The following is a 144,179-nucleotide window of genomic DNA, read 5'->3' as shown; positions in this document are numbered from 1 at the left end:
ACACATGACAAAAAGAGAATAAAAAATACACAGCAGAAAAAATTAGAGGGGAGAAGGGGCAAAGACTGGAAAGGACAGGAGAGACAAGGAAGGAGACAGAAAAATAGTGAGACAGTGGCAAAACCACCAAGGCATGGGGCAAGAGGAGAAGTGGTTGGGGCACCAATTTATCACGGAGGCCTGGAGAGAAAGAGGTGGCAGGAGATAGGCTTGAACTTGGACACCCAAGCTGAACCCTCTTAAAGCTTTGATACAGTCTGGATCCTGATCACTCAGCTTGAGCTCTTCGCTGTTGGGAATTGGTCTTTCTATAGCTGTATTCTGCGACAGATGTAGCTATGTAACAGAAGAGATACTCTCATGATTTTTTATGTGTCCTCCACCTTTGAATGTAGGAGGAGCCTTCTTCTTATGGTTTGTGAAAATGCTGCACATATTGTATAACTTTTTAAATGGCTTTTTACAGATGTGGACAATAAGGCCAGCTCTATACTACAGACCTATATTGGCATAACTACGTCGCTTGGGGTGTGAAAAGTCCACACCCCTGAGTGACAGTTATACTGACCTAACCGCCCATGCAGACAGAAAGCAGGAGAGCGTCTCCCACCAACATAGCTATCACCCGTTAGGGAGGCTATCACACCGATGGGAGCAGTGCTGCTGCACTGGTAAGAGTCTTTCCTTTGCTATAGATTGGCACAAGTGAAGGCTTTATAGGGAGATTAAATGAGTGTATGGCATAAATTGTTTTTAATACTCCTTCACCCTGAAGCTAGAGTAGGTGCGGCGTTCTGGTTGTTATTTTATGAAAACACTTGTCTTCATTTGCACTTCCCCGTGTGGAACTCTAGTCTCGTTTGTTTGATAAATGCATCTGCTAGAAGAAGCTAATTTTAGGTTAACAGCAATGGGAAAACTGAACAAAGTGCAGACTTCTGGAAAATCTTGCAGGGCAACAGCAGCAGCACCACATCCAGTGAAAAGGAATCCAGACTGAATACCAAAGCAATACAGAGTAAAGGGAGACTAAGAAAATAAAGGAGGGTTAAATTCATCCACAAAAACATTCCCTAGAGGTGCCTTAAGGAATGAGACTTAGGCATCCCAAATGTCTTAAGTATCAAGAGATGAACCACCTTGGCACCCCCATGAATGAGGAAGTCATGAGAGAGGTATAATTAACTAGTGTTACAGTTCACCCCGCTAGAAAGAGCTTTTGTAATAAAATGTGTTTTCTCCCAGCAAAAATGTTTATATAGATTGTTCAAGTCAGTCTGTAGAAAAATAGTATCAAGGAAAGATTTTCAGGGCCTTAGCAAAACTGCTGCCTTACCCATGTAGACAGGATAGCAGATTATGAAGTTGTATCATATCCCTTTAAAGAACAGGGATATTTCGCTATTTGGTATCCTGGCTACCACACAGAGAAGACCAAACTGTGTTGTAACATGGTCACAAGCCTATAATACAATCACTAGTGCAGTCATTTGGCTAGTGTAGATTAATCCCTAGGCAAGGAAGTTTTAAGATATTGTGAGAAATGTCAAAAGAACAAAGGGGAAAAAAATCCTGATCCATGTTGAAATTTTATTCATTCACAGCCAGTAACATTGGCACATTTAATTGACCAGCACATACTGCAGTGCTGACTGTGTGAAATAGGGCAGGAGGAGGAGGATTGGAAACCTGTATAAGAGCTTCTCTCTGTTCTTTCCTTTCCTTAATGTAGCAACTTTCCAAGTTCAGGGTTTTATTGTGTAACCTCTCCAAGACAGCACAGAGCAGGGCAATCCAGGAAACAGTTGCCTTTTTGTTTTTTAGCAAAAGGAAACATCAGTCAATGTAAGTTACTACATTAATTTTTTGTCTTGGGTATTGGCTTTTCCTGATGCATTTCCAGCAAAGACACATATGGTGCATTGTGCTGCTTTTACTATTCTAAATTATATTAATTATTGCAGAAAATTATTTAGCTAGTACAGGTTGAAATAAAACTTCCATTACAACCTTCCCTAAATACTACTCCTTTCAGATAGTTACAGGTTTGGTAAATAAACTACAAGTAAGGAAAAATGTTCCATGCCTGATCTCAGCCTGGTTGTGAATGTTCTGCGGAAGGTTGGGCAAAATCTGCTTAGCCATTTTCTGAGTTTCTGCTACAAAATTGGTGGTTCTTCATTTGGAAGCAAGAGAGGAGGAGAAAGACTGGGGCATGTGGGTGAATCACAGGAAGACTGTGAGCCCTCAATGGGAAGGAATTTTCCTCCAGGGAAGATTGGCAGTGGCCCTGGAGGTTTTTTGCCTTCCTCCGAAGCATGGGGCAGGGGTCGCTTGCTAAAGGAGTGGGTGGATCGGCTTATGTGGCCTGCATCTAGCAGGAGGTCAGACTAGATGATCATAATGGTCCCTTCTGATCTTGAATTCTATGATTCTATGATTCTATGATGCAGCCATGCAAAAGGCAAATTAAATCCAAGACTGTATTAGTAGAGAGAGAAGGGTTAATGCCATTGCACAAGGCATTGGTAAGACCTGATCTGGAATGCTGTGCACAGTTCTGGGCAACCATATTCCAGAAAGATTAGTTTTAACTGGAACAGATGCAGAGAGGAGCTATTAGGGGAATGGAGAGCCTAATCTTACGAGATTGGAGCTTGCTTGTTCAGGCTAGCAAAAAGAGAGCTGTGAGGGGATGTGATTGCTCTCTATAAATGCATTATCAGGAGAGTGAAGAGCTGTTTGACCTAAAGGACAATATTGGCACAAGAACAAATGGATCTAAACTGGCCACAAACAAATTCAAGCTGGAAATTAGAAAAAGGTTTCTAATCAGGGCTGGCTCCAGGCAGCAGCGCAGCAAGCAGGTGCTTGGGGCGGCCAACGGAAAGGGGCAGCACGTCCGGGTCTTCGGTGGTGGGTCCCTCAGTCCTCCTCGGAGGGAAGGACCTGCCGCCGAAGAATGAAGTGACGGTGGTAGAGCGGCCGCTGAAGTGCCACCAATCGCAGCTTTCCCGCCCCCCCTCCGCCACTTGGGGCGGCAAAGATGCTGGAGCCAGCCCTGTTTCTAATCATCAGCTGGGTGAGGTTCTGGAACAGCCTCCCAATATGAATTGTGGGGACAAGCAATGTAATTTGTTTTAAGAGGGAGCTGGACAAATTTATGAGTTGATTTTATGGCAAAGTTGCATCTGATGGTAGGGCACAGGGCTCAATTGCCCTGGGGTTCACTTCTGGTTTATGTCTTATCTTCCTAAAGCCCATGCTTTAGGATTTCAGATGGCCACCTGCAGGCACCAGGAAATGATTTCCTCACTCCTCCCAATCTATTCTGGGAGGTGTTTTTTAATTTCCTTCCTCTGAAGCATCAGGGATGGCCACAGCTTGAGATGGGACACTGGATGTGGTAGGCCAGAGCTCTGAGGTGACACTGAGCATTTTCTCTCTCAAGTGCTTGGCTGGCTGGTTCTTGCTCACATTCTCAGGGTCTAACTGATCAGCAAATGTGGGGTCCGGAAGGAATTTTCCCCCAGGTCAGTTTGGCAGTGACCCTGGGGTTTTTCCTCCTTCCTCTGCAGCATGTAGGTGCGGGTCCCTTGCAGGGTTATCTGGGTATAGCTCATTTAATCATTTCCCTGCCATTGCAGGGGCCTAAAGCATTGGTGCACCTCAGTCCCTCCTATTCTCTGCCTGTGGCACATAGTAGTCCAGTGTCTCCTGTGGGTGTCATTTGCTTTGGTCTAATTAAAGTTGTTGAGTTTAGTATGCAGGTACTGGGTGGTGTTGGTGGCCAGTGCTATACAGGAGATCAGACTGGATCATCCAGTGGTCCCTTCTGGCCTTAATCTCTATGAATCTGCGTTTGTAAATAACACAACTATTTCATTCAGAAATTTTGGAAATCCTTAACTGAAAAACCAATTTTGAGATCCAGGGAACAGACCAAGCTTGAAGGAAATTGTTTCAGTGGTTTTTGAAGTTATGTGAGTTCGCAGGTTTTCATGCACATGCATTTGGATCTTCAGTCTGGTTTCTTTGTTCACTCTCATGCTGGGGTTGCAGATGGCCAATAGACTTCTTCAGGATTTCTGCGTAGAATAAAGGAGATGTGGATGATGGGGCACTGCAGCTTAATATGAACTTGCAAGGGTTTTAGAAGTCCAAAAATCTTACAAGGATTTTGAGAAGTTCATAGCACATAATATCATGAAGGCAGAAAATTAGACTAACAGGATAGGCTGGGAGCCCAGAATGCCTGAATTCTCTCCCCTCTTCTACGACAATAGCACTCTGCTGATTTAGTTATGCCTTACACCACCTCTAATAAAGTGAGTAGATAACACTATGCCCATTTTATAGATGGGAAAACAGAGGCTCAGAGAGTTTAAGTGAATTGTTCAAGTTCACACAGCAAGATGGTATCAGAATCTCAGGTTTACAACCCAGGTCTCCTGCCTAATCAGGCCCATCCACACATAATGTACTAGACTAGAGTACCCCTCCCCTTCTCTTCTACTTACCTCCTCTGTTTCACTGTCTGTAGAACAGGGATACTACTCCTTAGAAAGTGACTCACATCACAGATAATTGTGTTAGCAGCTTTTCTAGCTGCTGTCCCAATGATCCATGCACGTCTAGTGAGCTGGTTCCCCACCTTTTGTGATATTCTGGAGGAGCAGAATTCAAAGGAAGCCCTGTAGCTTTACAAGTTAGTGTATGCATATGTTGACAGGCTGCAGATGATTCTTTTTCTTCAGTATGTTTGTGTGTGGGGGGTCTCCTCCACCCACCACCACTTGTACAGCAAGGCATGGAAGAGCAGGGGAAAGGGTTTGAGGATCACAGTGGACAAAGATTTGACAAGGAGTCAATATGGTGAGCAAGCCCTTCCCCACTTTTGCTGCCAATGATGCCTGGCAGTTGGGAGTTTTCGCTATTGAAACCACAGTACTAGAACCAAGAGCTAGTGTCCTGGGGTCTATCACAGATAAATGGAACTGAATACTTATGACTTCAGATGGATACCCACTCCATAGCACTGAATTGGAATAGACCTAAAAATGCATTCAGATCTTGGGCCTCCACTTCTTTAAAATCAGGCCCTCTGGGAGAGCATAACTACTGGATCAGCTTTGGGAAAGAAAATCAGGAGCAGGAGATGGGAAATCAGGACTACAGCAGCATCCATCCATTACTATGTTCAATTTCCAGTTCTGCAAGAAAAGCTCCATTCATCACTCACTCATCAACATAACTTCCTGCCACTTCTATCTATATGGAGGTCTCCCATGCAAACACCGTCAACATCCATGGAGATCTCAAATGTTTACTGATATAAACTGGAGTCTAAGCTATGGGAACAAACTGAAAGGCTTGGATCTGCTTGAACATGTATGGTTTAGTTTTGTATGGTTTGTAACTTTGAAATACAGTGCTAAAGAATACCATATATACTTCATTATGTCTATTGACAGGTTCTTTCAGTTCCACTCATTCAGAGCAAAGACAGCTATTGTACACTGACAGTTTTGTGCAGTTTGAGGAAGAGAAGTGACAGATGTAGGGAAAAAAAATAACCCCAAAGAAATCCCCAAACTGGATGACTCAACAGTGGGAATTAAGTCTGTGTCAGCTCTGGGAAGAGGAAAGGGAGAGAGAGAGAGAGAGAGAGAGAGAGAGAGAGTCAGAGTCAGCAAGGGTTTGAGTTACCTGTTTTCTCCTACTATAGTTAAAGCTGACTTTAAAGCATACAGCATGAAACATGCAGCTCTTCTCTTGAATTTGTTGGCACTTGATCATTTTCCATCTGAAAAGAGAACACAGCCTCTATGTATTTCTCCAGTAAGGCCTTAAGAGTTATGGATGGGTCCACAGAGAAATACAGTGGGCCTATTATTTCTGATTCAATAAACAGGTCAAATATTTCAACTGCCTGCTTTGTGTACTGTACCTGGAAGATAAATTATTAGGTTACACAGCCTGGCCTGACCTGGATTCTAAAATACCAACCCCACCTCTGAAGTTCCAAAAACTGGGACACCCGGGATGATTCTGAGCCCCTAAATTTCCCAGGACAGCTACCTCAAAAAAAGGGAGAATCCTGCAAAAACCTGGATAAGTGGCAATCTTAATCTATTGCAGCCGGAGTAAATGAATACTCCAGAGAGTAATAAGTTATGTGAAAGTAACCACTGCCTCCCCATCCTGTGCAAAAAATGTCCAAGACTTTTACTGCCCATACTGTATCCTTTGAGTAAGAGGAATCATATAGCTACCATCCTGTACAGCTCTTTGAAAATACAGAGATTAGCATCTGAAGACAGTAGAGAAATGGAAAGTTTTCATAATGCCTAAGCCATCTCTTGTACATGAAAGAATGGAAAGTTTGCTCACTACAGCCTTTGTACTATATTATAAACATAGGTATATATGTATATATATATATACACACACACAGTTATATATATATTAGATGGAATGATGCCAGAAAGCTACTGGTTTGTCCATCTTGAGAACTAGAGAGGGAACAAAACCAAAAGCCTCAAATCAGACACCCCTCTCCACCCCCAAAGTTTGGTGGTGAGACACCGATTCTGCCAATCCAAATCTGAACTGTCCCTTGTGCTTTTGACTAGTCTTCTGATTCTTAGTCAACAAGAACCTCATGTTATTAAGTTTTTCTTGAGAGAGAAAAGAAGGAAGGGAGAGGAGGAAGAAAGAAAGTTATCTTTTTTCCATTGCACAGGGGATCATTCAGAGAGATACTGGTCCTCAAATTTACACAGGGAAACCAATTCCTGTAATGAGCCATAGAATCTGTTATACAAAGAATTTCCCAAGTACTCGTGGATACTGGGTGTCATTCAGTTCAGTTGCCACTTCAGCACCATCACCCCTCTGGCATTTACCTCTTTCTGAGTTATGGTTCAGCAGTGTCTACAGACCTAGCTTTTGTTCCTTTCTTTCCAGCTGCAATTAATTCACACATTTCATCTTATATTGTTCCTTGAACTGCATGATTAAATCATCAATCTACTTCTAAGAAGTTCCATTCTCTTTCATATAGTACCTGTTGGAGGCAGCTTGGGGGCTTTCATTGCTTCCTATAGTCCAGGAGTAGGCAACCTATGGCTTGGGTGCCGAAGGTGGCACTCAAGCTGATTTTCAGTGGCACTCTCACTTCCCAGGTCCTGGTCACCGGTCTGGGGGGCTCTGCATTTTAATTTAATGTTAAATGAAGCTTCTTAAACATTTTAAAAACCTTATTTACTTTACATACAACAATTATATATTATATACATAGAAAGAGACCTTCTAAAAACATTAAAATGTATGACTGGCACACAAAACCTTAAATTAGAGTGAATAAATGAAGGCTCAGCACACCACTTCTGAAAGGTTGCTGACCCCTGCTATAGTCCATGAATGCAAAAAACAATGCCTCTTTCCTCCCTTCCCCCCAATAAAACCCAAACAAGAACGAAAACCAGGATTCATTTTGTTTTCAGCTACAAAACTAAAATGTCATGCACTGAGTTTTTGCCAAAACCCAAACTCTTTTGGGTTTATGCCATTTCTAACTAAAACATAGTGAGACTCTGAATAAGTGGAGTTCTTAAATGAACTGCACAGTGTATGAGCAAATACACCTCTACCCCGATATAACGTGACCTGATATAACGCGGTAAAGCGGTGCTCCAAGGGGGCAGGGCTGCGCACTCCGGCGGATCAAATCAAGTTCGATATAATGCGGTTTCACCTATAACGCGGTAAGATTTTTTGGCTCCCAAGGACAGCGTTATATGGGGGTAGAGGTGTATATATATGATTCTATGTTTTTTACCTCAAACTGCCAGAGGTAATTTTATTCATCAGAACAGTATGTCATCAGCATGGAAACATGTCATCTCAATGGGGCTGAATGTTATGAATGTTGTTTGTGCAGGTACCAGGGTGAGAGAAATTGTGTTTTATAACAAACCTTTGTTGAAACTGGGCATGTTTACAGCTGTGGATAGCATAAATATAAAATGTCTATAGCATTCTACAAGACTGAGAACAAGGGCGCGTATATGTGGATAAATATGGGTTGTTTTTATTTTTTTAATGTACGTGTACATTAGTGGCCTGATTTTCAGAGGTACTGACCACTTGCCACTCCCATTGGTTTAAGTGGAAGTTGTGGGTTCTCAACAGCTCTGCAAATCAGGCCCTTACTTCGGATTAGCAACCTTGCAGACTGAAGTCCTATTAGGTACATCACACCTAGTAGTGACAGTGCAAATTTCCTCAAACTGTTCTGCCACCTTAACCTGGAGGGATCACCATAAGGGATTTGGTCATGTGACAAAAGAATGCATTCTTTCTGTATACTCGTGTCTCTTGGTCTTTTCTCAATTAATATCAGTTGGAGGTGGCTTTGTGATATGGACACCAGTATCCCAGAAACTGGGTGGAGACCACAGAACTCATTTCTTCTTGCCATCATATCATAGCTGCTCAGGTTAGTAGTGACCAAAAGTTGGATTTGAACCAGTGACCTAGAACATAAAGATTTATGTTCCATTATCTATCCCTTGGTCCAGTCAACCCTAAGGGTTTTTACTATTTAATACATTAGAAGGGGAAAATATTGCAAAAGCAAGTTGTAAAATCAGACTGTCGTCTGGCTGTATGAGCTGAGCTCTAAGGGCTAAGATCCTGCAGCCTTTATTCAGGCAGGTAATCTCATTAAAACAAATGAGACCATTTGCCTGAATAAGGTCTTCTGGATGTAGATCTTACTTGCCTCTGACAATCCAGTTTTGCAAGTTTCCATTACAGTTTTTCACATCGTGTGGTGATGGCCTGAAGCAAGTTGCTATATGATTCCTGATTTTTCTTATCCTGCTGGGTTTCATCAGATAGCATACAAGCAGCTAAAGGTTTTACTTTTTTAATGTATCTTTTGCACATTGGGCGTGTATAGGTTTGACTCATTAGAAGACTGTGCAGTAACATGTCAAATAAGTTGTATTGAACTAGGAAGAATGTCTAAAGATGCCAATTATTTGGTATAATTCTATAGAAGAAAAACGCTTCATAGACGTTATCGCTTTGAAGAATTTGGCCTATAGACCAAGTTTTTGAAAAGCTATTAATGCTGTAACCAAAATCACTGAAAAAAATCAGTCTAGTAGATTTTTTCTGTATTATATTTCATTTCACTTCCCACTTTTATTGCTATGCTCATTTGCATGTAAAGAGTTTTTTTTTCATTTTTAAGTTCATTAGTGCTTGCTTAGTCCTGATAATCCCTTGTTAATATGACTGTGATGCCATTCAGAATGAGAGGATTAGGGGGACTTCAGGAGGAAACAAGCAACATCCCCAGCAGATGAATTCTTAAATATTTTTTTTTTTAAAAACATCAGCATCCTTAAGTAATAAGCAGTGGGGGAAACAAAAATGCAGAACATATGGCACCTCTATAGAACTGCAAGAAAGCTTCTCAGCAGCCCTTCAAAAGGAAAGGCCAAGTTGTTAAATTTGGATTCATACAAATACATCTAAACTTTTGTAAAATATTTGAAATTTGTTTGCAGCCTTCCAGCTCCCAGATTTTTTTCTGGTTCAAGCTGGTTCAGTTCAGGAGAAGCAGTAACACACACTCATTCTCTCGCCTGCAAATTCATTTGAGATACAACGGTGTGATGTTTCATTCAAGCAACAGCTAATAACTGGCAGCCTAGTCCATTATGTAACCTTGGGCATCACCTTAAGCCCTTGAATTACCTGGTGCAATCAGCTATTGATGATTGCTTTTGACTGGTTTAAATATTTATCATCAATTGTTTAATGTTTTGTGCTAAAAACATGAAGGCTACAACTATTTTGGCTTCTTCACTGAATACAGTGAGGGCTTTGACTGTCTCCTTAAGGGGAAGAGGCATACACTTAGTAGGGGTGTCAAATCCACAGGATTCCCCACACAACCTCCTAATCAACAGCAGCTCAAATTAGATGGGTGGTGTTTTCATCAACAGGAATGATATTGATCAGTAAAGTGAGAAAAGCCAACTAAAATCCAAGCAAATTGGCAAAATCCCTCTAAAGTATCATCTGCCAAATGGTATGCTTGTTTGGGGATGTGAACTAGTGTCCACTGTACCATTGACAGGCTGATTGCTTGAAACACCTTTGAACTGCAGAAGCAAGTTCCACCCTCTCTTTCCAGGGATCTGCTCTGTTGTCAGAAGTAGGCCGACATTCAGGAAAAATGGGCCAGAAGGTGCATGTGTCTCAGCTAGAGCTGCCTGCTGTTAGCTCAGTCAACTGGGGGAGAGGATGCTGGGAGAGAAGGTGAATACTAAAATTTCCTCTTCCAATTGAACATCTCCTGTCTGTGGTGGGATAATGAGGGAGGAACACTACTCATCAGTACAAATCGTAGGGTAGATCTACTTGAGACCCTAGGTGCACACTCATGGCAGCTAGCCCCTCCTGCTGCTTGCTCTGCTGTGGCTTCACTTCTATTTTTAGCAGGGTGGCACGGATCAGAGCTAGTGTGGATATGTCTACCGAGTTGGAAATGAACCTTTCAGCTCCAGTGCGGACACGCCCTTAGAGAGGATACTGTGATATACATATTTTATTAGCATGATTTTGGAATGGGCAAAGTGGTAAAACCACCTAAAATAAATTATAGAAAAACCTTTCATCTGCTATCAAGGATTTAGAGCATTGGCTATGCACATGTTAGCCCCTGAACTTAAAAGTGAAGCTGACTCATTAACACTGGAGTATAATCCCCAGACAGTGAAAGATCCTGGGTTTAAGTTCTGGGCCTGCCTTCTAAGGAGTATGTCTTCCCAGCAATTGGAAGAGGGATTGCAAGAAGGAGGCAATACCTCAGCTAGTTTTCATTGAGCTGGCTCTCTAGTCATAGCAGCAAAGCCACAGTTTAGGCTAGCTGCCTAAGTATATATCCAGGGTCCAGAGTGGATTTGTACTCAGCTGGCTAGCCTGTGTCACTACCCGTGCTGCTGCAGCTTCACTATTTATAGCAAGCTAGCTCAGGTATGCCTGCATGTGCTGCAATCCCACGTCCTGATGGCTGTGTAGACATACTCTACCAGAGCAGGCCATCCGGTAATTTGGAGACTCATGTGTAATTAGCATCAAGTAAGTACCGCACGAAGGCCAAAGTAAGATCTTGGTGAAATAAAGACGGCATTCCCTGAATCAAAACAGCTTCATTTTGCTCTAGGAGTGGCTGGGCAGAGGACACTTGTCTGAAGGTTTGTCTACACTACAAGACTATTTCGAATCAACTTAAGTCGAATTTGTGGAATCGACCTTATGAAGTCGAATTTGTGTATCCACACTAAATACACTAATTCGACTGTGTGAGTCCACAATGTGGGCAAGCGTCGACTTTGGAAGCGGTGCACTGTGGGAAGCTATCCCACAGTTCCCGCACTCCCCACTGCCCATTGGAATTCTGGGATTTCCCCCCAATGCATGCTGGGGGAAAAAATGTGTCGAGGGTGGTTTTGGGTAACTGTCATCATTGAACCGTCAATCACGCCCTCCCTCCCTCCCCGAAAGCGCCTGCGGGCAATCTGTTCATGCACTTTTCTGCTCAGTGACAGCGCAGACGCCACAGCACTGCGAGCACGGAGCCCGCTGCAGTTATGGCCGTTGTCAACTCCTCGCACCTTATCGTCCACCTCTTCCACAGTCAGCTGCTGAGAAATAGGGCTACTTTTCAATGGTGCTGCAAGCACTGGTGGACCATGGGGGACGTTTTACCAGCATCAACGTCAGGTGGCCAGGCAAAGTTCATGACGTGCGTGTTCTCAGGAACTCTGATCTGTTTAGACACCTGCAGGAAGGTAGTTTCTTCCCGGACCACAAAATAACTCTTGGGGATGTGCAGATGCCTATAGTGATCCTCGGGGACCCAGCCTACCCGCTAATGCCCTGGCTCGTGAAGCCCTATGCAGGCGCCTTGCACAGCGACAAGGAACTCTTCAAGTACCAGTGAGCAGCGAGCAGCGTGACCTGTGACTGTTCAGTTTCTTTACAGAGAAGCTGAACCTGCCCCTGTTTCTTTACCAAGTTACTGTTGACTAGCATCTGCAGTTACATACCCCATCCACCCCGCTTCCAACACACATTTAAAAATAAAATACATCTTCCACTGTAACTTTACAAAGGTTTCTTTATTGATGACTTTGCATTAAAGGGTTGAAACTGGGACGCAGACTGTGCTGGGTAGGGTGTGCGGTGATGTAAAGACCGCCTCTAAACTCAAGGAATGACAGGCTCCTACTCCCAGAGCGTTCTGCAGTGCCGGACTAGTTGTTTCAACGGGGCCTGCCATCCCTCCTTTTTGGGACTCTGTGTGCGGGGGCTATGTGGCCTTGTGGTGGGGGAGGACGGATACAGATTCCTCTGCTGCGTGGCTCTGTGGTCCAGGACAGGGACCGTTGCATGAGATCTGTAACCCTCCTCCCCCGCTACAAAGTCACGTACCCCCCCCCACCCCCCCAGAACCTGCAAACCACGTCCCATACCGACCAGGGTGCCTACTGACTGCACTGTGTGTGTGACCTGCTGCTGATCCTGCCCCCGTCTCTGTACCCTGCTAAAGGTGACTGTCCTATGCAATACCCTACCCCCTTCCCCACCCACCCACCCCTTCAAACACAGCATTGTGTAAAAAAGCATGACGGAAACAGTAATTAACAGCAAAGTATTTTTAATTAACCAGACAGTCAGGGGATGAAACTGGGATTGGGGCTTGGGTGAGTCAGGAAGGGAAGGAATTCTCAAAACTTAGGGTATGAGAGCTTTTGGGTACTTGAGCACTCTGCTGGGGTGCAGTGACAGTTTTCATGGCCCCTGGCGCCACTCCTTCTGGTTACTTTGGGTGACGGGAGGTATGGGACTTTGTGGCAGGGGAGGGCGGTTGCAGATACACTGCAGGGGGGCTCTGTCCTCCTGGCTGCGGTCCTGCAGAACATCCACAAGGCGCCGGAGCATGTCCGTTTGCTCCCTCATTAGTCCAAGCAGCGTTTGAGTCGCCTGCTTGTCTTCCTCACGCCACCTCTCCTCCCGTTCGCTGTGAGCGCGCTGGTACAGAGAAAGGGTCTCCCTCCACTGGCTCTGCTGGTCCGCCTCGGCTCGGGAGCACCCCATAACTTCAGAGATCATCTCGTCCCGTGTCTTTTTCTTTCGCCGCCTAATCTTTGCCAGCCTCTGTGAGGGGGATGCTGTGGCAGGTCTGGAGACAGTCGAAGCTGTGTGATGGGAAAAAGGGAGTGAATTCCTTGCAAAGATACATTTTTGCGAACAATGAACACAGTCTAGTCTGTGTCTGTGAATTCTGGGTTTAGATCCCAGTGCCTGATGGGGCAAAAACCATTTTCGCGGGTGGTTCTGGGTAAATGTCGTCAGTCATCCCTTCCTCAGGGAAAGCAATGGCAGACAATCATTTCGAGCCTGTTTTCCCTGGATTGCCCTGGCAGACGCCACAGCGTGGCAACCAGGGAGCCTGTTTTGCCTTTTGTGCCTGTCACCGTATGTGTACTAGATACCGCTGACAGAGGCGGTCCAGCAGCGCTACACAGCAGCATGCTTTTGCTTTTGCATGACAGCAGAGATGGTTACCAGCCATACTGTGCCATCTACCATACCATAAATTGGTAATAAGATGATCATGGCTACCAGTCCTTTTGCACTGCACCATTTGCTGCTGTCATAAGTGCCCCTGGCTGAGATCAGCCAGGGGCGCAAAAGCCAAAATTGGGAATGACTCCCTGAGTCAATCCCTCCTTTTTGGTATCTAAAAATAGAATCAGTCCTGCCTAGAATATGGGCAAGTGTACTAGAGAACCACTGTATCATAGAACCAGAGAGCACAGCTGCTCTGTGTCAGATCCTGCAGAAATTATGAGCTGTATGCTATTCACAGGGGGTGCTCCTGCAACAACCCCACCTGTTCATTCCGTTCTTCCCCCAGCCTTCCTGGGCTACCATAGCATTGTCCCCCCACTTGTGTGATGAAGTAATAAAGAATGCAGGAATAAGACACAGTGACTTGTTAGTGAGAAATGAGTAGAAGGCAGCCTCCAGCTGCTAGGATAGTCCAGACAGGACATTAAGGAGTGTGTAGGAGAGGAGCCCAGCATCCCTCTGCTAGTCCAGGGGCAATTGAATCTTTTCTTTACACATGAAGGGTGGGGGCTGATGGAGCTCAGCCCCCTGTTGCTATGATGAGGACGGTTACCAGCCATACTGCACCATCTACCAGGAAAAATTAGGAGCAGGCGCCCTTGATCGACCTCACTGATGCTAGTCGGCATGGTTACCAGTCCTTTTGCACTGCCCCATGTGCCAATAGGCTGATGATGACGATGGATATCAGTCATATTGTACCGTCAGCCACCCATGGCGGGGGGGGGGGGGGAGGAAGGATATTGGTGTTGAGTGCTGCAGCATCGCATCTATCTGCAGCATTCAGTAAAGATAGGGTGACATGTAAAAGAGTCAACAGAGGATTGTTTTCCCTTTCACTTCTGGGAGTGGGTGGGGGGGTGCGTAAATTGCCGAGCTATGCCCTGACCCACCGCGGACACTGTGTTTGACCCTAGAAGCATTTGGAGCTCAGCCAAGAATGCAAATGCTTTTCGGAGACAGCAGGAACGGTGGGATACCTTGCATCCTGAGTCCCCCCTCCCTCCATGAGCGTCCATTTGATTCTTTGGCTTTCCGTTACGCTTGTCACGCAGCAGCGTGCTGAGTCTCTGCTACGCCGTCTGTCTGGAGATTTTTTAAAAATACTTTGGACCAGGCGTAACATTACAGTAATTCCCCTAATTAGATGCAGGAGTCTCCGAGCGAGATCACCCTGAGGACGGTCAATGAAGGAGATAGAGAGCGCATGCTGCGTGAAAGCCAGCACAAACCAGGGGCCTATGCAGCCGTGCTCGGGGAGGCAATGCTCCCTGAGTACCTCATGAAAGCCTGGGGCGGAAAGGTGTGCTACCACGGAGCACCCAGTAAGGCAGCTCTCCCCAGGAACCTCCTGTGGAGGCTTTTCGATTCCCTCCTGGAGAGCTTCGTGGAGATCTCCCAGGATGATTTCTGTTCTATCCCCATATATATAGAGACCTCCTTTTCACATACTTCAGATTCCTGTAATATTAAGAATAAAAGTTTACATGTTTAAAGCACTTACCGACTGCTCCTTCCCCTGATTCAGGGTCCGGGTTAACGGCCGGGGAGGGTTGGTAGGGGATCTCCGTGAGGGTGATGAAGAGATCCTGGCTGTCGGGGAAACCAGCGTTGTAAGTGCTGTCGCCTGCCTCGTCCTCCACAAACCCTTCCTCATCTTCCCCGTCCATGAACATCGCCGAGGAACTGGCCGTCGACACTGTCCCATCGTCAGAGTCCACGGTCACTGGTGGGGCAGTGGTGGCAGGCTCCATAGCGTCCGTTTGCCGCTTTGATTTTTTGGTAGCCTTGTCTGGGGTCCTTGATTTTCACGCGGCGCTGCGTTGCATCCCGCCTGTATCCTCTCTCTCTCATGTCTTTGGAGATCTTCTCGTAGGTCTTTGCATTCCGTTTTTTGGAGCGCAGCTCCGAAAGCACAGACTCCTCGCCCCACACACCGATCAGATCCAAGACTTCCCGGTCAGTCTATGCTGGGTCCCTCTTTCTATTCAGAGATTACATGAACTCCTCTACTGGAGAGCTCTGCATTGCTGCCGGTGCTGCTGAGCTCACCCCGATGTCCAACCACGAAATGAGATTCAAACTGTCCGGAAAGGAAAAGGAATTCAAATTTTCCTGGGGCTTTTCCTGTGTGGCTGGTCAGAACATCTAAGCTCGGACTGCTGTCCAGAGCGTCAACAGAGTGGTGCACTGTGGGATAGCTCCCGGAGCTACTAAGTTCGATTTGCATCCACACCTAGCCTAATTCGACATAGCCATGTCGAATTTAGCGCCTTCTCCTCGTCGGGGAGGAGTACAGAATTCGAACTAAAGAGCCCTCTATGTCGAATTAAATGGCTTCCTGGTGTGGACGGGTGCACGGTTAATTCGAATTAACGCTGCTAAATTCGAATTAAAGTCCTAGTGTAGACCAGGCCTGAATTACTGCCCAGGGTCAGAAGAATGGTTGGTCTCAAAGGAGCTAAAGAAGAGTTTTTGTGCTCTGTAGGAGTACACTGCACACTCTCCTTCCCCTGAAGAGAGGGTGAGAGAACAAACAACCCAGGATAGATGTTAGGCACGTTAAAGACTGAAAATCTCTGTCTGAGATTAAGTTTTAGTAAGTTGTTTTCTCACAGGAACTTTGTGAAATTCTAGGCTTTACAGAACTGCTGCATTGGCCACGGTTTTCTTACATCACATATTTCCATTGCCCTAATTACGGTTCAGGAAATGAATGAAGAGGCAACTAACCAGAACACATAGCAAAGTGCATCTATTTAACTCTCATCTAAGATAGACTTTGCTTCAGCTGTAGTTAATATCGCTTCCAGCAAAGAGACAGACAGGTTAACTACACACCATATTGTTGCATTGCTTTTGTAAGTTAAGAAATGAAGATATTCTAAGTTTCAGCATGCTGCACAGTGTGGTAATCTGTGTGCACAATAACAACGTCCATATAAATGATGTTATTTGGTGGATGTAATAGGTAGCCATAGAATGGTTTCCATGGTAAAGGTGGGCAGTTGCATTCATGTAGAGGCAGTATATGAGAGGCTGGCCTATGCTGAGCACCTGCAACTGCTATCAACTTTAGTAAGAACTCTGGGTACTCAGCGCCTCTGGAAAGCAGGCCTTCTGTGTTCACTAAGAAGAGAAGTGGGGTGTGCACTAAATGTCTGTATATAGCACAGAGATTTCTGAAGTAGTCAGGAAATCTCATTTCATAGCTGTGCTCACCACAAAACCTAGCAAAGTACACTTGGCAGTTTGACTCTGAATTACTCTGAGCAAGCCATCTTTATTCGCTTGAGTTGCTCATTTCTCTGCTACTAGGGTTTCCCCTTTCTATGACATTTTGCGAACAAGTGCCCACACTTCCTTCCTACAATATAAGGACAGAACAGCGTCTAGCTAGGCATCCGCTGCTCAAACCAGTGAAAAAGTAAACAAACCAAAAACACCTTGCTGAGCTAGACTCTGTGGTTTTGTGCTTGTAGCCAGAAACTGCTTTTTGAACTCCAGGGATATGGCCCGTTCCAGGGCACAGTGCTGGGGCAACAATCTTCTTCTTGCTAGTCTCTGTTATGAGGGAGGAGGTGGCAGCAGCAGCATATATGCTGCCCTCCTTCCCAGGGCACATCCTGATTGGCTGGGACAGACAGGAGCTTTGTCACACTCTGTACTACAAGGCTTCAGGTCCTGGGCCCTTAAAGGAATAGTAGCATGGCTTCCCCCAAACATTATTTCCCCAGGACCATTTCCTCTCCCCCAGTATCTACTTCTGCCACTTCTTAGGCCCATGTATATATCCCAGCTCCCAAGAACAGGGGTTGGCTGATCCCTAGTCTCTATTACCTTTAAAGGGGACAGACCACCCCATTACACCCTCTCTTCTTTTCCACGACCTATAGGATTCCTCTCTATTTTCTACTCTACCTCAGTCACATCCTTAGCATTGCTCTCCTTGGCACAATCACTGACTCTGCTCTCCAATTCTATATTTCAAAACAATTCTCTTCTTCACAAGTGTGAAAAGAAGTGCCACCTCAAACCCACAAACACTGCCCCTCACATTATCCCAGTTATTTCTTTAATGCATGGCACTTTGAGTTGCTAGAGGATTATGGTACTACTCCAATTAGATAAATGATTTGTGGAGAAAGCCATTCCTGTCATCATGTGCTTTCTGATGCACAGTGCCAAAACTTCTAATAACGTTAGCCATCTGAAGAGTGCAATTCTCTCCAAGGCCTATGCATTTTAAATATTTTATTGCTAAGACAGAATTTTTTTTAATAGAAAGGAAAACTATTTCAAAATAGCATATTCACTATGGACTGTCACAACATTTCTGAGTTCAGAGTTTTAAAACTAGCCCATAAAAGTAATTACCTGCTTCCTCCCTGGTGTGGTGTTTTGAGATTAGTATATACTGAATAGTCTATTTTATAATTTTGGTGAGTAATTTCACACTGAGACCAGGAGAAGTGAGCAGGGTCCACATGAAACACTAAAGCTACCTCTCGCCATTGTTTAAGAGCACAAGTCACTCAGTTCACTGTGCCAGCTGCCACTGCCTTCTGTGACACACAAATACAAAATGCATTTACACCTCACGGAAGGTATTTCAGGATAATTATTGCTAAAGGGTAAATTCATCATCATCTGAGTAGCTGTGTTTAGCATGGTTAACCCTTTGAAAGCTGGGCGTTAAGATTTGTCAGTCAACATTGGCTGTTACCCAGAAAGCTTTATTGCTGGAGTGATAGTATCCCTATTTACTCTTCCTCAGTGGCCTCTTCTTGAAAATCTCTTAGTACCAGCTAATTTTCCTCTATCTTGTTTTACATTTCAAAATTTCTTGAGAGAAAAAAAAAGTCAACAAGTAATTTACAGATTTTAGAAAAAACTACAAATGCCCCTCTGCCATATACATTGGCCAAACCGGACAGTCTCTATTCAAAAGAATAAATGGACACAAATCAGACATCAAGAATTGTAACATTCAAAAACCAGTAGGAGAGCACTTCAGTCTCCCTGGACACTCAATAACAGACTTAAAAGTCGCCATTCTTCAACAAAAAAACCTTCAAAAACAGACTCCAATGAGAAACTGCAGAACTGGAATTAATTTGCAAACTTGACACCATCAAATTAGGCCTGAATAAAGACTGGGAGTGTCTGGATCACTACAAAAAATAATTTCCCCTCTGTTGATACTCACCCCTTCTTGTCAACTGTTGGGAATGGGGCACATCCACCCTAATTGAATAGGTCTCGTTAGCACTGACCCCCCAATTGGAAAGGCAACGCCTATCTTTTCATGTGCTGTTTATTTATACTTGCCGATTGTATTTTTCACTCCATGCATCTGATGAAGTGGGTAATAGCCCACAAAAGCTATGTTATGCCCAAATAAATGTGTTAGTTTAAGGTGCCACAAGGACTCCTTGTTGTTTTTACTAATATCTTCGGGTCTCACAACCTTCTGACTTTCTAGCCTTCTTGTAGGTGACAATAATTGTGTTTCCTGTGGAAGTGCTTTTTCTTTACTCCTACACAATGGATTTCTTAGGGAAAAGGGATATATCAAACAGGATAGGAAGTGGTGAGTTGGGGCTGCAAACTCAAGTTCTCACCTGAAGACTCAGATGCATGTCCTGTTCACTGCGGCAGATGTACAGCCATGGATGTATCACCAGTTCTCTGCAGACTCTGATGGAGACTTTATTTTTCTGTTGCAGCTGCTGGTTCACCTGTGCTTCTTCACAAAGCAAATGAGGTATATTTGTTTGTTGCTGGAGTAGCTGACACATATTCCTCCCAGTCTGAATTAGAGGTTGCAAAATGCCTCCTTTTTATATCACTGAAAAGCAGGCCTTTGTAAAGATTATGAGCTTTAAGAAGTTAGAGCTCTTTTAACAAAGCTTCTTTTGAATTATGAATGCTCCAAAAAATTAGACAGTTCAGAAAATTAGAAATATGGCAAATATTTGCTCCCAGAAATTAAAAGTCAGCCTGGGTGATTGTATATAATATCTACCTTGAGACACGGCAGGAGAATTTTCAGGACAAAATATTTTGTTATCTGCTTTTTTGTGAAAAAGGTGGAAGGGGGTTAAGAATAGGTGTTGTGATTTTAACCAAGAAATTGGGCATTTATACGGATATCAAGAATACCCAAAGTCATCATAATTAATTATACAAATTTTGGAAGGGATATTAAACCTCATGCTTTAGGTTTTAAGTCAATCTCTTATTATCAGACACCAGAATGAGACCCAATGTGGGATGGGGCAAAGTATCACATCTGCCTACTACTACAGAAGAATCTGGTTCTAGCCACTGTCTAAGACAGGACACTGGACTAGATGAATTTTGGGTCTGATCCAGTATGACAGTTCCTATGCATGGATCCACAATCATGGTCCCTCCATCATGCTTGTACATTGCAATTAGATGGGGCAAAATACTATTAAACAAATAATTATGCATTATGCCATTATTTGTTGAATATATTATTTAAAATGTTGCATTATTCAAGCCACTGTATGCTGACTGAGTAACAGCAGTCAAGTAATATAGTCAGCAAGTGATGCATTATTCATCAAATGTTATTTGACAAACAATGTTATCTGATATTCATGTAACTGCAATATACTTTGGATCACACTGCAAAAATAGTGAAACTAAATATACCTTCTTCTGAGAATCAAGGACATGCAAAATTATTCTGCTTCATTTAGCTATACCTGCTTGTCACCTACAACACACTTTAATGTGTTTAAGTGACCATATCAAATTCACTTACTGTTGTTCCAGTGCCCAGATTATTATTGGGGGACAAAAATTAAATTTGAATTACTTCCTGCTCTGGGATGTGTGTGTCGTAGTTAGTACTTTGAGAACACCCTTATTTAACCATGCACAGCCGCTCCTCAACTGCCAAGAACTCATGGTGCAACTGCCATCTTTCTAGTCCAAGATGGCTTGACATGACTCCCTCTGAAACAAGTGCTTTGCTGAATAGGGATTTCTTCATATGTTTAAGTGCTTTGCTGAATCAGGCTCTATGGCTGCAACCAGCATCCTATTATGACTTTGATCCCATTTATAACTCAAAAACAAAACAAAAAAATCCATCTTCTTTGTGTTCTGAAGATTTTGAGTCAACTGAGCAAGTACTTTGAGATCAAGACTCTAAAATGGCTCCTTCTGAGATTTTTGCAAATTTTCATTTCTTTGTGTCCCTGTATCTGTCCAATGAAATCACATTATCACACAAAATCTGAAACATGGACAAGATGCTGACATTGAAAGAGGCAGTTTTCAAGGTCAGGAATAATAGAATGTTTAAGAAATTGCCTTTACATGAAAACTAGACACCATATTCCATTGGTGAAGCTGATTGAGAAAGTGACGTGGCAACAGAGAAGCCTCTTGTCATTGACCTCCAAACCATCTGGGGAATTTTCCAAATGTGAACGGAAACTCCAGGGTCCTGCAAAATGACCACTTCCTCCTGCAGTCCCTGCGAAAGGTCTCTTTGATTAGGGGAACAGGTACTAGTTCTGAGTTTTAGGCCCAAGTTTTCCACTGAAGAGCCTTAGTAAATATCTGAATGTGATAACTCTTGTTTAGTGAGACCTCACACCACACTGGGTTGCGGGTACAGAGGGGCAGTCTCATTACCTCCATTTTCCAGATGACAGGCATCAGGAAGTTTGTGTCAAAGCTGGGAGGAGCCCTCTGATCTCTGAAGCACTAGACTGATGTCTCAGAACAGTGCTTCAATACTTCATATTTAGGCTAACTGGCCTAAGAATGCTTACTCACCCTTCTGAAGCACTTTGATATCTACAGATGAAAAATGTGAAGCACCAGTATAGCCACATTTTTCAAATGGAGTATTAAGATAGAGTGAGTTTCAGGGACTTGAGTGGAAGGCACTAGTGAGATAGATATTTCCTATGGAACCCAGAGACCTGGCTCTGACATTTAACTCATTGCAGTTTTCTTCTCAAAAACTGTTTTTTTTAAACTAATGCTTGGAGTGAAAGCAGTTAACTTAGCTGCATAATAAATGTGCATATTTTGCCAGGTACGTCTCAGCTTGTTTATTTGGTAAGGTGCACAGTACAGGAGTTCATTACCTCCTTATGGCTGGGTGATGGAGGATGTTTTAAAAAAAATCCCTGGGAAATTCCTTAAAGAAGAATGTTTCAATAACCAGTTAATGTTGCTAAGGGACAGCAATGTACTTAACTATGACAAATTTACAAAACCCAACTGCTGAAAAAGCAAGGAAATGAATAATTACAGAAATTCATAAATCTTATACTGACCACATAAGGCACATGCACATGATTTTCATCCAGAACAAAGAAATACATATTTTATCACAACAGATTATTCTTTTATTAAAAATCTCAAAATATAAGCGTAACACAAACCTCTTATGAAAAAGCAACCAAGTTCTTCTCTCTTTACACATACAGTGATGCCAGTTCTTGCAATTGTATCACAAATCTTGGGATATTTAAGTGTTTTCCTTAAAGCTCCAGCTCTTGGAGTCATGGCATATGAGACTATTAGCCTTCATTTTTTTTTAAACTGTTTCTAGGCCCCTTATGGTTGTGGAGAAAACTTGAAAAAATGTGACAACCTATGGATTCCAAACCAAAAGGCAATTTAAAAAGTAAATAAATAGATCTCCCAATTTTTAACCTAATCCCAATTTTTAACCTAATGTTTGGGTGGCATTATTTGTAATTCTGACTGCTTGTGGGTGGTAATACTATATTCATAAACACGTTGATCAGCCTCAATCCAAGTCAACATACATAAGTAATTGTAACAGGAATCAGCTTTATGTACTTTTTCTATTAACAAACAATTTTGTCACGAAACAGCAATCACAAGTCCTATTAAAAATGCTGTTGTCAATGAATTATATTAATTTCCCATTTATTTTATCCCTAAAATAAAAAACTTAGATCCTGGAATCAAGATAATAAAATATGTCATGATGAAAGCTGTGTGTCTTTGTACAGGGAAAGAATAATGGGTTTATGTTTATTATATAGGCAGTGTAAGATTTATGAATTTCCTTAATTATTTATTTTCTTGCTTTTAAGTGACTGGGTTTCATAAACTATGTGATGGGTCCGTATGTTTTTGTCACATAGCAACCATAACAAGGCTTAGAAACAAGCCTTTTGTTTATAAAATTAAAATAGTTTTATATGGTTTTTACAGCTGCAGTTCTGACTTTATTTTGTGATACATATTACAGAGCTAAAATGTAATGCTTTCCCATTTCAAAAATGGAATGGGTCTGTCAGACAGTTTGATTTTTTTTTTAAATGGTGTTTAGATCCAGTGCTAAACAACTAAACAGTCTTAAGGACTAATTAAGAGTGAGATGACCTTGTGAAGAGACCAAGTAAAAGCAGTTCCCTCCACACCCCAGTTTAAGTAGTACCAAAAATTTCCCTTTTTCAGGCAAGCCTTAGGCTTTGATCCTTTTGGATATTTTAGTGGGGTTTTGCTGTTGCTCTCTTTCTTTCTGGGTTTTATATTAAAATATATCTAGTAATTCAGAGCCTCTCTCTTATTTCAGTCATAACTATTCCAATCCTATTACTTTGACTAAAATAAGCAGTTAACTTGGTTATTTACGTGGCGACTAGGGAACATATGACACCCCAGACACCTTCTTGAGGCGTGTGCAAATTAGTGTGTTTTATGTTTAAATATAATTCTATCTGCTGATCACCACAATAATATGCATAGAATCTTATATGACAACTGTAAAATTCTACAACAGGCTTAAGGGAAATAGAGTAAAACCTGTTTGAGAGACCACCCCCTCATTATGCAACCACCTGTTTTTACAGTCTTCTCCCAAGTGTCCGCACAAAGAGGGACTGATCCTGCTCCCACAGAAGTCAATGGCAAAATTCCGATGGGCTTCTGTGGTGCAGGATCAGGGCCATAATGAGTACAGCTGTGCTCCACTTTTATTAGAAGGCAACCTCCGCTAATATACTCTTTTTTTAGTCCTTTGAAAAATTTCTCTGTATTCTCTTCTCCCTCTATGTTTGTTTATGTAATGTATCCTGTTTTAAAAGGTATAAAGATAATATTAATGAAAACATTTAGATACATCTATCTTGAGGCAGCTTAATGTTACTTTTAAAACTTTTGAAAGATCCTTTGAAAAATCTGAAAAGTAAACCAAGACACTTTTGTACAGAGAACATTTAGATATGTAGCTTGATTTTCAAAGGTACTGATCATCCTCTACTTGTACAGATTTCCATAAATGTTGTCTATACTTAGTGACTCTAAAAATCAGGCCACTTATTTAGATGCCTACATATGGATTTTAACGCCTTAATTTAAAGCTCTGATGTTCAAAAATATTGGCCATAAGGCTCGATTCACTGGAATCTTGAACCCAGATTATGTGAAAGGTGACATCTTCAGATCGCTAAGTGTTTGCACCAAGTTGTTTGCAAAGTGTGTAGGTTTTTCCTTTTTGGATTAAGAACCAGTCACCACTTGGAAAGAGGAATTCCATTTCTCCCACTAAATGTCCATTCATTCTGTTCTTTGGATTAACAGATAGCTCCAATCACGCTTCAATCCCACCTTAGAACATTTCAGTTCCATAACTGCCTCATCCACTCTCTACCCACTAATTCTCCAACCAACTTGCCTGTCTCCCCCGTCATTCCCCCTCACCCCCCATCTCTAATCACTACTCAAATCCAAGGAGCACAATTCTCACACCACCTCCACATCTTCTGCCTTTCCTCAGGCTTATTCTTCTCCAAATTTTCATTAGAACAAAATCTCACCTTGGACATTCCCTCTTTTTTGAAACCTGCTGTGTTCCTCATCATACTGTTTGCTCTCAGAGGCTCCTGTCCCTGGATTCTATTTGCTTGGATTCAATTGGTCATATTGGTGGGAATGAAAGAATGGTACTTCATAAATACACAACTGAGAAGTATTTGATGTGTAACATGTAAGCTTAATAAAAACCATCTTGTAGTATTTCTTCCACACTTTCTGTACTGAAGTTTTTAACCCATTCATTATTTATCAATTTTGCCAGGCTTGGAGTTTCAGTAACCTTTTTTTTCTTTTTAAAGTCTATACAATAGGAGAAATCCTGGCACCACTGAGGTCAATGGCAAAATTCCCATTGACTTCAATAGGACCAGGATTTTTTTTTTTTTGATTAATCTGACCTGGGGTGAATGTGGCTTTTTAGCTCTTTGACACTCTAGGAATGGGAGCTATAGACATGCCCTCAGGTATGCTTATGCAGCAGCTGGGAGGTGTGAATCCCAACTCAGGCAGATGTACAAACACTAGGTCTACTTGAGCTAGTGCCTCAAAATCAGCATAGCTGTGGCCACATGGGTAGCAATCCCTGCTCCAGAGAGATCATGTTGGTGTCTGGGAATGCAGAAATCCAATTAATACATAAACATTCTCATTAATGCACTTCCTGTCACCAAATTTAATGTTAATAGTTGGGATCTGTCCAGCAGTCCCATAAGACTGACAACTATGTCCCACATTTCTAAAAGTGCATTTGTTTACATGCACAGATATGAATAGATGTATGTAAATCCCTGTTTAATAGGCAGCAGGTTTAAAACAAATAAAAGGAAGTTCTTCTTCACACAATGCACAGTCAACTTGTGGAACTCCTTACCTGAGGAGGTTGTGAAGGCTAGGACTATAACAATGTTTAAAAGGGAACTGGATAAATTCATGGTGGCTAAGTCCATAAATGGCTATTAGCCAGGATGGGTAAGGAATGGTATCCCTAGCCTCTGTTCGTCAGAGGATGGAGATGGATGGCAGGAGAGTGATCACTTGATCATTGCCTGTAAGGTTCACTCCCTCTGGGGCACCTGGCATTGGCCACTGTCGGTAGACAGGATACTGGGCCAGATGGACCTTTGGTCTGACCCGGTACTGCCGTTCTTATGTTCTTATTTGCTCTTGCATAGCTGGTGTTTAGAGCAATTTCTTGGGTTAAACATCAAGATCATGACACCACTCTAGATTAATGTTATCTTTATGGTACTCAGATTTTGTCTTTCCTTCTTTCTAAAAACTTTGTTCAGGAGGGCCATTAGCCCAGGCTCAAGAGGGCCTGTTAGAAAGTGCAGGAAGAGGGCATCGTCAGCAACTTACCTGCTCTAAAGAGAACAATTAATAATTGTCTCAACTCTGTGCTAGGGGCAGGAAAGAAGCAATAACTTTCTAGTATGAGGGCTCATGTGGCAGTCCTATCCTCTCTGTGTGTGGGTTAGATGATGGGGGTAGGACCAGGGGGGAACAGAAGCAAGGCTGAGGAGAGCTGGTATAGTCAGCCGATTCCTTCACAGACTGGCCTCGGCATCTGCCTTCAGAGCATATTGTCCCTTTATGTCTGTAGGGAAGGCAGAGGAAAAACTGGGAAGCACAGAAGACGGAGGAGTCCAAGCTTCAAAAGGCATCCAAAAGCAAGTGGTTGGCTCTGCTGTTTGTAGTTTTTAGGAGACGCGAACAGTAATGAATCAGTGTCTGGAAGGGCAAAATCACGTTTGCACCCCAGTGTTTTCAGCAGATCCCAAGCAGACCTATTACTGGAACAACATTCATTATAAAATTCGGGTCAAAACTCCATTTGGCAAAAAAAGGTGACATGGCATGAGAAATCAGAAATATTAAACCTGAACAATACTAGCTTTCTCTGTTATAGAAAGGGTTGATACTCAGAGTCTAACCATGACATTGTCTACAGAACACAAGTGTTTTCCTAATGTAAGTATTACTGTTATATTATTTCTGAAAAAGAAAAAGGTAAACCAGCAACTGAAAGAAAACATTTATTGAATCAAAATCAGTACTTTCCTTTTAATATCTACAAGTCAACACTGAACTGACTTTATTCAAGAATGAACACAATGTACAAAAAAAGTATGTTTGTTATAAAAATATGTCAATTTTTTTTCTGGCTACTGAGCTGAAGACATTTGACAAGTGCAAGGTAAACCTGCTCACTAAAATTAATTCATAGAGTGATGACAAAAAGTGAAAATCATTTTGTAACCCTAGAGTATTTAAAGGCTCATTGATAAAGATGCATTTGAAATGCTGACCCCAAATCACCGTGCTGTCGTGTTTATGCACTCCAGACGACGGAACATATCTCGATCGTGTGTCATCGTGAATCAGTACCTGCATCGGTGAAGACTACCCAAGTTTACCAGAACTATCCAACCAGATAATTTATGTCTACCATTGGATTACAACTTTACTACTCCTGAAGAGAGTCAATGGCCTCAACATCCAGTGTATTTGTGTGAATATGACTTTTTGTTTAGTACCAGGGAAAAAAAGCAGATGTGTATGTGTTTATACCAATCTGGGGTCTGTTTCAACACAAAATGGAAATGGAAATTAGGAGAGGGGCTAGAAAGGAGAGAACAATAATTGTTAAGTGTATCACATTTACGTTTTTATGTATATTTATTTTAGCTTTCATCTGATTAGGCTCAGTTATGCCCAGTTTGCTAGTTAAAATGTTAAATGTAGTCGAGGATGATTTTTCACATAATTTTTTGAAGTCAGTTAGAATTCAAACCATAGACTTCTGTTTCATATCACCAACAAGGAGGAAAAAAAGGAAAGGACCATTTACAGAAAAATCTGAGAACAGTGCAATATTAAAATACAATTTTCACAACATGTGAAAGAAGAACATGCTTTGGAACCTGAGCAAAAGGCTTCTTACTGACATAGTAAAAAGTCACCCTGTATGTTGTTTTCCCTGGCATCTGTTCTGCCAGATCAGTATGTTGCTCTTAGCAACTTACATGGCCCCTAAATATTTAGTACACAGAAACTGCCAACTACTTAGAGAGGTGAACTAAACTTCAGCTAATATCGCAGGCAGTTTGACATGCTGCTACTGGAAATGACCATATAACCTAAAAATTAAGCAAAATTAAAAAAGGAAAAAGAAAAGGAAAGCAGCCAAACATGATGATGCTTTTTTAAACAGACAAAAAGCTCTACCACAACACTTAGATACGGTACTACACTGGTTTACAATCTCGAGGTCAGCTCTTTCAAAATAAATATACTAAACATTTACAACAAAATGCCTTATGAATGCAAGCTCACTCTTTATTATTTCAAGACCAGTTGGATGAAAACTTAAGACATAACTCTGAAGCAGCTAAGTTACAAGTCCTTCTTCAGAGCCTGCCATGACCCAGTGCCACAGCTAAACTTTTAATCAGCAACAGTATCATCAGTCCGCAGTAACAAACATTTTTTTTTCTGGCACTAAACAGGCCACCATACAAAGCAACTTCACAAAGCATGCGGTCATCTACTCTGCTGATTTTCAAATGTATGAAATGATCATTGTGCTTGCAGGTCCCAGACCTTTCAAAAACATATATAAACAATGACAGATTAAAAACATTAATAGGAACTCACTCACTTCTAAATTACTGAGGGGGAGCAGGAAATTAAGAGACCCAGCAAAAGAAGAATGCTGCACATTAGCACTTTCAGAAAGAAAAGAAAAAGATGACCAAGCTAAAATTGGAGCATTAATTTGCTTAATATTGAAAAATGTAAAAAAGGAAAACAAAACTCCCCAAACCCTAAACAGCTATATGTCCGTGGTTTTGATAAGAGGCTGAATGTGTGCATGCCACTGAAAGGCACGGTAGGACCAATCTGACAAATGACATCATCAGAGCAGAACAGCAACTTTCACTGGAATAATCACAAGGGGTGAACAATGAGCCATCACTTCTCTCTTGTCATGAACACAGAAAGCAGTCACCAGGGCAAAAGGGGGAACACAGGAAAGAAGATGCAGAAATTCATGAGAACCTGTGACACAAAGAGAAAATGAAAGTTAAACAAAAGCAAAACTTTTGAAAATATGATCATGACAGCTTTCTAAACACTATAACATTAATCTGTTTAACAACCTTCATATTATGTTTATTTTAGTATGCAGCACTCCTGCAACATTTCTCTTAAATGTGCCATTTAATTATACCACTCACAGTTATAATGAAATTTAGTATGCAATCTGTATGTGCTGCTAAGACATCCAACATATAAAGAACCCCAACTCCCTACAGTAATATCTTGATAGATGGGTGTAAAATCAGTTTAATTAAACATTTTTGTAATCAGTACTGAATTATTAAACATATCGCTCATCACATAATACAAAATACATGGTTATATAAATACTCTCCTTGTATGGAGCCCACTATGCAGAAACATGCTTAAAATAATGCATCATAAGGGTAGAGTTATTTATAGATAATTGTTTATATTACATTGTAGGATATTCCCCTTTAGCTTCCCCTTTAGCATTCTCTGTCAGTGATAAACAGGCTATTGTAACATAACATTGGAATGTCTGTAATACTCACTGGAAATGTTTCCCCAAGGTTATCCTGCTTTTGTATCTACAAGTTGCATCTGAACATTTGCAGACATGCCACCTCCATAGCCTCCCTTGGACTGCATTTGGTTCTGAATTGAACTCACCTATAGAAACAGGAAAGGAATGACGATAGCAAATGATAAGACAGATCAAATGTGAACTGGTGCTTTTTAAAGTGCTCTCTTCCTATTACAGTGAAATTATGTTTGTTTGAGGACATTTCCGGAAGTAGGTTTGCTGGAATTTTCACATCTTGCACTTAGGCAAGCAGAAGAGATGAAGGAAGAACTGGTACTCATTGATTTATTTTTTCCTGGTCCACTAGGAAATTCGTTGATTCAGTCTTTCATCAACCAGTCTTGATTAGTCTCAAGAAAACAAATCAAATCTCTTACTGCTCTCTAATTCTAATCCAAGTGCTTCAGTATATCAAGATGAAAATTTGGCTTCAGATTAGAATTAGGCTGTGCAAGAATGAAGTTAACAATACTGTACTGTTAAAAAAAGATGTTTTTATACAGAATATTTGCACTGTAGCATAGATTCCATAGATGTAGTTGTATAAGCCTATCCAACAGTTCATTGCCTAGGGATTCCTAAACTACTAGAGACCCTTTGGAAGGATTTTTTCTTGTGATGTAGTCTGGAGCACAGATTTATTTTTCCTTCAACTGATCCTATTCCTTCAATAAACAGAGGATTTATTTAAATGAAGCTTCAACATATCAACTTCTCTGGCGAGGATTTATTTGAAGGTACTTTTTAGGCTGACACAAATAAATACGTGAAGAAAAAAAGGTTTCATAGCCTATATCCGTAAAAAGCTAGTGAGACCACAATTCTCATGTGCTCATCCAGTATAAATCAAAATAATCACATCTCTCTGAGTGCCTTAGGGCAGATCATTTCAATGTTAAGAACAGGTGGAAAAAGCTCTTTATGTACCCCTCCCCCTACCCACACCTATTTCAGTCTCCATCTTTTGAAATGGGGCTCACAGCAATAAGGTCCTGTCCCCAAGCGTGATACTTACAATCATTTCAGATGTATCCTCCCACAGACAACTCAAAAACGCCAGTAAAAAAAACCATGTTAAAACTATGTTAGTGAACCTACCCCTAAACTAAGTCAGGGCAATAGCACTTTTTTTTTCTGTTCACACAGACACATGTTTTATAATGTAGATACCCATAGTTGAAAACCACATTTAAAATGGCTCTTTCCTATGTGTAGACAATTTCCATAATCAACATGAAGAGATCCTATGCTAGAACTTAGCTCGCAACATCCATGTTTAAACAACACTTTAGACAGCATGGTTCTAATACCGGGGGGAGCAGGACAAAAATTAACATCTGAAGAAAACACGATGGCTGTTTCCCACATCAGCCCAAGGAAATAAATCGTTCAATGTCACATTTCACTGAACAGTGCTCTGAATCACAGCATCTTCTCTTGAGCCTAGGAGCAAAGGGATTGCAGGTTGTCAACTCACTTCAGAAACTTTCAGTGTATGGGCAGGAGTGACTACAAAAGACTTAAAGGATGGCACACTTCTTTCATGTCTGATGAACCTTGCCTTAACTAGCCTGGAAATAGATTATTCCACCAAACACAGGTCTTCAGTATAGGCTTCCTATGCATATCCCTGGCAGCGTGCTCACCTGGTGGCCATGTAAAACTTTCATACGTTGCTTTATTTTAAAACAGCATACAAATAACAAGTCACACCGCTGAACAAACCAAGAGTAAGTTTTCAACAGTGGCCACCTCTGAAATCTTGCCAGGTGCCGCTGTTAATAAAATAAACTGTCTCAATATTTGGGTCTCTCTGGCATAGGTGTTGCAGTTAGCAAGTGTTGGGTAGTTAGGGTATCAGTACAGATGCTGAAGTAACCATATCTATTCACCTAAGGCAAAAATCAGCAAGTTTTAAGGCTTACCACCATAACTCTACAATGGGACATCCTGTATGAAAATCTATGTAAGTGATATACAACTGTCAAGAACACTGACTGAAAATCATGTCTATTAAAATGTTGCCCTGGTAATACTCATTTGGAAGTATCATCCTTCTGAGTCTATCAAAAAATGTTAGAGTGAGTGCAGTGAAGTGCAATTAAGGCATTATTTCTTTAAGGTGCTATGTGTCCCTACGATGCTGAACACGTAAGACCAGGTTGCTCTCCTGAGGAGCTAACTGAGGCATAACACGCAGAGGGATAAAACAGGCAATTGGGGGATGGGGGGAAGAAATACTGGCGGGGGGGAGGAAGAGGAAAGAAAAAAGAGGGTGAGGATTACAGCAAATAAAGATTACATTAGCTGTTATGTTGCACATGTGTCTTGGTAATTTCTATTTAGTTTTGTAAGCATAAGGGAGCAGGGCAGATGGCACTGAAGTGGAAGATAACAGTGGAAGGCTACTCAGCAAAATGAGTTTTGAGGAGGAATTTGTAGATGTGGGAGAGTGTTTGGCACCCTCGAATAGGTGGTCATTAGGTAAAAAGGCTGGGAGTGAAATGTGGGAGTAACAGACAGAGGGACAAGGGAAAGCAGTCAGCAGAGCTTAGGGTGAAAAATAGGGATTGGGGGAAATAAGGACTCAGGTGTAGGTGAGACCAGCGTTGTGTAGCTCAGTACAAGAGAAGACAGTTTGATTTACACATAGAAAAATTAAGGGATTCATAAAGCGATTCAAGTACTAAGAAATACAAATAGGTGGTGAAGGTGTTCGAAGCACAAAAAAAAAATCCTGGGGGGCCTCACAGAGGACACAGAGATAAAGGAGGACAGAGTCAAAAGAGGAAGGAGGTAATGTGGAATGATAGGGAGCAGGGATAGAGAGCTCCAACCGAATACTCTCAATTTTATCTTTGAGAAAACAGCTAGATCCTATGCAGAGAAAGAAGAGAAAGACAATTAGACCCACAGTTCGTACTATGGGGGTGTGAATGTAAAAGTCCCTAATTTGCACTATTATACTACAAGTTCATGCCTGCAGCATCCACACAAGGGAACTACAGCACAGCACACCCAAGTAGTTCAAACTGTGGGGCAGTGCAGACATGCCCTAAAGTGACAAAGAGTTGCCAGGTACTGGGAATATAGGAATGGATAAGTATTGCTGAGTAGGCATGGGGGACAGCTGAATGAAGAAAGGAACTTATATGATGAGGTAACAGGTATTCCTTCAAAGTTGTTCAGCAGAACAAAAGCAACAGCAAAGGTAAGAGCAGGAAAGTTAGATGAATAGTTGGTGCAATGGGCAGAGTATTAAGTGTGGCAGATAGCATGGATATATAGTTGTGACCTTGTAATATACGCGGTGGAGGATGGGTAAGAAAAGGAGAAGAGGGCTGGGAGGAGAAAGAAGTCAGAGGCTAGAGAACTGAATATTACAGGAGTGAGCGGCTGAGCAAAAGAGAGAAGAATGGGCAATGTCAAATAATATAAATAGGTGCATCAAGAATGGAGAAATCAGTGTTTCTCAAAGGTCAGAGTGGGGAAAAAAAAAGACCAAAGCTGAGTGGGCGAGTCCATCCTGACCTGGGGACCAGAGGAGAGAAGAGGCAGATGAATCATATTGGTCACAGACGTGATGTTACTCAAAATAAAGGAAGGAGACTGGGGAGATAGAAAGGACAACCAGTCAATGTTCAAGACAAAGGCAGAAGCAGGTTAAGGGGTAGTAAATAATGACCATCTGGAGGGAAAGAAGAGCTGTATCATATGTAGTTTAAAGATGAAGAAATAGAGAAAGAGTCTTTGTAGACTGTCCTCACTGGAGAACTGAGTGCAATTCTGGTCTCCCATGTTTAAAATAGATGAATTCAAACTGGAACAGGTTCAGAAAAGGATTACTAGGATGAACAGAGAAATGGAGAACCTACGTCTAAACAAGCCTAACAAAAACGAAGGCTGAGGGGGAGATATAATGGCTCTCTATAAATACATCAGAAAGATAAACAGCAGGAAGGGAGAGGATTTATTTAAGTTAAGGGCCAATGTTGGCACAAAACCAAAAGGATATAAACTGGCCATCAGTAAGTTTAGGCTTGAAATTAGATGAAGGTTTCTAATCACTAAAAGAATAAAGTTCTGGAACAGCCTTCCAAGGGGAGCAGTGGGGGCAAAAAACCTAAGTTGTTTTATGACTGGGCTTGATAAGTTTATGGAGGGGATGTCATGATGAGATTGCCTACAAGGGCATATGGCCCATCTGCAACTACTATAACCAAATGTCTCAGATGGCCAGTGATGGGACACTAGATGGGGAGGGCTCTGACTTACTGCAGAAAATTTTTCACAGGCATCTGGCTGGTGGGTCTTGCCCAAATGTTCTGGGTCCAACTAATCACCATATTTGGGGTCAGGAAGGAATTTCCCCCCAGGTCAGATTAGCAGAGACCTCGGGAAGTTTTCACCTTCCTCTGGAGCATAGGGCATGGACCACTTGCTGGTATGAACTACAGTAAATAGCGGATTCTTTGTAAGAAGTCCTTTCTGGCCTTAAAGTCTATAAGTGTAAAGTCTGTAAGAAAGAGGGATGAGGGCTGAAAGTGTCAGGAAGAAAAAGGAGTCCCATGCCACCATAACCTTCTGGTCGGTGGCTGTGGGAAAAGAAAAGTGTCCTAAAGGAGAGGGAACAACTAAATACTGATTCAAAGGTTCTTAATCCTTCAAAAGAATTATAAATTGAAATTAAAGAGAAAATGTATGTTTCTAATGAGCAGGCAGGCAAACTGTTTTTAATGAAACTAAAACCACTGCATTAAAATGCAGTAAAAGCTAATTATATATTTATCAACCTATACATCTGTTATAATGGTATAGTTACAATTGTTTTAGTAAAATTGTGCCCTAGCCAATACATTGCAAACAACATATCAAGGCTTCTTGAAACAATGTCAAACCATCTCCTTTTGCCCTTCCCCCAACTGCAATCAAGTAATACAAAGTGCCTCTACTACTGCTGGGGAGGCAAACAAGCTGCTTCCTTTCCAGGAAACTACAAATGTCATCTTTTGCTTACCTAACAACTGAAAATGATTGATTTCCATAGCTCTGCTCAAAGATTCCCACATGCCTTGAATTCCTATACTCCTGCCCTAGAGTCCTCCCTCCCCATTCACTAAAACTCACTGTTCCCAATCAAATCTCTGTCCTTTTAAGTGTACCATTAGAGGCATATAAACATATCAAATTTCAAAGGACATAAAAGTATCTTTCTGTGAGTACACCGCCCTTGCCTTGCATTAAAACTTTAATGAGGTGAATCAGATCTTAAAGACTGGTTAACATTTCACAGAAAACACTGAAATAATATTCTGTATAGAAGTCTGCCTTTATATAATCATTCTTAACACATTTCTCCATCTTTGTTCTTTGTTTTCAAGGACATGTGCATAAAAACAAACACTTTGTCTCTTGGTAGTACATATATTCATTGTTGTTATGCTTTTTCTCCATAGGAAGCTGCAAGTCTTTGCTTGTGACATCACAACAGTTTGCTGTGAGGATAACTGTCACAAATAGGATTATAGCTTCAGGTGGAAAAATGTGAATTCTTAATAAAACAACAAGACTGATAACATTTGCATGAAAGATCAATAAACTAATGAAGAGAAACACCAAAAATGTGAAATACCATGCATTGTCTGTTGGTCTTAAGGATAGTCTTTTTCTAGTTCTTCGTAGCCTATTTTGCAATACGAGCTTATGGGAATACACAAATGGCTCATTTCCATTAGGAAAGAAAAAGAAGCTTACTCAGTGACTACTTTATAATTTATATTGCACCAAAAATTGCTAGATAATAATATCAGTAAACAGAACATTAAAAGTTTACTATTTTTACATTCTGATTTAGAATATTTTAAGCACGTTTTAATAATATTTTAAAGAATGTTTTAAGCACTGTGTTATTCTTCAGTTTTACAATGATCTAACTCCATTGAAATCAATAGTAGAACAGGTATAACGCAGTGGTGAATCAGTCTTCTAACTATAATTTCTCCGGTCTTTGTTCTAGTATTTGTATGGATGCAGTCTAAGATGATACAGGGTTTTCTTCATTCATATACACTTACCGAATTCATTCCACTGAATAAGTCTCCTGATCCTACATGAGCTGTGTGAACAAAGTTCGTTGGCTCCCCAATCATACTTCGGTCGATCCGCCGTCGCCTTTTCTGAAAGGTGGATAAAGAAGTTTTGTGATTGCCACTTACTTAAAAAGCAAAGAATACCTGGATTAAATATAAAATTTGGTGTACAGTTAAAAGTGAACTGCCCCCACAGAGTGTTAAATGTATTTTTAGCATAAGACCACCAGAGCTCAATTTTTTGGTTAAGCTAAACACAGCATCAGCCACAATACCTTGGCATTAACCAAAGGGCATGTGATCAAGTATTGTGTTTAGAAGACAGCTCAATAAGAACATTCCTAGTATTAGACAACTTTCTATATGCAACCAGCTACACATCAGTAACTTTACTATAATCTAATACCTATTAAACAAAACAACATACTTAATTCTTTACACAGAAAAAGCTCTAACCATCTTTGACATTTGGAGTTGCACATCAGTTGTCCCACATTCGTTTACAGTTGTGACACATCAGATGCTCTTGGTTTAATCAACCATTAATCACCATCTTTCATGTCCATACAAAACACACAAATGCACAGAAATCCTACACTATTTCCAATATGAAGTCATAGCACTAAGAACACATTTTGTGAGAGTGCTCTGATAGGAGTATTTCTAAGGTATCTCTGCATGGATTTACACAGTATAACATATGTTCCCAAAGGTCTCTGTGTATTCAAACTGCTTTCATGCAGCACAGTTCTAATACCATGCCTTAATACCATGGCAGTGAATGTCAGATTACATGCTCAGCATACCCTTTATAATGTATTTTACCATCCCTCACAGCATGGGACAGCATAACAATTTTGACCTCAGTTTCCCCTTTCTCGCATAAACTTGCTGCCTCAATTTTTGTTAATGTAATAATAGGTAAATGATGAATCAAAGGTAGACAAAATTTATCCTGATAAAGGCTGCTTTGGCAGTCTGCCACAAGACCAAAGTCTGCACTTAAATGCATAAAATGGAACAGACTGCACTGCCCTTATCTCTAATACAGGAGCTGGTTAGATCTAATGCAGCATCATATGCTGCCACCAGCCATTGCTGCAGGCCACTCTCCTGTATTAAAAGATGAGAGTGGCTATGGGTTTCACACTGAACATTCCAGTTTAAGCTAATCACTAAACTGAAATTGAATAAGTATAACACAATTGCCATTAAGAAGTTACCTGACTGAGTCAAAGCTTCCCTGTCTGTCAAGGTTTGATCTGTCACAGTTTAAAGGGTCAGTATCTCTCCCTTTCTGGTCTGTGATAGAGACTAGAATCATTTGGAGGTTCGGGTGGGAAGTTTACATGTCTTATCAGTGGGAATCACTCCTGTCAAAATACAATTCCAGCTAAAAGTCACTGTGAATCAAAGCCACAGCTATGAGAATACATCACAGGATATGCCCAACAAGAGCAAAATATTTCTGGAATTAAATCAAATCCATGACAAATATGCGCCTTCCTCTCCCACCTGAAGAGTTATGGTATAATCGCCATTGGCTCCAAGGTTGGTCTGAGGGCCATCTCCATAAGAAGGCCTTCAGCTGAATGTCTCTATCTTTTCTTGTGCGGGGTTTGAAGTTCCTGCAGATCTGGCACTTCTCTTTAACATGAGAATCCCCTCAGACACTTCAGATAGCTAGTTTACAGGTCACTAACTGGCATCAGCTTGCTGCATGGGACATGCCCAGCCTCTGGGGCAAAAAGTCCCTCAACAACACTAACTGCAATAACTATACAAAATATGAACAGAGAACGTCCAGACGACTGAGAAAGAAGCCTTGCTGGAAGCAAGAGAGGTAGTTCCAGCAACCGTCATGGGCAGTAAGAAGAAACTAAGAAGGGGTGGAGCCAGTGGCAACCTTTATACCAGCACACGTGTGTGTGACTCCAGAGGGTGCTAGAGCCAGCCCAATGGATACCACTGAGGGATAAATCTTCAGCAACTGTGCACATGGCACACGCAACACCTAGCATAGAATGGACATAAGCAAACACTCAAAGAAGAATTAATGTAAAATATATTTTATAAAAATAAGCTGTTTAAAACAGACTCTGTAGTAGTCCACTGAACTAGTGCCTGAACCCTAGAGAAGAGCAATAGGCTCATGTAGGAAATAGTCTGTTCAGTATTAAAGTCTAAGTTACTCATGATATAAACAGGGAAATAGTCCTGTGATCGACCTGAGAGAAGAGAATTTCAGAATAATGCTTTACATTGAATAAAGTTACTATAATAAAATGGTTCAGAGTTTAGAGCATTTCTTTTATCTCCCACCATGACAGAATTGTGCATATACTGCAAGGTTTCAATTACTAGACTGATTTTTTGTGTGTCAAATAAACCTGATTTTTAGAGCTGGTAAGAGAAACTTTAACAGACTTGTGTTCTGTTGGAATATCTGGTTCTGTCAAAACTGACATGCTTCAAAAATCGGGCTGATTTCACTGCAATTTCATTTTGGAGGAAAAACTTGAAAAGCATTTCAACAATGTTCCATTATGACATTTTCAGCAGAAAATGTTTAGATGTTTTAGTTTAAAATGACTTTGTTTTGAAATTTTAGTTTGTATTATATATTAAAATATAAGTCAAAATCGAAATGAAATGTTTCATTTTTGTAAAAGCCAAACATTTCATTCAACCCAATGTGTGTGTGTGTGTGTGTGTGTGTGTGTGTGTGTGTGTGTGTGTGTATAAAATACATGTACACATATACAAACTTTAGAATTTTCCTTTACAGAGAACTGAAAAAAACATTGGTTTTCATTCTTATTCTGAACAATGCCAAAATTTCAAAATCTTTTACAAAAAAATGGAGCCTCTGTCCTCTGCAAGCTGTACATATTTCATAGTAATCAGTACCAGAACACCTCCCTTTTTGAGGAGAAAAGTGAGAGTGCAAGCATCAGCCATAACAGGCCTGACTACAGTACACACCATGAGTCAAAACAGTTACACTGGTGTAATCACTACTGAAAGTAGACCAGAATCAGATGCCGTGCATTTAGTTATATCAATGTGATTCAAGACTGGAAACAAAGTGTTAATCATTTTCCCCCAACCCCTAGGTGATTTGCCCAAGGCGGCATAGTCCACAACTCAGCAAAGAACAGAACAATGGATCTCCTGAGTCCCAGTCCCATTTTCTTAACAAAGCCATACATGTTGAGCCACAACTGGCCTTCCCTGAAGGTTCTAAGTCAGGATTCTAAAAAGCTTCAGGAAACCCTGTTTTTAATACAAGTGCAGACAGGAACGTAGTAACTGAGTTACCACATTGACAAAAGCTAGTGTAGACAAAGGCCCAACTCAGATAAGTAGTTAAGCATGTGCCTATGTCCATTGTAGCAATGTTACTATTGTTCATTATGAACAAAGGGACAGAAGAGACACACCAAGCTGGACAAGGCAATGAAATATCTCCTGTCCTTGGGGATATGTAATTGAAAATTAAAGTAACTACGGACGATGAGGTGTTGAATGAGTGCCTTTATATACATAGTTCATATATATGAAGTATACGATACATACATATTCCTCACTGATAGTCTATTTAGTATGTTTAGTCTATGAAAGAAAAACAAAGCAAACATCTTTCTTTCAGATCAAAGGAACCGCTTCAATTTAGTCACTTATTTCAGTTTATCATTTGTGCCTATTTTGCACTGTGGGCTCATGACACACATTAAAAAACAAACAAAATAAGTAAAAAATCTTTTAAAAACCCCCCAGAGCTCCCAAACTGTCCCAAAACCCAGCATGGCCTCCAGCTAGCACTTACCTATACCTCAATCTTTATTAGACACCATCAGTAAAATAATTAATGGTACCTGAATTAAAAGGTAAATTAAAGTATCATTCTAGTAACAGGATCTTCTCATGTAGGGGCTTCACTACAATGAAATAGAAATAAAAAATAATATATGCATCTGGTGCCACTCAGAGGATCTGACAGCACTGTAGCTACATTAATGAAGCCTTCAGGGAAGTGCTGTAAGTATTTGTTTTATAGATGGGGAAGACAAGGCACAAATGGGTTAAATGACTTGTTCAAGGGCACAGAGCGAGTCTATGGTAGTGCCAGGAACAGCACCCAGATGTTCTAAATCCCAGTGCCTCACTGCTGCAACTAAATCCCATTCTTTATTCCATGCTAGATGAACAGCAGTTAGATGCTATTCACTTTTCACAAAATCTAAAAAATGTATTTGCTGCCTTGTCCTGAATAATTTTTAAAGAGTGGTAATAACTTTCCATATTTATGTGGCTAAAATTACTGAAACTTTTTTTTTTAAAAAAACACTGACGACTTCCTTTAACCTGAAAAATATTCATTTTTTTACCTCTTCCTCTTTCCTGCCTTCCCCAAGGCCTCTTCACTCCCTTTTACAAAGAAGTGTCAACACACCGAGTAACCTTAGACTCAAGAAAGGAAAGAATACATTCCTTCTTTAAAAAAGGGTTCCTGGGAAAGAGACAGAACAAGTAATTCTGAGGCCCATTTCAGAATTTTTGCAATTAATATGTATATACAGTAGAATTGCACAGATGCCATGTCACATGCTAGTTGCCACAGTTACCAGGGCAACAGTTGAAGCCTTTCCCATTTTGAAGCTGTGAATAACACACTTCACACCCACACACTGTATTGTCTGTTCCTTTTAAAGTATGAAATTGGGATTCAGGATGAGACCAATGTTTGGATGTCAGAGCAAGATGATTTTAAAATCCTGCACATTTCTAGCACTTTAGACCCAGAAGTGAGATTAAAAGGTCTAAATACAGTATGTATCCATGTTATTTATTGAAATTAAACAGCAAGCAGTCAAGGTATTGCTCATAATTTTAAAGAAAATACTTTAGTAGTTTACAGCTCCTTGGGAACTTGAAAACTGTTTCTTCACCAAAATAATCGTTACTGTAGGGTCCTAGAGCAAGGCAGGTGTTCGATTTCATTTCTTCTGGCTAGGAAGTCAGGTGATCTCTCCTGACTTTCTTAGGTTGTAAGGGGAGTGGGGGGCATTATTTGAATTTCTCCAGCTATCAGTCCAACCAGTAGCACCACAGCTTCTATCTAAGTTTCATACACATCTCTCCACCCACTTGCTTTTTTCCTGTTCATTTTGTTTTTGTGAATCTTTCTGCTCCTCTCCATAGGTTACACAACTCCTTCCACTCCCTTTCACTTCAGATCTTTCCTTCTCTCCCCACACTTCAGTTTGTGTGTCACCTCACACTCACGATAGCAAGAAGAGGAACACTTCAGTTACTAGGCACAGACGGATGCATAGTACTACTTCAGTTCTGCTATACAGAATCAGCAGGCAGTCTAGTAGTTAGGGCATTCAGGAAACCCAGGTTCATTTCCTTGCACTGACACAGACTTTATACGATCTTGGGCAAAACACTTAGTTCTCTCTGTGCCTCAGTTCCCGACCTGTAAAATGAGAATAATAGGACTTTCCTATCTCAGAGGGATGTTGTGAGGATAAATACATTAAAGACTGTTAGATGCTCAGATACTATGGTGAGAGGGGCCATATAAGAACCACATCGAGATAAGCTGCAGGAGCAGGCACCAGTAGTAACACCAACTACCCAGTCACCAGTGTTATGGTGGTCGTGACATCATATCAGGAAGACAGTGCAGGTAGGCAGATAGAGAATTCAGCAGGATTCTTCCACTTTGATGGCAAAAAGAAATGGGGCGAAGTGCAGGGAAAAAACAAAAGCAAACCGAACTCCTGCAATCCTTCAATGCCTCGGTACATTTTACAGTTCAATCTGAAACACCTCTCTTCCTCCCAAAAAATTACCTCCCCCACTCAAATAATGTTGAAGCAGCAAAGAATCCTGTGGCACCTTATAGACTAACAGATGTTTTGTAGCATGAGCTTTCGTGGGTGAATGCCCACTTCTTCGGATGCAAGCAGTGGAAATTTCCAGGGGCAGGTGTGTATATATAAGCAAGCAAGAAGCAAGCTAGAGATAACGAGGTTAGATCAATCAGGGAGGATGGGGCCCTGTTCCAGCAGCTGAGGTGTGAAAACCAAGGGAGGAGAAACTGGTTCTGTAATTGGCAAGCCATTCACAGTCTTTGTTTAGTCCTAAACTGATGGTGTTAAATTTGCAGATGAACTGGAGCTCAGCAGTTTCTCTCTGGAGTCTGGTCCTAAAGTTTTTTTGCTGGAGGATGGCCACCTTAAAATCTGCTATTGTGTGGCCAGGGAGGTTGAAGTGTTCTCCTACAGGTTTTTGTATATTGCCATTCCTAATGTCTGATTTGTGTCCATTTATCCTTTTCCTTAGAGACTGTCCAGTTTGGCCGATGTACATAGCAGAGGGGCATTGCTGGCATATGATGGCATATATTACATTGGTGGACGTGCAGGTGAATGAACCAGTGATGGTGTGGCTGATCTGGTTAGGTCCTGTGATGGTGTTGCTGGTGTAGATATGTGGGCAGAGTTGGCATCGAGGTTTGTTGCATGGGTTGGTTCCTGAGCTAGAGTTACTATGGTGCGGTGTGCAGTTGCTGGTGAGAATATGCTTCAGGTTGGTTGGTTGAAGCCTAATGTTATAGACTTTAAAAACAGAAAAATCTAGAAAAATAAAGATACTGGTCAACTTTTAAGCTGATAGTTTTTTCATGGGACATAATTAAAGCTGGTAGGCCTGAAATAAGAGCTAACATTCGAAAGAAATTAAAATTTTGGACCTTTCAGTCTTAAGACTATCCCTTACCCTCCAGAAGGGCACGACCACCAGTTCAAAAGTTACAATCTCTGCGGGAATAAACATGCCATTTCATAGCCTGCATAGTTCAGACGGTTGGGCAAGACAAAGTATTCAGTCAAACACAGGTCATTTCTCCACCTTTTCTCATGAGCAGGATGTTTATGCTCAGGCAGTAAAGTTAATTAATTCAAAGCAAACTCACTTAGCTGGAGAAGAATTGGCAACTGTTGTTCCTGAATCAGTTTTTATCATTGGATTAGTACTACACAGTATGTAAGAGGTATGCTGTTTAATCACTTTCAGGCAATATTTTAATATTAGGATATATTTGCCGGGATTCTGTGCTCTCAAAAAAGGTTTAAAACTTGAAAGAACACATTTTGGAAGTTCATCCTATCCACTCAGATAGGATTTCTGAATTTGCTACTTTAGTGGAAGATTACAAAAATGTCACTGGCCTCCTGAGAAGAATTGGACAATTTAGGAGAGTTCTCACCAGTCTGGTAATTTTATTCTAAAGTCTTCCACAAAATAATTGGGAGGAAAACGTCTAATGCATAAAGAATTCCCCACCCGCCCCCAAAAATACAAAAACCATACCAATAGTAGCCTGAATACTTAGAGCATTGAGAGCCAAGAAATATCCAGCTAAGACAGAGCAGTGACTGCTTACACAGCAAAAAAAAGTTATATGAAAAAGGTAAAAAACAAACAAAATGCAATATTTCAATAGGAATGTCAGGTATCTTTTCTCATACAGATGATCAGCTTATTAACCACTTTGAGAAGGGAAATCTGAAAACGACTCAGGATACTAAGCAAAAGGTTCTAAACTAATTTAATAACAATAATTGCACCAAATTTAATCCAAAAGAGTTGGAATTAAAAGCAGGCACAAACTCATGTAAGAGTCTATCATCCAAAGAGACAAATCGGTAACCATAAAGGACAATTTAATCCAACACTCAGGAAACACTCCATTTCCAAAATATATTTTAACAGTAATCAAACCGTGGAAAACATTGTTCAAGCAATATAACGGAAAAAGCCATTCTCCTCTTGGTGCCTGCCGACCCCTAGCAAACTGTCTGCAGATTGCTTGTTTTGGGAAACACAGATATAATGCTGACTCTGAGGACTACTTCTCTGAATTAAAGCCTAGGCTTATGCTGGATTTAACTCGATCAGTTTAGCATGCACAACCTTATCTATACCAGACTTTTAGAAAGTATTTTAGACCGCTTGAGCTAACACCTTCTAACAACACACCTTTATACCTTAGACTAGCAGCTAGGCAGAGCCTAGGAGTTGCTTAGCACTTCACAGCATCAGCCCCCTCAACACAGAAAGCTATAATATCAGCTGGAGAACCTACATCTCTTTACTTGTGTACTGGGAGTAGTGCTTTAAAAGAAGGCATAATGATGGTGCCAGTCGCAGATCAGGAAGAGGTGGTAAAAGCATGCATGAGCTATCTGTAGCAAAAGCCAAAAATAAGAAATTCAAGGAGTACGACAAGATATTGTCATAAGTAAATGTTTGCTATTTTCTAAAACAATGGATCTTTATTGAGCTTTCTCATAAAGTAGGAAAAGGGATAAATGTTTCTTTCCTGTGACCTGCTTCTTCATCATATAGCCACAGAAGTGAAATATGTTAGTCCACAAACAGAGATGCAGGAGTCTAATAGAGCTTTCCCTACAACATCCTTCCCCTAACTAAATGTTCTCTTTGCCTTCTAAATCTTATGAACACTGTTTAACTTCTCAAACAATTTAACTTGAAATCACAATATATAAAAACTAAATTAATTAAAAAAAACATTAACACACACATGGCATGTCTATCATTTTCAGTATATAAAAATGAAAATAATTCCCATCAGTAAATCAAACAAAGGGAATTTGATCACATCAACATTTTTAAACCAATCTCTGGGTCCAAACATAATTTGCTTTCCACTGTGCTAAAATTATAAACTCAAGAGATCAAAACTCACCATTATAAGTCCAAACACATTTGTCTACACCAGACAGCTTTAAAACTATAATATATGTTGAGTTTTGCATATAGGAGATTGTTTTATTCAACTAAGACAGACAGTCCAGAGACATTAGCCCCTTTCCCCCTTTACTTTTAGAGGTTCTAATGTCAATGCTGGCATATAAACATTTGATTACTTGCTTTGTGTTACATTTAAGAATATGCACTAACATCTTCTCTGTGTGGGCCACTTTAGGATTGTGCTTTTTTTTGGACCCAGTGGGCATAGCTTTATGGACAATGTTAAAGAGAGAAAGACAGAAAGCATGGTGGCCAGTAAGATAACTTACAGTTAGGGAGTCCAACCCATCCAGAAGAATCTCTTGTGATACAAGGAGCAGACCATTTTAACCTAGGACCATCTTTCACTGGGACAAGCAAATTGCCATACTGTGTCCAACCCATTTTTAAATAAATAAAGGAGATATCCTATCTCCTAGAACTGGAAGGCACTCCAAGGAGTCACTGAATCCAGCCCCCTGCCTTCACTATAGCAGGACCAACTACTGATTTTGCCCCAGATGCCTAAGTGGCCCCCTCAAGGATTGAACTCACAACCCTGGGTTTAGCAGGCCAATGCTCAAACCACTGAGCTATCCCCCCATGGTCTGCCTACTTTGGTATTCAGTCTATGATAGTGGCTAGCATCAAATACTTCAGCTAAAAGTGCAAGAAATCTCCTAATTCCTAATAGTTAAAAACTGTTTTAAGCCATGAAGCATGAGGCTTAATATAGTTAATGGTATATTTTAATGTAAATTATGGCGATAAATGATAATGAAAGGAAATAACTGGATATTTTTGTTATCCATATAAATCTCCAATCCTTCTTTGAATCTTGCTGAATTTCTAAATAAAGTGGATGATCATGTCTTTCCTCAGTTGTTAGGTAACGACAGTTGGGAAACATAGTAGCAAGATAAATAAAATGGGGGTAAGCACCTTAATTACTTCCATTCTCTGCAGCCAAATAACAAAGGGATAGTTTCACTGGGTCACTGTTTTCTGAAGAAAAGGGAGGTAAATTAGAGAAAACAAAAAGACATGTAACAGTAAGTAATATGAATTCCTGAATATTTAAAAAAGTGTCCTTGACCACACAGAGGACATACAGGCAACTGACTGGGTCTGTTTCAAGGACCATTGTATGATTTTGATACATAGATTGGATATGCAGACAATTTTCCATACTCTGTGATTACCCACAAGGACTTTTGGAATAGACCAGGCTAGGCTGGAAAGGAGTAACAATGTACTCTGCCTGAATACAAAGAGACTTCAGTGTTAATGCCTTCAGTAGTGGGATCTCATCTCATCCAGCATGCCAGGGCTTCAGCAAGCATCAATAGATATTTCTTATTTCTAACACAAATTGATGTGCACATGCAAAAGACCAAATTTATGTTGTTTTAATTAATTAATGATATGGTCATCAGCTTTCACACCCTTATCTAGTTATTTGTAGACTAGGTGTCCTGGTCCACACTTGTCAACATCTCCACATTATTGTACAATAGATTCCCCAAAAAAATAATATTTTGGCCTCTCTGTTTAAATATTTTGTTAGTTTCTGATAACATTTGAGGAGGCCAATACAGACACATATACAGGAAAGTTTTATTGTGAACTATATTGAGGCACTATTCTTTATTTTACTCAGATAAAAAAAAGCAGATAATGTTGTATATTACATCTATCGAATTTGTCTACTCTCATATGAGTTTTAAAAACAGCCAGTAATCCCATATTCCAGCACCTAATATTTCCACTGTATAAGTATTTGTTTTTGTCACCACAAAGGAATCTTATAATAGTAGTTCCTTGAACCACGTTAATTCTATGAAAAAAAAACCATTAATAAATCCCTTAAAAATAAATGGCATATGGCTTGTAGGAAGCACAATATCCAGAATCAGCTGGAGTCGACTAATGATACTTTTCCAAAAGCATGTTAAACTTGGACATTCCCATGTGGGAATGAGAACGGGATCAGAGTTACATTGCCAGCATTGCTTTTTTTTGAATCAGCAATACCCACTGGTGTTGCAGACTCAGGAGCCCAGTTGAATGAAAAATAGGTTTTGGTTAGATTAAATCCATATTATAATAAAATGGGCTTATCACCGTGGATAACAAAGTAACTTACATTGATAATTAAATTTAACAAACCGTTGAAAGATGGCGCCAAATGCAGACGGAAGCACAGGGATTGCTGGAATGGGAAGCGATGCATCACAGGGCATTGGGACAGGACACAGGATGCCCTGCGACCCCCTCTGCCTTCCCACAAGTCTTAGCGGCAGAAGAGCAAGAGATGCTCTGTGGGATAGCTGCCCAGAGTGCACTGCTCCAAATACCGCTGCAACTGCCGCAAGTGTGAACACGCTATTGCGCAGGCAGCTGACAGTATGAACACACAACAGCGGTTTCCCTTCAGCTCTCTCTGAGCAGCGCTGTAACTCTGCCAGTGTAGACGTGCCCTTAGTAAGTGAAGACCTCACACTAACTGCATACTGTTGATGCCTCAAAAAAGTTCCTTTTTTAAGCCAATTCAGCACATCACCACCTTCTGGAATTTTTTGAAGTTCGCAGTTTCTGAACTGTTTACACAATATTCCATTATGTTATGATGGCATTACTGATCATATGACAGAACTGGCAATTTCAGGCTATGTTGTCTAAATAAACAGGAAAATTTGCCAGATGAGGTCAGATGACTCCTGAAAACAATAGATCTTTTGAGAAACCGTGTCTAGGTCAAACAGTAAAGGGATCTTGTTCTTTTCTAAAGGCTTAAACAGGCTCTGTTTAAATTGTGCAATAAATAGTGAATCCTACTTCTTGGTAAAGCTAGAAACCATTTTTTCCTAGAGGCATGTATTTTCCTAGAGGCATGTAAACATAACCTTCCAGGTCTTATAATTTTGAAACTTTATCATAATATTTTCCATCAACCTTCATTATCTCCCCCCTCCCTCCCCGCCAGGAGTCAATTTCCCCCTCCTTTTAGCAAATACCAGATAAAGGATTGTTTAAAAAAACAAACAAAACAAAAGCCAACAACAGTTCTCTCATTACAAAATCAAGATCTTGGGTTTCTACAGCATTAAGCATATCATTCTTCAGTACATTCAAAGAATAACTCAGATAATCTTTGTGTAGTGACTCTGTAGCAACAGTGATGTAACAGCTACAGAAATGCAGCACAGTGAAGTGACAAACAAGTTTAAGGTTCTGATTTGTGCAATATCAATGGCAATCTGAACCTAGAGTTTGCAAGACCTCCAACACGTGCCCTTTCCTTTCTGTAGGCAAGTTTTATGACAATTATCAGAAGGGCACGATTTTAACACTAAAGCTGCTCACTTGAGGTGGTGCATATCACTGAATCAAACGGCTGGCACTGTGAAGCTTTACACCATTAAACAAGCTTTCAATGTGAATTTCACAGTGACAATGAAGGGTAGGGAAAAGAAATAATACAGAGTACTCAAGGAGGAGAAAAACATGGAAAACCTGGAAAAATAAGGAGATGGAAATTAACATTAGAATGCTACTCACTGATAAAAATAATCACATTTAAAAACTTTTTTAAAGTGTTGTTTAAAAAGGTGATATTTAAATCACTCTGGCTGTTAACAGGATATGGGCCAGATTTTTAAAAGTTATTTAGGTAGCTAAAGAGGCAGATAGGCACCTAAGGGAATTTTCAAAAGCACCTAGGTACCTAACTCCTATTGATTTCAGTCGGAGTTAGGTACCTAGGCATCTTTGAAAATCTCACTAGACGCCCAAATAAGTTTTAAAATCCAGTCCTAAGTACTTATATGAATATGAAGAGAATAGCACCATTAAAAAAAAATCTATTTCCACTTGCTGAGCCTCTCCTGAAAATTAACACAGGAAATATTAGCAGAGAGGTCAACTGACATGATGAAAAATGACAGCTCCGTGACAGGATGTGTGTCAGTACTTAGAACATGAAACCCTTCCTATTCAACCAAATAAATGTCACCCCCAACTGAAAAACAAACACAAGCAGCCAGTTGACCTTAGATAAATCTGTATATTAAAGCCTGTTTGGTTAAGAAGCTGTCTTTCATATTAGTGAATCATTAAATAGGGACTTGCTGAAGTGAGTTGGTAGCTCTGTCCACTACATATACACATGTGTAGAGATACTTATGTCTGGGTTTGTTTATATGCATACAGCAGTATACATACACATGTAAAGGGGACATAATTAAAAAAAATGTAACCACACTCTCCTAAATCTGAAACAACAAACTGAGCTTAAATAAAGTACAGCAGAAGCTTCTCAATACTGCCTCCAAACATGCCACCAGAAATAGGAGATGAATGAAATAGAATCTTCAGGTACACGTCAGTACAACCACCCAGGCAGCAATCTAATTAACTTTGGGCCAGCACCTTAAAACTTCCCTGGCATCAGGAAGGGCAACAGCAGCGAACACGGGGCAGAGTCCTGAACCTATCCCTTCACTTATTGCCCGAGCAGCATTTTAACACTGGATGTGATGACTCACCCTTAAGCAGTTCCCAAATGTGATCACAAAGGGGAAGGAATCCCCAACTATGCCTGCAACAATGTTACTTTTGGGGAGCCTCTCAAAACAACCCACACTAATTCCCTTGCTGAAAGAAGGTGGATGTTCCAATTTATATCCAGCTAATGGGCTAACTTTGCCTTTATCTTTCCCAAAGTCCAGGTCCTTTGATGCTTTCCAGTTTTTCAAATTTGCAGTTGAATGCACTATGGAGTTATGATTCTCGTCTTCAACTAGAGTGTGGTGACGGAGGACTTGGAACTTCATTCTCAGCCACAATCAGACGCGGGCAGTTCTATCACCCTTGCTACTGCAGACTCCTCCTCACTTTTCCTTCTTTATCCCCATTCTCTCCAGCAGACACTGACTGTTCAGGAACTGGACCCACTGTGGGCCTCTTTCTTTGGTTCTCTGCACTGTGGGCTCTGCCCCTTCCCTTCAGTAAAAGGTTGTTCAGAGCAACCAGTTGTTTTCCTGGAGGGGAAGGGGGGAAGCACAGTGAAGCGCCTGTGTTTGTATGTGCTGTGAAGGGCGGAGGGGCGTGGAGGCCGAACTGTGGCACCAAGCAAATCAGCACAGTACAGCCTATTTCAGCTCCTCAGATGTGGCTGCCGCATCTGCAGCTTGTAGCATCCACCTGCTGCAGCCAGCACCAAGTACTTGCTGGGGAGCGTACAGTCCTTCATGGCAAAAGGAATAGGTCAAATGGGGAGGGAGGAAGGAAAAGCACCAACATGGGAAGAAAATCATTTCAAGGGACAATTTCAAATAAACTAAGGATTTGGGACTGAAGGACAACTGCATATTGGTAACATTTAGTTTATTTTTACTGGATGTTGTTCCTCTTACCCTTTGAAGAAGAAAACAATGTGAAATTCATTATGACACACAAATAACCTTCCAGTGAATCACGACTCCGGGGGGGAGAAGGGAGAAAGGGGAGAGAAAGTCAAGTCCACAGGTCCACAAACTCTCGGCTTATAGTCAAATTGTTCCCAACACACATTTTCACATATAACAACTATGGCTACTGGACTGGACCACTACCCTGATACAGTATAGCAACTTCTACAGTCTGTTTCCCAGGTTAAAAAGAAAAGAAAAAGCAGCTCTATTTCACAGTCTAGATGTCAGACACCTAGTCCCCTGATGGCCTTTTACTGTTATTGTGAAATATGGAGATTCCCTACCCACCTCACCCCCCCAAACCATGTCAAGCAAATTGTTTTCTGGCAAATGGCTTGCACCCACATCAAGTCAGGTTGTGAAATCTGACAAGATCACTAGTTACTCACCCTCCTAAATTCCACTGTAGTTTCAGCTGGAGAGAAAGCACAGTATTAAAGTTAAAGCACAGCATTAGTAGTTGGGAGAGCTTTATTCTTCTCCCAGATCTCCACAGACTTCCTGTGTGACCTTCGGTAGGTGCAGGCTCTGTGCCTCAACTTCCTCATCCACAAACCGTGGGCAATATTTACCAACCTCACAGGGATGCTCTGAAGCTCATTTCAATGATGTGTGTTAAGAACTGTGAGAGCCTTGGATATAAGGCATAAAGTACTATTGTACAATTCCTGTCATGAACAGTTGTGTAGTAGAGTTGTGTGATGTTAAATAGCTGCTGTGTTCCACCCCAAAGGCAGCTGCATCACAGCTGTCAGTGAAACAGCACTACGTGACACGATATGACAGGAAGTGAAAAACAATGATGTATCCATTTTGGTTAAAGGACTATAATTACCTAAAGTGGAATTAGTGGTACTATACCACTACCCCGGTGAGAACGGTCATGACTTATTTAAATTTTCATTCCAGATGTTCAAAAATGACACGTCAGAAACAGCTTCAAACATCAGAAGGTTGTGGTCAGCTTCACAGAATCAGGTCTCCAGTGCCTCACTCCCACACCTGTCAGCTGGTATTCGAATCCACTGAACAAGACTATAACTCCTCCTGTAGCTGACTGGCACATCTGCAGCAAACAGCATATCTGCAAACCTGTAGCTACTCACGAGTTCATTGGACACCAATTTTGCTCCTGTTCAACTGTCCATCTGTCCTCTTCCAGCCCTCACTATTCCTTCTCTAACACCCCCAAACAAAAAATATTTCCAGTTGATATAACCCATCTGACAACTTTTTTAAAACTTCCCCAGATGCCATCCATTCCTCACACTGGAATGATGGCTAATATATAAGTTTGTGATCTTTTGGGATGAAGTCACTATATAAATATAAAAGGATACAGAGTGACATTTAGAAGTGCTGTCACTTTAAACATCTGGCAATTCCCCCAGTTTCTCTTGCCCTAAATCACTTGCAACAGCTATGTTCAGTTCCCCCTGAGAGGAAGGAAATTGATCAGGCTTTTCAGAAGCTTAAAAAACTTATTTTTTACTAAAACAATGTACACTTTACACTCCAGCTGGATTTTCTGAGCAAAAATAGAATCATTTACAACTTCAGAAATAACCATCTTGCCATTCTGGTCAGCAAGTTCCCTACTACTGGTCTTAAAACTGTAAAATTTAATTGCAACTAATTGCTAATTGTACCAAAATCCTATCTAAGCATATACAAACCTCAAGTAAGGTTTTTGTTGTTGTTGTTGTTGTTGAGATAATAAGAAGGCTTTAAAGCTCAAAAAGGGAGCACTTATATTTTCCCCATTAGGGGTTTCTGTAGTTGCGGGAAAAAACGCTTTTGCACTTTCTATCTCTTATGCACCAGCACAGTGACTTTCAACCCTTTTTCATTCATGGACCCCTAAAAAATTTCAAATGGAGGTGCAGACCCCTTTGGAAATCTCAGAGTCTATGGACCCTCAGCAGTCCGCAGACCACAGGTTGAAAACCCCTGCACTGGCATAGTGGGTCTCCAACGTCTCCATTCTGTGGACCATTTAAACAAAAATACTTCCACAATGCATGTTTATGGTCCCCTACTCCCAATTCCAATTCCCTCACTGCTTTATTTTCCAAAGGTTTCATTCTGCACATCACCAGGAAGAGCTCTATGGTTCACAGATGATCCCCAGACCACTGTTTGAGAAACACCTGCACTATCATAACGCTGCTATCTGGGTTCAAAACACTGCAGCAAGTTTTATTTTGTTTGTGTCCCTTAAACTCTCGAAACCATGATGACTGTTAAATCTTAATTTATTTGTATGTCTGAGTATGACAGGTTTTGTAAATTTTATCCAATTTTAATGTCTTAGTTAAAATAATTCTTACTCAGCAGTTTCGCCGCCGCGTTTTCAGCATCATATCTGTTGAGTTGGGGGACAAAAATAATATTTTTTTTACTGCTTTGTACTCCCATTAGCCCTGCAGTGCCAACATAGGTAAGATTCTAAACTGGATTCTGTTCCTTCTTGAGCATGAACGAATTGTTTACTAAATTCCAATTAGCTGAGAGCAATGGGTTCCCTATGTGTCACGGACAGAGTAATCTGGCCTGCAGAAACTTTACTATGACAACAAGTGAGAAGGATCCAACTTGACCGTCAGAGCCTCAGAGTTTGCAGGGCTGGTAGTTGGGGGGGAAATATTTTTATTTATGATGTGACATGGACTTCATTGACAGACAACAGGCTACCATTTTTAGGAGTCACCTTCCAGGGTAAGCGTCACTTAAAAGGGAGAATTTTCTTTGTTTCTTTACCATTACTCAGAAAGTTATAACACACCCCAAAACCAAACCAAAGTCCCCTGTTCACCTAATCCTTCTCTCTTCCTCTTGACTGTGCAGTTAAATTCCAGTCATCTTCCAGTTTATAAAATATTATGGAAATTTTATCAAAAGCACATGATTAATTTTCCAGTTATATAAGCTGGGGAATCAGGCTAAGGTGAAAAGAAGTACTTCAGTCAATCAGATAGCTATATAAATTGGTAGAAATGGATAAGTGTTAAAAGTAAATAGTTAAATTAAGGACATAAACCACATGACAATAATGCATGACATACTGGTTAACTGTATAAATGGTGGCTTTGTGGCTCCAGAGGCCTGTTGCCCCAAGGGAATCACATGCCAATATAGCATTCTTTACCACACAATTGGAAGCCTTCATTTTTGTGACATACAGCTATCATTGAAAAACTGCAATAACTTAATATACATGTTATTTCATCCACATTAGACAGACCTTGTATATTGTTTTATATTTTTATATTAATCTGTTATTGTGGATGGGTTTGTTTCCTTTGGAAAACATTTAAAATGTGCTTTTTAAAAAGTGACAAAAGCTTTCAGTCACTTTTTTCTTAGATATGATCATTTGGATTTCAATTACTAACTTCATTTAATAAAGTTTATCTTAAAATTATTAATCTGTAAATCAACAGATATGTAGACTTAAAAATCTGTCTGCACGTATACTATATTATACATATAATACACACACACAAACCTAGCTCCTACATTCCAAAGTTCTGTGTACTTTCCATTGCTATAGCACCTTTCATCTGATGATCTCAAAGCACTGACCTTGGTGGGACTACTCCGGTGGTTAAAATTAAGCAGTTGCTTAAGTCTCTGAAAGATTCATCTTTAAATAACATCTCACAAAAGATATATCAGTTGTACAGGTTGGGAAACTGAGGCACAAAACAACTTTAACATGACAGGAAGTAAGTGCAAGAGCCAGCAGCAGAACCCAAGACCTTCAGCCCTTCTACATTAGCCAGACCATACAATCTCTTCTCTATACACAGACACAAAGTGATTTCTCTTTACTGGTATATAACATACTTTATGATCTGACCACTAACATTTCCTCTTTCCTTCATTCTCATGCCCTCATCTAACTCAAATCATAGATCCACAAAGGAATAAAAAGCAGCTAAATCATGCAAGATTCTCACTCATACCAATCGGGATCCAGGCTCAGCAAAGCACTTGAGCACATGCATGACTTTAAGCATGTTCTCAAGTCCTGTTGACTTCAATGAGATTGGAGCATGTGCTCAAATACATTGCTTAGTTGGGGCTTAGTGCTGTAAAAGAATTCAGCCAAAGTCCAGCCTAATCTCCAATAGTCAGCTTCAGCCAAATCACTTTTTCAAATACCTAATTGAACCAAATAGGCAGAAAGGCTGCTGCCTCCTCACGACAATTCTGGTATGGCCAGTTCAGCTGCTTTTCTCTTCCTCCTCATAGCGAGTCCTGATGGCGGCCTAGCATGGGTGAAGTAGTAAGGTTCACAGATCTGAACCACTCTGGATATATCAATTTGAAAATTGGGTATTAGCAGAATAATCAAGGATTAAATGAAGCTCACATAGATTTTAATATCAATAATCAAAACTGATGAAGATGTATAAAGATAAGCACCTCTCTCTCTCACCCCTTCTTCTCCATACCAACCCCCCCATATCAATCCCATTTCCTTATTCTACAAGGACAGAAAGCTACAGTGAATAAAATTAGCTGCTGTGTTATTCAAGCCTTGCTATCTTTAGATTACAAATTTAACTGACATTTCATGTTGCTCAAAGCCTGACTCCCATTTTACACAGTATAGAGCTAAATAAGTAGGCATTTAATATTTTTCCCTGGAGAACAGGAGACCAGTTAAGCTCCCTATGGCCTGTTGTGCTAAAGATCAGCATGCATATTCTCTGGTTGGCAATCCCCCCCTTTACAAGTACTTCAATGACCAACTTTTACCACAGATAAGCAATCCAGTACATATGTAAAGTATACTATTACAGTACAAGCAATCCAGGTATGCAGGATATTTTATTAGATTTGTTAAGGATATATGCCTAGAGGGATTCAGTGCCCTACTGTAACATTGGTTTATCATTCAATCATCATTTTAACAGACATATTGCTTTAGTTCAGCAGAAGTGGGGTACAACACATTTAAAAAAAGATTTGTTCGAAACAAAGGGCTAGATGACATACCTGTCGACATTAATTTTACAGAAGTGCTCACTTCATTTAGATTTGGCTTGGGAATTCCATCTTCCCTCAGGGAAGTTTTGTCAGTCATATAGAACGACTCAAATTTATAAGCGATCATAGTACAATTTCAAACTTTATACAATATATTACATTGCCACATTGCTTTGGTTCCAATGTAGTAAACTGAACTTTGTATTTATGACCTGATAACACAAGGTAAAAAAAAGAGAGTTGCATGCAAAATCCATAATCAGGTAGAGACTCAAAATTACAATTTACCTCTTTTCCCTTTAAAATTCCAAAATATGATGTTTTATGAAGAACATTTCTAAAATTCTGTTGATCCATTCCTCCTGCCTAACAAATGTACAAACTTTGATACCACTTAACACCATTACTGTCTTATGTTCCCCTAATCTTTCCATTCCTTTTTTCCTCTATCCATTACTTTTCCTGAATGCCACCCAACCCACTTCTGTTTCTGCTTTTCTTTACGCTAGAGTATTGGGAGCCACTGTTCCACTGTGACAAGCTGGTCAAGTCATATAACAGTAACCTGCCTCAATTTTTCCATCTGTAAAATGGGAATAATAATGCGGGCCTACCTCACAAGGTTGTTGTAGGACTTCTCGGGTTAAATCCTGGCCTAACTGAACTCAATGACTAAACTCCCATAGACTTCATTGGGGCCAGGATTTCACCCAATTAAACAATTTGAGATCATTGTAGGAAAAGTACTAAGGTATGTAAGTGCAATATAAATTTCACTACTATACTACTCTAGTTCAGCCACACACAGGGTACACGAGAAAGCGGTTTTCCAGGTTTGAGATTAGTTAGTAGATTAATAAAACGATTCAGACAATGTCACTGAGTTTTTAATGCTGACACTAAAAGCTCTGGGACATAGCACATGCCCACCCAGGGGAGTAAGGTGTTCCTGTTGTTCAACATTATGGATAGCAGCACAGAGTGAAGAGAGCCTCTAAGGGGCGATTACATTCTCCCTATGCATGAGTTGAGGATGGGCAGAGCATTAGCTCTGCGTCCCTATCTCAACAGGCCAGCCAGCACACCTGTGTTGGATCACCAACGGGACATGCCATGCCATTCTGGTAAAGGGTACTGTCCTCCCTCCCCAAATAGGGGGAAATCAGGAGGTAGATTGTGACTTTAAAACCCAGTCTGCTTCTTGCTCTGCTCCTGGGACAACAGAGCTAGGTGCTGCCCCATACGTGGCCTTGTAGCAAAGCCACAATTTAGCCCTGTATATAAACGTGAATAATTTAAAGAGCTTCTGGAGTCTGGGAATTGCCTAGTACCAAAAATACATTTCTGAATATGGGCCTGTTATTATTTTATGATCCTGTAAAAGGATTAAAACTTTTGAAAATCGTTCTGAACTAAGACCCCTAGTAGCAGCCTCAAATCATCACAGGTCAAAAGAATGCTGCAGAGAGTGGTTAATACTGCATTAAAAAAAGTTTGTGGAATTCAGTATACATATAGGGTGACCAGATAGCAAGTGTGAAAAATCGGGACAGGATGGGGGGTAAATAGGCGCCTATATATGACAAAGTCCAGAATATTGGGTGTCCCTATAAAATCGGAACATCTGGTTACCCTATATACTTACCACAGCAGCAGGGCTAAAAATACTCACAAATAGCCTAAATCTGCTGAATACTCATAAGGCAGTTTGTCATCAATTTACACCATTTTCTGAGGCATTAATTAAGGTTCGAAAGGGACTGTAAAAACATGTTCACAATTCCAATATCACCAAAACTAAAGTAACTTAAAACTTTAAATAAAGGGACAAAGTCTTATTCACTTCTCATCTTTATTAATTATCTTTATTAATCCTAAAAAGCTAAGATTTCCTCTGAATTGTTTCTTCCTATTTTGGGGCTAGACTTTCCCATTCTTACTCATGTTGAGTAGTAATTTGCTCTATGACTAGCCACAATGAAATAATTTTTTATGAAGTCAGTAAGAGCTGCCATCAGATGACTTCTTTCCTTCTGTGCATAGGCTATAAGTAATGCCATCAGTTACGGCATCCGGAGTGAATACAGCCCAGAGAAATGACCCCTTGCATCAGGGAATTGCTGTACATACATCATCTTTTTTATTTTACTTAAGTAAATGAAGAGTTACGGATACAGCTAAATATGTTTGAAAAACACAAAAAAACCCACTTAATTCTCTGAATCTGTACTAGCATGTGGTTCACAATGACAGTCTTTCTGCACAAACTAAGCCCTGCTGTTCCTCTCTTAGGTGGTGAGAGCAGGTGACTCAAGAATAGCAAAGCTAGTATTTTAGTATAATCATGCACACAAAAAAAGTGTTTCCTGGGAGATGGAAGAGAAAATAATTTTAAAAGACTGCCTATCAGATTCTCCAGTTTTGGAGAAGTGCCTTAAAAATCAGGGGGCTGACCAATAACAAAATAGTTTAATAGGAACTAGAATTTCATGCAATTGTTATACTGTCCAGCATATGGGAGTAGGAATCAAGAAGGGAACTGAGGGTTCACAAGTTTGGGGGGGGGGGGAGGGGGAAGAGAACAAAACAAAAAAACTTCCGTCCTTGATCAAGACAAACTTGGATACCTAAGGACAGGCCCTTAAATATTTGTTTTAGGCACCGAAGGCTATCTAGGCTCTTAAATCTAAAAATTGGACCTGCACCTTTTTACACAGGACATAATAGATCCACAAAATATGCACAGCATTCTTAGTAAGAAAAGAATTATATCAGCATCAGTTTGTTTAAAAAAAAAAAAATCTTAGAGCCAGCACAGAATTTAGACACTAAAAATATAAGGCAAAGGACAGTAACAGTTAAAGGATATTAGCTTTACTATGTTACACACAGTACAAGGTTTTAGTATGGAAAATTAAGCCACATGGCAACAGCTCTAATTTCTTTGCACAGTCTATCTGTCCATTTACATGACACGTTCTTCTACAGAATGTGAAACTGTTGATATGTCATTAACTACATTGGTGATCTTGACAAAAACCTTCTGCAAGGAGAAATGTGTGTAAGGAACAGCAGATTCAGAGGAAGTGGCAAGTATAAATGCTCCTAATGGTACATACTGACATCTCGGGGTTGTTAAACTATCCTCGTTCTTACATGAAAGCCAGACTGGCAAGGTAGGCGGTTGTGAGACACCAAGGAAAGAGGAGGAACCTTCTATATTTTACTGTTAAACACTAAGGCAAAAATAAAAATTTGGAGCTTATCCTATATAATATTTTAAACTAAGATAGAGCTTTCATACAAAACTTGTTTAAAATGTGGTTCACTTCATCCCCAAATACTATGCAGCGCTAACAGCTCTTGCTGGTCCAGTTCAGCTTTTCTGAAGGCCACTCTTTGTGACCGACACTAGGCATTAGCTGTGGAAATACATTCTCAGTGACAGAGCACTACTGACCATGACTGACTACAAGAGATCAGAAAACATTTGAGAATCCTTTTTTAAATGGTGCCTTGATTAGCTGAAGCTTCAAATCAGCTTTTCTTTCAAACAGAGTTTTAGGCAAATAACCTGATCTTCTCCTAGCAAGCCCTTAAATTAATTTAACAAAAAAATTGCCAAACCCTTTTTCAGTGTGCTGACAATTGTAGAATTATACATTACTTTAGATATTATTTACACACACATACACACTTACATACATACATTTCATTCCTCCAACAGAAGACTGGGCATAATCTTTGCACATTTTTCATGATATCTGGTTTTAACACCTATTTCACTAATAACCCAATAAAAATGTATAATGTTAGTACCATTGTCTTCAGAGTTCACCATTTTATTCACAAACAGGTACAAGAGAAATATCCAATGATTTCCCTGCATTTACATAAATATACAGAATATTATTTATCTTGATATTTTGACACTGCACCAGAGATAGTAAGACACAAGATAGGTCATTTAAACAAATAAATAAAGCAGCCTATTAACAGTTAATACAATATGTAGAAATGTCAAACAAAGTCAGGACCAGTAGAAACCTGCAATAAACTGGCAAACTGTCCCTTCTAATAAAGGATGCCTTTATCAAACTGATTTGATAGGCCATTAATGAGCTATGTAATACAGAAACCTCTGAAATATCTGAGATTGATGGCTTGATAAGTAATTCTACGCTACGGCCTATACAAAAGCTAAATATGTCTAAGTTACTGTGCCAGCTGAAGGTTCTAGCTTGTATATTTCAACACTGAAATTTATACTATATTGTAGGTCAAAAAAGTTTCTATGATTAAAGGGCACTGAATGTTCGTGTTTTGGCCACAGTGGGTAAGAACTTGCACTTGCTTATGCTAGTGCGAGTGCAGAATCTGGCTCACTAGTTTTAGAATACCCTGAACTATCAAAATTTTATTTTTATTTGCTATATGGGCTGGGGTTGGTTTATGCTGGTTTTGCTAATTAATTCTATTGTATCGTTGTATATATTAATTATGTTTAAGGCTATGTTTTAGTCATGGGTATTTTAAGTAAAAGTCATGGACAGATCATGGGCAGTAAACAAAAGTCATGGACAGGTCACGGGCCATGAATTTTTACTAAAAATACCTGTGACTAAAACTTGGGGGAGGGAGGATTGGCGGGACCAGCAGGCTCTCTACCTGGTTCCATGCCTCCCCTCCCGCCTCCCCGAGAAGCAGCAGTTTGGGTGTGGAAGGGGCCAGGGGATTGGGGCACGGGACAGGGTGAGGCGGGCTCTGGACGGCACTTACCTGGGGGGCTCCCAGGAAATGGTGACATCCCCCTCGCTCAGCTGCTAGGCGGTCCAGCCAATGGGAGCTTCAGGGGCAGTGCCGTCTGCGTAGCAGCTGAGTGAGGTGAATGTCACTGATCCCGGGAAGCCCCCCCATGTAAGCACTGCCCAGATCCTGCCTCACCCCATCCTGTGCCCCAACCCCCTGCCCCTGCCCACACCCAAATTCTGCTGCTGGGGGGGGGGGGGCAGGGGGCCTAAGACTGTCTGAGCAACAGCCAGTGCGCCTGGTGCAGAAGCTGCATGAGCTGCCCCAGAACCAGGCGCACGGGCTGCTGCAGAAGTCATGGAGCTCATGGAAAGTCACAGAATCCGTGACAAACTTGCAGCCTTAATTAGGTTAATTATGTGCCCAAGGCTGTAGGGATAGGTGCTTTTTGTCCAAATAGGGAGAAGAAACCCACAAATGACAAAATATTTTTCAGTCTTAACCACAGAAATCTCTTCCATTAGAAATACAACTAGCCGCTGAAAGTGTTTGTCAGCAGTGGGTCCCTTCTGGTGGCCATAATCATAGTTTCTATCACACTTTGTGTAGCGCTGTTTACCCAGTACACTAGCAATTGGATCAGATTGATTTAAATAACTTATTTTAATCATTATTTAAATTAGCAAGCAGGAAACCTTAATTTATCTCATTGATTTTAATCTTGTTTTGAATCTATACTTTTAAATTATTTTCCTAAAGAAAGGTTGATTCTCATTAGTTGGTAATCATTAAAACACGTTGATTTGCAAATATATACAGCCTTTACACTAGATATGATGCTTCTTTTTGCTAACCAGGTGCATAATTATAACTATACACTTTATAAACACATTTTTACAGCTTAATATTTATTCAGTCTTAATTTTTCCATTCTGATTTTAGAAAATGGTGAGTGATGCATTTATTTACTACATGATTAACTTTTTACTTGTGATTTGTGTCATGCTCTTTCAATGGAAATTCAAATTAAAAAAAAGCACAAACAGCATTTTTAAATGTTATTCATTAAATAAAGCAAGCTTAAGTGTGTTGAATATATAAGAAAGAAGTTCATCAAAAAGTTTATCAAAAATGTTTTACATTTAAAACTGGTTTAAATAGCAAAGTACATTATCTGTAGCTAGTGAACTGAATTGACTTTCAATATTTTAGAACCAGTAGATCTCATCCTCTCACACTTTTTTTTTAATTCATAGATTGAAAAAGCAAGAACATTTGTTTTCCTCTTCCAAATCCCAACTTTGTTTCTTAACTCTGAATGACCTATTCATTGAACTTAATTAATTGAATAACCCAAAATGAAGAAAATATGCTCTCTGCACCTGCAAAATAGGCTACTGCTATCAAAAGCTGGTTTAGCACTTTTAAAAAATTTGGTTCCAGGTGCTTAGCCAGTGATTTCCACCAGTTCAGTGGTCTGACTTTCTTTAAAACTCAGCAGCAAACGTGTAATGATTAGCATATTTTTTATTTAAATGATCAAGTCTAAATTTATATAATCTAACATAAGTTGTCAATTTCAAACTTAGTTAAATGTGTTTATTTTAAAAAAGAAAACTATTTCATTTAAATAATAAAATCTGATTTTTTTTAATTTAAAAAATATAAATTTTTATATAGCCTGCAGTACAGTGTATCCATTTAATATCGATCATGGACAGAAACAGATGGGTTATAAGCTGAAGGTTCTACTTCAGTTAGACTTCTAAAGAGCTAGCAATGGCAGTGCTTTAAAGGGGCTCTAGCATTTTTTTTTCTGCAATTCACAATATTGTTAATATAATGTTCTGGAGTATACTACAGAATGAAGCAGAATTATAGACGGGTGATGTTAAAAAGATTAGATAAAGGCAGGTCTATTTCTTGTTCTATATAAAGATTTTGCTACAAAGTTAAAATTGTCTCTAAAGAAGATAGAATACATGTGTACTTTGCATCTTTTGGCTTTCCTCTTCACTTCACAGGGCTTTACTGCCATCTTGGGGCCCAAAAGTAGGGAGAAAAGGATGGAGAATAGAGCATTTTTTGGTGCTAGGCACCCTGAAAAATCTAAAAAGTGGTAGAAGGCCTAAAATGAAAGTTTTTCAGGCAAAATGAATTATTTAAAGTAGGGCTGTCAGGGATTAAAAAAAATGAAACGCGATTAATTAATTATTGTTTAAACAACAATAGAATACCGTTTATTTTAAATATTTTTGGATGTTTGCTACATTTTTAAATATATTAATTTAAATTACAACACAGAATACAAAGTGTACAGTCCTCAGTTTATATTTATTTTAGATTACAAATATTTGCACTGTAAAAAGAAATTATTTTTCAATTCACATCATACAAGTACTGTAGTGCAATCTCTTTGTTATAAAAGTTGAATTTTGAAATGTAGATTATGTACAAAAAACTGCATTCAAAAATAAAACAATGTAAAACTTTAGAGCCTACAAGTCCACTCAGTCCTACTTCTTGGTCAGCCAATCACTCAGACAAACAAGGTTGGTTACAATTTGCAGGAGATAATGCTGCCCTCTTCTTGTTTACAATGTCACATGAAAGTGAAAACGGGCATTCACATGGCACTGTTGTAGCTGGCATTGCAAGATATTTACGTGCCAGATGCGCTAAAGATTCATATGTCCTTTCATGGTTCAACCACCATTCCAGAGGACATGCTTCCATGCTGATGATGGGTTCTGCTTGATAACACTCCAAAGCAGTGCAGACCAATGCATGTTCATTTCCATCATCTGAGTCAGATGCCACCAGCAGGATGTTGATTTTCTTTTTTGGTGGTTTGGGTTCTGTAGTTTCCGCATCAGAGTGTTGCTCTTTTAAGACTTCTGAAAGCGTTCTCCACACCTTGTCCCTCTCAGATTTTGGGCAGTTCAGATTCTTAAACTTTTGATCAAATGCTGTAGCTATCTTTAGAAATCTCACCTTCTTTGTGTTTTGTCAAATCTGCTGTGAAAGTGTTCTTAAAACAAACGTGCTAGGTCATCATCCGAGACTGCTATAATATGAAATATATACAGAATATGGGTAAAACAGAGTAGGAGAAATACAATTCTCTCTCCAAAGAGTACAGTCACAAATTTAATTGATGGATTTTTTTTTAATGAGAATCATCAGCATGGAAGCATGTCCTCTGGAATGGTGGTAGAAGCATGAAGGGGCATATGAATGTTTAGCATATCTGGCACGTAAATACCTTGCAATGACAGCTACAAAAGTGCCATGCAAACTCCTGTTCTCACTTTCAGGTGACACTGTAAATAAAAAGCAGGCAGCAGTACCTCCCGCCAATGTAAACCATGGTTTCTCAGACTTTTGTACTGGTGACCCCTTTCACATAGCAAGCCTCTGAGCGTGACCCCCCCTTATACATTAAAAACACTTTTTTATATATTTAACACCACTATAAATGCTGAAGGCAAAGCAGGGTTTGGGTTGGAGGCTGACAGTTCATGACCCCCCATGTAATACCTTTGCGACCCCCTGAGGGGTCCTGACCTCCAGTTTGAGAACCCCTGATGTAAACAAACTAGTTTGTCTTAGTGATTGGCAGAATAAGAAGTAGGCTCTAAAGTTTTACACTGTTTTGGTTTTGCGTGCAGTTATGTAACCAAAAAAAAATCTGCATTTGTAAATTGCACTTTCATGATAGAGATTGCACTTCAGTACTTGTATGAGGTGAACTGAAAAATACTATTTCGTTTATCATTTTTACAGTGCATATATTCGTAATAAAAATAATAATATAAAGTGAGCACTGTGCACTTTATTCTGTGTTGTAACTGAAATCAATATTGAAAACGTAGAAAAACAAAAAATATTTAATACATTTCAATTGGTATTCTATTGTTTAACAGTGTGATTATTTTTTTAATCACAATTCATTTTTTTGAGTTAATCATGTGGATTAACTGTGATTAATTGACAGCCCTAATTTAAAGGTTTTTTTTAATGCTCTGTAGTCCCGGACAGGAGGAAGCCTGGAGACCACCTGTTGAAGCAGGCTGGAAGAATAAACTGGGATTTTCCCAGAAGTGGGAGTCAAACTTTCTTATGAACAGCAGACTCACCCTGCCTCCTGGAGCTGGAGGGCAGAGGAAAACTCATCACTGAAAGGGCAAGCCTAGATATGCTGGAGAACACATGCACACACTTTCTATACCTTTTGTATCTTTCCCCGATGGAGCTAAAAATCTCAAAAATTATGCTGTTAGTATTTATGTGGCATCCAAAATTTCCTAGATGTTTTACAGACAAAGAAGGAAGCCACAGAATTCATGATGAAAGGACTTAAATATGAAGAGACATGATATATTCCATTCCATGCTTGGAATGTAAGCAACATAACTGAATAAAGTATGTGTCTATTTTGCTTCCACAATTTTTATTTCAGAACATCAATTTTTGTCAATAGCTTCTCTGTGAGAAGATTAATCTCTACAAGCCTTTTGGAAGAAACATGTTTTAGTGATGGACTTGAAGGAACAGTGAATCAGGTTAGGGAATGGTTTCAAGGTGTGGTGGCTGGCACAGTAGAAGACATAAAATAGAGACAAGACTGGGAAAAGGACATGAAAGTTGTGGCTTCGCCTGAGTAATGGGGGCAATGCTTACATATTTCCTACTTTAAAAGGAACAAATCATTAAATGCGGATATCTTTTATGCTAAATCTAGCATATTCCATATTTGTTCATTTGCATGATTCTTTTAAAAAATATTATGCAGGCTGAACAGTAACTGCAGCATGAAATCTTTTGGATTAGACTGATAAGGTGCTGCCTGAAGCTGGATACATCGTAAGCAATTTATCTTTTTTGAGGCTTTGATTTATTACTCAGAGTCCTTGTACTAGATGCTGCTGGTGTAATTAGATGTATAAATGTGCAACTCCATTACACATTAATACACAGGATACATGAAAAAATCTTCTGCAATTCATTTATTCTCATGGGCAGAGGGTTCAGTCAGCAAGCAACTGATTCATTTTAATATACAAAGATCAGTCTTCTATAATTTTACTATTTTATAAAATAATCAAATAAACATGAAACGCATTACTCCAAATCTATCAAAAATATTATTTTACAATAAGTCTGAAGCCAGAGTACTTAATCAGCAATAGTCTTAACGTGTAATTATACCAACAATAGGGCACATGGCCAGAAAAATCTCTTGCATGTTAGATCACTGCAATTCAGAAGCCAAGGGAACTTGTTCACCTACCCATAGTCAATTTCTAAGAACCAAAATTTTAACCACCACCGAATAGCATGTGCATTACAACATAATTCAAAATACAAAAACGCTACTGTGCTAACTCAGAGTTATACATATTAGATTAGAATTTAGCACTACATTCGATACGATGGTTGAGGGCAGTGCAACTGATGTATTCCAGCTGTCTCATGGTACATGGGAACTTCACAGTGAGTTGATCACTAAGGGTATATCTACACTGCAACATAAGTGCAGGCTCTGACTAAGGCTTGAGCCCAAACCCATCTTCTATCTACACACAAATCTCTCAGACTCAGGCTTGGCCCTAGAGTTGTAGAACCCTGTGGGTACTGAGGATCCAAACCAGGATTCAAGCCCTATTGCTTTGCAGTGAAGATGCCGCCCCCCTCCCATTCCCTTGCCAATTGAGGCCCTACGAGTCCTACAAAAGTATCCCACAATCTCATGGGCCAACTACCTTTGTCCTCTCTATCCCAAGAATCCTCAAATCGAGGCCAATGAAAAGAAAAGCATCCCTCTTTGGTGTACTGCAGCAGCTCAGTGAATCAGCACTAACTCTTCCATTGTCTTCTGACCACCGAAATGCAAACACACCATCAGCAGCCTTGTGTTTGCAATGGAGACTTAACATGACAAGCCTTTGCAGCACACCGCTTCACAGTCACTGGAGCACAGCCAGATTTTGGTGATCCTCTGGTATGAGGCCAGCAGAACAGTGGACTTCCGTCAGAGTACCAGGAATGACCAGGCATACCAGCAAATAGTCAAGAAGCTGGCAACGCTTCAAATATACCAGACTGGTGACCAGTGCAGAGATCTGATTAAGCATCTCAGGACTGAGTATAGGAAAATCAGGAAGCAGAACCACGTCTCAGGCAACTTGTTGACGTTGTGCTCATTTTAGGAGTAGTTCTGGGCACTGTGCTGTTCAGCTGGGATGTGCCCCCACTGGCCCCAGAACCCAGCATGGAGAGTGATGGGAGCTAGCAGCAGGCACAGACTGAAGCCAACAAAGTGACTCAGTTGCTGAAACCCATCCCACAGGAGGCTCTGCTGCAGGAGCAGCACATCCTGGGGCCTAGTTCTGCCATCCTTACATTGAACAGTACCCTCACTCTGCCAGTACTTCCATTGATTACACAAGGACTGCTTGCAGAATGAGTTACTACTCAGCCATGAGTAAGGGTGACCTATTCAGGCTCTTAATGTGTGTTGGGCTCTAGTGAGACAAAGTAGTTTTATGTGCACTGAGAATCATTCCCAGTTTCTGAAGAAATTATTTTTAAGAAGTTTAGAGAAGTCATTGTATCTACCTGTCCAGAATGGAAAAGGGATTGATTTAGATTTGATAATTTTTTTTTGTATAATGTTAATAATTTACTTACATTCTGCAGCCTGAAATTTCAGTCCCAGTTACACAGAAGAGGAACACAGACAGAAATGGAATCTAAGAGTTCTAGGTTTATTACTAACTACGACATTACTATCAGCTCACATTCAGTCACACAAACTACTTCTCAGTCCTTTGCAACAACGCTTATTGTACACGTGTGCCAGCCAAGTCCTACAACTCTTGAAATGCAGCACTTCAGGAACAAGTGAAATACTTTACACGGTGCTGCTTGTATCTTGGGGGCGAGAGGGAGGAGGAAGGAGTGCAAGTTACTGAGCAAATCCACATCAGAGACAGGAGTGGGTGAAGGTTTGCAGCCCCTAATCGGCTTTGAACTATAACCTCCACACTTTATTGGGGATTAAGAACTGTAGTACTAATGTATTATATTACCTGTAACACATTTCATTTTGTACTCCCATGCAATAACTTTATTGTAGCATAAAATTATAATCAGGGTTTAGAAAAGCAGCTATCTACAGCTTCTAAAAACAAGTGGAACATATTTTGGTTTCTACTGTTATTTGTAGAATTAAAAAAATGCTAAGAGTCTGCAAACTACATGGAATTGTGCTCTATAGCCTAAGGGTGTATTAATTCTCTTAATTCCTGAATGCCATAACAACTCACATTAATCCTATTAAAACATTTTGTCTTCAAACTATGTAAGTCATTAGGATACTGACAGAGCAAGTCTTGAAAGATTGCAAGGTATTCATTCCACATTAGAGGAATTTTAACTCCCCATGTTGGTATCTGAGTACGAATTCCTCCCTCAACTCTGTTTCATTAAAAATGACAGCAAGTTACATTTATACTGTGCACCAAGGAGGTTTAAACTGTTAGGTTTACTGATACTTCCATTACTACTTCAGGATTCTTTTTGCTTTCAATCTTTTTGCAATTCCTGACAGTCTCAGAAAAGCTTTTCAGTGGCTTTGACTTTCCTTAAGTCAATACAAAACCAAATTCTCTGTGTTGCTGTGAGCTGCACCACTTTGTGATTCTATTATTACTTCTAATTCAAACATACTCTCCCATGTTCACTGTACTATCTCCCACATATTGGCTGGAATAAAGAACTCTCCTTTCTGTACCCCACTACTTGGTCTGATTTGGCTGCACTGCTCAACAGGATTGATCTTCCTAGGTGTAGTTGTGAAGACATCTCCAGAACTGCTAATCAAATTCCTGGCCTACTTTACCTGCATGATAGGTAGGCTTTCTCCCAGAAGCACAACAGTATTGGATCCAGTATCTGGTAGCAGAGGTCCTAAATCTATTTCTTGAGTCTCAATATGAAAAAAAAAATCACTTCTGTACTGTTCCAGCATTTAATGAATTTGTGTGATACATCTGTGTACCCTGTCTTTTCCTGATTAATAGTATTAGATAGTTTATTTTGTCTTCCGGGCATGATGCTTTGAAGTGCTTCTGTCTTGTATTCCTTCATGCTTTACTGAGCTATTATCACATCTATTCCTCCTTCCAGCAAAACTCAAATGATTGTGGTGCAAATCAAGTTAACTGATTGTAATACACATTCTCTCAAGATTTCCTCAAAAAATCCTAAAGAGTGACAACTAAACACTGGGTGAAATCCTAACCTTACAACTGAAGTCAATGGCAAAAAAATGGGAGTTTTGCCGTTGATTTCAATGGGGTCAGGATTGGAATTCACACTTGATTTCTAAATATAAATATTCTCTTCCCTCAACCTCACCCAACCCCATCTTTAACTTAGCCTAAAATAGCAACAATACAAGCTGAAGTTGGATTTTTATATTTCCAATTTTTCATCCATTTTGGGTACCTACATTAGGGCTATTTGTTGTATTGCTCTCTCTATCCCCATCTTCCTTAGTATCTTTGCAAATCAAAATATCCACGTCAGCCTGAAATCGATATGATTATTCCTACAGCACAGCTAAACAGATATGCTAGATGATTTTTTCATTTTCACTGAGCTTAGTCAATAGCACAAATAAAAGAAAAACAATATACTTGATTACATACAGAAACAATGCAGAGATTCATACTTACAGGCTGAGGCTGTTCTGCAATACAGCAGTTGAAACACAACCAGAATTCACTCATTGTTTACAGTCTGAAGTGTTAACACAGAGGATGAGAGCAAGCAGCAAAATTCCAAATCTCTGCTATACAGCCTCCACGTAGAAAGTTCCTTAGCTCAACTACTGTGTAATGGACCGAAAGTGGAAAAGGTTTTTCTTCTGTTGTGAGCTTTTCCCAATGGCAGTTAAGTCGTGGGATAATGAAGTTTGTGACAAAGAGGTAAAAGAGTCTTCTCTTCGAACGTGTTAGTCCAAGCACCAAAGAAGCATGTATAAATGGTCTCTTGGTCCTTATTTTAAAGGCAATTACCTGAAAGAGAAAAGTGTGCTACGTCAGCAAGAAAGAAAATAGGTCTTTTGAAGCTGAGAGATTTCAGAATATATACCCGATAGGTCCTAACAAATATTTAAACCATGAATCATATATGGACCCAAAAGATACACACTTATTTCAATCATATTTTTGTTTCTATAGAGACACCACTAAAAATTGTGTAAGGCAGAGTCTCAAGTAATACAAGGATTCCATGACTTCTTGTAATAAAATTACAGATAATGTAACCAGAATCTACATTTAAGAATAGTGCTCTAGCTCGGAGAATGTTACACTAGCCATCTTTTTTCTTTTGGCTGCCCATTCTCCCTTTCAAACCCCTCAAACAAACAAACAAGTTCTGATCAGAGTCAAGGGAGAAAAGGACAAAACTTCAGAGAGAAATCTACCTGTTGACATCTCCTCCCACCCTCTTTAAAAAAAATAAAATAAAAGCAATATTCAATAAAAGCAATGATATGCTCCAAGCTCACTCAGATTAGGCCCAGTTACAACCAGTTAAGGTCCTGTAGTGCAAATTTTAATGATGTTGTAACTGGTTGCCCTGAGTTTGTTTTTGTAATGCAGATGGGGACCTTGGTATCCAAGTCACCTTTTTCTAATTCTGAAAAAGACGTTACCAATAAACTGAAGTTGATAAGGCACAAATTCTGTCAACACAAATACTTTTCTTTCCCTCCCCTCTATCCTGACGCTCCATAAATAGTTCCATTCATAATGGGAAAATACATGTGAAATGTGGGACTGTCTTCTTAAAACACAAACTCCTAGTGTGGAACAACTGACACATTAAATTCCTGCCATTCTTTTGCTAAACTATAGATTGGATTTTTTTGTTGTTGTTGTTTAACCTTTAACCTGAAGTCTCCATCCCCTGCCCCCCAAGTAATTCCCTGGTGATTTTACTGTGGTCATTCCATGCACAATCTGTCTTATCTTTATTTTGTAAAGAAATGGAAAATTATTACAAAATTATAAAGTTACACAATTATTTTTTTTAAATGTAAATACTAACTATATAAATGGTTTAATCCATTTATGGACATCCAATACACAAACTGCTGTACATTACTATTTAAACTACTGCATTACCTAGGGGTCTCAAATAAGTTTGGGACTCATTGGGCTAGACACAGTACAAAGAAAGAAAGAGATTCTATCCTGATGAACTGACAGTCTAAATTTATGCATTCCAGTTTTGCAAGAAACTTAGATGTCATGAAATTTGTCTCCGACAAAGGTAATTAGATATTTGTGTTCATGTACAGGAATGTCATTCTAAGGGTATGTCTACACTACCAGATTAGTTCGATTTAACTTAATTTGAATTTGTGGAATCGACCTTACAAAGTCGAATGTGTGTGTCCACACTAAGGACACTAATTCGACTTTGTGAGTCCACACTAACGGGGCAAGCGTCGACATTGGAAGCGGTGCACTGTGGGAAGCTATCCCACAGTTCTCGCAGTCCCCGCTGCCCATTTGAATTCTGGGATTTCCCCACAATGCATGCTGGGGGGAAAAATGTGTCGAGGGTGGTCTTGGGTAACTGTCATCATTCAATGTGCTTTCGGACGTCTCAAGGGGAGATGGAGGAGCTTACTGACTCGCTCGGATCTCAGCGAAACCAATATCCCCATTGTTATTGCAGCTTGCTGTGTGCTCCACAATCTCTGTGAGAGCAAGGGGGAGACCTTTATGGCAGGATGGGAGGTTGAGGCAAATCGCCTGGCTGCTGATTACGCTCAGCCAGACAGCCGTGCAATTAGAAGAGCCCAGCGGGAAGCGCTGTGCATCCGGGAGGCTTTGAAAGCTAGGTTCCTCAGGGAGCAGGGTAACCTGTGACTGTTCAGTTTCTTTACAGAGAAGCTGAACCTGCCCCTGCTTCAGTTACTGTTGACTTTCTTCTGCGGTTACATACCCCGTTCACCACGTTTCCCCCCTTCCAACACACGTTTAAAAATAAAGTTAATGGAACATTGTTAATTAACAACGTTTTCTTTATTAATGAATTCACGTTAAAGGGTTGAAACAGGGACGCAGACTGTGGTGGGTAGGGTGTGCAGTGATGTTAACACCGCTTCTACACTCGAGGAATGACAGGCTCCTGCTCCTAGAGCGGTCTGCAGTGCCGGACTGGTTGTTTCAACGGAGCCTGCCATCCCTCCTTTTCGGGACTCTGTGTGCGGGGGCTACGTGACCTTGTGGCGGGGGAGGACGGTTACAGATTCCCCTGCTGCGTGGCTCTGTGGTCCGGGACAAGGACCGCTGCATAAGTTCTGTAACCGCCCTCCCATGCCACAAAGTCACGTACCCCCAACCCACAGAGAACATGGAAAACACCTCCCAGACCGACCAGGATGCCTACTGACTGCACTGTGTGTGTGACCTGCTGTTGATCCTGCCCCCGTGTCTGTACCCTGTTAAAGGTGACTGTCCTATGCAATTAACAACTCCCTTCCCCCTTCACAGACAGTCTTCTGTAGAAAAACCTGACGGAAATAGTAATTAACAGCAAACTACTTTTAATAATCAACTACACAGTTAGGGGATGAAACTGGGATTGGGGCTTCGGTGAGCCAGGAAGGGAAGGACTTCTCAACATTTAGGGAAAGAGAGCCTTCTTGTATTTGTGCACTCTGCAGGGGTGCAGTGACAGTTTTCAAGGCCCCTGTCACCCCTCCTTCTTGTTACTTTGGGTGAGGGGGGTTTGGGACTTTGTGGCGGGGGAGGGCGGTTGCAGATACAGTGCAGGGGGGCTCTGTCCTCCTGCCTGCGGTCCTGCAGAACATCCACAAGGCGCCCGAGCGTGTCAAATTTTCCCTGGGCATTTCCTGTGTGGCTGGTCAGAACATCCAAGCTCGGACTGCTGTCCAGAGCGTCAACAGAGTGGTGCACTGTGGGATAGCTCCCGGAGCTACTAAGGTCGATTTCCGTCCACACCTAGCCTAATTCGACATAGTCATGTCGAATTTGGCGCTACTCCCCTCGTCGGGGAGGAGTACAGAATTTGAACTAAAGAGCCCTCTAGGTCGAACTAATTAGCTTCCTGGTGTGGACGGGTGCACGGTTAAGTCGAATTAACGCTGCTAAATTCGACATAAACTCCTAGTGTAGACCAGGCCTAAGGAACAGAAACTCTAGTAATAAGCAGTAGTGCAAATAGAAATAATTTCTTGGTGGTACTGCACTCATGGGAGGGACACAAGGAGGGGTGGGACGTGACCTCCCATGTGACTCCTCCCTGCCCCACCCCAACCCAGGGCCCCCATGCTCTCCCTGTCCCCTCTGACACCACCCTTTGTATATACAAACATCAGGATGCTTAACTATCCATTTCCCCCCCCAAATATGTAGTATTTCAGTCTGTTTATATGGAATATGGTAGTTGGGTGAGGAGCCATTTCAGCATATGTATGACTTATTAAAAGACAAATTTTAAGTAGAACTCTATCCTAAACTGCATTATGGCTGGAGCAGGGCTGCCCGGGTGGGGGGGGGGAAGGGAGGGACGACAAGTGGGGCAATTTGCCCCAGGCCCCGGGCCCCCCAGGGGTCCCCATGAGAATATAGTGTTCTATAGTACTGCAACTTTTTTTTATGGAAGGGGCCCCCGAAATTGCTTTGCCCCAGGCTCCCTGAATCCTCTGGGCAGCCCTGGGCTGGAGCACCCATGGGGAAAAACTAGCAGGTGCTCTGCACCCACCAGCAGCCAAGCTCCCCCCTCCTTCTCCCCTCCCGAGCACCACGTCCCTGCTCCTCTCCCTCCCACCACTTCCCGCTTAACAGCTGCTTGGCAGTGCTTAGGACTTTCCGGGAGGGAGGGGGAGGAGCAGGGACACTGCGTGCTCAGGGGAGGGGGCGGAGAAAAGGCAGGGCAGGGGCATGGACTTGGGGGAAGGGGGTGCAATGGGGGCGGGAAGGGAGGGGTTGGGGTGTCTTTGTACATTCCCCAGAATTGTCATTGTTGCTGATCTGAAGAAATATTTGTTCTAGCATTATTTCATACACTGATGCAAATGGAAGAATTAACAGAATGACTCAAGTACTTAGGCTGTATAATATAATGACAGTAAAATTTCACTGGATTAAAATTTTAAAAATACCAAAAGACAAGGCACTTCAATGGAGAAGTTTTTAAAGAGTCAACTCCAAGTACACTCAGGGCACACTTAGATCTTTCAGACTGGGATTTTCAAAAGTTCACCGCATGAACCTAACTCTGCTCCCCTTGGAGTCAACAGTAAAACTCCCATTCACTTCAATGTGAACAGAATTAGGCCAGCACAGAGACATTTTGAAAATTCCACCTTCAGTTGGTTCTCATAACTCTAATCCCAGGAGGCATCCCACTTATTTTCTAGAATTCTTCATATCCAACACTTCCACAAAACTTAGGTTTTGCAACGAGAATATGGTTAATTTATGTTAGATGTGCAACTTCTGACTCGTTTAGCTCTGTGATAGTACAGCAAACATCTACAAATTAAAGCTTAATGCTGTATAGTGTTTAGAAGCTGGGATTCCAAGTTGCTCAGAGGTGAAGCAAGGCATTGGTTTCTAGCTCTTGCAATTCAGGTTATACTAACAACTAAGACTCTGTTAGAACTGAAATGGGAAAAGCTAGCTGATAATCAGTGACAATATTACAAGGCCTGATATATCATTACCTACAAGAGCTAGAAATAAATACCCTGTGGAACTGTATTGTTGGGTTTCCCTAGCAATGGTATAACATATTCATCTGTATCCCTGGAAGCTCATGAAGTATCAGGCCATAGAATGTCACTAGTCCCTCAGTCTAACAGAGCTTATCTGGCACAGGTCCAGAACTGAATATATTAAGTTCCTGTTGTTACAGTGGTTCAATTTTCAAACCCTGGTTAAATCTAAATTCACACACATAGGGAAATTATTCCACAGCTCTTATTTGCATGCTAATACCCAGAATGCTCTTCCAGGTCTTTGCAGTTTGAAGAGCTGTGGTCAGTTGAAGCCCTGGGAACAATCCACAAAGCTTGGACATGCTTGTGTTCGTCTGAAATTCTGTTCTGGGTTGCAAAGCTTGTGAAAAATCCTTCCCCCACCCCCACTGTTAATAAATAGGATTTTGGTCATGTATGCTATTTGAAACTTTTATTTTGTCTGCAAATAAAACCCACCAAACAACTGAACCTCAAAGTGTAAGTTACACTACAATGAGCCTACAAAGAGCATCATTCTTTTATAGCACTTCTCAAATATTTAGTCTTAGAACAAGTAAACTTAAGCACACACAATAGCTCCTATATTATACATGCTAAATTCACCTCAGTCTTTATAGTTCTATATAACAGTGCCAAGAAGCCTTTTTGTTTGCTTCCCCTCCATGTGAGGAGAATTTTTCCTTTCTTTTGCCTTTAGAAATAATTTCTACGCCTGGAAACAACTGAATGTTGTGGCATTTTAATTATCTAATTTTTTAAATTAGGTTACCAGAAAATAAAGAAAGAAAATAAAAGTGATAGCTATTTGTCAAAAAGCTGGAATTTTATATGTGCTGCCCTGTAAAAAAAATGACTTTTACTGCGGTTTGGTTATTATGTAGGGAGAGGCACAAAGCTGCTGTGTAAAATGGAAAAAATGCAATTAAGCAGGTGGCAAAAGAGACATCAATATTCTGGCTAGCAATAATGAGATACTCCTCAGAGTTCTCTTAATGTCCTTTGGAACTCTGTTTAAGAACTAATTTAAACAAGGAGAGTAAGTTGTTCTTTTTGTTAATTATTGGTTTAAATATGAAGGGTACTGATTATCCTTACAGCTACCAATCAGGTAATTATATAATCATGATCTCATGTAAAAGTACCTAGGCCTGATCCTGTGAGGTGCCGAGCACCCTAAATGTCACATGCTTAATGGGGATTTAGACAGTCAGCACCTCACACGTAGTGCTCTGCCCTTCCACAGCATCAAGCCCTTAATGCGGTATTGTGTGAGTAGCAAACCACATTACATATAGTGCTGCATTTGTCTGTCTAGACCGCCCAGATTACTGGGGCCCCACTAGGTTATCCTCTTAAACAAGACTGAAGCATGCAGTTCAAGATGAATGCTTAAAAAAAAAAAAACTAAATTTTTGTTCTTACATAATTTCCCAGTGCTGTTCTAATTGAGCAGCTGGGTAATGCAGCTCCCAATGAGACAGACTATATCCTCATCCTGCCCCCACTACCAACTTAACAAGAGCCTTACTAAGGGAACACCATACACTTTATTACTATAACCTAGTAACGTCTTTTGCTACAGTTTAGTTGGAGAATACAATTGAGGGTTAAAGAGAACATATAAAACAGTGTCACACAAACTGTCTCTCAATCATGATTAAAAGTATCATACTTAAGTTTATTTTGCCGTTTGTGGCGAATTTAATGAAACAGTACTAAGGGATGAGGATACCAAGATACACAGATCTATTTTGTCTTTCACAAATTGAAGTACTAAGGAGATTTTCACTGTTTCAAAGTGAGTTCTATGGCTAATCAAATGCAAAAGTGAAACTACTACTCAGAATTGTTACATTGCAATCTTAAATTTAAAATGCAGAAATAAAATGTCATGGGCAATTAGTGGGTAGAGCAAGGTGTGGCAATTAGAAGTATGAGCAGAGGTTTAATTTATTAAAACCATATTAACAACTTTACTGAACTTTGATAAACCTTGAGAAAGAAATTTAAAAAGAAAAAAAGTTGTCTTTTCAGGCTCTCCAGGACTCCTTACAGAAAGGGGACTAATCAGTGTTAATCTTAATTGACCTGAATAGGAATACAGTATAGGCTAACAGTGGGAGGGGAGGGTTCGAAGAAAGCAAGTTGTTCTGTAATTACAGTGTAAGAATTGCCTCCTCACTTTAAAACACTTTAATAGGCTCCCTTCATAGGTCAATCTTCCTTACCCTCTGGCTGTATTTTCTTTGCTGAAGCTTCAAACAGGAAGTGTGGTAACCGGACTATTTGATGATTGCTAGCAGCAGATACAAAGTGCAGTAAACCACAGGAAGAAAAATTATTGCAGGTGCTATTATCACATCTGAATTTAACTAGCCTCTCCTGTTACCAAGACCCACATTGTTATTCAAAAAGAATATTTACATATTATATATCTACAAAGTTGTCAACAATATTATTTTATACTTAAGTCATTTGTGGGACATGAATTTGTTAACAATTAAATTCATGCTCAGGTTGCACAGAGATACAGTCATTGGAAAGGAAGCTCCATTTTAAATATTTGTGCTCTTATGTCTACACTATCCATCCCATCTGGGTGCTGCTGAGTTTGGAAGTCAAAGTTGTTTGATAACTGCAATGAGGACTACCCAGTAAGGAAGCTGTGAAGTCTTCCAACTGGGGGTGCCTTACCAATCTGCTTAAATCAAACATTTGCTGCTTTTGATATGTAAATATCAAAAAGTAAAAGACATGCTCTGCTACACTGGTAGGTCATTTAAAGTCTCTCCCCACCACCCCACATTAGTATTCCCCACAAGCCATTAACTGTCAATCAGCTCTAATCTAGTCAGTTGTGTGTAAGATTATATTCATACTTTTATCACAGCTCATTGTCTACTGCAACCTCATTGCAAAAGCAAAATTAAAATTTACCATTTTCCCACATAGTTTCCAAGTATACAAAAATCAGGGCTGAAGGTGGGCAACAAAAGGGGCAGAGGAGACAATGAAGTTCAACTCCAATGCCGTACAAATTTACACACTAGACCAGAAGAACACCTCCTCCAGCTGACCAGAGACTCTCTGGAGGGGGCAGGAGATGATGCCTCAATACCCTTCTCCCTGTAGACCCCGTTAGTATCTTGAGATGCTTTAAATCACTCTAAACACTTTCATGACTCTCCTGATTGGACAGTTGCTTCGGGGGGTTAATCCTCTCTTGTGGTAACTCTCTCACTCAACTCATGGCCTCCGAAGGAGAAGAGGAAATGAGACATAGGAAGGAGGGCATGATTGTATCAAGGACAGATAGCAAGAAGGAACACACAAGGAGAAGTTGGAGAGGAGGAGAGAAGAAAGAAGAGGACCACCTAACAATAGCTAGACAGACGGACCTCTGGAGATAGTTAATATATTAAAGAATGGAAGTAACAAGCCATGTGCCAGTTACTGCCCTAGCCACTCTACTTGTACTCCGAGTCCCTACCTCTCACACTTTGTCTTTTCAGTCAAGCTTTTCAGGGCTGGACTGTCTTCCTACATAGCTGTACAGCACTCAGCACATATAGCACTACTTGCAATAACAACTCTCCTATAAAAACACATACATTTTTTGCTTAGACCACTACTGACATTATTTGGTGCAAGAGTCTGAGCAAAACCTAGAAGTAAATTCTAGGAACATAGTTCCTCCATCTGGAAGTCTGAATGCAAGAGAATACTACCAGACCAGCTCAGAACATTAACAACATTTCTTCTTTCAATGTGTTCATGGTCTTCAATGAAGTGCTCCCTGGACATCTTCAAAATCTTTACAGGGCTTTATATTCAAAATCCACTGTATAAATTAAGAGGCAGCAGCCTCACAGAAATGTCCCATATTGATTTTATGAAAATCTAAGAATTCATCAGATCTCATTAATGCTATCTTTGTCCTTGGGGTACCTGGAATACCCTTAGCTCTGAAGAATTCGGAAACATTTCATTCTGTTATTCTATGCCAGAAAGGAGCCCTATACTCACCCCACAACAACATGCCACACTCTGCAGCTCAAATACTTATTTTTTAAAACAAGGTCCTCCCACATTTCACCAGAACACAAGTCTTCCTCATTTTATTGAAATAAAAGTTAAAATTTATTTGAAATTCTAAAGAGTGTGTGTGTGTGTGTGTGTGTGTGTGTTGGGAGGCAGGGGGTGTTAGATCTTCTCTCACAACGGGGGCTGCTGGTAACAAACACAGAATCTCCTTACAAAAAGATTACAGCTCCTTGTCGAAACAGGTGCTTTTAGATTCCCCAACTTTAAACTTTACTACCAGACAGTAACGCTAAGCCAAGCAATAGAGTGGCTCATTCCCTTATGCTGTAGAGCCCCGGATTGGCTCCAGTTGAAAGCAGATTTGATCGCTCCTTTAACCCTTTCCAATGTGCTTCATTCATACTATCATCAATTCCCTAAAGAACTGTGGCAGACAGAAATACTTCATGTACAATGTCTACCAATTTTTTTAAAAATCACCCCTTTTGACATACCAAGGCCTCTCTCTGGGGTAACTCAAAACTCCATACACCAAGCAACCCCATCATATGGCCAGATTGAATTAGGAAGGGGACTTTGACCATCAGTCCATTTATTGGAAATTATACCTTCCTCTCTTTTATAATATTAAAAGAAAGATTCAGTCTAGAGCAGCGGTCGCCAACCATTTTACACCCAAGATCATTTTTTTAATTTAAGGGCAACCCAGGATCTACCCTGCCCCTTCCCCAAAGCCCCGCCCCGCTCACTCCATCCCCCCATCTTTCAGTCACTCGCTCTCCCCCACCCTCACTCACTTTTACTGGGCTGGGGCAAGGGGTTGGGGTTTGGGAGGGGGTGTGGGCTCTGGGCTAGGGCCAAGAGGTTCGCAGTGCGAGAAGAGGCTCTGGGCTGAGCCTGGAGCAGGGGGTTGGGGTATAGGAAGGGACGAGGTAGGCAAGCTCTGGGAGGAAGCTCTGTGCAGGAAGGGGCTCCAGGCTGGGGCAGAGGGTGGGGTGCAGGAGAGGGTGCGGGGTGCTGGCTCTGGGAGGAGGTCAGGGTTAGGGCTGAGGTGGGGGTGTTGGGGTGCAGGAGGGGGTATGGATGCTGGCTCTGGGAGGGGGATCAGGGCTGGGGCTTGGGGTGCAGGAGGGGGTTCAGGGTGCAGGAGGGGGTATGGATGCTGGCTCTGGGAGGGGGTCAGGGTTAGGGCTGGGGTGGGGGTGTGGGGGTGTAGGAGGGGGTTCAGGGTGCAGGAGGGGGTATGGATGCTGGCTCCAGGGAGGGGGATCAGGGCTGGGGCTTGGGGTGCAGGAGGGGGTTCAGGGTACAGGACGGGGTATGGGGTGCTGGCTCCAAGAAGGGGCTCTGGGCTGGAGTGCAGCGTCTTGCCGGGTGGCACTTATCACGAGCAGCTCCCGGTCAGCAGCACAGCGAGGCTAAGGCAGTCTTCCTGCCTGCCCTGGCCCCACACCGCTCCCGGAAGGGGCCAACGTGCCTCTGCAGCCCTTGGGCAGGGGCTCTGCGCGCTGCCCCTCTCTGCAAGCATCACCCCCAAAGCTCCCATTGGCCACAGTTCCCTGTTCCCAGCCAATGGGAGGTGTGGTGGCAGTGCTTGCAGGCAGGAGCAGCGCTCGGAGACCCCTTCCCCCTCTGCCCCTGGGCCATGGGGGCATGCTGGCCGCTTCTGGGAGCGGCATGGGGCCGTGGCAGGCTGGGAGCCTGCCTTAGCAGCAGCCCTGCTACGCTGCTGGAAATCGCAATCATCTGGGAGAATCCCCAGGATTGACCAGTCGATCACGATTGATGAGTTGGTGATCACTGGTCTAGAGACTATGGAGTGGCAACAGATCCAGCTTAAACATACCATCTCCCATCTGTTTAGCCCTAATGCCTGAGCTACCCTGACCCATCTGGGTTGCTTTAATTTCTCCAAATATTACCCAGATTGCTAAACCCTATGGCAACACTATATGCACATTCGGCCAGAAAATGTAAATTAAATACAGATTTCCTAAAAAAAAATGGGAGGAGGAACTAAACCAATTATTCTCTGCTAACTGGTGGAAACAAATTTTAGCCAGTGCTCCAGACTGTTCCTTGAACTTCCATTTATGATTAATCCAATGGAAAAATCATATGGAGGAGGCATTTGACCCCTCTCCGAACTCAAAACAGGTACCACTAAGTCAGACAAATGTTGGGACTGTGATTCAACAGGTGCTAACTTAACCCATACGCTGTGGGAATACTCCTATACCTGTATGTTCTGGCAAAGCTTAATTGCAGAGCCAACTTTTTCCTACCAAATAAAATTGTTACAAGCTAAACATGTAATTTTAAATTTAATGGATATGAATTGGAAGCTGAACAAATCTGAAAAACTTTGTCTGGGCAGACCACCAATAATTGCTGAAAGACTGTCACTACAAAAATAGAAGTCTAAAAAGTGACCAACAACTGAAAACTGGAGCACAGACATTGTAAGCTTGACCACTATGGAAAGAAAACCCAAGCAAAGATATAGGATGTTTTCCTGGAAGGATCTGAATGAGCCTATTAAATGCCTGAGACTCCCCCCACTTACTTCCTTCCCATCTCTATACTCACTTCCTTCCCTCGCCATCTCTAAACCCCATTTCTGAACTTCGCTTCTGTTCTTTATTTTATCTTAATAATTTTTCTTTAACTATCTGGATTTTGTGACAGACCCAGACCAGTGGGGTACAGGAGTCTGGTAGAAGGCAAATATACTAGCCACTGGATGAATAGTTTTCTGTTCCCTAAGTGACCAGAGCAGGGGCTGCACTAGAGCAATCAGGAACATGGGAGAACCAATTAAGACAGGCAGGCTAATTAAGACACCTGGAGCCAATTAAGAACATACTAGAATCAATTATGTAAGGCAGACCAATCAGGACACCTGGACTAAAAAGGACCTCCCATCAGTTAGTGGGGGGTGTGCAAGGAGCTGAGGGTGTGCTGCTGGAGGACTGAGGAGTACAAGCGTGATCAGGCTTCAGGAGGAAGGGCCTGTGGTGAAGATAAAGAAGGTGCTGGGGGGAGGCCCTGGGGAAGTAGCCCAGGGAGTTGTAGCTGTCACGCAGCTGTTACAGGACATGTAGACAGCTGCTATCCACAGGGCCCTGGGCTGGAACCCAGTGTAGAGGGTGGTCCTGGGTTCCCCCCAACTCCTGATTGGACACAGGAGGAGTTGACCTGGTCTGTGAGCAACACCAGAAGGGAAGGTCTAATTTGGAAAGGGATCTGGCCTGTCCCCGGCCCACTAGGTGGGACACAGAGACTGCAGAGATTGTTCTCCATTTCCCCCATGCTGACCAGTGATGAGGTTAGCTGAGCGAATGGCAGGTTTGAGCCTCTAGCAGAAGTGGCCAAACTGAGGGCTGCCATGAACCTCTGAGGCCAGCAATTCCACCAAAAAATTCAGGACCCACCAAGGCAGAGGAGGAACTTTGTCACAATTTTTATAAACAGATTTTGTTTGTTTGCAAACTGTGTAATACAAATCATGGATTTTTATTTTAACTATCCATATTACATATATATTTCAATATTTCAAGTATAGCTAAGGATAGGTGGCAAATGGTTAATATATGTATTATGAGAAGTTTATGTATATTTTTAAATATTAATTAAAAAAATTAGTAAATTTTTTTATCCCCCCCAATGTTTTTCACTCTGAAACTGACACTACACCCACATCCTTTCCTCTGCCTGTTCAGCTGATAGATAGTAGTTAAGGTGTAGTAAGTAATGCGCCTATTTTTGGAGGCAGACTAAGGTTTGCTGCTTTGTGTACATACCCACACGAGTGTAACGCTAGTTGGAAGTCCCACTGTTCACCAAACAGGGGATGTTCTCTAGCTCACACAACCTGAACGAAAAGCACGTTTATTTTTTCCACTTCATTTCAAACTATTTTTAAAGTGATGCAAACAATAACGTCAGACCACATTTATGCTTAAAGAAAAATTGTTTTCAAAAACAGACATTGGACAAGCTTTTTAGATCGATATCTAGTAATTCAATTATGCAGCTACATACTAAATCTCAACTTGTCTTAAATCTATAATTTACTTAAGACTGTCTCCACGCCCCATTACAGTACACTTTGGACAACAAAGGGGAATGTCACTCGTTATCACCTGAACCTTGTTTACCAGTACAGGGCAGCACATTCCATATCTATATCAAAACCAGGGGTTTTCCAAAGGCCATACATTTTTCTGAAAACTGACAGGAGGCAATAAGAATATTTACTGTAGCTGTTCTGAGTGCCAAGTTCTCCACTCAGATGCACATGCAGAACCCCCACTGAAGTTAGCAGGAGTTTTATGCATGCATCTGTGGGACTTTGGCTCCTAAAACGTAATTAACACTACATTAAAACAAGATCTGCGAATCATTTACTCTCTCAGATCCTGAAGAACCTGAGCTGCAAGTTACTCTGCTGGATCACATGAAAACACCATCATAAACCAAGCTTTTAAGAGCCCATAACCCTTCCCTTCACTTCCTCATAACTTTCTCAGAATAGCTTTTTGCTTGAAATTTCTTAAATTTAGTTTCAACCCAGGAATGAAAACTTTGGGAAAGAGATTCAGCTAAATTTAGATTACCTTTAAAATTTTTCTGCCCAATTTAGGGACCAATTGTGCAACCATTTCCACATTTTCCCTTTTACCCATATGAGTAAGGTTAAATATGAGCATAAGTATTTGCAGGATCACACCTTTGTCTTCTTGGTGGTGGTTTTTGTTTTCACAGATATGACTTATGTTCTTTAGGTGGGTTTAGGGATTCACTAGTAAATTGGGTGAGAACTTGGTGGTGGATGAGGAGTACTGATTATCTATAGCCAATTCTTAGTTTTGTACTCAAATTTCATCAAAGGAATACTCAGACTTTCACAGACATTTGTGTACTTTGAAAACAGGTTGATCTTCAAATTTGCCAGTGATTTAGTCCTTCATGGCTACAGTTATTCTGAACATGTTTAAAACTTTTTGGCTCAAAAGCAAATGATTATAAATGGTGCAGTGGATATGCACATAATTGTACTTTTTTATTATTAACCTCTTATGATCTATTCCGAACCAAGGCAATTTCCCCCCCATTCTGACTTTCTTTTAACAACCCTGACAATCTATTTTCATACTTGCATTCCTTTCAGAATAATCTCAGATTTTAATGGAACCAACACAACCCAAATATCAGCTCACAGGGGAGGATTCTAAAGATTATTAAGTTTTGCATTTCCATTCAGTACTAAAAGGTCTGTTTATTGACAAAGGTATCTACCATGTAACAATGCAGGGTATTAAACCTGATTATTGCTTTCAGTATGTAAGTGCCCAGTCATAGTAGGACATGTATGCTGCAGGGAAACTTAGCAGGAGAGAAGGGAGGACTGCAAAAGGAGTAAGGACAGAGTGCTAGAAAGAAAGTATAGGGAAAAAAGGAGAAAAGTTGGGTTCTCACATCATGTAAATGATGGTATGTCAGAGGAAGCTATAAATTAGTTAAAGGCAGGAAATCATGTGATTCACTTCAGGGAAAGAACAGCCAGTTCAGTTTGTGGGTAACAACACTGTTTGCAAGTAAGACCTAGAAGCAGTAATAGTGTGTGTGTGTGTGTGTGTGTGTAACTTCTTTTTAAACACCTTGCCTGAACAAAAGGGTAGAGACTCTTTCCAGAGATTTACTTTGAGGAAAATTTTCTGCATATTTTATTTGATCATTTTCTCCCCGCACTGTTTCATTTGGACACCATGTTGCATTCAATTATTTCTGTTCAAGGTAGCTCAGCTTCAAAAAGGTCCTATTAGTCTGCCAAAGCCAACCAAACACACACCACAAAGCAGCATTGCAGTGGCTTCATTATCTTCCATACTGTAAGGAGGGGATTGTAAAAACCTAATCCATAGAAAATGGTTTGCAAAATATTTTACCCAGCTTCTTCAGAAACAAAAGTTATGCAAATAACTTTTGATATTAATAACATTTGGGAATTATTAACAGGAAGAGATGCCTGGGGTAAAAGTAATATATATGCAAATCAAATTTAACAGAGGGCAAAGTAGTGCTGATTAGTAACGCACACAGATCAATGTTTTACAGCACACAACATCCAACCCTGCATTTTTAAGATTTTGTTTTCACGTTGGGGGGTGGGCTCCATGCAGCAGAGTTTCCCAGAACAGCTGATATACAAGTTGTATACGGTCTCATAAATACCCTATACACAAGCAGTACAATTTATATTTGTATAGTCCTAATGCAAGAGTATTACAAAATAGTAGAATAAGAAGCACGGTACAGAACAGTTGACAGAAACCATACAGGCAGGAAAAAAAGCAATGCATTGAGGCAGAGCATTTAAAAAATGTAATTTTAAAATGGAATAAAAAGCTTTAATAAAGTACAACTGGAAGTTGCAAAGAACCCAGTTCTATAGGTTCTACAATACAGAAACACAACCTCTTCAGCTACATTTGCTTTAAGAAACTTGATCACATATTCTCTACCCACTCCCTGATAGATAGAATTATTTCAGTTCCTGAGGGTCATCACATTATCAAATCAGTACATCACACTTGGCAATCTAGAGAGAATGAAACAAAAGGCTATCCTTTCTTCTCCTCAACAGAGCTCTCTGTGAATCCTAACACAATTCCAATCAAGGCAAAAAGCAGTGCAATGGAAATTGTTGTGGCCTTCCAAAAGCATGGCTACTAATTATTATTCTGTGTATTATGGAAGCACTTGCTGGCAACAATCAGGATCATGGTTCTTTTGTGCAGGCCACTGTACAAATCAGTATAACAGCATGTGCAGATTTATGGTACAGAGCGAAAGAGGCACGAAGGACAAATACTTAGTAGACTAGTCAGTGTCTGCTTGGGGAGCATGGTTCAATTTCTAGTACAGTAAGTCAGCATAATAATTCATTCACAGCATTTGAACTCCAATTTAAAATGGAGTCAAGTGCACCAGTGCTATTTCTTAGGAAGATCATGGCCTTGGGGAAAAAAATTAGACCTTAAAAGTAAAACATCAGCAGTTGATATGAGCAGACCTCACCAAAAGTCATTTTATTTAAGCAAAGTTAGTTTACACAATCCCCATTTCTAATTTAATCTGACATTGTACGATACCTTATTCTTGCAACAGGGTCTGCCATCAGATCTGTTCATTTCCATAAAAATGTGTCATTTATACTATTGCTGTCAGTTTGCATCACTTACTAAATAATCTTTTAAAAAATCAGTTACAGTAAGGGAAGTAAAATCAAACTCTCGGGGACACGATCAGTCACCGAGGAACTTTGGCTGGGCTGTACATTTTGTTGTTTGATAAGCCAGCTAAATTGCCTCTATCCCAATCTTGCTTGGTGTGAGCCAGTGTGTGTTTTAAACAGGAAGGGTGCATCCGTTCACCCATCATGCTTCTGCTTTAGCTTTCAGTTCCTCAGCCTTCAAACAACAACTTAATACTGAACATTTTCTGCTGAAAAGGCTACAAATCAGATTTCTCATCAGCTGGGCTTTCACTCTCTTAACCAAGTCATCTATTTATGTTTACTCCCTATTCCTTGAATCAATCTCTCCACTAGTAACTGTTTTCCATGGTGTTCAAAAAACTTAGATAGAAGATCAGACTAAACAAACTTTTTAAAAATTAAAAAACCCAGGCATTTAAACAAAGTAGACATAGGGGGTAAATTTTCAGATGTGCCTAAATGACTTAGGAGCCCGTGTCCCATTTTCAAAAGTGTCTAACGGCATGTCTTCGCTAGCAATGTTAAAGAGCTGGCTGCAGCAGTGCTTTAATGTGGCTGTGTAGTCACAGCACTCCCTGCGCTCTAAAAAAACCCCATCTCCACGAGGGGGGTAGTTACCAGCACTGGGAGCACAGCACCCAGTGCTGGTGCACTGTCTACACTGGCACTTTACAGTGCTGAAACTTGCAGCGCTTTGTGTGTGTGTGTGTGTGTGTGTGTTTTCACACCCCTTAGTGAAAAAGGTGCAGCACTGTAAAGTGCCAGTGTAGACAAGCCCTCAGTTAGTTGGTAGCCTAAGTCTCATTAAAAGTCAGTGGGACTTGGGTATTTTTTAAACATTTACCGATAGAAGTTTCACTGAAGGTACATGTTAGATCATGCAGCCCATCGCCCTGCCAGTGAAGGACTGTTCCATAGACTACATTTTCTAGAGCTTAGGCCAATCTAGCTTTAAAAGTTGTAAGCTAGAGCTTGCATCACTTCTCTTGAGAGAGCATTCCACAGCTTAATACATCTCTCAATCAAGCAGCTTTTCTGAGTCTTTGTCCTTTTTTTAATTTCATTCCATTTACTCTAGTTATACCTCTGTGTACTGCACTAAATAATCCCTTCTCCCTCCTTGCTTTTAACAATCTTCAGATATTTGTAACCTAATATACCTACCTCCTTAGTCACTGCTTAATCAAGCTACATATATTTAGTCTTTTAATTTTTCCTCCTATGTCATTCCCTACAGCTCTCTGATAATTTTTTTATGCTTTTCTCTGAATTCACTCAACATTTAGCAATATCTTTCTGATCACTTGTAGCCCAGATTAGAACAATATTTCAGGTGCAGTCACACAAGCACCATATACATATAGGGATTATTATATCTCTGCTCCATAACATGCCAGTTTTTCATACTCCGTGAACCTCTGTACTGATATTTTAGAATACTAACACCTTACCTATTTGTTTCATAACAATTCTGTCTTGTAATAGATAAAGCAAAGCAGAAATACAAGCCAGAATGCTTGAGTTAAGTAGAAAAAAGTAGCGGGGTACTGGAGCATACTTTAGGGCAACTAAATGTAAAGTTTTAAAACAACTGATACATGAGCTGGTAAGTGCCAAGGAACCTGCATGGATTTTATGTTACTTTAAAGACAATAAACATGGGGAGAGGAGGAAGGTGCGGGGGGGGGGGGGAGCAAGGTCCTAAAAGAAGAGATTGACAAAGATTATCCTTATAACAAAAAGCTCTGATGGAAACCAATAGACTTTGCCCAATTTTTATCCTTGCCTTGAAACAGGAGCACAAGGAAATCTGATAAATGGACTGGTGTTTTTTTTTTTGTTTTTTTTTTCTGGGTGTAGTTTCACTTTAGCTTCAGTCAAAATGCTATTATATAATTGGTTACGGCAATAAGGATTTCCCTAAACTTCCTACAGCAACACTAGATGAATACTATCTTCATTCTTCACCAGTGGAATGCCAACACTGCTATAAAAAGCTGTGCAGAACATATACCCTCTCTCTCTACCAAAAATCCGTGACCTTAAAATGCAAGCCTCAAGAAGGGTGTGTGTTCAAGCATGGCAAACTATACAGTGCTAATATGACAGATTCTTAATACTGGGTAAGTTAAGTGACAACGATTGTTCCAAGCACCAGGATCAGGGTACAGGCAATGCATCTACCAGAGAGGCTACAGTTTGATGATTGGTAAGAGTTACTGCACTTTATTTTCAGAAAATTAAGATCCTTCGGTACTTTAAAAAAAATCATTTTTAAGTAAAGGAACAAAATGGAAGAAGAACCACAGACAAGAGAGAGCTTAAATTTGTGTGATATTAAAACATAATAATACAATGTAGTTTACCCTAACTCTACAGGAACAATGGCCCAGGCTGTGGTCCTATAACCAAACTTTTTTTTGTTTTAATTTTCACCTGAAGAAATGATACTTTAGTCCTAGCACTATAGGTAATGAGCACACAGCAAGAGGAGAGAGCTTGAATTTATCAAACACAGGATCAAGCAAAAATAAAAGTCACTTCCGCTAAGGGAGAGGCTGAGTTCTAAGCACACAAGCCTGGTTTCTACCTTGCATTGTCTGACCTCTCTGTTAGGGCTTCGGCTCTCTCACTTCCAAGGACAAACCTGAGAATTTCCAGCTGAACCTCAGGAAATGCAAAGCATCATTTATTGTTTCCACCTCATTCTGTTTCCTTTCCTATAGCAGAAGTTGTATAAAATGCAAGTTATTCTATAGCAAATAAGGCAAGTAAAAGCTTCCTAAATACTCCTCAATCTTTCTGAACCATTCCTTCAGGGAAAAAGGAGGGAAGTTATTACTGGATCATCTCAAATTTTTCCCCACCAATTGAAGCAGTGAGCTGTTTGTTTTTTTGTAACCTCTTTCCTACCAAAGCAGCAAGGACAGGTTAGGTAAAGACAGGTTACTTTGAAGCAGTGCTGACTCCAGGGTTTTTGCCGCCCCAAGCAGCGCCAAAAAAAAAAAAGGGGGGGGGGCGCGATCTGCAGCTCTACCACCGCCGCTTCAGTCTTCGGCAGCTGGACCTTCTCTCCAAGAAAGAGTGAGGGACCCGCCACTGAATTGCCACCGAAGAGCCAGATGTGTCGCCCCTCACCGTTGGCCACCCCAAGCAGCTGCTTGCTGGGCTGGTGTCTGGAGCCGGCCCTGCTTTGAAGTCTGCTTATGATGGTACAAATAGTCATGATACAACTAAAATGGGTTGATTTTATCAAGCAAGGTGGTAGTTACAAGTAAAAGTGTTATTTGACTCACCTTAAATACACGCAACAAATTTATGCTTAGCCAGGATTAACTGCAGCTTTGGAGTGAGACAGCAGAACTGAGCACACACTATTTTCTTGGTTTGAAGCACAATCCAGAAGGCATTCTCTCCCTAAGACCACCCTACTGCGCCTGTGTGCTGACAACAAGGTGTTATTTCACCATGATATAGAATGGGCACAATCAGAAGACTCATTTTATTTTTTTAAATGTATTCTCCAGTTTCATCATGAGCAACTGTCAGACCCACGTGGGCTGAAACTGATCATTGCTAGGTCTAGGCCTTGAAACAGAGCAGTTGCTTATGGGCCAACCATTTTTTAATACAGCTTTATGAGTAACTATGAGATATGTAAGCAACATGCAAGGTAACTAAACATGATTCAATCTTTTTCTTTTGGAAGAAATACTCGTTCAGAAAGAAGAGACACTAATGCTTGCATATTTTCATCAAAATGTGCTGACAATCACACAGGGATCTGAAGCAAGAAGATGACAAACTGCATCAAAAGAGGAATGAATGTTAAAATATCAAAACTCCCCACTGAAATCCCTATGGTAATATATCAGGAGTTATGGGTTGAAAGTGTAGATCAAATTTCTTTTGGTGTTTCTTTTCATGCACAAAGATAAAACAAGAATGACATTATCAAATTAAAATCTTAAACAAAACTGATCAGTTTGAGGAGATGTTAGCTGAGCTTTTCAGTAAAAGGTGTAGAAATACAAATGTGTACATATGTAGCAAAAAGTGAAAATATAAAGTGCATATCAGAGAACAGAAGAAGTGTATAAAATGTAACTGTAGTTGAACATTTTCAGCACTGAAATACAACATCCACAGTTACATACATTATACAATTACTGACATATTTATTATATTAACTACAATGTGTCGTTTTAACATGTCCAAAACACATTAACAATATTAGAGCAAAATAAGCACAGACGCTCTGAAAGAGTGGAAACCAACACTACCTCATGATGACTGAAGAGTAGAGTAGAGATAATCTTGTACAGCTAACACTTTCTCTTATTCAAAATGTTTTTTTGGCGCAGACTTCATATATTTAAATGCCTCATGGCATAGTGGATGATATTGGTCATTTTACATAGTTTTACAAGGCACCCACTTTTGCCTATATTACCAGCTCTGAAAACTTAACAGAAAGGCTCCACTGGAATGCAGTGTGACACATGCAAATATTTGTTAAGATAGAACAAATATGTTTTGTATGCTGGTTGGGACATCTTTTTAATTGAATGAAACCTGTTTGAAATCTCAGGATATAGAATCCAAAACATCCACTAAGTCATGATGGGGGAGTGGGTGGGTGGGGAGAGTGCTAAAATATCAGGCATTGATTAGAAGCTTGGTAGCTTCAGGCTGCAGCTATACCCATGCTCCCATCCTAGCGCACACACTAGTTGCCAAGGCTCTGACCACTCCCCACCAACCCACGGATTTTCCCTCAAAAGTCCAGACATACTTCCCACTGGTTATAAGAGCTAGCCAATTCAATTTAGAGCTACCTGTAACTCACTTAGAAAAAGCTGGAGGAACCTTGCAGATGAATACTCAAGTTTCCACTTCCTCATAAACAAAACTTGTTTACTGGTAACTGAATCACCTCTAACATACTTCCTCATTTATTCTGATCACAGAATTGATCCAGTCAGTCGGCTTCCCACGTGTTTTGCATCTGTTGTTATGACTTTTCCCATAAACCACCGCTTTTCTGCATACTTTGTATTAGAACAAAAATCCTTCCCACCCTTAACCCACAAAACTCATGATGAAATTAATTTTACTTAGCAGAAGTAATAGGTGAATGAATGAGTGAACAGCAAAAATAATGTCTGAAGTCTCCAGAGCTTATGAAATGAGATACAACAGTTTTGCCCAGGATATGCATGCTGTTCTATGCTACCTTGTTGAAAATTAACCAGAACAGCACTTAATTTTTCCTTTCAGAAATACACAGTTGAAAGGCAGCTGTAAAGGAGTACAGCAAAAACTTTAAGAATCACATGTAAGGAAAGCAACCTCCAGTCTCCAATCTCATCTCGCAAAAACAAAACTGCAAGAGCAGCACAAACTTAGGCTGCTGCAACTCCCAGTTTTCAAAATCTGGCATTGCAGCAGCGCACAGTTGCATCTGATGCTTTCAGAACTGTATTGCTTAACTCCTAAGAATTCTGTGCCATACAAATGAGCCACTAAAGAAGAGAACGAGCAAAGCATGGTTGTAAATCTGCTCTGTTTGTATGGAGGCAATAACAGAAGATTTAAATAGCATGATATTTTACTACCTTTACTGTACCTTCACAATCAGCAATTTGCTTGTTAACCTTGTTGTTAGTACATTTTCTGGTACACTAAAAGTTTAACCCTAAACAAAACCACCTGCTCCTTAACTTGTAGCAATGTGATACATAATAGACCAATTCAAGATGAATCCAGGTATGCATAAGCAGATGTTGCCAACCTGTTCTTAAATACAGTACACAATATGTGGAGACCAAACTTACCCCTTTTCTGGGGCCTGATTTGACTAATACAAAAACCAGATGAAGTTCAGCTCAAACAGTTCAGCTGCTCTCAGGGCTCCTATCTCAGGAATTATAATAGTTAAAAAAAAAAAAAAAGTAAATGCTCAATCAAACAATCTGGCCATGCAACAAGAGAGCTCAAAGAAAGCCGAAGTTAGTTGTGTATTAAAAGGGAAGATTTTCAAAGTCACAAATCTCATTTAGGTGCCTAACTACCATTAATTTTCAAGATGCCTAGCCTCCCTTTTTTTCTTTTAAAGCCACAGAGGATCCTGCTGTCCAGACTAGATGTTCATCATATACACAACTAATCTCACCCTTTGTAAAGCAGGCACAAAATATTTAATGATTTTAAGAATAAGATGTATTGTGAACATCCAAGAGAGAAATAAGTGAACCAGCTCTGGACAAAAAATACAAATAGGCCCAAACCTGATTTACCTTTCATCGATCAGATTAATCTAAGTTGAGTATCTTTTTGCCCATCATTCTTAGCAGAAATTCTATGTGTTCCTCTCACCTCACTCTCTAAGATCAGTGGCACTTCCCCAACATGGCAAATTATGAGGCAGAACTCAAGGGCCTGTCTGTCCAGCACATTTTTGGGGAGGCAGGGGGAGAAATCCCACTACTGCTACTTGCTGGTTCAGTTGCACTGGCAAGACCCTAGTGTAGGAAAGGCTCCCATAGCTTCTGGAATTTTTAACTATCATGTCAATTAAACTGCTGAGAAGCCAATATATATTTTTGAGTCCTGCCTTGGATTCCTAGCACTAACATTCTGTAACTCTCTTTACTACCCTTCATTAGCCCCCAAGATACTGAGAGAGAGTTGCCCATTTTCTCGGATAGACATATCTGCCTGACAATTTTTTTTTCGGTTCCCCAAGGAGATAGAGATAATTTGCTTGCCCACAAAGAGACACACATAGATATCTATTTAGACAAAGTCCAAAAGTTTGATTTTGTAAACACCAGCGTTCAGAAGAATAATTGTTAATAGAAACATTTACATGTATTTTTTTTTATTTCAAAGAAAGTCATTTGTTTGGATGTAGCCATGCCCTTGAAATGTGAGCAACCCAAGCAGAGCCTCACTGTTTGTGCTAGTGAATGAAAGAAAAAAGAAAAGATCAGAAAGGGAAAATGAGTAGAACAAAATTGAAGCCAGCTAGCCTGTTGAATGAAGTGCAAAAATAAATAAAGAGCATATAGTAAACGATAAAGAATACATCTGATTTAGTGGCCACAGGTTTAGAAGGTTGATATCCATCTGTGATAGATGTAAGCATTAAAATGCACCTATAATGAGATGGGTATTTGCTATGACCATAAGCACAAGTCAGGTAATTCTATGCAATGATGGGCAATTACACTTTTGAATATGTGAATGTGATCACAGGTGAACTTTTGCACACTAACATCTAGCTTCCAAGTTTCCCTCCCCCCCTTTTGAAAGCATGCTGATTTAGCATATATTTCTTTGTGGTACGTTGCAATATAACCTCTAGTAATGTTACGAGACCATGGACAGAAAAATTTAGGGTGAATATCAAGAAAAAAAACTTCTAAAATTTAGAATTAAAATTAAAAGCTAAGGAACAGTCTCTCAGGGGAAATGGTGGAAGTTCTAGCACAGGTCATTTAGACTTGAGTATCTGAAAAATATATTGTGATGAACAATCCCATAAGGAACAGGAATTCACAAAATGAATGAACAGATCTTTTCTGTCCCTATTTTCTAGGAATCTATGGGAGAAAGCACAAATGGTCTTTACTGCAAGTGAAAAAAAATTAATATTCATTTGATTTTTTGTTTATTGGTACAGGTAAGGCAAGTCAATTTTTCAAAAATGGGTACTGGAGAGACAAGATATAACAACAATTAAAATATTTACAGAGCAATATCTTTATATACATAACAGTCCTTGGAAGATATTTTTCTCTGAACTCTGCCCAAAGGTCATCTTGGTGGCTGCCATCAGCATTCTCCTAGCTTGAAAAGAAACAATGTCCTGCTAGAGTCTGATAATTCTGAATGGTGATGAATTTAAATAAGGCTGTCACATCTGCCTTGATCTCTACTTTCATTGCATTGTAGCCGTAGATTTATTAAGTGATGCATTCAGAATTTTTAAACAGACTACATTTCTAAAGGCATACTTTTGTTGCTATTAAACAAAAGATGAATATATTTTCTTGTTCAAGGACATGGTAAGGCTTTGTATTTATGGTCTCCAAAAGCAAGTCAAAAATCTAAGCCTCCACAGTGTTTTTGTCAAGGTTGTTTTATGTTTAGTGGCAAAATTGCAATGATCCTAGTTTTTAAATTCAGTTTCTGCTTTCAAAAAAAGTTAATTTTATGAATACTGAAAAGGTATGAAACTAATTACTGAACTTTTAGTATTAGTATTTAGTTTTAAATGATACTAAAGTTAGTACTGTCTTCTTCTGCATTTTATAAAATTCTGTAATGTACACAGTACCTCTGCAATACAAACCATTTCACAATCTTCTAAAGATGTTGATAAATATTCTCTTGACACTTATCAGTGTAGAACAGTATGTTTTTATTATTTATTTCTGTGTTTATAAATATATCCTAACACATATCACACCAAAGACGAAAAACATTTACACATGTAATGATCCCTTTCTTCGTCAACGCATATATGTCAGATGAGTTCTAGCTGGCATCTGACTTGACAGATGCCACCAGATACCCAAGTTCACCCCCAAACACAGGAAGAAAACAAAAAACTAGCAACGAGCTTTGAGGTAACCAAGAAGGAAGGAAGAGAATGGGTTTACCTAATGATTGTACTCAGGAAGCAAAGACAACTAGCCATATCAGATAGAACCAGACCAGTGCCATGCTAAGGTTCTGACAACATACATCCTGACCTGCAGTACCCTCACATTAATTCCTTCACCTAGACAAAGCCAACCTGCCAACCTGGAAGACTTTGCCAAAGAATGGTTACAGATATTTCATTCTGATAATCAAACAAGATCTCCAACAAATTTTCATGCCTTGAAAGAACAAGATACTTGCCCAACCAAGATATCTGGTCTTCCTATTCAAAACAAGAAGTAAGCACATCTCCATATGGCCAACATTCATGTTTTATTTTCAATTATTTCAAAAGGCATCCCATTCAGCAAGACCATGAATAGGTTCAAAGTTGTAAAATGTCGCTACCAAGGCTATATTTGTACAGAAAAAGAAAAAGATCACAAGACAGACAAGACTTGGCAGGAGAGCAGAGTTATTAATACTGCCTTAAAAACACTCTCTTTGAAAAACTCGCTAGTTTTTGGTGACAAATATCTTCAGGTATGTCACCATGTCATACCTCCATACTAGATTGTACGGCTTTTCCTACCATGCTCTATTATTTCAAAAAAGTCCATTTTTCATAAGCCATAATGGCAAACTTCACAGAGGAATATTAAATTTCATACACAAGCATTTAATGGCCATCAACCACCAAACAGTATCTCACAAGATGTTAGAAAGGTTTCAGTATGGTTCTGAAGACACACAGAATTTCCACTCACTCTTTAGCTGCTTCTTGGATTTATTTATTTTAATTCAAAGAATCAAAGAATTATTTGTTCAAAAGCACACACACACAAATAAAATAAAAGCAAGCAACAAATATTCTAGAACTTGTATTGTAAAACAGATTTTAGGTTTGCTTCCAGGTAGATTGATTTTAAAATCAGAAGGGACCATTATGATCATCTAGTCCGGGGATCAGCAACCTTTGACACGCGGTCCGCCAGGGTAAGCATCCTGGCAGGCCGGGCCGGTTTGTTTACCTGCCGCATCCGCAGGTTCAGCCAATTGCAGCTCCCACTGGCCGCGTTTCGCCACTCTAGGCCAATAGGGGCGGTGGGAAGCAACAGCCAGCACATCCCTTGACACACGCCGCTTCCCCATTGGCCTGGAGCGGCGAACCATGGCCAGTGGGAGCCGGGATCAGCCAAACCTGTCCCAAAGGTTGCCGATCCCTGATCTAGTCTGATCTCCTGTAGAACACAGGCCAGAGAATTTCACCCAGTAATCCCTGTTCTAAGACCAAGAACACCTGGTTGAACTGGAGCATATCTTTCAGAAATACATCCAATCGTAGATTTCAAGTCATGGAGAATCCACCACTTCCCTTTAGTAAGTTGTTCCAGTGATTAATTAGAGACTTGCCATTAAAAAATCTGCACCTTATTTTCAGTAGGAGCAGTGAGTGGCACATAAGCAGAGGTATCATCAAAAGAGGGAAGAGATTCTTTTTTTGTTGCATTGTTTTGTGCCAAACAGCCCTTTCATGGTCCCCCATTTTTCCAGAAGTTGGTTCCAGCAGAAGTAAACTCTTGCCTCTAACATATGATGAGACTTCCAGATGACAATCACATAGAGCTTTCCTTTTATGATCACTTGGAATATTGCACATAGGAAAGGTCAGACACATGAAATGCTCTTTTTCCATATGACAGGAATTGAAGTTTGGTAGAAACATTTCCTAGCTTTAAAAATCTGCCTTGACATTTTACGTTCCATGTATAAATATGGAAACTCTTGCTTTAAAATCTGCCAGTCTTGTCTACACATCTGGCTCCTGCAGGGCAAGCAGGGTGGCAAAGCCTGCCTGCCTGCAGGGAAATTATACCATTTAAGAAGCAGAGGAGAGAAACAAAAATGTCAGCAATTTAGAAGAAATAGGACCCATCCCATTAACCCCTTCTCTGCTAAAGGAATTCTATTAACAAATACATATCTAGATTTTGACACCACCAGCAAAAATCCTGCAGACCTTTCATCCTTGACTTATTAAGGGGTGGGTGTCAGGTCCCACTTGTCTAGATTCTTGAATCCCCCTCCTCCTCGCCCCCATCTGCTGCACCCCAATACTTCTTCCTCCTGAGGCAATTGCCTGCACTGAGAGCGAGGGGTGTGTGTGGTGGTGGAAGGAAACAAATTTAGGAGAAAGGAGAAACACTGAGCAAATCACTACCTCCCTGTGTCTGTTTCCCCATCTGTAAAACTAGGATGATGATACTGCCTTCCCATGTAAAGTGCTTTGCACTCAAATGAAAGTTGCTATGTAAGTGCTAGGTATTAATTAATAATAATTATTATTATTATTAACCAGCCCTCACTCAAGAAAACAGCAGTTTTCTTTGGGAGATCTGTATCCCCTTTCACTAACAATTGCTCTGATCAACAGGCTCAGGATAAAGAAGCACAAGAGCAGTCCAGCTGACTGTAATTTAGGATTTACTCCCACACCTGCCTCTTGTACTCTCATTTCTCCCCCCTCAGTGAGAACACTCACATCATGCCTCTCAGGCTTCTCCTTGCATGTGCCATAAGAAAACAAAATAATAAATAATAATAATAATAATTAATAATAATCTGAATTTCACACTTTTACTTAGCTTGTGTGTTCCAGTAAATGAACAACATGTTTTCTGCAAAATCAACAACAAGCAATGAAAATAATACAGTGTTATCAGCAGCTATTAATGAACAGGCAATGCACATTTCACAATGTGAGTGACTCTGCTGTCACGAATTAACCTAACCGCCAGAAGAAATGCTGGTTTAGTTGATTCAGGAACTTCAGTGAGAAAGAGGGGGCCAGTCCCCAGTGCTATTTCCAAGTAATTCCCCTGTGAGTGTGACACAGAGATCAGGGGCATATGATTTCTAGGTATTTCCTCTTACACTCCAGGTTAGTGAGTTCTTTCCACACAGCTCAGGGAAAAAAAAAAAATCAGTGGTTTTGGTGACTGGTGAAACAAGTCACGGGGAAACCTCACCTTTGTTGTGATAAGGCCCTATACAAATATTCTGTTTCTTGTCAAGAAGAGGAACAATAAACCACCTGAACACCAAAAGTATACACCGTAAAATAAAATGCTCCATGAACATGTATGGGAAGACCGAAACAATGAAATGTAAGTGTAAGAAAAAATATTTTTAGCTGAGATCAGCTACAGAAATTATCTAGATTATCCACACAACAGGAAACCTTATTATAATCATGATTAAATTAGGGGGCGAAAATAGCAGTAATCAGAAGTTTGGCTCTCTTTACCAGAAATTTTAATAAGAATTCTAGTGACAGATGATCTGCTGGTAGGATCACCCTAAAAAGTACCAAATTGAGCTAAAATATAATAAAGCCTCTGAGAAACTCAGAAACACAGGCACATCAATGAGCATAGGGAACTAACAAAAACTCAGACAACCAATCTCCCTGCAGTCAACATTGGTAATTATGGTCCTGTCCTGAACATTCCAGCCCACGTGCCAATGTCCAGGGTTCCTCCAAGTCTCTCTTATATAAGCTACACTGATAGAAATTGCAGAACAAGCCATAGATAGAGCTCCATGCAGTGAGTCACAAAGCGTGGCACTTGTCAGCATCAGCACCAGGTGCTTCAGAGTTTCTAGGCCTAGGTAGCCATGCTTTGCCAAAACCTGCAAAAGTTCTTCAGAACCTTCTGAGGTAGGGGGTTGATCCCATCCTCCTGCTCAGGGGCGACTCCAGGCCCCAGCACGCCAAGCGTGTGCTTGGGGCGGCATGCCGCGGAGGGCGCTCTGCCGGTCGCCGGGAGGGCGGCAAGCAGGAGGGCTTCGGTGGAGCCGTGGGACCAGTGGACCCTCTGCAGGCATGCCTCCGGGAGGTCCACCAAAGCCGCGGGACCGGCGACCGGCAGAGCGCCCCCCGCGGCATGCCGCCGTGCTTGGGGCGGCGAAATGTCTAGAGCCGCCCCTGCTCCTGCTGACAATCCCCATAAATAACAGAAAGTCTCAGTTAGTGATTCTGCTAGAAGGAGCACATCTCCTTTAATCATGTGATCAAAAAATCTCCAGGGATCAGCCAGGCTCCAAATTTTATTCTTCTGAAACAAAAATATGAGAGAACACTAACAATTCCAAGACCTACCACAACTTATCCAGTTAATGGTATGAGAAGAGCTTGCAAACACTTCTGCATGTACTTAACTTGAAGCACAAAAGTAGTCTTATTCAGGGACGCCCAGAGGGGGGGGGCAAGAGGGGCAATTTGCCCCAGGCCCCGAGCCCCACAGGGGCCCCCACCAGAGTTTTTCGGGGCCCCTGGAGCGGGGTCCCTCACTCACTCCGGGGGGCCCGGAAAACTCTTGCGGGGCCGGGCGCAGGAGCTTCTTCGCTCCCAGTCTTCGCCAGCGGGGGGGGTCCTTCCGGAAGGACCCCCCGCTGGCGAATTACCGCTGAAGACAGAGCGGGACCCGCCGCCGAGTTCAGCTCGGTCTTCGGCGGTAATTCGGCGGCGGGGGGCCCTTCCGTTCCGGGACCCGCCGCCGAAGTGCCCCGAAGACCCGCGGCGGGGGCCCCCCTCTGCCGAATTACCACCGAAGCCGGACCCGCCGCCGAAGTGCCCCCCGGGTCCGGCTTTGGCGGTAATTCGGCGGCAGGGGGGCCCGCCGCGGGTCTTCGGGGCACTTCGGCGGCGGGTCCCGGAACGGAAGGGCCCCCCGCCGCCGAAGACCCCGGGCCCCCGGAATCCTCTGCGTGGCCCTGGTCTTATTTAAGAGAATCGGACTTCTCACATGCTAAGCTTTAAGAATATGCTAAAAAGTGTTCACTGGGATAGGTTCATGTGGAGAGCCTAAGCAACAACTACAAAGAAAACATTATTCCCCTCCATAAACACTCCACACTGCTACTGAAAATAGCACTTTTACTAAGAAATAAAAATTTAAAAGTAAAGTTACAGGGTTCAGACAGACAGATAAAAATAGGAAAAAGTACCACTGATTTCATTAGCAAAATCAAACTGGAGGTGTTGAGATTCATGTTTATTTATAGGGAAGATACAAGATACCCTTGAGATCCTGCTGAAACATGCAGGAGGAGGTTAAGAGTTTTGCAGTCCCTTTTGAAGAAATGATTCAAAGAGCTTTCACATGTACACTTGGTCATCAAGCTGACCTTTACAAACTTCTGCCGAGTCTCCTGCACAATACAGAACTGCTGGAGAAACCCATAGTTACTGAAAAGTATATTTAGGCTTTTAAATTCAATCGAATCCTGCATTCATATAACATTATTTTTGTTGCCTTCACATTCCTCGTAGTTCTGCTTTTGAAAACTGTTGCATAATGACATAATTGCATTTTATTTGTATAATCCTGTACAATGCAATGTCTAGAGATGTAAAGGCTGATTCTTAAATTTTTCGCTGGAAGGTAGATTATGTGCCCATTAGTTAAGTCAATTAATGTCTTCCTCTTTCAAATAAAACATAATGGAACAGTGAACAGCAACTACTTTGAGTTGAGATATGTGTCATATTTATAGCTGTTAGAACTGCAAAAAGTATTAGACAGTTTACAGTCACCATTTACCCTTGTTCATGCAAACTGTAGAAAAGTTCTCCTAGACGGGATAAAAATCACATATCCCAATCCTACATGATCATCAGGTTCTGACTACGTTTCAATATGTACAGTGCACTGAAGCAGTATTTCTCGGTCAGCAGTTGCAAAAAACATTTACCAGTAGGTCTAACAGATTTTAAGTCTTGTCTAGGATATTAGTTTTATTTTTAGGATAAGATTATAAGATGAGAAACATACTATTAAGGCTTGGTCTACACTACAACTTATGTAAGTAGTGAAATACCGACCTCACTCCCACTCTCTTGGGGAGGTGAAGTACTACACTTATAGGAGAAGCTCTCCCATCAATGTAGGTAGCATCTTCACTAAGTGCTACAATGGTGCCGCTGCAGCACTAAGTGTAGAAGCCCTAAGAAAAGATGATGCCTTTAGTCAATGTTGCTCTTTGACACAGTCTTTGCCACTCTCCATTTTTTTTTAACTGAAAGAGGTACACAAGCTCTTTAAATTTTTCATGACTCTGCTTTCACAAACCTATTTCACAAAGAACTCAAGAGAAGGTGATTACTTCCTCTCGAACAAAATCTTGCATTTAAACACAGACTGAAAAAATCCCAGCATAAAATCTCCTTCCCCCTCACCCCCAAACACCAACAGCCTATTATGTAATTTGAAGGCTGTGTCACACAGTAGACTACAGATAACAACCCATTCCCTCCCACTTTAATAGCAAGTCAGCACCAAACAGACAGGGGGACAGATTCTTGCACCTTGGGTTGTCCTTTATACCTGTGCAAAATGAGGGGCGGGGGAGGAAGAGAGGCGGAGAGACCCTATCCATTCTGATTTGTTAGCATTTTCTATCCACTTTCCATCGGTGTTAGTGACTGAACAATGGAAGAGAATCTGGGCCATGTTCTTTTTCTATGTAGCTCCTACTAAACTAAATTAATTCTGTCAGATTTTGAAAAAAAGATACTAAAAGGTTGGTTGCACTAACACTTTCCCTCTTCAGCCCCATAAGTAGATGGAGCTGGTGCAGGAATGGTACCTTCACCTGCAGGGCACAGTTACTTACCCCTCTTGTGGGTCTCCTCAATCATATGGAAAAAAAAAGGGGGGGGGGGAGAGTGGCCTCTCACAATCTACCATTCAGTGTGAAGGTCACAAATGGCAGCTATCCTTTCATGCACAATAGGCAACTCTCCCCAACGTTTTCTTTGTCTCCACTCAGTCACAGCTCCTTACATGTGGTGTAAGGTATTCATTATTCAGCCCCTGCTCTAAAACTGACGCCCCCTTCTCTCCGAAACCTGTACTGAGAACTCAGGTTGTTGAATCATTTTACACAGCTGGGTAATTAATGATGCCTATTGTAGTCACATCAGCACTATTACCCCAATTAATTCAGTACTTCCCATGCAAACAGATCAGACTGCTGAGGACACAAATGGAACATTTATAGTTAATTCTTTCAGAGGCTTGTGTTACAAGCAGCATAACCACTTACAATTACCACTAAAACAAGTCTCTGAAATGTTTTTACAGTCTCCACCCTTAAAAGCCATTACTGATTTGAGAATTTTTAAAAATTCCCCCAACTGAACTCATTACTATCGAATGCCAACAATGAATTTAGCACTGTATGAAACAAAGTATGGTATTGAGAGTTAACCTCAAATGAGGTTCAGCAAAATTGAAAATTCTTTAAGGTCTTTACAACTTCATACATTCTCAAATTCACTTCACCATGTGCACAGAAACAATTCTTACATTTAAAATAAAAATAAGGAATAAACACACCTAAAAAGTATTTTCAAGTAAATAAGTAAGCCAAATTTATTTTAAAAGATTTCAAAAGAAAAAAATGTCAAATCCTCTTCTACCTCCTTTTCAGAAGGTGGTGGTCTTTCTTTTTCTAAATACTTTGCTACCAGTTTCATTTGCTCATCTCCCAATCTGACCATTCTCTGTCTTGCATTTTGGAAGGCTGCCCTAATTCTTCATTCCCAGGTCTTGTTGCCAGGGTTGCAGATACACAGCCAAATCCTGTTGAAATGCAGGTCTTTGGAGGGGGTACAAAGAGTTTCATTATCTTTTCTCAGTGCTCACAATCAATCAGAATAGAACACTCCCCCGATAGCCCTCGCCCAAAAATCCCAGCCACTCAATCATGACTATTTACATATGAACAGTCTCGCAGGGAATCCAGCCCCCTCAACTAGTTACATGTGTCTACTGTAGGTTATTCCAAGTTAGAGGAATGCTCTTCAGAATCTGTTCACCAGATTACACACAGTTTCATGGGATGTTCATGTAAAATCAAATAATTTTTAAAACTGGGACATGATTTATTTTTAAGCACCACCAAGTTTAAACTCAGACTTGTATTTTAGACCAGTGACTAAGGCCTTCAGAAGGTTCTAATTTGGAAGAGAAAGTGTGGCCTTCCATTTCAAATTCCTGCTCTTTTAAAGCAGATAGATAAGAATGAATATCAGTGAAAACAGATATAAATGAAAGAATGCAAGAAGAGGCCTCTGGTCAATTATCTTCACATAAATATGATACAACTGAATCACACATTATCTACTGTTGGGGATTTGATGCTGATTCACACCACTACAAGACAACAAGAGGTTACTAAAAGCACTGATCCAGTATATTATTTTAACAAATGCAATCAAGTGTCTTCATTGCTGCCATTAACAAAGGGGAACGAACCATAGTGTTTTATAATGTCATTACAATTAGTTTTTGCACAGACAGTATCTCTTCCAGATTCCATTCTTAAAGTATCAATAGTAGGAGAGAATTTAGAACTTTTATTCAAAGGAGCCAAAACACTTTTCAGAAAGACTTTAGAACAGGGGTCGGCAGCCTTTCAGAAGTGGAGTGCCAAGTCTTCATTCATTCACTCTAATTTAAGGTTTTGCGTGCCAGTAATAAATATTAACGTTTTTAGAAGGTCTCTTTCTATAAGTCTATAATATATAACTAAACTATTGTTGTGCGTAAAGTAAATAAGGTTTTTTAAATGTTTAAGAAGCTTCATTTAAAATTACATTAAAATGCAGAGCCCCCCCAGACTGGTGGCTGGGACCTGGGCGGCATGAGTGCCACTGGAAATCAGCCTTTGGTTGCCTACCCCTGCTTTAGAATGTGCTTTATACCATGCTTTTTTGGCCATGTCTAACTGTCACAACTAGAGATGACATTACACTGATTTATCATCATGCCCATATTAGGCCCAAGTCCCGCAATCATTTCTATGCCAATGCAGACCTTTGATGCAGACCCAGTGATGAAATGAGGATATAGACATGCATGGAATTAAGTGGCAGGCTGCAACTCTTAGTAAACTTTAGCACAGGGGCGGGGCACTATCCACCCATCACCCCATTCTCCTATACCAACACATTTAATGGATTCCAGTGCAGGGGTTACAGGGCTCCTTACCATATAAATCCTTACACAGGGTAGGCTCTCCTCAGTCTAACCCCCAGGACTCAGCTCTCTAAGTCCTAGAACCCTCCCCCCACAAGGGGGACAGAGGGTGCAGAAGGGTGGGGACCTCAGCCCACAATGGCCAGAAGGTCTGAGCCTATCCCAGAAGCCGAAGGCCCATCACCAAATCCCAGGTCTTTTACCACCGGGAACAATTCATTTTATCCTTTTAATGGCTCTGGAAACCAGACACAAGTTGTAACCAATTAACAATTCAACCCAAATACCTGCGGTAGGTACCAAGCACATTCCTACTTAACCTCCTGTGGCTTGAAGGTACTGCAAGGAAAGCAAAAAACTCCCCAGTCCTCTGACAATTGCCCCATAGGAGAAAAGGTTTCTTCCTGACATCCAAATGGGCAATCAGATAGACCCTCAGCACCCGAGGCTGGGTTCCCATTCCTAGGTCAGGCGGGCTGCTGAAACGGAGCCGAAAGGCACACACACAATTCACATCTTCCGCAAATGTCTTTGCTTCCCCGCAGAAAAACAACTTTCTGACAGGGAAGCTGCAAGAGCAGTCATGCACCCCTCCCTAGCAGCGTGGGCACATCATTTCGGGGCAGGGGAGGACGGGACTGGCTCTTCCCCTGCAAGGAGCAGCTGGGGCTAAATCAGACCCACCCCCAGAAACCTCCCCTGGCTGCAGGAAGCTCCACACACCCCATTTCTGCTCCCATAACTCCTCAGTCGCAGGAGGAGGGAGTCACTGTATGGGGAGCTGCTCCCCATTCACCCAACTCCCATGCATCCAGACCACCCCATACGCAGACTTCCCCCCACTGAGCCTCACCCCCCACCCTGCACCCAGAACCACCCTACCTAGCCTCCCACGCCCAAACACCCTGCCAAGCCTCACTCTCTGCATCCAGAGCCCTCCTGCACCCAGACCCCCCACTCAGTCCTCCCCCTGCACCCAGACGCCCACGCCAGGCCACACCTCCTCTGCATCCGGACCCCTGCTGAGTCCCTTCCATCTGCATCTGGACCCCCACTCCTGCACCCACTCAAACCCCCATCCCAACAAGCCCCATTCCCCTATACCCAGACCCCCTCTGCTGTGCCCTCCCTCCACCTTCACCTGGACCCCCCTGCAGAGTCCCATTCCCCCTTCACATCCAGATCCCCTCCTAGCCCTGCCCCCACTAAGCTGCCTGTACCCAGACTGCCCCACACAGAACCCTCTCACCCTACACGTGGATCCCCCACACTAAGCCCCTCTACACTTGGATCCTGCTGGGCTGAGCCAGCTTGCCCCATACCTGGATCAGGGTCCAGGGCTGGGTACGTGAGAGAGACTGTCCCTCTCGCTTGCTATCTTCGTGTGACTGGCATGGAAGGGCAGGCCTGGCTCTTGCGCTGCAACAGGCTCAGGGTGCAGCCCCACCACTGAGTTCGTGTCCAGGGGGCCGGCGCTGCAGGGTGATCTCCCACCTCCATGAATCCAGTGGCCTTTGTTCCCCATTGCCAGGCTGGAGCCTCCATATTTATTTATTGCCAAATAAAATACTCATAATTTTACAGAATTTTAAAATATTGTACACAGATTTTTTTTTTTTTTTGGTGCAGAATTCCCTCAGGAGTAAAGTAGGCGAAGTAGATCTGTCTGCACAGGTATCACTGAGAACCCCAGTGTTCAGAAGCTTAGTGGGAAACAATTAAAGGTGCAGGGCAACGATGGTTTAGAAGATGTTAGAGAAAACAGTCAGGTGGATAAAGGTGGAAGAAAGGGAAGGAGTTGTCACCTTACAGTCAATTGGGAAGGGTGGGGAGAGATTTTGAAGTAATTTAGGAGACTAATGAAGAGCTACAGGTGTAAGGGAATCATCATTCCTTTAAACTGGAGAATAGAATAATTATTGACAGCACAACATTTTTATAGACTGCCTGATCTGAAAGTACAGCAGCATAATGAGGACTGGACAACAAATCTTTTTTTTTTTTGTGACATGCACTATTAATAATGAGAGACTAAGCATCCAGAGAAACTAACTCATTGAGAAATAAATAAATCAAGCAATAATTGTGTACAAGGTGCAGGACTGCAGCCTAATACAATACAGGATGAGAATACATGTAGTCATGCCTCAGTGAAGTTTATAATTTTATTTACCAAGCCATGGTCAACATCAGTGTAGAGGAAAACAAAAAAACAGAAAACAAATACAAAAATTATCAGTGACATGAAAGGCCAACCTACATTTCAATATTAGGTAGCCCAATCAGAAAAGCTGCAGTGTTCTGATTTTTGTAGCAGGCTACGATGTTCCGAAAATGACATTAATACCATGTATTCAGCTAGAATACATATGAGTTAACCCTAGACAGATGACTAAGGAACTTCCAAAAATAACTATGAGGCAAGTTTATGGACCTAAACATCAAACAAGTGATATTATGGGATTGTTTAATATATAACACAAGAAGCTGAATGTGATTTTAAAGAGCTCGAGGCAGGTACATTTTATAATTATACAAGATTTACTGAGGGAAAGGAACATAACATCTGAAAAGGAAATTCAGAATGCAGAACACTTGAAAACTTTATTGAAATTATTTTGTTCACTTTTAACGTGGAAAACAGCACTATAACGTAACAAGAAATTTTTACAAAATAAAAAAGGCACTTGAAAAGGAAAAAGGAGTGTCTTTTTAATTTTAAAGGGCCACAAAATCTGAAAATGTCATTTTTTAGGATAATCATTGTGTAACTGAATTTATACAAGGTCTCTTCTACTATGTACTAGAGCCAGACACAAACAAGTAACTTTCAGATTACCTTTTTGACAGGGGATTTGGCAGGGAAAGAAGAATCAAATCACCAAGCAAATGTATTTTTTATATTTTCTACAAAGGTTAAGTTGTATTTAAAATGTGCAGACAAACTTAAAAAAAATTTTGTTTTTAAATTACACTTCTATCTACTTCTCTTACAAGTAACATCTAAAAGTACTGTTACTGAAATGTATTACAGGAAAACCTATTTAGCTTTTACCAGTTTATTTTGCCAGTTTTAAATTTTCTTCTGTGCATTTAGGCAGCTCCCCTTGTTATTTGGGTGGGCTTTTCCACACAGCATCAGGGTGAACAACAAAAACAAATAATAAATATGATTGTAAAGCCACCAAAAATTGATAGTAGGGCTCAAGGTCAGGTGAATGCTTGGAATTACTTTAAACATTTTTTCGATTGTAAGTATCTGCAGCAGGAATAGTTACTTATTATGAATATCACTGTAATTTATTGTGCCTTGCAAAATGGAGTCCTGATTTTGTTAAGGCATCTAAGCACTACTGCCAATGCATAAGAAGTAAACAAAAGTAAAAGTCATTTTTAAACCTTGACAAGATGTCAAATTGATCATGGATACAAATTTTCAAAAGCGGGTACCTGACTTAGGAAAGGCCCGTTGACTTTCAATAAGACATAGGCTCTGAAGTGCCTAAGTCACTTTTGAAAATTTTACCTCATGACTCCTTTAAAGAATTAAGATAGCATGTCTGATGTAGGCCAGTTGCTTTTTATCGTTCATCAGGACTAAGGACCCAATTCAGCAAAGCACTTAAGTATGTGGATAGTCCTGTATATGGCATTAGTGAGACTACTGCAGGAATACTGCAGTGTCAAGTTCCGGTGTCCACACTTTAAAAGGGTCATTAAACTGGAAAGGATTTAGAGAACAGCTACGCAGATGATCTGGAAAACGTGCTTTACAATGAAAGACTAAAGCTCAATCTATTTAGTTTATCCTAGAGAAGGTTAAGAGGCAACTTGATCATTGTCTATACATAACTACACAGAGAAGAGATTTCAGATAACAGACTGATCTTTAATCTGAGAGATCAGGTGGGTGAGGTAATATCTTTTACTGGACCAACTTCTGTTGGTGAGAGAGACAAGCTTGCGAGCTTATGCAGAGCTCTTACTGCCCAGACCGGATGAAGAGCTCTGTGTAGCTCGCAAGCTTGTCTCTCTCAGCAACAGAAGCTGGTCCAACAAAAGATATTACCTCGCCCACCTTGTCTCTCTAATATACTGGGCTGCTACAACAACACTGCTCTTCAATCTAAAAGACAAAGGCATATCAAGATCCAAAGGTTGTAAACTGAAGTTAGACAAATTCAGGCTAGAAATAAGGTGCAACTTTTTAAACAATGGGGGTAATTAGCTGTTGGAATAATTTACCTAAGGATGAATTGGAATCTCTACTACTTGAAGACTATATATCAAGGTTGTGTTTTTTCTGAAAGATATGCTCTAGCTACTTGGAAAAATCCCATGGCCTGTGCAATAAAGAAGGTCAGACTAGACAATCACAATCATCCTTCCTGGCCTTAAAAGCTATGACTACATGAAATCTATGAATAAGTGCTTTGCTGAATCAGGGCCTAACTGCTTGCCCTTAGCAGCTTTACCAGAGCCGGATAATGAGCCATTCAAATGCCTTCTAGTGTATGTTAATGACAGCTGATCAAGGAGGAGAAAAGGAGAGATGGATGGTAGCATATTCTCTGTGGACACAGAGGTTTCCAGGATAAAAATAACTCATCCACCATTAAATTAGGCTGCTGGGATTTTGAAGACAGGAAGGGAGAAAAATCAAGCAAGAGGGAAGAAATAATGAGGAAGCCAAATTAAAATAAACGACTTGATCTAGTAGTCTTTTCCACCATCTATGAAGTAAATGAAGGCAAACTGTAAATTATTGTTTTCCCTCTAAGCAGCCATTGCTAAAAATACCATACTGATATAAAAAACAATTATGGAGACGCTAACCAAAACTCCTCCACCAAAATCCACTTTTGCTCAAATCTGTAGCCTATATGCAGTAAGAGAGAGATTTTCATTGGCGTCATGTCAACTCTCTAGTACATGGTGTATAAGCTATTTGAATCTGACATACAACACATGTTCAAAAACTACCCACACTATGTACCAACTACCCATAATATGTATCAAGATAATTAAGGGACCATATTTTACAGTATCAGAAAGAACTCTAGGATTTCAGATTCAAAGTTGACGCATAGAAATCAAACAGTACATCCTCAACAATTCGTGATAAAGCCTACTAACACTTTCCACATAAATCTCCCGGGAAACAGGATGCATGAATTCAAGACATTAACTTTCAGACTTCTCATTACAGAAGGCAGTCAGCTCTGGGTATCATGCACCATCTCGTCTTAAGAGAACCCTCATTATTAGTGCTGATGTAAGCCTGAGATACTTTCCTTGTTTTTCCAGATTTTGTGGCTTAATTATAAAGAACAAAAACTTTTACTCTTCTGAACATGAATTTCAAACATCAACTTGACAGCAAAAAGAGCAAAGGAATAACAAAAGGCAGGAAACATGCACAATTCTGTCAGGATGTTTTTTCATGCTGCACTAACAGCTAGATATTTTAAGATATAGAGAAGGGGAAAGATTATGGCACCATAACTGTATCTTCATTAAGGACATGCATCAGCCATACAAGTTTCTGATCCATCCCAAGGATACTCTTATGTCCTTATGAATATATAAAGTAAATCCTGTAGTGCCTCAGGAAACACTGTACGTGTCTTAAAATGTAAGAGCTATGGTAAAAATATGAAATGATGATGGCCAGCTGAGTGAGTCTCTGTGGTCACTATTTACAACTAGATTCATTGAAGCTAATGTGGGGATATGTTAATTACACATACTTGCTCCAGCAAAAAAGTCTCTTATCCTACAAGAAGGATCCCCCATAATATGCAGGGAAGACTGCGTGTGTTGAATCTGGATTTATCTCATCTTCTCTAAAATGCCCCCCTTCCTACATGTTGCACAGTACTGTCCTCATGTACGCAGCCAGAAACAAAGAAAGTTTACAGCTGGTTTCCACCATACCAGTTTCCTTACTGGTGGACTTCATGTTTTAGTTTTCCTCTACCACCATTTACTGAGTGAATCCAGCTCTTACAGTGCTATGTACTCTGAAAAGTGACAATGACATAGTGGAGTTCCACATTTATGGTTCCCTCCACAATTACTCCCCCAACACACACACACACACACCATGATTCTGTATCAGTTATGCTCTATTTATAAATATTAACAAAGAAATCTCTAATTCACAGTTCCTCAAAGTCACGCTGGGTTCTTTCCTGGTCATACATAAGAAGCTGACATGAGTTACTCAACTGCATATTTGCTACAATTGAGTAGGACCAGGGTTACTGATGCATAAAACAAGACAGAAACTCATTTTGTGTGAAAAAATATTTAGTAAGATGAGTAAATTTGAGATGGAGTAACTGAAACAAAGCAAACATGAAACGCCACAACACTGTGTTGAGTCATTTTTGAGATTACAATTATATTCTAAATACTATTTAGCAGAAATTAGACCTATAGGGAAGAAAGTCATTATCCAAAAAATAAAGCCAAACAAAAATAAAAATGTAACAGTATTACTAAAGTTAGCAAAGAAATGAAACAAGCAACATCTCATTCTACCTAGACTCTTAGATATAAACAAGCACACTGATCTGTTCCAATTCAAACTTACAAATAATAAACCAATAGCTAATCGGGATCCTCAGAAAACTCTTCAGAAAAAGATCAGTTTTTGTCTCCCCGAGTCACACATCTTTCCAACAGGCATGTTAACAGCACCTTGTAGGTCTCTCCCCCCATTTGGGCTGATTTATTGCTTTAATTTTGTAATTTTTTTCTTTCTGATTTCTCGATAAAAATCACAACATATGCACTACTAATTTTATGCACACTGTGTTGAAGCTAAAACCAAAAGAAGTTAGCCCCTGAGACTTAAATTTGAAAAAAATATGCATTAGGAAGGAAAAAAGGAAGATTTCAGAATCTGAAACTATGCAGACTTTTCTATGGAGGTACCCATGCATGAACACTACTGTGAATACACTCTTACATTTTAGCCAAGTGCTTTTGGCAGCAAGAATGAATTACAGAATTGCTGCAGAAGCATTTGGTGCTAGAAGCGAATGAAAAAAAGGTTTCCTTGATTAAATGCCTTTAAGCTTTGTATATAATTTTTCATTTTTCTCTTCCAAAAAGTTCATTACAAGAGACAGAGTTAAAGGGAAATCACTAACTAGAAAAATCACATTTTCTTCTGAAACTTCTGTACCTATTATTGTAACAAGTAATCCTGAATAACAGAACAGCAAGATCTTTTTTCCTTTTTCAGTCTATTCTGTGCTTTTGTCAGCACTTGCTATAGAGTCACTTTCATGATTTTATAGATTGCCACTTGCACTTCCGGTCTCATGCACTAATAATACAACAACTTCACTGTCACGCACTTTTCTGAAGCTTACATGAAAACTTGTCCCTAGGCTCTGCCAGAGGCTGTCTACCAGTTATAGCAATGGCAAAGCTGAAACTAAACAGACAAGAGGCAGGTGCATTCTTCCTTTTCATGAAGGGATGGACAAGACCAAACATGCTTGGTATTGTCAACCTTAGGTTCACCCAGAGTGCTTTCTAAAATCCATCAGCAGGAATTCAGGAATTTTTTTTTATAATTTTTAATATTTTTGGAAGGGTGATTTAATCAGAAAAATACTGAACAGTATATGACTGAGTATCCAAGTCAGCTGAAGGTGATATGATTTGTGAATGCTGCTATGTAAGATCTGGGCATCAGCAAGGAATCCAAGTCTTAAAGGACATACACAGAGGCTTGGAACTTGTTTGTTTGATATACAAAAATATTTCTGTTAGATGTCTATCTTTGATAAAGACACACAATAGCAACAAAGGTTTTATTAAACACGTGAGTCCTTCCTGATGCATTTCCTCCTCTTCTCACTCTCAAGTTCAATTAAGTAAATATTCATTGTTGAATTTCAGCAGCTAGCATATGAACTGCTAAGGTAAAATTCTAAAACAGTACAATGAAATGATGTTTGGACATGTAAAAACATAAGAATGGCCACAATGGTCCAGCTAGCCCAATTTCCTCTCTTGCAACAGTGGCCAGTACTAGATGCTTCAGAGGAAATAAACAGAACAGGGCAATTTAGCGAGTGACTCCATCCCCCCGTCATCCAGTCCCAGCTTCTGTCATTCAGAGGTTTAATGACACCCAGAGCATGGGGTTGTGTCCCTGGCCATCTTTGCTAATAGACCTACCCTCCAGGAACTTATCTAATTTTTTTTTTAAACCCAGTTATTTTTTGGCATTCACAACATCCCATGGCAACAAGTTTCACAGGGTTACTGTGCATTGCGTGAAGAAGTACTTCCTTATTTGTGTTTTAAACCTGTTAACTATTAATTTCATCAGTCCCTGGGTTCATTTGACCATGGTAAATAACATTTCCTCATTCACTTTCTCCATACATTCATAATTTTATAGACATCTATCAGAACTCCCCAGTCATCTTTTTTCTAAGATGAACAGTGCTAGTCTTTTTAATCTCTCCTCATTTGGAAGCTATTCCATACCCCTAATCATTTTTGTTGTGCCATTCTCTGTACCTTTCCAATTCTAATACACCTCTACCTCGAAATAACGCGACACAATATAACAGGTTCGCATATAGCGCGGTAACCCCGGGGCTCCGACAGCAGGGTTTGGGCGGAGCTTTAAAGGGCTCTGGCTGCTGTGGGGAGCCCTGGGCCCTTTAAATCACCATCGGAGCCCTGCCGCCACTATCCCGGGGCTGCGGCAGCGCAGCTCGGGTGACGATTTAAAGGGTCTGGGGCTCCCCGCAGCCAGAGCCCCGGGCTCTTTAAATCACTCCTGGAGCCCTACTGCCGCTACCCCGATATAACGGGGTTTCACCTATAACATGGTAGGGATTTTTGGCTCCCGAGGACTGCATTATATCGGGGTAGAGGTGTATATCTTTTTGGAAGGGAGGCAACCAGAAATGCCTGCTGTATTCAAAGTATGGGCATACCTTGGATTTAGATAGTGGAATTATTATATATTCTGTCCTATTATTTATCTGGTGATAAATTAAACAGTAATATATCAGTTTGTTCCAAAACCTCCTCTATTGACACCTCTGTCTAGGACAGTCCCTCAGATTTGTCACCTAAAAAGAATGTCTCAGGTGTAGGAACCTCCCTCACATCCTCTGCAGTGAGGAACAATACAAAGAATTCATTTAGCTTTTCATTGTCTTCCATGAGTGATCCTTTAGCATCTGGATTGACCGGCAGGCTTCCTTCTTCTGATGTACTTAAAAATTTTTTTGCTGTTAGTTTTTGAGTCGCTACCTGGTTGCTCTTCAAATTCTTTTTTGGCCTGCCTAATTATACTTTTATACATGACTTGCCAGAGTTTATGTTCCTTTCTATTTTCCTCAGTAGGATTTGACTTCCAATTTTTAGAAGGTTATTTTTTTTGGCTCTAACTAACTCCTTTACTCTGTTTAGCCATGGTGGCAGTTTTTGGTCCTCTTACTGTTGTTTTTTATTATTATTATTTGGCGGCATACAGATAGTTTGAGCATCTATTGTGGGTTTTCTAAAAAGTTTCCATGCAGTTTGCAGGCATTTCACTCTTATGATGGTTTCTTTTAATTTCCATTTAACTAGCTTCCTCATTTTTGTGTAGTTTCCCTTTTTGAAGTTGAATGCTACTGTGGTGGGTTTATTTCATATTTTACCTTGCAAGGATATTGCATTTAATTACATTATTATCAATATTACTGAGTGGCTTAGTTATATTCTCAACTTGGACCAGGTCATGTGTGCCAATTAAAACTAAACCAAGAACTGCTTCTCCCTATGTGAGTTCCAAGGTTAGCTGCTCCAAGAAGCAGTGTCTAGAAATTTTATCTCTGTATCCCATTCTGAGGTGAAATGTACACAGTCATTTTGGGGATAGTTGAAATCCCCCATTATTATTGAGTTTTCTGTTTCTGATGCCTTGCTAATCTCCCTGAGCATTTCACCATCACTGCCACCATACTAGTCAGGTGGCTGGTGGCTAGTCAGTATATTCCTATTGCTATACTCTTATTATTCAAGCATGGAATTTCTATCCATAGCCATTCAACAGCAGAGTGAATCATTTAGATTTTTTACTATATTTCACTCTCTTTCTTAAACACATAGTGACACTCCCCCATCAATGTGACCTACTCTGTCAATCCTATATAATTTTGTACCCTGGCATTATCATGTCCCATTGATTATCATTGTGAATCTCTGGTGGTCAGTATTTTGACCTGTAGGGCTGACACATGGCCCCACACTGTCAAGTTTGAATAGATGTTGGAAACCACTCAGAGAAAGCACGCTGAATGACTGAAAACATCAAAGGGTACTAATTCAAGTGGAATGAAGTTTTAACTAGACAGGTCCCACTCTCTCAAACAGTCACACAAACACTCTCTAAGATAGTATGGTCATCTTCTTCAAATGCCTATCAGCTTGCCTGTATGATTCATCTTCGACTTAGCCCCCATAGAAGCAAGATGGAAAAGAGCCCTGGAAGACCTAAAACAGGATGGTTGGACAGCATCAGATACTTGCCCCCTCACAGGTATCCTATCCCATAATGTGTCCGATTTGGCTCAGGGCAGAACATCATGGATGCTCATAATACATTTGGTGGCTTCTATGCTGTCTAGGTAACAGCTATGAGAACTACCCAACCTAATCAAATGTGAGGCCCATAAGAATGCTCCTTGATTTGGCAATATCATCTTAGATCCTGCAAGGTTCTGATCCCCATCAATTCTTTGTGATCTCATTTGAAGTTAAGTGTGCTTAGCACATCACAGTAGAGTCTCAGCACCTTGCAAAACTAGTTTCTGAAGGAAGAAATTCCAAGCAGCATGGTGTGAAACTGCTGTATATAATGCCTAAAATAAAACACAAGTTTTACATAAAAGGGTTAACAAAACTGATATGAATAGAAATGATGTCATGGCTTAGTTCTGAATGTCAATAAAAACAGCTCTATAAATATATATTTTGAATATGTACCTGATATGTTTAAACCCCTAATGCAACCGCTTTGTGCTAGTGCATCAGAATGAAGGCCAGAAAGTAAGTGATCAGGCTAGTTTCACTGTGCAAGCTAGTGCCAAAAGCAACAGCATACATATACAATTGAAAGAATTTTAAAGCCAATAATTTGTTACAAAAAAAACCAAAGGAAATAAAAATTTCAAAGATGTGATTTTTATACTGACAGCAAAAATATATTAAACAGTTATTTTAAAACATTTGAGGATAATCTTAGCCTTCATTCTCACATTAATTTAAATATTAAGAAAACAGGAATGTGAAAAACACAGAAAACTAAAGAGAGAAATCAAAGGAAATGTATTTGAATTAAAAAATAAGTATAAACAGAATTCTAGACAAAGCATATGCTGCATACCATAAATACCAGAGTCTGCAGGGGCAACAAGACAATTTATTGCTGTCAAAAATAATTCATTTAATTAATTGAGGGTCATAAAACACCTGGACCCTCTGTCAATGTTAGTTTGAATTAGATATGAATATTAATAAATCTGTTTTATTGTGGACACAAAATAAATTTGCATATAATAATTTCATTGGACAATTTATTAGAGGCTCATTGCCAGAAACGTACTCCAAATGCTGTTTAGAATTCATGAAAAGTGCCATGAAACCAGATCCAATCTACTGAAGGTTAAAATCCCCTACTATGCATTGATGATTTTGGTACCACAATGAATTTTCTTCCCCATCTGTTATTGACATGTAGCTAAACAATTAGGCTGAAAAGGAAACAGACATTATTGCATGCCTGGATTTCATGACTAAATTTATTCCTGAAAGATTTACACTGGAAGATCCCTATTACTCGGCATATTTTTTAAAAAAAATCTACTTAGTGTTTATTAATAAACACTAAATAAATTGCTCTCTGTATTATGTGGACACAGAAGTTAGTATGGAAGAAAAAGAAAATGTACAGATATTATTGGAAGGGAGTAAGAAATTATTTCTCCCCTCCCCCGCCCTGCAGTGTGAAGGAGATGTCGTAACTCCTGGGAGGCTGAGCTACTGTAGACAGCAGCTGTATTTGAAGATTACAATCTAGCTTGTTCACTATACTATATAAGCACTCATTTGACCTTTGTACTCTTAGTGTAATTGTAGAGACAGAATGCCTAACAGCAAACACCAGCAGTGTGTTCTATGGCTGCCACACAAGTAACTGCACAAGTACAGAAAGCTACCTTTAGATATTTGCATATTTTAACACTGTATTTTAGGTCATTATACATACTGTGATCAATGCCGAAAAATCACAAACACTAGCACACTGTCCGTGCAGCTCAACTCACGGCAGCTGCAAATCTGAAGCTAGAGATGGCCTCAGTGTTTTTGGATGGGCTACTATCACTATACCCTGAGTTAGGTAAACAAGAGGATTCATTGGGACACACCTCGAACATAATGAGCTCATTTTATATGAGGAATGAGCCTGTGTGAGGAGAAATCTTTAGGTCGCTCTACTACCCACATAGCCTCTTGTTTGAGAAAAAGCGTCCAGCAGTTTCACATGGAAAAGGGCTACAAACATACTTCAATAATAAAAAATTTTTAACATGTCTTTATGTTTCTAGTTTCTTCAGATCAGGGTAGGGCCCCAGCTGTTGCATTTGTAAGGTCTAAAATCTGGTTTTATTCTTATCCGGCAATTATGGGTTGAAGTGTGCATGACATCAGAACACAGGTTACAGTGCAATGCGAATACTCAAGTGAGATACTAAAATCCATTCCCTTTTGGGTAATCTAAAGTCCTTCACTAATACACACTCAAGTCTGGATTGGTGGCTCGTATAGCTTAGTAAAAGAATAATAGCTGCCATGTTACCTCAATATAAAAGTAACTTTCCCTAGTACAGTAAATTGGAAACAAGCTAGCCATTGAATCCCTCCACAAAAGGATTTCACACATAGTAACAATATAGAACTCCAAGATAAAATCTTCTATGAAAGATACAAAATACTGTTTTAAAAAATTAGATCCTTTTTCAACTATATTTTTACTAGACTGAGAGGCTCTAGCATACCTTGGGCAAGAACAGCCTACAGAACATCACCCTTTACCTATTTTTACTTTTTAATTACACAGACTGAAATTGGATAAAACGCTTTTTTAAATGTCTTCCTAAACTACATACAGACAAAAAAGTTAGATTGAAGTATTCCTGTTAAATTACAATAACTTCCTATGTATAATGTAAATATAGCTAAATCAGGATTTGATGAGTTAGATCATTTCCAGCACTGTATGTAAAATACATGCACTTTTGCTTGCACATATGATTTTATTTTGTAAGATATCAGCTTAAAGGCACAGCACAGCAGTCCTATTGCATTACTGAACAAGATACCAAACAACAAGTACGGCACTGGCTTCCAGCAAGTGGAGAATTTTAATGCAAGTTAAAGTGATCTTTCCCAGAGATGGTGCCCTTAGGGTTGATGATGTCCGTACTATTCTCAAGTATCCTGGAAAGACTCTACATGGAGTGGCACTGGAATTCACTATGGAGAGACATAATGTTATTCATAACTGAGCAGCTGGAAAGAGAAGAAAATCCTTAGGAATAAAATGTGTCAAGGGAACAAAAAAGGGGGGTGGGGAGAAGAGAGAGAGATGTTTTCTTGTTTTTAAATAAATCAAATATCAAAATGTCTATGGCCTGGTCTACCCGGGGGGGGGGGGGGGTAAGAGGAGGGTAAGAAATCGATCTAAGTTACGCAACTTCATCTATGTGAATAACGTAGCTGAAGTCTACGTACTTAGATCTACTTACCGTGGTATCTTCACTGCGGTAAGTTGACGGCTGATGCTCTCCCATCACCTGCACCTCTTGCCCTGGTGGAGTACCAGAGTTGATGGAAGAGTGCTCGGCGGACATGCAATAAATCGACCACCGCTGGATCGATCGCTGTGCGTCAATCCAGTGGGTAATCGAGACAAGCCCTTAGATTCACTCTAAACTAAAATAGATGTTTTAGTATTCACTCCAGGAGATTCCTTTCCCATTCCCCCCTCCCCATGCACAAAACCACACATGAGAAATGCAGATGACAGACGTTTATTTCAAAGTTTGGAGTACAACCTGGATCTTTTGCACTCATTGATTTTGATTGTCTTTCACTTGGCAGTCAAGCAGGCACATATAGATGGAAGTTCTGTCAAAGATTTTCCATATTACAAGAGCGATGCTCTGTAGTTAAGTAACGCTGAATATGGATCCTCTCTCTGAGCTGTTTTCTGCAAGCTCTTCACTATACAGACTCCACATTCTTCCATTCAGCTTGCTTGTGTGCATCTAAACAGGGCTGCCAAAGGTCACACATCTCTCATGAGAGTCATGTATTTGGCAACCATGTCTGCATTCCCGCAACCCAGTTGGAAAGTCACGCATCCAGCTGTGGTGCAGCTCCTCCTGTGGTTACTAGATGTACGAAGGAGTCTGGCTTCAAGAAGCCAGGGGCATGTCTGCCTACACTGACTGCTCCTCTTGCTGGATTCAAGCAGAAAACGAAGACCAGCAATAGGTGGTGGTGAGTTAGCTGGTGGAAACAGAAGATGGAGGAGTTCAATGTTAGCTCCAGGTTCCCCAGACACACCCTAGTGAAACCTATGCTCCTAGAGCTTGCCTCTGCTCCCCTAGCCAGACTCCAACCCCAGAAAGGCAACAGACTCCCTGTCCCCAGTCAGACCCAAGGCCTTTAGTGAGACCCCAGGTCATGGGCCACAATCCAGCCCCCTAGCATCAAAGACACGGTGAAGTGGACTTCAGCATAAGCTAGCAATAGGAGTAGGTACCTGTATGCCTGTACAGCCTGCACTGAAGTCTGTGATACCACATCTTCACTGCTATTTTTAGCCCTGATAGCTAAATTAAAGCTAGCACCAATGCACCAGCCTGGTGTGCAATCACATCTCCAACTGCAGTTCACATATAACCTTAGATAGACCCCAACCTCCCTCTCAAACAGAACTCACCTACCCCAGCAGTCTCAGCCCTAAGAGAACCCAGCATTTCCACCTCACAACCCACTTACTCCAGCACTCACCCACCCCAACAGCATCCAGCTACCCCTAGATGGCCCCAGTCCCCTCCATCATTCAAAAGCACCCACCAACCATCCATCCAGTTCTCTAACCCAGACAACTTCCAGCATCCTACCACAAATGCCCTTACAGCATATCTACACAACAACTGGGAGGGTGCTTCCGAGCAGGTAGAAAAACGTACTAATTCTGCTCAAACTAGCATGCTAAAAATAGCAAGTATGTACCCTACAGCTTGGGTGGCTGTACTATGGTGCTCACCAGAGCCAATGCCTATGCCATCGCAGCCACACTGCTATTTTTTGCATGCTAGCTCAAACGAAATTAGTGCATATCTGTCTATCCATGCTGGGAAGCACACTCTCAGCCACTGTATAGACATACCCTATCACCCCTTCTCATCTACTCATGCATCCCTGATCTGCCACAGCTTTATGACTGCCAAATTTTGAGCAGCTCCATATCTTTCATCCACCACTGCTTGGGGCAGAATGTATTGATCATAAGCTTAAAGTTTGTGTTACACAAATTAGTTCATTAAATAATCTGCACTTAATGTCACACGAAGCTGTACAAAACTTGGCACCTATGTCTTATGATGACACTTGTAAGATTTATCAAATAAGTTTTTTCTTCAACTATGGTCCATTTTCTGTAATTACTGTCTGTGGAGTTCACAGACATAGCAAACAAGGAATAGTGTACTTCAAACCGTAGAAGTTGTGGCATCTTCAAATGACACTACTTATAATGGGTTGTTTGAGCAACTTTCTATGATTAGGCAGCTGCATTTTCCCAGGCCCAACAAATCAACTTCAGCTTTGTCTAATGGAACTGCACACTCGCTCCACCATTTCAGCAATATCACTGCACATGGATGACCGGAATGTGACTTCCCCAGATCTTCCATTTGAATTAGTTATTCCAGGAGTGCCATCAGTGTATTCTCTCCAGTATTTTCCTTCTCGTCACACAGAGAACTACTACTGGGTTTATATTTAAACAAATAAGGAGAGCCAAGGAGTAGCAGAGAGGTTGTTTCTCTCTATGACAGTTAGAAGGAAGGAGACCATCTGCTGCATAGAGGAGGCAGGTTGGGGTCTATGATATTAGGTTCTGGAGTGAGGGAGCAGCTGGGAGTTCCAAGGAGAGAGAACCATTTGCAGAGGCAAAACTCTATCCTTGCCCAAACAGGCAGCACATGGCAAGAGCCCGCTGGGTCTCTTTTCATTGAATTCTGTAGACATTCAGCATGTACAAGCACTGCAGAACTCCCTTCTTCTCTGATAGCACTAGATGTTTTTGTTATGAAGAGACTTTGGCACAGCACACATATAAGGAAAATACTTTGACAGGGAAAAGAGCAAGTTCAACGGTATTTTTTAGTAAAAAAGGAAGGATGGATCACGTAACTAATAAAGGCAATAATGGGAGGGAAACACATTGCTAAATACTTGGCTCTGATAAGGTTATGCACTGCAAGTGAGGAGTGGCCCCACTGCAAGAAGAGATTATTGAGGTTTAACAGCCAATGGATTACTCACAGGTGCTGATCAGGCACTAGGTTATAAAAGCTATATTTGAACAGCATCAACCAATTGCATTTTAACCTCAGGTGCCAAAAACTCCTTGCCAATATGCGAATGCTTCTATGCTGCTGCTAAACAAGCAGAAGGGAAATAGGGCAAAAAACCCATACTCATGCACATTTAAAGGTCATACTTTAACTGCCATATTAAAGAGAATGGTGCTGTCTCCTAAAGATACAACTCTTGCTAACCATTTACAGAGCCCCTGCATGGAACAGTGCAGTGTTTTGTTGACGACTCCTTGCGTTGAGGAGACCTTTAAGCTTTTCCTACTGCACTGCTGCCTTAGGACATGGGCTAGGCACATGGGATTTTGTTATGGTAGATGGTGATGCATTTCCCTGCTGACTCATGTTAGTGTCCTAGTGTAATTCACTCAGTCAGTCCCTCAATCAGTCCCTTTGACTCAGGTCCATCTCTCAAAATCTTTTGCACAGACTAGAGATAGCCCTTTGTATTTTAATAAATAATTTTGTCTGAGGATTAATGAAATACTCAGAGTAATGGGGATAAACATATAATAAGACTGTAGGAAATTTGTAGCATAAATAGTAGGGGAAGAAAAACCAGGTCACCCATGATAGAATGAGAGGTATATATGACAAAGGAAAGAATGGCAGAGTTGGAAAAGTATGCTATGCAGAAGAGGGCAGGGACTTGTCTGGACAGTGAGACAGAGGCAGAGGAAGCTCTAATCACAGAAGTTTTCTAGTGAAAGGACTTAAAAATATGGAGGGTACAAAAAATAACGTAGAAGAGGGTTAAAGAATTTAGTTTCAGGAAGTGGCTAAACAGGCCTTTGTGAAAACAGAGTTTGGCTTTTAGGACATGCAATGATCAGACAAGAGAGAACACAGAGGAAAGAACTAGATGAAGAAAGGAGAGACAGGGAGACTGGGGGGAGATAGAAGAAATTGGAAGCGGCATACAAAGGAGCATAGGAATGGTTCTCTCAAAAGCCACAGAGAGTTGGATCAAACAAATATATTAAAAAACAAAGCAAATGAAACTTTGGAATATGATTTCCCTAGAACTGAGAGAGCTAATAGAGTCAACCAACTGTATAAAGAAGGGCTAAGATAGCTGGCTTGGATCTACAGCAAGCCATCCAGAAATGAGGTTTGTCATCCTGGTTTTGCCCATTGAGTCAAAGAGTGAAGTAGACTGCAAGAACAGATCATAGACACACTAGTGCAGGGATGGCCAACCTGAGCCTGAGAAGGAGCCAGAATTTACCAATGCACATTGCCAAAGAGCCACAGTAATTCATCAGCAACCCCCCATCAGCTCATCGCCCTGCTCTTAGCACCTCCCACCCACCGGCAGCCCCACCGATCAGCATCTCCCCCTCCTTCCCGATCAGCTGTTTTGTGGCATGCAGGAGGCTTGTGGGGGAGGAGCATAGGGTGACCAGACAGCAAGTGTGAAAAATCGGCATGGGTGTGTGTGTGGTGGGTGGGTAATAGGCTTCTATATAAGAAAAAGCCTCAAATATCGGGACTGTCCCTATAAAATTGGGACATCTGGTCACCCTAGAGGAGTGAGGGCATAGCAGGCTCAGGGGAGGGGGCGGGAAGGAGCGGAGTGGGGACAGGGCCTGTGGCAGAGCCAGGGATTGAGCAGTGAGCACACCCCCCCCCCCCCCCGCACATTGGAAAGTTGGCGCCTGTAGCTCCAGCCCCGGGAGTTGGTGCCTATACAAGGAGACACATACTAACTTCTGAAGAGCTACATGTGGCTCTGGAGCCACAGGTTGGTCATCCCTGCACTAGTGGGTCACATGGGGGAAAGGAACTGCAATGGGTTAATGTTTGGGAGGTTCCCTTAACGTTTAATGCATTACTATGCATTTTGAACCTTGCACCACGTAACAGACCATAATCACAATATATTTATGGACCCTTCTCCACACAGACACTGTCAGATTATTGCCAAACACAGGCAAGTTGAATAAGAATGTACATTTTATAACAATTCTCTAGAGTGAGGTAACCTCCAGATAGGTGGACACCATAACAATAACTTAAGTGTTTTTCTTAAGATGTAAGGAATGACTGGTAGAACATTTAATTGTTGATTAAATGCTACAGTACTGTTGGGCAGCAAGCCTGCGGTTAACAGCCACCACACTGGGCTCGGCAGTTACTCAACAAATTAAATATAAAAGCATACTAAATCCTGGAATTTGCTTAGGGAGACTTGCATTTTCACAGGAACCTCAGTTTTAGCTGAGATTTCAGTTGCATGGCTGGATGCCTTCTTAGACATTGGCTATGATGTGAATTCCATAACTAGCCCTTTGGGGACAAGGGGAACTTTCTTTGGCTCTGACACTGAAATCAGATCTGTTGGTCTGGATCCCCGCACCCATGCGGAGCCCAAGTGAAATCAATAGGGTTATGTTAGTAAATCTGATTGCAGAACTGATTACTCTTTCTTCTTCCTTAATATGCTCACTGCAGAATCTGGCTCCTGATACATGATCACATAATAAAACCCTTACTGTAGTGCACACCTTAAAGAGCATAGAGTTTATATTGCTGGGAGACACTTAGCCCTTCATATTGTAAGCTAATGCATTTAAAACAGTGAATAATACTGCACTCATATTTTGGGGGGAAGGGGTAATGTAATATTGTCAAACCTATAGCAGATGTGCCATTGTTTTCCTCTTAAAAAGGGAAAAATAGGCTAAGTACGATACTAAATGATTTAGCATAACATGTACATAAGCTGTAATATAAAAAATGTTCAAGACCTTGATGTCAGCAGGGGAATACAGAACAAGCAGAACCAACTTTATACAGTGACATTTTATATAAATCATAGGTATGAGACCCAGGCTGGTACAAATCATCCTCTGATGATAGTTCAGAAGCCTACAGGAGTCATGTTGGTGGTCTCAGCCAAGCTCCTATTGGACAATTTAATTCACAAACCACCACCATAACTGCACCTTTTTAATAGTCTTAGCAGGAAGGCCAGAAAATTGATGGGTATGCAAATCAGACCATCCTTTCAACTCTTCTGGTGGTTATTCCAGGTAAAGGCTGAGGCACATTTGTTTAAGTGTTTACAGAGTACTTTACAGGTACACCACCCTGCCCACTTAGTAGTAATATAATTAATCATCAGAAATCATAAGTATTAGCATTTGTGAAGCACTTTGAAGTTGTACATAGGCAGAAAACTTCATTCAGGGCCAATAATTCAGCACATTTCACAACACTAAACACCACAAAAAGCAGTGATCTAACAAAAATTTAACCTTTGCAAAGTGTTATCTTTTACAATGTTAGCATAAAGCATAAACCTGTCAACCTGACAATGTCCGCTCAGACAGTCATTTTGCTACTCAGTCCATAATAGTGTAAAAGCCATATCAGCTCATTTGAAAAGGTTCAACAACAAGCAGTTTGTCAAAGCAAAGATGACAAAATGTGAAACAAGATGGGAAATGAGATACAGAGTCCCTTAAAAGGGTGCCACAGCATACCAATTAGCAGTGTGCTGTTACAGCAGAAATAGCCACTCTTTTAGAGAAGTGAAATACAGAACATCACAAGTCTGAGCAAACCACCACAAGTTTCAATATATTGTGCGACAAACTTCAAGATATTGTTAACAAACATAATAGGGTTCTGACTTGAACTGTGTCAGTACAGGAAGAGAATAGAAAACAATCCATTTGGGAATTCTATCTGCATATCAACTAATCCCTCCCCCAAATCTACTGAGAAAAGTCACATAATGCAGTGTTTAATAAACCAATAGTTTTTATACAGATTTGGAAAAAAATGAAACTGATTCAATTGACGCATATCATGTTATGTCTAAACCACTCAAGACACTTCCGTCTAAACTAATTTCTGCAGGCTGTTTTCTGTATACGTACGGCCCTACCAAATTCACGGCTGTGAAAAACGTGTCACAGACCATGAAATCAGACCTCCCCCATGAAATTTAGCTACTTGAGGGGAAAGGGCAGGTCTGGGGATGCCCCAACTGGGGGTTCCTACCATGTCCGGGGCTCCAGTTGTGGTCCCAGCCAGCCTGAGCAGGGATGGGACTTCCTCTTGCCCTGCCTGCTCCTTTGGGCAGAGAGGGCTGATCAGACCCACCTCTGGGTGCCTTCCCGGGTGCAGGAAGCTCCAGAGCTGCTGCCTTCAGAACTGGGCTGAAGGCAGCACAGAAGTGAAGGTGACAATCCCACAACTCCCCTCCAACGGCTTTGCGACCCGCCACAACCACAGCACTGTAAGAATTCAGTTATAAAAATCTGAAAACATGAAATTGACTACATTTTCAAATCCTATACTATGAAATTGACCAAAACGGACCTTGACTTTGGTAGAGCCTTATGTATATGGTACTAGCTTTAAAATGCATTTCTACCTACTTATAAATAAATAAAGTCTTAAGCCAGTTCCAACACGAAAGTGTCCAAGTACAAATTATTCCCTTACTTGAGGACTACAATCAGTCAGCTTTGTTTTTTGTTGTTGTTATTTTTTTTTAAAAGGCCATCAACCAGACATTTCAGTTTACTCTCAAAAAGAGAGGACTAAGAAGGTAAGATAGCAAGATAAAACAATAAAGCATTATAAAATAAACAATCAGTTGTCTGCAGAAAGTTGAATCAAAGTGTAAGTAATTGTAAAACATGAAATCAAGGGTTGGTTCTGCATCTGCCAGGGTGGATTTGATTTAAATCACTAGTGTGGAAATACTCGATTTAATCATGGATTTCTACTTAAAAGTGCTTCTTGTTGGTTGTTATAACCTTAATACATATTCTTCACAACTCAGAGCTAGATGAGACCCAAACTGGGTCTCTTTTACAGCCTGCTGCCATTATAGGTTTTCCCTTCTAGTGAGAGAATGGTATGGTGGATCTCAAATCAATGAAGGCTACACTCAGAAAGACCTCAAGACTTCTGGAACATGCTGCTCAAATAGTTTCACTTTTGTTTCTACTGCCTGTCCCTCCCTTCTCACATTTATCTCCAGACTTCTTCTCCTTGTCCAGATCTAATCCGCCCCCAACAATCTTCTCTTCATTGAACTTTTTGAAATTTTGCACTTTTAGAGAGAGGTAAGGGATTGACTGTGTGTACACAAATTTGCAAAGGGACAATAGGGTTGAGGTCTATTATTTCTCACCTCTATATATTATTTATTTAAAAACATTTTTGCTGTTAACAAGCATGTTATCTCTGGAGACACAAATCCACAGTCTGAGAACTGCAAAATTAAGAATCTCTGATGGTATCTTCTAGACTGAGCACTGAGTCCCATTGGGAAGATAGAAAGATTAACCTAAATAATCTATACAGAAGCCCCTGGAACCTCATAAGATTGGGTCCCTAATCCATGAACTACAGGAACTCATTTACAAAACTTTTCTTAAACATTACATGAATATAAAAACAGCAAAGAGTCTTGTGGCACCTTATAGACTAACAGACATTTTGGAGCATGAGCTTTCGTGGGTGAATACCCACTTCGTCACCCACGAAAGCTCACGCTCCAAAACGTCTGTTAGTCTATAAGGTGCCACAAGACTCTTTGCTGTTTTTACAGATCCAGACTAACACGGCTACCCCTCTGATACATGAATATATTGTCTCACACTACAGAATTAAAATTTATAATCTCTATTCCATGAGGAGATATCTTTGAGCTATAATCTTTATATAGGTTTTTCCCTCAAAAAGCATTTTATCAAAATAATCCGATTTAAATTTAAAAAATTGGATTTTTTTTTAAATCATTTATTTGTATCCACCCTGGCCTCTGCTGAATGATGACAGTTCCTAACACATTAACATCCCAGTCCTGTTCTCATTGACGTTAATGGCAAAGCCCTGTCAATGGTGGTTGTATCAGGCCCCAAGCAAGCTCTTTTAAAGTGACTTTCTTCAAGAGGCCTAAAGAAATTAATGCACTCAAAATATGGATTTTACAAACAGTTTTTAGAAATCCTTGCCAGTGTATCAGGATCTCCATGTGGGGGGTAGGTATCCCTTTCAGAAGGCTTAAATAATACTGCATTGTATTTCCCAGCAGGGAGCTGAGGCTCATGCAACAGATTAGGCCTGAGAGGTGTAATTCTATTAAAAGCCATCAAAATTCAGATAGTTTCAACATTTTTAAGAGGTAAATTCCAACATTATAGAATTTACCTTTAAAAAAACAACACTTTCAGACTTTGAAACCACTGAATCAAATAGTTTCAAATAGGACCTGAATATTCTCAGTCCTAATCTGCCTCAAAATAGAATTTTATTTTCCTTTCTCAAGTAAAACAAATACTCATCCTGATCGATTTTTATGTTTTGCTCAATGTCACATGACATTGAGAATTAACAGACTACATGGCACAACCACCACCAGCAAGGGGAATCTGACAGCGTTGCGTCCAGGGTCGGTGCAAGGATGTTTTGTGCCCTAGGCGAAACTTCCACCTTGTGCCTCCCCTGTCCCCGATCCTCCGCCCCGATCCTCCCCCCCACAGCAGCTCCCTCCTCCGCCCTGAGGCACTCTCTCCCCCCCCCCGCGGCAGTGCCCCACCCCCCACCCTCCGCCCTGAGGCACCCCCCCGCCCCAGCTCATCCCTGCTCCGCCTCCTCCCCAAGCACGCCGTCGCTGCTTCATTTCTCCCTCCTCCCAGGCTTGCGGCGCCTAAGCTGATTGGCACTGCAAGCCTGGGAGGCGGGATAAGTGAAGCAGCTCACCCCTGCCCTGCCTCCTCCCCGAGCCCCGTTGCTGCTTCACTTCTCCCGCCTCCCAGGCTTGCGGCGCCAATCAGCTTAGGCGCCGCAAGCCTGGGAGGCGGGAGAAGTGAAGCAGCCACGGTGTGCTCAGGAAGGAGGCGGGGCAGGGGTGAGCTGGGGCGGGGAGTTCCCCTGTATGTGTCCCCCCCCCTTACTTGCTGCAGGAGGCCCTCCCCGCACTCCGCTGCCCCAGCTCCCTCCGCTTAAATGTCGGCAGCGACCAGGGCGGCCGAAGATCCGGCCGCCGCAGTCGCTGCCGAAGAAAATGCCGCCCCCCCAAATCCTAGTGCCCTAGGCGACCACCTAGGTCGCCTAAATGGTTGCACCGGCTCAAATTAAAATCTAAATGTATTTGGCATAGTTTTTACACTGCAGAAATCCAGTGTGTGCACTACCCTACTTGTACAAGTATTTGACCTTAAATGACAAAAAAGGAAACTCTAAACGAAGGCTGCCAGTCCATTCTTAGCTCACTCCACTGTACAAAGATATTGCAGTAGTTTAAAAACAGGTTTTAATCTTACATCAGTGCTGCAGGGCCCATCTCATCCTGTTGTGCCTAAAGCGTAAAGAAGCCTCTTTACTTTTGTACTCGCCCCTCCTCCCTCTGTTTTGGTGAAATAATATGTAACATTTTAAAGCAATTTTTTTTCTTTTAGAAGGATCCTCTCAGAACTCTATTGCTCTGTCATTGGAAACCTATTTTCAAATGTAGCATCTTTACCTGGAAGTGGTAGAAACAATCAGATCAGATTTGGGCAAAGCCTACATTAACTAATGAATGTTCCTTCCTATTTGATCTAAGAAACTAAAATCAATTAAAATTAAGCATCAGCATGTAGTTCAAATAACCCCCAGCACGTCTGCTTCAAATCACACAAATGCCCAAACAAAGCCTCTGTTCTAATATAGAACTTGCACATGTTAGAACTGGCAGGTGCTCAGGATTCAATATATTTGAGGAGTCTCAACATATGTGGAGAAACATGGTTTTAAAAATAAATCAATATTTAAAGTAAAAATAATAAAGTCATGTCCTTTAACAAAAAAATTAGCAAGAAAAGGATACCAGTACATCTAATATGTGATCACTAAACTGTCTCACTCAACCAGTGTATGATGGGGTCTTTAATAAATCAGTAGCTAAAAAATTGCTCCATTGCATGAACAGATTCACAGCTTCCAAGAACTGAAACCTGTTTTCATGAGACAAAGCATTTCATAGTCATCACTTTTCAAATTTACTCTCATGGAGGACAGATTTAACTTTGTAAGGAATAACTGAGCTCCAAGTATTTTCAATGAAGGAAAACCATTTTAAGCAACTAAAACAAAAGGAACACCTCTACCAAAAATGCACCAAACTGTGAGTTTAACACATACCATTGCTCAAATGGCTCTGCAGCTGATAAAACAACTTCCAGAAAATTTGATGTGCAAGTTTGGCAGATACCAAATTCAGAACCTTAAGAGCTAAGACTGAGACTTAACCCACACAAAAAAATTATCCAGATTTGTAAGTAGTGCTGGAAGCTCTCCTACAAAGCACATTGGCGGGGTATTGAATCCTGATATGCAGATTCCTTCTAGGGGAACAACAACCCAGTTTGTTCTTGCCTCTCCAATGAGATTGGCTACAAAAGTTCAACATATTGGTTGTTTTCTAATGTGATTACCTGTCAAATAAGAAATGGATTGGGACCCCCTACGCATTCTCTCACACCACCCAATATGCAAGTCAATAAAATATAATCTGGATTTGAACCAGTATGAAAGGCTAGCCAAACTTCTACAGAAAGATACATTACTTTTAATATTAAACTGCAATTATTTCTTAAACTCATTTTGGGGTTTCAGGTTAATTATTATTATTATTTTTAAACCATGACATACATTCTGCTTTCACTGACACACACAGTATTCACTAATAGAGACAAGCTGATGGCGACATAGGTAGATGATATAGTGGGCAAAACATTCACCATTGCTAGAAATTGGAGAACAAAAATGGTGGTGGAGGGGAGAGATAGCATGGACCCTGTGATTCAGGACTCATTCCATATTCAATGCAATGATAGTGTGCATAAAGTTTCTTGACATACCTACAAAGCAAGAATCTAAAACATGTCAGGATGTGATCTGGCAAGATTTCAACAGATGATGAGCTGCTACAACAACTGTAGCCTTTTTAATATGCAGCTCCAGTTCTGAAGACATCCTTTTCTATGCCAAGGTGTCTTAGACCTCTCTACGATGTTCTCAGAGCTGCAGTATAACCAGTCTCACTAAGTTTTGATATGCCATTGTCCAAATAAAGAAAAAAAGCCAACCAATACTCTCATCTCTTTGATTTTGTGAGCAGATTAGCTGCCAGGTCACAATAAATCAGATACAGGGATTTGTTTTTTGTTTTTTTAAGGCCATTAACAGCACTGGCTGTATCATATTATTAATTAAGCCCAAAGAGCCACAGCTCCTAGTGGCAGTGAACACATGTAATATACTAAAGTCAGCTTCTGGCTTTACCCTGCTTCCCACACAAACATTACCATGGTGATGTACAACATTTGTTGCCTGGAATTTTGGAGTAGCACTGTATCTAAAATGCCCTTAGTATCTTTGATTAGATGTGAATACAAATCAGGTTACATTTAAAGAGACAATATGAGTCACAAACATTTGATAAATACTGTCCTAGGACAGAACACGCTGATTAAAATATCTTTAAATTTGACCTACCTGAGCATAAGCAATCTTCTACCCCACCTTTCCAGTTACGGGGGTGGGGGGGCAGGGGAAGGGGGGAGGATTAAAAATCCAAATAGAGGGAATCTGGTATGAAGAAAAGCATCCAAATTATTCTCTGGTCCTTCTGAGTGTAATAATCACCCTTATTATTTTATTAGAAATGCCAGTTCTTGAACAAGTAGCATAATGCATTTTCTTCCACCAATTCTTTAGACTTGTTTGCTTCAGAAAATGGATTCTCTGAGCAATATAAATTGAACACAATTATTGGAATTTCCAAATAATATTACGTTGCTCAATGCCAAAACAACAAGACTATCTAATCACAGAATCATAGATTATTAGGATTGGAAGGGACCTCAAGAGATCATCTAGTCCAACCCCCTGCTCAAAGCAGGACCAGTCCTCAAATGGCTCCCTCAAGGATTGAACTCACAACCCTGGGTTTAGCAGGCCAATGCTCAAACCACTGTGTGTTGCTTGGTTGGCACAGTCTTTAACCAGATAAATACATTTGTTTGAATTGTAAGTTGTCTGTCTAGGTTGCGAGTTCCATGGAACAGGGAACATTCTTCCTCAGCGTTCTTTGTTCTTTGCGGGAAATAAAGACAGACAACAAGCCAGTGGCCTGCCAGCTACGTATGCAAGTCCTGACCAGCTGTGCATTGTCTGACTGGTGGTTCGAAGGCCAGATCTGGCTTGCAGGACAATTCTATCTGGCCCCCAAAGGACCGCACAGCATGACCTCACATGCACCATACATGTGAGGTCACATCACATGAAGGATACTGTTTTGGACCACTTAAGGCAGTCAAATGAACTGTTTCATACCTTACTGTAACTGTCACGCTATGCCACAGCAACCAGCAGAAGTGTGTGTGTGTGTGGGGGGGGAACCTAGAATATCCACCCACCCTGGCATAGAGTATAGGCCATGAATCTGTCTGTGTATAATATTCCACAATTTCTCTTATTCGTCAATGCTACCAATATTGCATCAAATTAGGCTCTGATCTTGCAAACATTTACATGTGTTTAACTTTCTACATGTGCATCATCCAAATGAAGTTAGAATTGAGGGCTGAAGTCAATGGGAATTTGCCATCAACTTCAATTTGGCTAAAATTTTACAAGAGGTACTTAAGCACGTGAGTTGTCCCATTTAAGTCAATGGGAGTTGGTGGGGAAGGACTATGGAATAAAAACTGTGCACTGAAATCTTAGATACTAAGACAAGATTGTGCCTGCATATACAGGAGGGTAGGTGTGAGGGTTATAGAGTTTCCTCAGAGTCCTAATTTCTTAGCATCCTTGTCCAGTAGCCAGGTCCAATGGCACAATTGTGAACTAGTGCATGTGAGCCCACCCTGCAGCCAATTAAATTAAGCAGCAGTACTGGTGTACAACCCCTCCAAATCCACCTCAGTGCAGGCTTAAATCCACTAACTAGTCCTAATATTCAGAGGCTTTACCTGCTACAAGATAGCTGTTTTAATTCTGAGCTTTCTTCCTCGTCAAACAAATGGCCTTTATGTCAATAAAGCCAGAGGCAACTGAGTTTTATCTCTGTAAACAGAGTACGGCCATAATAAATAAATAAATAAATAAACATAATTTAATATTGAAATAAAGGAACCTGATGAAACATAGCTGGCCCTGCTTGTACTACTGAAAAAGTCCTCGCCACATGCAGATCAGGGTGAATAAAAATCAATGATTTTAAAAAAAAATCTGATTTTTTAAAATTTAAATCAGATTTTTTTGATAAAATGCTTTTTGAGGAAAAAACCTATCTAACGATGGTTTTAATTAAGATACATTATAACTCAAAGCTATCTCATCATGGAATAGGGATTATAAATTCTAATTCTATAGTATGAGACAATATATTCATGTAATGTTTAAGAAAAGTTTTGTAAATGAGTTCCAATAGTTCATGGATTAGGGACCCAATTTTATAGGGTTCCAGGGGCTTCTGTATAGATTATTTAGGTTAATTTTTCTATCTACTCAATGGGGCTCGGTGCTCAGTCTAGAAGATATCATCAGAGATTCTTAGTTTTGCAGTTCTCAAACTGTGGATTTGTGTCTCCAGAGATAACATGCTTGTTAACAGCAAAGATGTTTTTAAATAAATAATATAAAGAGGAGAGAAATAACAGACCTCAACCCTATTTTCCCTCTGCAAATTTGTGTACTCAGAGTCAATCCCTTACCTCTCTCTAAAAGTGCAAAGTTTCAAAAAGTTCAGTGAATAGAAGATTGTTGGGGGTGGAACAGATCTGGACAAGGAAAAGAAGTCTGGAGATAAATGTGAGAAGGGAGGGACAGGCAGTAGAAACAAAAGTGAAACTGTTTAAGCAGCATGTTCCAGAAGTCTTGAGGTCTTTCTGAGTGTAGCCTTCATTGATTTGAGATCCACCATACCATCCTCTCACTATAAGGGAAAACCTATAATGGCAGCAGGCCATAAAAGAGACCCAGTTTGGGAATAAGAATCATTCAAGAAATATATGTTTGCTGATGATGTTTTAAAGAAAGTCACACCAGTGAACTGGTGGAAGCACTTGGATTCAGAGACTGTTGAAGTGATAATCTCACTTTTAACAGTAGTAGCTTCCTCTGCCGGCGTAGAAAGAATATTTTCTTCCTTTGGACTAATTCATTCCAAACTGACAAATCGTTTGGGACCTGAAAAAGCAGGAAAGCTTGTTTTTGTTTTCCAGATTATGAACAAACAGGAAAATGAAGGTGAAACAACTGAGTTAGCTGAAGAAGCCAATATTTTAAGTTTCTCATGTTGACCTGGATGACATAGTCAGTTTAATTCTTTTTAATTTCATTTAACTATTTTAGTTAAAAACAATTTCAACAAAAAAGAACCTGATTTTAAAAAAACTGAAGGTTTAACTACATTCAAAAATTCATATGCTTGTTTTGTTAAAATATTATGTTTGCTGTTGAAGAAAAAAATCCAGAATACATAATGTTGTTTTAGTTAAATAAAACAATTTAAATGTCTGTCTGGTGATGTTCTCCTCCAAATACAGCATGGCAAGAAAATCCTCCAAATATTAATGATTAACCTGTTCAACTGGAGATCACCTTCCAATGACTTCATAAATATCTGCTTCAATTACCTTTGCTAATGAAATAACCAATCATTCATTTTCTGATATAGCTGAAAAATAATCTGAAAAGTTTTCAAAATAAAATCGCTTTAAAAATGTATTGCATGTACCTTCTAAAAATGAAACCTACATCTATCTCTGAGTTGTGAAGAATATGTATTAAGGTTATAACAACCATCAAGAATGCACTTTTATGAAGAAATCCATGATTAAACTGAATCTTCCTGACTACTGATTTATATCAAATCCACCCTAATTCAGATTCAGAGAAGAAGGAGTGCATTGCCTGAACACTATCTTAAAATAGTAACTAGAGTTACTGACCTACAGCTTCTTCTACCACCCCACAGACCTCTCCAATGTTTATGGTGTCTTACTGGAATCATTCCCTTACAGAAACGTAAGTATTGTTTTCTGTATCCAGTAATAAGCAGTACTGATTTCAAGACACCATATACGCATTAATGTATACTTGTGTATGATACACTGAACAGTATTTGTAGGAAATATCAGAGCTAAATATGATTTTAAAAGTCTAGTTATAGGTAATTTCAGCAAATATGTACAGTATTTGAATCTACATTTTGTTCTGTTGCAGGTCAGTGTCTCAAGTGTCGTCCTCAAAACAATCTCAGATGAACTACTAAGTGAAACACCTGCGTTTGCCCTCTGCTGATGGCATTACTTCCATTCTGGACCATGCAATGTTTCCAATGTTGAAGTACTCAAGACCATTCTTTACCCCCAAAATACTGATTTTCCTTATGGTCACATTTTTTAATGTCTCACGGGATACAAAATATTTTTGCTAAGAACTCAGAGTAGCACAATGTTAGAAAAGGACTGACATGCTACATCTAAAAGATATCCAAATATCTAAAATATATTACCTTATCCACCTTATCACCCTACAGCTCTGCAAGATTCCACTCTGTCACACAGTTAATTGAGGGAAATGGACCATACTAGTCAGCAGTTGAATGTAAAGTTGTATGAAAAAGCTGTATTTGGAATACATATAGAAAGGAGCCATTCCTTTAGCAAGCAGTGCCTGATAGAGAATAGCCGTATCACAGAATGCCAATAAAGAAAGAGAGAGACAGAGTGCAAGAGAGAGAGAGAGAGAGAATGTTATCAATTAGCGCAAGAAGTTATTGGATACAAACTGGGAAATAAAGTAACCCACATAAATAATGAAGTGTCCCACATGGAATAATTCAACATTTAACAGCCCAAAGGTTTTGACAACAAAGTTAGTTCCATTTGACTTAAGTGCAGTGATTGTGCAAGACTTAATCTGCTCCAAAACCTGGTGTCAAAAAAGGAGGAGGGAAAGCACTTACTAGAAAAGTGACCTCAAAACACTGAAGCCAAGCAAAAGGGAAAGGAAAGAATTATTTTGATAAAACAAAGTGCACAAAAAGGCAAGTCTATAAATTAAAACAGAGGAAGTTCTAACAGTTTCTGAGATAGCTATAGCTAGAAAATTGCTGATTTCGCTGAAAATGTAGTGAAAGTGGGCAATTAAGATTTTTGTGACACCACATTTTCTACTTTGTTAAAGGCTTCATACAGTTTACAGATTTGAATTGTTATGGATATAATGCTTGCTTTCAGTAAAGTTCAAAGCAAATGCAAGCTGAGAACCATTTTAAAAAGTGTAAATATTTCTTCAAACAATGCCTTGTTAAAAAAAATATAAAACACTAAAATGCTTAGCAAATGAAGGTGCAGTGTGCTAAGCAGTTATTCAATACACAAATTGCTTTCTGTTTTTGGACCCTGTTTTAGACACACATGGAACAAATGGTTTTTTGTTCTGATCTAAACAGTTATAGATAATTAGAAATGTTATCCCTGCTTGCTTTTTAAACTACCACAAGTACTTGGCTGGGAAGACAGATCATTACATACAATTTTTATCATTAGGTTTCATCTTAAGATATGAGGAGCCTCAACTCACATTGCTTATATGAAATTTTTTCCAAATATTACCATAAGAATGAATCAGTATTTTTCATACAACAATTCTTCTACAGTGCAGGAACATCACTGTACACAATTACCCTGAGCAAACATTTAATATTTATTGCCATTTCAGCTCACATACAACTTAAACCATAAGGAGTAGGAGGAACAACTGTCCAACCAAGGACCGCATTGGCAACTTGACAGTAGACAGACAGCCAAAATCAAAAGCTAGAGCAGGCTGCAGCAGGAGGATGTTTGAATGAAGAAGCAGCACTGGATGCTGAGACCTAGAATCTCTACAGTCTACATTTCAGTATTAAAAGGAAGTAGTGGCTGTGGGCCATATATTAACCAATGTTTGAACCATTCACTGATCACCTTCAATCTAAGCAAATTAACATCTAAATTAAAGAGTATTTTGAATATTGGAAAGAATGTTTAAAATCCATATTAAAGATATACTAAGCCCTAGAGAAAGAATTTGCTTTCTCAGAGTGTTCCCTGGGCTTCTGATTTTGACATCTGCTTTCTGGTTCCCTATTGGGGGGGGGGGTTAATAAATTATTATGTTATTATTATATTTGTATTGTAAGTTTGAATCCAAGAAGAGCCCTAGTATTGTACCACTCTATCTAGCTACCTCAGCCAACCTGGGTGATTTCATTTTGCATTCTGCTAGCAGCACTCTAGAGCAAGTGGTGTCCTTGGGGATGTGTCATAAGAATGGCTGTACTAGGTCAGACCAAAGGTCCATCCAGTATCCTGTATACTGACAGTGGCCAATGACAGGTGCCCCAGAGGGACTGAACCTAACAGGTAATGATCAAGTGCTGTCCCATCACCACCCTCTGACAGAGGCTAGGGACACCTTTCCTGGCTAATAGACATTAATGGACTTAACCTCCATGAATTTATCCAGTTCTCTTTTAAACCCTGTTATAGTCCTAGCCTTCACAACCTCCTCAGGCAAGGAGTTCCTCAAGTTGACTGTGCGCTGTGTGAAGAACTTCCTTTTATTTGTTTTAAACCTGCTGCCCATTAATTTCATTTGGTGGCCCCTAGTTCTTATATTATGGGAACAAGTAAATAACTTTTCCTTATTCACTTTCTCCACATCACTCATGATTTTATATACCTTTTTCATATCCCCCCTTAGTCTCCTCTTTTCCAAGCTGAAAAGTCCCAGCCTCTTTAATCTCTCCTCCTATGGGACCCATTCCAAACCCCTAATCATTTTAGTTGCCCTTCTCTGAACCCTTTCTAATGCCAGTATATCTTTTTTGAGATGAGGAGACCACATCTGTACGCAGTATTCAAGATGTGGGCGTACCATGGAGTTATATAAGGGCAATAAGATATTCTCCGTCTTATTCTCTATCCCCTTTTTAATGATTCCTAACATCCTGTTTGCTTTTTTGACCGCCACTGCACACTGCGTGGATGTCTTCAGAGAACTAGCCACGATGACTCCAAGATCTTTTTCCTGATTAGTTGTAGCTAAATTAGCCCCCCATCATATTGTATGTATAGATGGGGTTATTTTTTCCAATGTGCTAATATTACTTTACGTTTATCCACATTAAATTTCATTTGCCATTTTGTTGCCCAATCACTTAGTTTTGTGAGATCTTTTGAAGATCTTCACAGTCTGCTTTGGTCTTAACTATCTTAAGCAGTTTAGTATCATCTGCAAACTTTGCCACCTCACTTTTTACCCCTTTCTCCAGATCATTTATGAATAAGTTGAATAGGATTGGTCCTAGGGCTGACCCTTAGGGAACACCACTAGTTACCCCTCTCCATTCTGAAAATTTACCATTTATTCCTACCCTTTGTTCTCTGTCTTTTAACCAGTTCTCAATCCATCAAAGGATCTTCCCTCTTATCCCACGACAGCTTAATTTACATAAGAACCTTTGGTGAGGGCCCTTGTCAAAGGCTTTCTGGAAATCTAAGTACACTATGTCCACTGGATCCCCCTTGTCCACATGTCATAATCACAAAATGCCAAAGAGAAAACTGATATGAATCACTAATCAGCGAGTGCTAGGAAGGTTTGGGACAGGGACTGGGAATTCTGTTACCAATAAAACAATATAGAATAATAAAAGGAAGTTAATATTCTGTGGTAATTTTTTCAGAAGGTAATCACTAATTATGGCTCTAATCCTACCAGAGGGAAACATGTGGATGGACCCTTATGCATAACCAAATACCTCTGTTACTCTGCCCACTGTACAGAGGAAGATAAAGTAAATGCTCCAAGTATGTCAGCACTTATTTAATTGTGCCTCCATGAAGGGTGGCTAATTAACTGAATACTTCTACTCCTGTTGAAGTATCAACCCCTACGCTAACTACAAATATATTGCAAGCCCCAAAAATAAACCCTCTCATGGGACACTCTCCGAATTTATCAGTCCTTAACTCTCCAGCAGTTATAATTGCTGCAAGGAATGTGAAAACAGTAACAGAACAGAGTGAAGGGGGATACAATTAACATAAACTTGTTTTAATATGGGGGGTGCAGTTACCTGATTATGCCTATCCTGCTTCCATTTTGTATCCAAGGTCTTTATTTCCTCAATCTCTCCCCCTACTTAAAGCCCTCACTGCTAACCCAAGGAAGAAAGACACGAAGCAGTTGTGCATGATGCAGACAAGTGCTTTTAGCTGGTCAAAACACCCTCAGAAACGTTGAGAAGCTTTTGACTGGTTCATGGCTAGCCATAAGCATCACTGCTTGAAGACTAATGTTTTACCCTGTGACAAAAAACACTCCACAGACCCATTTTCAGAACCACTGTACTTCAGAACGTCATTTACAGCAGGCAGGTTTTTACATCCTCAAAGAACAAAGTGTATATTTGGGGCATGGGGGAAGAGAATACCAGCTTGTTTTAAATCACAGCTGACACTTGTAAAGACTAGCAATAGACTGATTTAACTAACAAATATTTAGGGGACTAGATCACTTAGTACATGAATTTTTGTGTTTTCACCTCTGGGAATCCAAATCCAATTGTTGCCATTGTGCCTGAATATATTTTTAATGAGGTAACTAGTGAAGTGTCCTAAAGGTTTGGTAGTGCACTCTCAGCTTACACAACCTACACAGACTGTAGTACAAAAGCATGCGTAAAGCTCGTGAAGACTCAAGGACCAAACCTGTAATATTACTCTGATCTGATTTTGGTTCTTCTCTTTTTAAAAAATGAAGGTATTTCATAATTTGAGTAACCATGTATCTCTGTTATCCCCCAGAAAGCTAATCAATTTTGGTCTCATATTTCTGCTTGTTTTTTGTACTGTGGCAACAATTTGCATGTGGTCATTATTAAGAATCTAAATCAGTATATAATTTTGTCAGAACAACACGCAGAAGCAAAATATCAGATCTGACAGAAGAATGGTAAGATTGTTGTATTTAAGTTTTTGAATTATACACTTCTCAGAGGCAAAGGCTTCCAAAATAAGATGTGCTATGTTTAACTTTTCTGCTAGAACTTGTATTCCTAAAATAGTCTACAGGTGACCTCAAGAGTCACCATTCCTCCTATTAGGATACATTCCAATATGCTTTTGGGTGAATAGGTTATAGAATGGGAAGTCATGCAAGTGAAAATTAAACTAAACTATTAGGAATGAAGCTGTTCTTCCAGGGAAAAAAATTAAACTAAACTAACTCTATATTATTGATCTAACAGTTACCAGGGGAAACCTAAAGCTGAATTATATTTGTCTTAGAATTCTAGTTAAAAAAAAAAGAAAGAAAAAAAAATATTTGCGAACCAGCCAAAAGCTAAGGACAACAGAAGCATACACAGAATTCAAAACACTCAGTCACGTCCCCAATGGCATCACATTGGATCATAACCTCACCCTAGTGGACAAACAATTAATTTTGACAGTGATTGGTGGTTAACATTTTTTCATCACAATCTAGTTTTCCCCACTAAAGACTTAATAGTGTTAGTGCCTAATACAGTTCTTGCTGAAAAAAATTTGCTAAGCATTTCTTACTCACTATAAAGCCTCCAAGTGACATGAGATGGTTTCTCGTCACCACTATATTACTCATGATCTATCGTTATACTGCCTGTTCTGCAGAAAAGAAAAAAGTCACTTAGAACACTCTGCTGCAGTTTTCCTCTTTATACTATTTTTTCCCCTTCCCCTGCTAAAATCAATCAACTTATTTTTTTGGACAACAGGAACCAATACAAGATGTTGAAAAAGCTCCTGCCGTCTTTTTCTATCATGACAAACTTTTCTGAAATCGTTACAATGCCAGCTACAGTAGAACTCTGACAAGCACCTGGGGTCAGAATTAATGGCATGCTTCAAGACAAGTTGTTTTTTCTTGTTATATAATATAAAAATAGCCAGTAGATTTAAAACTCTGAGTCTCACCTATCTCTACTGTGATAGCATATAGCTGTAGGAGATTCAGGCATGGACTAACAAATTATATGTAATGACCCTACAGCTTCCTTTATTCTTCACTCAATCAGTGCAACAACAGGTTATAAAAATACTTACTAAGGCTAATTTTATAATTCCTAATTTACAGATCTTTGGAATCAACAATGTCATGAAGTTTCTTGAAGAAGAAAAAAAAACAAAACCCACAAATGAATTCCTTGTTGTAGGAATGACTCCACTACTTCTCAGAGAGAAAAGCTAGAATAGAGTTAGGAACCTGCTGTTCTGTAGAAAATGCACTAACCACTAATAAAGTCATCTTGATTATCAAGAAACTTATATAACTTTTGCTTCTAAATTTCTTATTGCACCTAAGAGATTGTTTAAATCCCAATCCTGCAAATACTTACACCTGTGCTCAACTTTATGCAAAGTGAATAATCCCACTGAACTAAGCAATGAGTTCAGTGAGACTATTCACTTACATAAGTATCTGCAGGCTCAGGGGCAGACTTACCACTCTCCAACATTTAATCTTTAACATTGCCTTTTTTGGCAAAAAGGGAAATGACAATAGAAACTGAAAGAGATCAGGAACAGACTGAGAGTTGCACAGGTGTATTGACAATGCAAGTGGTGTTATTTCCAAAATGACTTGCTTACCTCCAACCATTTTTTAGTACTATGAAATCCCCAAAGATATTTTATAATATAAAATGTTCTGTAAGATTCACCAGCTATCAGCTCTTCCCTACTTAGATCAACATGGGTGTGAGCAAGGTAGTATTATATGGGCAATTATAAACTAGAAAGACAAACAATCATTGGACAAAAGTCTAATCTCACTTTCACCAGTGTCAATCCAGCATAATTTTACCATTACAATCATTGGAATTACTCAAGTTATACCCATATAAAACAGAACAGAATCTCGCCCTTTTTTGTTAGGATTCAGAAGATAAATGGAGAGCTTAAAAATAATATTACATAAGCTTTTCTGTCACAAAAAGATCCATCTTTAATTTACTAAATCAAGTTAACCATTAAGCTATGATAAAGTAGTAAAATTTAGTCAGACAGCACTCAAAAATTAGCTTTAAGTTTTTATTTACAGAAAAAAAAACTATAAATAGCTGTCATCACAGCAGAGGTTGTGGGGTTTTTGCTTGTTTGTTTGATTTAATTGCCTCTAGAAGATCTTGTTACTCAACATAAAAATAAACATTTTTATTTAACATTTACCCCAAGTCACCCAAAGAGCAGTCAGCCTCTGGTTCAAAACAACGAAGAATTTGTGTGACACTTATTTCATGCTGGATGTCTAAGTCACAAATCTCACCTCAGAATGTTATATTTTCTTAGCCTATGAAAAGCAATAGTTTATGCCAAAGTTCTTCACACATGGTTAGTCATACAAAATAAACTTTAAAATATGTCAGGTGTTTGTTACTTATTTGAAAAGGTGACTTTTAGATGTTTTGTATCAGGAACACTGAATTTTGAAATTAACAGATTTAAATTCAAAGACAGATAAATTCATATATGCAACACTACCTTACAGTTCTGATGTGCTGGTGCTAACTCACCAATGATTTTATACATACAGCTTGTGGATAGTGTCAGGTAATTTCCCTAGAGTGAATTTTTGTATTTTACTCAGATTTGTATTATTTAACAATAAAAGCTGTCACATCAACCATGAACTCATTAACACGTCCATAGCGCCCAATAACGGACAAACATTTTTCCTCACATATGCAGTGAACAGTGCCCTGCTCCTGTTCAGTTACCAATGCTGCATTACAGTGCCATTACCACACCCTCTGTGCCAAGGAAAAAAAGCAAAAAGGAAGCCTCCTTTTGTCCTTGAGCTCAACACACACTTGCACTAAACAACCTGTTAAAGGCATCACCTGTCCCCCTCGATGTTCTCAATTGTCATATTTTCCCCAGAAAGAGCAGCTTTAAATATTTTTGAGCAAATGAAACTGTCCTTGCTGCCACTTCGACAAAAAAGGAACAAGGAATTAACTGCTAATATTTTTTTAAATGCTGTAGGAGCATCACTTTACTCACAGTGAAGCCTACAGCATTGTGGATAGGAAGCAAATCTGGCCTTATAATCACTGTAGATAGGCAGGGGGAGGGAGAGCGGAAAAAAATAATACATTTGTGATCTAAATCCCTATTGGAGTTTCCTCTCCTGCTCTCTTTAACTCCATGAGAAAGAGCCAAGCTGTGCAGGCACTAATTCTGTTAATGTTCTGATTAGCTTGGAGGAAGGAGGGGAGAGAGAGCCCTAGATTGTTTTTGCTTACTAATATCCAATTGCAGGGTTTACAGCCTATTTTAAAAGGGGGGGGGCACGGCACTGTGTGTAGGATCAGAGAGACTCGGCTTCCCTTCCCCCAAACCTTTGGTCCATGCCATTGTGAAACCTGACCTGCCACTGACAACAGCACTGGCTATGCAATGGTACCAAACATTTGCCAAGTTTTTTTAGCCTCCTGCTCCCACTTGCTTCACACTGCGAGAACTATTACACAGTGAGCCTTCATTTGTGCCCTGCGTGTGGGAATTTCCCCTCCTCCTGCTTTGGCTTTGAAGGAAGAGAAGTGACACCAGAATGGAGAGCGGAGGACTTTACCAGGCATGAAAATGGAGCTGCAGGCTCTGGTGCCTCACACCGTAGCCCGGTGGGGTCCACACAGGTATGGCTGTCTGTTTCCCACCAACACACCCGCACTACAGATCACACTCGTCTTCCGGCCCTGCGCCCCCAGCCCCAGCTCTGCTCCCCTCTTCGCTGGCAGGAGGCTGGGCGAGCCTGCATCCCTGCTTTGCAGCTGCAGCCGAGTTTGGGGGGGGGGGTGATGGTGGAAGGCGGGGGCGGGAGGGCGCTCTGGGAGGAGAAGAGGCCACTCCCAGTGCACATGAAGCCGGAGGCTTTCGCAGGAGGGGGTTACACAGAAATGGGGGAGAAGCACGAAAATTAGGCCCCTTCTGCCCCATAAACCCCCCCACCCCCCAGTCACTCACCTCCCGCTACAGCGGCGCCTGCTCCTTTGTCTGGCTTCCCCTCGGCAGCTCCGTCTCCCGCCGGGTGCCCGCAGCGCTGGGGAGGATGGAGATGAGATCAGTGCGGGAGGCTGCTGAGCCCGGGCGATCACATGGAGCAGGCGGGCGGGCGAGCGGGGGCCGCGCCCACTCCCCTCCCCGGCTGCCCCGGCTCTCGGGCGGCGGCGGGAGCTGGCGGCGAGGGATGCGGCAGGAGCAGCGCCTGGCTAGAGGGATTTTCCGTCGCCCTGCCTGGGAGCCGGGGCGGAGAGGCGAAGATGGCGACCTCGGTGCTGCTGCGGGAAGGGAAGGATCCCCCCAGGCCGCCCGCTCCGCTCCCGGCTGCTGCACCCGCTGCCGGCTCGGCGAGTAGGGGAGGGGACAAAGGAGGCCGGGCTGCCGCTGCCCGCCAGCCCCGTGCGCAGCCCCGCTCCTCCTCCGCACTTTCAAACAGCCGCCAGAGCCGCCCGGGTGCGCCCGGGAGAGCGCAGGCAGCCGGCGCGGGGCGCCCCCTGGCGCCTGGTCTGCAGCGCCCGGCGGGGAGAGCTCCCCGGGCGCCCGCGGCGGGAGGTGGCAGGAGCCCAAAGAGCGGAGCCGGGTTCACCAGCCAGTCCCACAGGCCTGAGGGCGCAGCCTTGGCCCCGGAGTCTGCTCTCCAGGCCTGGGTCCGCGGGGGATGACTGCACAGCCTCAGGCACCCTGCCACCCCCACCCAGCCTCTCTGGTAGCCTTGGCACAGCGGCCAGGGCACTGTAGGGATCAGTAACGGGCAGGTCCCCATCCTCAGGGATTAGCAGTCTTGGGATCCTGTTCTGATCCCACTGACTTCAATGGGACAACTCAGGAGAGTAGAGTAGCAGGACTGGGCACTCTGCTATGGTCCTAAAGAGGAGCCCGTGTTGTTAAGCTGGAAAGCTTCTCTCTGTCACCAACAGAAGTTGGTCCAGTAAAAGATATTACCTCTCCCACCTTGTCTCTCCAATATCCTGTGACCAGCACAGTTTACAACTACACTGCAATCCTATATTCATTTATGTTCAGCCTACATTTTCCTTTGAACTTCCACCTGTCTGAAAAACAACAGGACACTCCTGTGGTTTCCTGATATACAACCTGTCTTCTCTCTGTGAAAATGTTTTCATAAAAAAATATTTAACAGGGCACCTGACAATCAAGGAAATAGCTCCGAGTGCATCTTAGAGTATGTGAAATGCTATTTACTTTCTGCCACAGCAGTGGGGGTCTCCTGTTCCCTTCTCCTGTGAGAGGAAAATTTGACACGTGATGTTTGTTGCAGAATACTGGAGCTCCCATGAAACATAGTCTAAAAGGGCTTAATTGTCTTCCTGCATTTGTCAGTCCTGTTTCCTTGCTTTACAAGACCTTGATTCTGAGAGGTACTGCACACCCTCAGCTCCCATTAAAGTCAATGGGAACTGAGAGCACTCAGTGCCTTTCAACAGATGATCAGAATCTCACAGAATTCCCAAATGCCCTGGATTCTTAAATTAGGTCCAAGTTCTGAGCGCCTTTAACTGCTGACTGCCTCACAGGATTGGGCCCTTAATCAGCGATGGCAATAGCAGCCTGATCTTACAAGCGGCTGACTGCCTCCTGTACGTCCTCAGTTCCCATGGATTCAAAGGGATGTGAGCTGCTTAGTACTGTGCATGGGGCACTTCCCTCCGTGTAGATTTGGCCCTATCTGAACAAGGAGAAAAGGCTGAGCTTTCACTCCACTGAGCTGAAAACTACAAGTATAGAGTAGAACAGGAAATGTGACTGATTTACGGGGTTAGATCTTCCTCGTCAGTTGGCAAGGGTGGTGACAGCCTTCAGTGGAAACTGTCCATTAATTTCCAGCTCTCCGCATTAAAAAAAAGCAGTAATCCTTCTTGTACCAGGTCACATATACCCAACTTTATGGATCATATATAGTTAACTTTATGAACAAAAATGGACAATGTCACAATACAAAAGAATTTTCAATAAACTGCACTTGAACATTATCATACATCTGAATGGTGGGAGTCTTTTCTACAGTGGAAAGTTTCTTTATCTATACCACCTAGAACAGAAGGTTATAAAGTAGTCTAGGTAAGGGAGCATACAAAAGACTATATCTAAACATTTAAAAAATGGTCTTTTTGAATGCACATGAATCATTCCGAATTTTATACACAGCTGTAATACAGGTTTAAAGTTCTTCATATATCCTAAATCACTCTGAAAAGCAACTGTTAATGAAACACAATAGTCTATCCTAACAGTGTTTTCCACTGATTTTTCTTGTCTTTTTGCCTGTTTTTCTCTCTTGCTATTAAACATTTTCTGTGTTCTTTCTATTTACACTTTATTTGTATCTGCAATAAAAATATTAAAAATGTGTTGAATCCAGAACAACTGAGTCCCAGTCCAGTAGTCTAATCATAAGATCATCTTATTTCTTAGATTTTAAAATGGGATTTTAGAATTTCATCCCTGAAGATCTGTCTGAAGGAGGCAACAAAGTAATATTGAAGAAAAATATAGCAATAGAATAACTGTATGAACACCAATTCATGCTGGAGATTAAATGGTTAAATGGAGATGTTGGGGCTTGGTAGATTTGCATAGAAAACTTTCTGAAGTGTCATCATCCTGTGCTGTCAAGTCCATAAGCCAAGATTGGGGACCTTCATACCATAATCTATAATTTCTATGTGCAAAATATACATGACGTCCAGCTGAGACAGTTGCACAGCTCCTACTGCCTAAATTTTCCATTTGGCCTACTTCCAGACCACAGGAGTTCCAAGCCAAATCTTGGCTGTGGTTTGCACAAGATGCAAATTTGTGGTATGTCTACACTACAGAGACTATACCAGCATAGCTATGTTGGCATAGCCCCACAGTGTACTGACAGAATGTTTTTTATGTCAATGTAGGAACACCGAATGGAGTTAGCTATGTAAAAGAGGCATTCTTCAAAATAGCTCAATCTACACCAGACGTTATATCAACATAGCTATAGTAGTCAGGGGAGTGTTTTTTTCCAGACCAGACCTTGGTGACTCCAGTAAAGACCTGTCCACATTACAGTTATCACTGTATTTTTAACCAATTTGTGACACTTTCTTTGCACTCTGTTACAACAAATATAGTTGGAGTTGTGTCCACACCAACAGCTTTC

At 40.6% G+C, this 144,179-nt stretch overlaps 1 protein-coding gene across 2 annotated transcripts; it reads right to left on the bottom strand.

The window, feature by feature from the left end:
• Window positions 1–26,642: 26,642 nt before the first annotated feature.
• CDC42SE2 (CDC42 small effector 2) lies at window positions 26,643–141,459 on the bottom strand. Of its 2 annotated transcripts, none has more exons than XM_039545083.1 (5): window positions 140,990–141,459; window positions 68,105–68,446; window positions 35,296–35,397; window positions 29,190–29,307; window positions 26,643–28,632 (listed from the first exon to the last, which is right to left on the bottom strand). In XM_039545083.1, exons 2-4 carry the CDS (start codon window positions 68,156–68,158, stop codon window positions 29,209–29,211), a joined length of 255 nt encoding a protein of 84 aa, XP_039401017.1. In that variant the 5' UTR covers window positions 68,159–68,446; window positions 140,990–141,459; the 3' UTR covers window positions 26,643–28,632; window positions 29,190–29,208. The 2 variants fall into 2 exon arrangements, with proteins under 2 accessions (XP_039401017.1, XP_039401018.1); XM_039545084.1 differs by lacking the exon at window positions 140,990–141,459 and adding an exon at window positions 140,598–140,727.
• Window positions 141,460–144,179: the final 2,720 nt, after the last annotated feature.

Source organism: Mauremys reevesii, linkage group 6 (genome assembly GCF_016161935.1).
Source record: "Mauremys reevesii isolate NIE-2019 linkage group 6, ASM1616193v1, whole genome shotgun sequence".
NCBI lineage: Eukaryota > Metazoa > Chordata > Testudines > Geoemydidae > Mauremys > Mauremys reevesii.
Note: the sequence above shows the minus strand (reverse complement) of the source record. Positions and strands in the feature narration are given on the sequence as shown.

Excerpts from the sequence above, each read along its gene's own strand:
- CDC42SE2 (XM_039545083.1), bottom strand. The coding sequence starts at position 68,158 with ATGAGTGAATTCTGGTTGTGTTTCAACTGCTGTATTGCAGAACAGCCT. Across the intron at positions 35,398-68,104 it reads TTGCAGAACAGCCTCAGCCT|AAAAGGCGACGGCGGATCGA; the intron begins GTAAGTATGAAT and ends TCCACCTTTCAG. Across the intron at positions 29,308-35,295 it reads TATTCAGTGGAATGAATTCG|GTGAGTTCAATTCAGAACCA; the intron begins GTAAGTGTATAT and ends CTGTTTCTATAG.